The sequence below is a fragment of the Cinclus cinclus genome, chromosome 13, assembly GCF_963662255.1.
Source record: "Cinclus cinclus chromosome 13, bCinCin1.1, whole genome shotgun sequence".
Classification (NCBI taxonomy): domain Eukaryota; kingdom Metazoa; phylum Chordata; class Aves; order Passeriformes; family Cinclidae; genus Cinclus; species Cinclus cinclus.
Window position 1 is genome coordinate 18,406,251 of NC_085058.1, and position 121,896 is coordinate 18,528,146.

General features: G+C 42.0%; 2 protein-coding genes across 5 annotated transcripts; one reads left to right on the forward strand and one right to left on the reverse strand.

Annotated features, from left to right (window-relative positions):
* Positions 1–26,915: 26,915 nt before the first annotated feature.
* MEF2A (myocyte enhancer factor 2A) lies at positions 26,916–109,123 on the forward strand. 4 transcript variants are annotated; one of them, XM_062501575.1, is made up of 12 exons: positions 26,916–27,070; positions 60,992–61,189; positions 65,673–65,876; positions 82,386–82,517; positions 82,583–82,732; positions 85,558–85,777; positions 85,970–86,029; positions 95,554–95,744; positions 97,312–97,335; positions 100,941–101,067; positions 104,842–104,968; positions 105,401–109,123. In XM_062501575.1, the coding sequence occupies exons 2-12, from the start codon at positions 61,136–61,138 to the stop codon at positions 105,741–105,743; spliced, it is 1,632 nt and encodes a 543-aa protein (XP_062357559.1). In that variant the 5' UTR covers positions 26,916–27,070; positions 60,992–61,135; the 3' UTR covers positions 105,744–109,123. The 4 variants fall into 4 exon arrangements, with proteins under 4 accessions (XP_062357559.1, XP_062357562.1, XP_062357560.1 ...); XM_062501578.1 differs by lacking the exons at positions 82,583–82,732; positions 97,312–97,335; XM_062501576.1 differs by lacking the exons at positions 82,386–82,517; positions 97,312–97,335.
* Positions 109,124–109,561: 438 nt separating this feature from the next.
* LYSMD4 (LysM domain containing 4) lies at positions 109,562–116,707 on the reverse strand. The gene is made up of 3 exons (XM_062501573.1): positions 116,220–116,707; positions 115,238–115,525; positions 109,562–111,799 (listed from the first exon to the last, which is right to left on the reverse strand). The coding sequence occupies exons 2-3, from the start codon at positions 115,505–115,507 to the stop codon at positions 111,251–111,253; spliced, it is 819 nt and encodes a 272-aa protein (XP_062357557.1). The 5' UTR covers positions 115,508–115,525; positions 116,220–116,707; the 3' UTR covers positions 109,562–111,250.
* Positions 116,708–121,896: the final 5,189 nt, after the last annotated feature.

Below are 121,896 nucleotides of genomic sequence, written 5' to 3' on the forward strand. Positions count from 1 at the left end.
GAAATCAGATGAAACTCGGAGAACTTGCTCATGAGTTTATTTTTCTTAGCAGTATAGAATAATTTCTTAAACTGAGCAAATGTTCCTGATAGCTGTGAGCTTCATTCTAGAAATAGTGTGGCTAAGTATTTTTGTATGTATGCATGTATGTGGATTTAAATTCTTTAAAAAAAATAAATTGTATTAATAGTTTCTCATTAGGAACTGCAGGAATGGCACTGATGTATTGAAACAGTATATTCAAGATTTTAAAGCAAATCCTGCTCTGAAGCTTTTGTCTTTAAATGTACTTCCTCTCTTCCTTCCTCACCCCAGTTGTTCCAGCCTGGTTATATTGCCTAGAACGGCCTGTTAAAACATATATTTTTATTTGCATGCAAATTGGTAGGAGGCAGCTTGGCTGTAAATACTGTGCTAATCATTCCAGGTTCATCAGAACCCCTAATTGGCTGCGGGATTGCCTCTAACTCTCAGTACCCTGATTCAGAGCAATAGGAATTGTTGAATCTACATAATAAAGTGAGTGTGATGGAAGGTGAGCTCCCACCTACTTGAGATGTGTGTTATCATTCCCATCAAGGTCAAAGACTATTTTTTTTTCCTTCCAGATATACATATTCATAGATCTTATGCACAGCTGATGAGTCTGAAGATTAAATGGTTGTGGATTAAGAACAAACCCTACTGTTTTCCTAATTTGATTGAAAGTTACTTGGTTCATCTGATTAGAATTTTGAATTCTACCAGCTAACACGGCCTCCTCAGCCATCTGCAAAACCTGAGCCTGGCAGCCAGGAGCAGGTTAAGGTTTCATCCAGTCCCCCCAAATCCCAGTGAGGCCAATGGATCTGAAGAACCCCAGGAATCCTTCCTGAGTTTCCACAGGGAGAGACTGACCCAGGGCAGAAGCCTGTGCTGCCAGGGTCAGCTACCACCCGGGATCTCCAGCCAGCATTGATTTAATGTCAGATTTTTTTTTAATATTATAGCAGAGATATTACTTCTAGTCCCTGGTAAAGAACATATTACCTAAGATACTGAGATGAGCCTTTGCACTTGAACTGCCATGCATTAAAATATCTGTCTTTTCCACACATACTGAATTACATAATTAGCAGCCGTGATTCAAAGGAGTGCTTGCCCTTAGTCCCGAGTACCACTGCTTTTCCCTGAGGCTGGAAACACTGGGGCTTGTCCCAGGGCTTGGAAAGAGCTGCAGCATCACCGGGCTTGGAAAACCTTGGGATACAAATGGCCCGGTCTCACAATGGGTGTGAGTCAGTCCTTTTGCACTTAGGTGATTTGACTTCCTGTTGCTCTGCTGTCTGGGCTGCTTGTTCTGGGGAACAAATCCTTATTAATGCTGTATCTGTAACATCCTCACTTCCACCAAAGGCTCCCTGTGTGCATTATTTTCCTGCCTTGTGCCGTGCAGCACTTCCTCTGCTCCCCAGCCGCAGCTGCTCCTGCTCCAGCTGCCTGCGCCAGGACTTTTGGCACAGCTCCTTAATGAATGCTGCTCCAAGATGCTTGGCTTAACTTCATGGCACCCAGGAACATTTGTCCTTTCCATCTAATCTCCTGAATTGCAGGAGTGTTCAGTATTTGGGCTTTAGATCCTGCCTGGCTTTATTCAGGTGTAGAAAGGGGAGATGAGAAGGTGCTGGAGGGTCTGTTTAAATATAAAGAAAAAAGATAATGGTTTGGGGCTGTGCTGCCCTAGTTCTTTTTTTTTTTTTTTTTTTTTTTGGTGTGCATGCATTTATTTTAACTTTTCCGTTTGAAGAGGGAAAAGGGACCACAGGGTTTGACCTGTGTATTTAACAAAAAGAGAGCACTGAGTGAGAGGATTTCAAGAAGTTTTCACAGGTGAATTAGAACAGGATAAGATTCCTGTTTCCTTAATGAAAATGGGAGCAATGTGTATCCACAGCAGATATGAAACAAAGAGTACTAAGAAATGTGTTGGCATTCAAAAGAACAGGAAAGTAACACTGTTCCTGTCACTGTTAGAAGGTTAAAATCCTGCCTGGCAGCCTATAAACTGTTTAAATGATCCTACAGAAATTCCACTGACTGAATCATTTTTGGGATTTATAGCTAAATCCTTCACCCCAATTGAAGACCCAATGTACTCACAGCCCTGCCGGAAAATACACCTTAATGAGGGGAAATTGTAAAACAGGACTGAAAAAAAAAAAAAAAACCCTCTTCAGCAGAGGTCCTTGCTGCAGTCCTCACTCACTTCACATGGCCATTGAGATGATGGCAGCTGTGCTGCTGTGATCATATGTGACCTAGATTTTCCTCACAGTAGTCCTGTGCTCTCCCTGATCTTGTGCAGGCCTGAATGAATTGAATAGGAGCATTTCTGGATGCTTTCAGAGAGCAACGACATCTTTTTCTCTCTCTCTCTTGTTCTTCAAACTGCAGCATCTGTTCCCCTTGTGGTTTTCTCCCTTTGCTCTCACTCGGTGCTTGTGAAAGAGGACAGGGCTGGTGTAGCTTTAATTTGGGAAATGATGGATAGGGAAATCAGGGCAGGTGTGATCCTTCCTTGGTGTCCTGTCACACAGCAGAGGGTAAAACTCGAGCTCATGGGTTTAGCACTGAGTGTGCACAAAGGAGGGGGGAAGGCTCTACAAAGGTCGAGGGGTGAGACTTGCAGCATCAGGGAGCCTGAGACTCTGCACATGGCATCAAGAAGGCTTTTAGATACTATTCACACAAAGCTCTTCTGCCTGAGCTCAGAAATTACCCTATGCAAGCTCCTAATCCTTTGTGGGAGAAAAGTTGGAGAGGCTCAGCTCCTCAGTGCATGTCCAAGCTCTTGTTAATGGAGTTTGGCTGGATTAGTTGTGGGCAGGAATTGGCTCATTGCATTTCAGTGCCCTGCAGAATGTCTGAGACCATCCCCAGATCTGGTGTGGAGGTTCCAGGACCACTCTCCTCTGGACACGGCTTTTGGCTTCTCAGTTGCCAGCTCTGATACCAACACTGCCTCTGCAGGTGAACAGAAATCCTTCCATTTGGAGGGTCTTGGATAAGGTACAAGAGGAAACAAAACCAGATCTGACTTGGCCTTCCTTCCTTCCTTCCTTCCTTCCTTCCTTCCTTCCTTCCTTCCTTCCTTCCTTCCTTCCTTCCTTCCTTCCTTCCTTCCTTCCTTCCTTCCTTCCTGTTGAAATTCAAGTTTTTGTGTTAAGATGCAAAACTTATAAACTAAAAGTCAAGCAAGTAGCACTTAGAGTCCGGTGGAAACTTTTAGATACTGCTCTGGTGGGAATAAAAATAAACACTTATTCTCTTTCTCAGTTCATATGCAGAATAAATTGTAATGATCCCATCATCTGCTGTGCAGAAAGCCGTAAGGACAACTTCACTTTGGTGCTGTCTTCAGTTACAGAACTGTTCTGACAGTGGCGAGTGAGTGTTACAGGTGGTGGGTGGGGGTTCCTTCCGAAATTTTATATAACTCCAATATTATCTGTTCCTGTGATTGACTTGACACATGAATTCAAAACAGTTGGAGCTTCTCTCCCACTCTGGTGTAGCAAACTGGATGTGAAAATGACACTTCCCCCTGGGAGCTGATAGTTTGCTGTTCCATGCATGGTGTTGGGTTCCTTTGTTCGCTGAATGTGGCACTTGGCAAGTGGTTTTTGCCACTTCAGGGTTGTCAGTTCTGTCTGCTAGAGGCCAAGATAAAGCTCCACAAAAAGCCTTTCACTCCAAACAAATCTTCCCTGTAATGCACTAACTCGATGACAAAGGAGCCAGGAGCTTAGGGGTGGTTTGGATTTCTTTCCACCCCAACGTGTGCGCTCTTCCCTTGTCATGCTTTTATTTTAATGTGGTATTTCCTACCCTGCTGTAAACACCGGGGTGGTTTTTGTCTTGTGACTCGGCAGCGCTTTGCCGCGACATTCCTTTCATAACGCGCTGCTGATAGCGCTGGACGTGCTGCTTATCAGAGGGCTTGTACCAGGAGCACTCAGATACCCCCGGGAGGGGATGCATTAGCGGCAGGAGACCTGTGTGAAGCACTGTTGTGGTACATTTGTGACCAAGGGGATAAAATACACGGGAAGGAACCCGTGGAACTCTGGAGAGTTGGGGTTTCAACAGGGCACAGTGAAACAGAATGTGAAGAGTCTCCTGCTCCACAATGGGATTGTTCCATCTGTGGAGTGACTCTGCTTGCTCATGGACAGGACAGTGCCGGGGGTCCAGGGCTGGGCAGCAGCATCTGTTCTGAACCCAGTGAGCCATGGACATTGGTCATTCCAAACAAGCAGCAGAAATGTGAGAAGTGTTCATGCCAGTGAAGCTTGCTTGGCTTTGATTTTACTTGGGAGAAAACAGATCAGATTTGTTATAGGGTTCACAACGGTGCCTGAACACTGAAATCCTCAGCAGCCATGACTTGATCCATCTTCGTGGAATTAGCTTTGCCTGTTGATGTGAAGCCTCATTTTTCTTTGGATTTTATCCTGTTGTATTATTCCTTATGCATCAGCAACATAAGGATTTGGACATGGATTCAGAATTATTGTGCTTTCAAATTGGATGCAACTTGTCTGACTGAAGTAATAAGTTGATACTTCGGCTTGTTTTTACTGACTTCTGTAACAAAGAATGCAAATCAGAAAGATGTACCCAGATGTTCTGGATGCTTTCCTGTGCACCACGATTTTTCCATGCAGTTTGGCAGTTGACTGAGTCCTCAGCTTCTCTTGGGGGAGAGGGGGTGATACATACATAGATACAAGGCAAAAGTCATAATTCCGAGTCAGACAGGACTGAAAGGTAACTTTTCTACTGAAAGGACCTCTCCTGTGTATCATGTCAGGACTGTCACAACCTCCAGCTGCCAGAACAACCTCTAGGGCAGTGGGATAACTATCTAAATGTAGGGAGACAGTGGTAGTAGGCAATGAATCTGCAGAATTGGAGATAAAGTACATGCAGTCCAACTGCAGAGCCAATTATAATCAATGTAGGTTGTTTTAGGGACTTTGCAGAAACCAGGATTTGACTTCACAAGATGAAATGAGAAATTTAACAGGGATGAAGAAAGGCGTTACCACGCTATTCATAACACTCCTTGTTAGAGGCTGCCAGCTTCTTCCTGCATAAACCGAAGGGAGCTACAGGTGATGGAAAAATAAATTGGTCCCTGTGGGCACAGTGATTTTGACTGTACATGTGTATTAGAGATGAGGTCGATGTGCTATGAACTGCAGGTGAAATGGCAACAGTGGTACCTGGAAACCTGGTGTTTGTCAGAGATTCTGGAGAACTGCTTGGAGATGGTCAGGGAATAATTTTATTCAGGCTGAGTTTAAAATAAACCTTTCCAAGAACACAGAAACTGCTTGTTGGAAGAGTAAATGGCAGATTGTGTGAATCTTTATGAATTTCCTGTCCTCTTCTCACAGTTGTATCATGCAATGGGGGGCTTGTCAAAGCTGCAGGAGTACTTTGTGGTACAATGAAAAATTGGATGTAGTTTCCTACAGGTCAAGCCAGCTCCTCATTGCTGGCTCATCTCCTTGTGTGCACTTTTGAAGTACTGGGTTGTATATGGTCCTGAAAAACGTCTGCACCTTTTATCCCCCCTCCCCATACAGCTTTGGCTTCAGTCTGAAGCACAGTTATGTGAGCAGAGAAAAAATATTCTCTAAATGAATCCATCTAAACAGTGTTTGTCCTGTAATGGTTGGGATTGGAGAATAACAAACTAATAAACCAAAATATTTTATTTCTTTCCTTTTTATAGATCACATGCTGAAGGCTTCTAAGAAGTGCCTCTGTCTCCAGCCCTGGGCTCAAAGCAGAGATCACCTCACAGCTTGCTTTAGTCAGACCTGATGGAGGAGAAATGCTGCTGAGTTTGCCTGGACACTCAGAGCCAGGGTAGGTTTTGATTCTTAATTGGGCAGGTCCAAAGTTTTCTGTAGCTTTTCTTGTCTAGAATAGGAATATCTAGACCAGGATGCTTCTGACCACCCTTCCAAGGTTCTCTGGTTTAATTATTTGGGCTCTACACCCCCAGATTAATGACTGCGCAGTGTATTACTGTTCCATTAATGAGATCCATGGTTGTGATGGATTTTGGCAGTACCAGACTCTCTTTCACACTCTCCCTTTGAACTCCTGCCTGGCTTTCCCCAGTCTTTACAGAACCATCCACTTACCCTGCCAGCCAACAGCTTCTCTGACCCCTAAGGAGCTGATTACATTCCCTTCAAGCCGTACAGCTCTCCCATCTCTCTTAGTTCTCCTTCTCTTTTCCTCCTCACCATCTTTGCTCTGCACAAATTGCTCCCAGAACAGAGCAGTTGATTTCTGCATGGAGGAGAGATCACATAGGACAAATCTACCGAGCTGTTGCTTCTCCCTCAGGTTGCTTCTTTCACTGTTACTTTTCTCCCCAGGCTCTGTAGCCCAAATTTTCCCTGGCCTCCATAGACTGAGGACAGAGAGAGCAGGAAAATGTTGCATCAGATTAATTCTTGTCTTCAGCCCCTTTCTCATATCTTCATATTTTCTTTGTCTGGATTATTACCTTTGAGGTCAAAGGGTTTGTTTTTTTGTTTTTTTGGATACTCTGCAGATAATATGATGGTGGAATGCAACAATTGGTGAGTAGATCACCTGTAATCTTGTACAGCTCTTATTCTTACATCTTGAATGTGAGGTTTGGATTTGCACATTTTCCTTCCTCAGCAGCACAGCCACCCTGGTACAAAGCACTAGCTTTATTGTGTGTAACAGGTCCTAGAAAGTTGCTTAGATTTTTATTTCTTGGCACAAATAATGTGGCAGGAGAATTTTCAATGGTGCCCTTATAATGAAGGGAGAACTTTCCACTGGAACTCTACAATAATTTTTAGAAAAGAATTTGGAGCAATAAGAGTGAGTGACAGTTCTCCCCTCAAACCTTTTCTATTAACTGACAGAAAGGATGCCATTTGCTTCCTTTGCAAATAAAATGAACAAAATAGTGCAAGTGATACCTGAAAATACCACATAAGAAGTGCTAGGAAAAGGCAGCCCTGGTATCTGTTGAGAAAGGACATCATTGTTCTTATTCAGTTTCAGCCATGATGAGAATCTCACCTTCCAGACCTAACTACACAACAGGCTATTTTGAGGAGAGTGTCTCTTTTCATTGGCTGACTGTAAAAAATATATACATTAAACACAGGCAAAAGGATTACATTCCAAAAAATCAGGCATGTAAATGAAAGCTCCTCAAATCTTTGAAAAATCTTTCCTAATATTATATAATAAGAAATACATAACTGTGCCTATTTTTACAGTAATTTTCTTTCATTTGATGGCATTCAATAGTAAGATTTATTATTACCCGCATGGAAAATATCCTGCCTGGGGGTGGTTGAAATAGATCTTGCAGACAAGTCATCAATCAGCTCATGTTTATCTCTTCAGAGATCAGTGATATCAGTGGCAGGAACAATTCTAACCAATTCAAGAGTATTTACCGATAATAAAAGGAAGTGTTCATGTAGCTTTATACTGCTTTTCTCGCCAGAGGTCACACAGCATTTTTGCAGGAGGGCTGATTTATTGAGGCTCATTTGAAGATGAGGAGGGAGGGCTCTGAGGTGTCCAGAGCCCTTGCCCTGACACCTCGGTGGCCACTGCTCCCTCTCTGAGAGAAGGTCTAGCTTGCCTTGCAGATAACACCAGTCCTCCCTGTCCCCACTGCTAATGAGTTCAGCTAAAAGGATTTAAGACTGATGCAGACAAAAAGATCTTTTCCATCAGCTGAATTGCATGCAAAATGATTCTTACACTTCTAAGGAGTGAATTGTAGCTTCTAATTGAACTCTGCTATAATTCTAAAGCTGAAGGTCTTATATTTGTGTCCCTGATAAAGAGGTTTTTCAAAACTTTATGACAGCACTCAGAATATTTATAGGTATTGACTGCAGGGTTCGGGACAAAGATCTGTTGTCCTTGAGGCAAAACAACAACCCTGACTTTACCTAGTATTTGCCTCTTGGTGTAATCAGTTTAGAACTAACACTGCAATTGTTACCTAACCCATATATGACACAAGGGTTTTGTTACTCTCACTTTTGCTTTTTTTTCTTCCTAAAATTCAGTATTTATACTTAGTGAAACAAAGAGCACTTTGAATCGCAACATGAAGTATATGGTTTTTAAAAAGTTATAAAGGGGTCTTTTTTTTTTGCTTTAATTTCTATGTTTTTGTCTAAGGAAATTTACTGGAACATTCATTTCAGTTTGAGAGGAAACTTGCTCTATGTGGACAATAAAGATGTTAAGATCAGTATGAATGTCCATGGGAGATAATAATAATGAATGAAAAAATGCATCAGCCCAGCACTCATATTTTCCAGGAACTGCAAGAACTCAGTTCTGGGTTGTGTTTTAAATCTGAGCCCCATTGTTCCTGACTGGGGTTCGAGTCTGTTGGAAAGACTTCTCTTTGTTCCTCTGAGCTGCTCAAATCTGAAGCATTTGGACCAGTTCCATGTTTTAAGCGAGATTTTTAAGCTGAACATGTATTTTCATTCTTCCAGCTTTAGAACGCAGAGCAAAGCATCTTTCCCCTGTTTCCTGGTGGACACAGCAGAGCACATTGACACTGGCAGTAGTAATTTGACCTGGGATGAGCCTGTGGGGGGACAGCCAGCAGTTATCAGTGGTACGTGAGAGGTGCCAGGAGCACTGTGCTCCCCTGGGACAGGAACATGCCTTGTGAGGCAGCACAGCCCAGGCTTCACCCTGGGCACGTGTGAGCTCTGTGCTCCGGGCTGACGTGATTTGTTCTCCCCATAGATACAAGGTGGGTGAGAACATGTTTTTCCCGTTGATGCGGTGGCATTTGGTGGCATTAATCAAATGCTTGTGGTGCCAAGGCCAGGGTTTAGTTGTGTCCTTTTGCAGGTGAATGCCCCAGCCTGCCAGAACAGAGGTGTTTTTCTTCCTCTCTTTTCTTTCTCAGTCTTTATGGAATTTTTTCACAAATGGTACTTCAGCTGTGGAGCACTGAGAGTGACCTGCCCTCGGACACGCTGGCATTTGCCCTGGTTGTGTGCAGCAGCAGAAGCTCTTCCCGCTCACAGGCAGGATTTGTTACTGGCTAAAGTTACTCTCCTTGTAAGAGAAGTTATTTGGAAACACGGCCTCTCACCCTTTTAACGCCCACCAGTTAAACTTCTTCCCTTTCAAAATGCCCACATAAGGTTTCCTGGCCCAGCCCAGCACCCACCTTGTGTCCCTGTGGCTGTGCTTGCTCTCCAGTGTCACATCATGTGTGAAACAATCTTTCATACCAAGAGCTCCGAGAGCTCTGCACTCCTGTGTCACACAGCATTTGTAAGCCCGACCCCGCTATTGACAGATCGCCGGTCTGTGAGACGGCTGTGACAATACAACCTGGCAAATATTAGCCTGGAAAATACTCAGGAGCTCGTTGCCATCAGCAAACCTGGGGTCCCCAAGAGGTCGATGTCAGCGTGCGGGTAAAGCCATCCAGCAGGATCGTGTTAGAGCTCGCACAGAGCATGAACTCCTGAGAGGGGACTTGGCACTGGCTCCTGCTCAAGGGCAATTGTTGGAGCAGCTTGTGAGCAGGCAGCTCGCCAGCGAGACAGGGCATGGCTGTGGACAGCTCACAGAGCGTGTGTGTGCGCAGGGCAGGCAGGATGCACAGCTGGGAAATGGGAAAGGGATTTCTGTAAACTTCTGCTCCGAGGGGGAAGAGCACATTCAGGCGATGCCAATCCGTGGAGGAGTAAAGAAATGATTTCTGGCAGCTAAGACAGGTTTTGGGTCTGGCTAAATCTGACAGAATGCTGTGGGGGAGAACTGGAGATGTCATGGTTAATGAGTATGGAAATTATATCAGTAGCTTGGCCATCTAGGTTTTAAATGTTGTCAATCTATAACATGCAATACTTCAGTGTAACATTTTCTGGCTGCCTAGTTTAAGGCATAAAGACAGGCAGCCTCTCAGTAATGAGTCAGTATCTATAGAGAGCAAGCTGTTGATAGCAAAGCAGAAATCTTGGCTTCTCATCTCAGCAAGTTTAAATTAATCAAAAAAGATGGTGGGCAGGAGAAGAAGAGGGGTTGTTTTCTTTTGTTTTCACATTTTTGACATACCTGACAAACTGAATTCCCCATTTTTCTGCCTCCCTGCTCGGCCCATGGGAGCATTAATTCCTCTCTCCTCTCTGTGCACTCCAGCCCATGAGCTGTGCAGTGACCCTCTGGCCCACCTCATCTTGGCATCCTGGAGTGCACTTAGACTCTGCACCATGAATGCTGGGAGAAGGCAAAACCTGTTTACTGTAAACACATTCTCCCCAGCACTTCAGTCCAGCAAGGGATAATTACCGAAACTCCAGGACAAAGGTGCTGTGGATCTTTTTACTGGTGGATGGAAAGGATCCTCCTCAAGTCTAATGAGCCTGTGGCTCTTGCAGACATCCAAGTGGGCCTCGCTGTCTCCAGAAGAGACAGAAAGTAACTCTGGGAAGGCAGAGTGTGGAATCTGACACTACTGTGTAATTGAGGAAAAAGAGCTATATGCATTATTTATGAGCAGAAGGCTGGGCTTAATGTTAACAAGTGAGAAGAAAGTGGCTTCAAAACACTGGCTTTCTGCTCTTCCCTGAAAGAAAGGCTTCTGATTAAAATTGCTTGCATTTGAGAGCAGGAGGGGAGACAGAGCTGTTATTTATACTGAGCCTCATACTGTGTGTGTGGAGCTGTACAAGATTGAGGGAGAGGCAGGGATTGCCCCGAGGAGAGCAGCCTCTGCTCACTCAGGCTGTGGCCAGGATGTGTCATACATGCTGCCCTGTAAGGAGCTAATCCCGATCTGCTCCAGGCAAAAGATTTCACTGCAAGACAGAAGCAAGTAGAATTGCTACTCTTTTGGCATTTCCATTGGGCAGGGAAGGTTTTAAAAAGCTGAGGAATTTTCTCTGAATCACTCTATCCACCCCATGCCCTCCCTTTGCAACCACTGCCCAGTTTTGGGGTTGGATGAGTTGATTTTGTGGCTTTTATCCTCTTATGGGTCCCCCACCAGCAGGGTCTGCCCTGTCAGATGCTGTGGTAGGAGCTGGAACTGGCATGAGCCATCCAGCTCAGTCTGTCACAAAATCTCACTGTAAAGTCACACGAATGTGCTGGGACTTGTGGGTTTTAGCTGTTTTCTGATTATTTTCTAAAGAAACCAGGCCTGGCTGGTTTACCCTTCATGATGACAATGTGTGATTATTATCAGCAAAAGATATTATGTTCTAAAGAGTACAGGATGCTGAGCTGCCTTTTTTCCTAGGAAAACACAGCGTGGCTGTGGCAGGGCAAGTCCCTCCCTGTGGAGAGATCACCTTCATAGCTGAGCAAATTATCACCTTCATCACTGTCTGCATGGCAGTCACACCTGGAGGCAGGAGCAGGAGCTTGAACTCTCCCTGGACCTTTCTGCAGCTCAGCACATCCATTAAGGACCTCACCACAAAGGGGTTAAAGGCTCTTCTTCCCACTCCACCCAGCAGATGTGCACAATATTTGCTGCAAAAATTTCACTACTGCCACTACTGCAACCCTGCTTGGGTTGGAATCCACGCTTGGCGTGTTTGTGCTGCAAATCTGGCACCCAGTGCTACTCCACAAGCTTGTATTTGCAGAGGTTCCATGTTTTATTTTCTGCAGGTCCCAAAAGGTAAGAGAACCTTCCATTTTCTTCCCTTTTTAAAGGTCACCAGCTTTTCCCATCCCATTTATGCATTACAGCCAATGTCCTTTCCATGGTATAAAATCCTGACTCCTTCCTGCTGTGATCTCAAGCAGCCAGGACTTTGTTTCTGTGAGGAAAATTAGCTCAGTGGGATAAGATGAGAATAACTAGGCCTCTGTAAAAGTCAGGAAGGAAGAAATGAACAGCATTGCACTGGAACTGATGGGGGAAAAGCACTCTGTTCCTTCATTTCTAACATTGGCTCATTGATTCTCCTCTTGGTTCAATCAGCAGTTACTGCTTCTCCTTAATCCAGGTTCATAACTTCTTAGTGGAGCAGGTTCTTAGCAGAAATACCCCAGAGAAATCATAAGAGGCTGGAGGGGAAGCTGAAGAATACCGGGATCTTGCCTGCATCCCAGAACAATGCACTGGAGCAGGGAATTGCTGTTTCTAATGGGGCTCCCTGGAAAGTCCCTTTGCAGCCAGGTTTGTGGCTGCACAGCTTTGTGTGCATGTCCAGAGGGGCCAGCAGACCTCGACCCGAGTGCTGAAAACGAGGGGCACCTTTTTCTAACAAGTACTGCGAAGTTTTCCCTGTCCCCAGGCTTCTCACAGCAAAGAAGGTAAGGGCAGGAAGGACTAATGAATAAAGATGATTTTTGTAAAGGTGGGATTGGAACAGGAGAGGCTGGAGGTGAAGCACAGCGATGGGGGAGGAGGGAGGCAGCCCGTGCGGGGACTGGTGAGTCATGCATCCTCCAGCAAGCACTGACTCACTGGGAAGATGATCGCTCTGCTGTTCCCTTTCTGCTAAGGCTGAGGAATAGTCAGTCCGCAGAACTTTCTTCTGCAAGCTCCCGAGGTTGGGGAGTGAGGTGTAGAAGGGAGGGAGCTGGAGACCATGAAGCGCTGAAATGGGAGGCAGGGGTGAGCCCTGGAGCACAGCCTGCAGCTGGTGTTGCTGCTGAGGCTCCCCGCAGCAGCTGGAGGGAGAATTCCCCGTGCATAGGCTGGATGTGGAACAGGGGCTCGGCTCCTCCAGCCAGGCTGGGCACTGGAGTCTGCAATACCCGTTCGTGTTCTCTGTGCTGCAGGGTCATGGCTCAGGTGCTGCCAGCACTGCTGCTGCCCACGAGGCACACAAACTCCTTGGAGCCAGACTTGGAGTGTGCCAGCTGGGACAGGTGTCACCTGGCAGAGATGTCACATGGGAGAAGTGTCACCTGGCAGAAATGTCACTTGGGAGAGTTGTCACCCTGCTCCCCAGTTAGGTGCAGTCAGCGGGGATGCAGTTCTGATGTTTGTTATCTCCTGCCCAGCTCATTATGCTTGACAGATGAGGAAAGCCTTTACTGAATCTGTATTATCTGCAGATTTATAAAAGAAAATACGTCTTTTTACCCGTTTTGTACACAGGAGAGTGATTCTGCAGGGCTGAGGAGAGGGACCAGAGGGCCACATGGTTTCTTCCTCTCTGAGAAAAAGAGGAAAGAAAATGTGTAAGAAGAATCCCGAATGACCTCAAAAGCTGATTCTCAGTGAGATTGTTCATTTTTCGTATGAGTGAAGTGCAGAGAGCCCTGTGGATCCTGATCCACAAAGTGGAGCTGTCAGGATTTTTGGGGCAGTGAAAGGCTCCAAGTGTGTCTGTGCAGTCAGTGTTGAGGGCAGGGGCTGGAACTGCCCAGTGCAGCCAATGCCCAGACCTGGGATCAGAAACTGGGAGAACAGTTGCAAGTCAGAGCTGCAATTTTCTTTTGCTTTACAAGTTTTATGTTGGTAATGTGAAGTAATTAATGAACCAGAGCAGTGCTGCAGAGGGGGAATAATTTTAATGCTCCTTTTAAAGAGACTACTAAATCAATGGGGCAGTTTAAAAAGGAATGATAGCCTGGAGATTAGGAGACTTAATTCGAGAAATTAGGCAGGCTTTTGAGAGTGATCGAATCTCAAGTAGGCAGGTACTTCATGAACTGCTGTGTGGGCATTTGCGTGTTCAGCACACACACTGGCAAAGGCAGGACTCACTGAGTTTTAGGCCTGACTGGTCAGACTGGGCAACCATGCTCAGACATGAAGGTCCCCAGCACTTGGAAAAGACATTGAGAGATTGTAAAGCACAAGCTACACTCCTGCTTCCCACTGTGCAGGAACAGTATTTTTCCACTCCTGTCACAGGTCTTCTGACTACCAGGCTCATAAGCAATGTCTACATGGGCTTTTGTAGGCAGATACGAGCTTACTCTGGCTGCTGGCCAAGAGAACCAGGAGCCATGGAGCTGCAGCTAATGTGCTACATGCCCAAATTACTGTGGCCTGCTGAGAGGCAGGATATTAGCTTGAGCTCAGGGCTCTGGCCAGCTCAGACCATGAGTGAAATAAGTTTTCCTCTGTGTGCAGAAAAGCATGGAGACAAGGATAGGCAACTTGTATAGGATTTGGAAAGCCATTTTTATACTGGCTGGGGCAGGTTAGCTGAGCCCAGGAAGATCAGGCAGACACAACTCCCTGTGTACCCTGCCCCAAGCACAAAGAGCAGCACCACATGGTTGGCCTTGGAGCCAGCCAGCTCCTCCTGGCCAAGGAAAACTGCTTTGGGAGCAGCATCCAAATTCTGTGGGCCTCCAGTTGGCTCTCCCTGTCACAGGCATACCCAGCATTTCTCTTCTGTTTTGGATGGCAGGGACTTGCTGTGGACAGGGAGGGTTTGAATTCTGTCCTCACTGGCTCTGTGAGCTTCTGAAGGAAAATGTTTGTACAATGTGACACCTGATGGACCATGTTGAATTCTGAGCTCTGAAGGTGAACAGGGACCTACATGTGTCCAGTTTGAACTAAGATGAAAGGCTGTCTCCATTTTAAATGCTTATTAGCTAGATGGATTAGCAGATTTTCTTTATTCCTAAATTTTTTTACTGTCTCAGTTTTGGAGACTGTTTTGCATGAGAAATTTCACTATGCATTACTGTTTAATATTAATGGAGGAGGAACCATGTGTATGTGTACATATATGTGCATATGTACACATGCAGTGTACAAGAAAACAGGGATCTTTATATATAAGTACACACCCAAAATTCAGTCTTGGTTATCTTAGAATGATACATAAAGATATTAATGATTCACAGCAAAAAACTGTGTGCTAGGCAAAGTCATGGTGCAGTGAACCATTTTAAAAACAGGAATTTGAGTAACTGTCTCAGTCACTGAGGATAGAACCATAATTTGAGCAGGAAGAAGCTTTAATTAAAACAGACCCATCAGGTGAAATCCTGGCTCTATCATGGTCAATGGCACAACTCTGACTGATCCTTCATGGAATCGGGATTTTGCTCGGATTTTGTGACATTTGCCTTTTCTGAATCTGAGGCATTAGTCCTCAAACAGAATATATAAGCTAAAAATGGAAAACTGCCTGACCTAAAATAGTTTGACATCCATATCATAGTGCCTATTGTCTGAGAGTACATCTAAATGACATGTTGATTAATCCTGAAGTGAGGAAAATGCGATTCGTTGGAAAGGACTGGGATTGTACCAATAATGCAGTACCAGAAGCTACACAGCCATCAACTCAGTGTGCAACATTTCCAGGAAAACTTTATTTGCAAGCTGTCAGATTCATCTGCCATTTTCCCAGTGACTTTGGTTCCCTTCTGAGTGGCCTGGACAAAATGCTCCAATCCAGTTCATGTTGGCTATCAGCTACTTTGCTAAAGCAACTTTCCCCCTGCCTTTTACTGAAAACAAAACAGTCACATCAAGTCAGGTTGCTGTGAGTGGCTCTTAAGAGAGATGTCGGCTGCACTTAGTGCACAGCTGGGGCCAAAGTGAAGCTGTGTAAGTGCCTGAGCTGTTCAGCTGGAAATTACATCTTGTGCAGGAACCTAAATGTCAAGTTCTCCAGTCCCCCTCACAGCCAGAACGCCAGCAACTCCCCTTTTCCCATGACTCTTCTTCCCTTTCCTACAGATGTAGCTGTGTTTTCCTTCAGACACAATAAATCCTATATGGGAATGCCACAATGTAAAGCAAAGCGAGCTGTCACCCAGGACTTCAGATGACACTTAGGCACATTAACGAGTAAACAAAGCCCACAGGAAAGATGCCTTTTGAAATGCACTGTTTGTGTCAGCAGTGCTAAAACTAACGAACCAAAACAATAAGGGGGAAAAGGGGAATCATGAGATGCACCTAACCTAAAGCTATAGGCTATAAAGTCAGATCGACTGAGAGCAGCTCAAATACAAGCAAATCATTGGGACAGTACATAAATTACGATTTCCATAAGCAGTAAGACAGCGAATACTCCCAGCCTTGTGATGGGAGGAAAGCACTAAAAGAAAGGCTAAATGTAACCATGTGAAAAGAAGGGAGCGGGAATGAATGTGCTTCTTATTTTGGAACCTTCTCATGGCAAACAAGCAAGGCTGGAGCCAAAATCTCCAGGACACAGAAGGAAGTTGGAACTGTTACCCCAGCGCATGGCTCACGAGAGAGCTGGCACGGAGAGAGGGATCAGCTCTGCATTGTTCAGAAGGAGCCTCACAGAGCATGCAGGATAACATGCATCCCCAGGGCCTTTGGAGGCAACCACTATCAACAGTCAGTGGAATCAGTCCAAAGTCAGAGAAATGTTACTGAGTGATAATTTCACTCTTGATGATGAAGGAGCAAAACTGCACCAGAAGAAAAGAAATAAACTGATGGTAGGGTATAGAAATGGTGCTGTGGAAATGGCTTTGCTTTGCTTGCTGTAGGTATTTGCTCTTCCATTGAAGCAGTTCTTAAACAATAATCCTCTGAAGGAACCTTTCAGATCACTGACATGGTGAGAGGAAACCAGTATTAGCTACAGTTCTTACATTCCTGGTTGCTTCATGTTGACACAAACAAAAGTGCTTGTTCTTGAATTAACAATAGCTGTGGTTTAGGTTTTCTTCTTACAGTGATCCCCAAAGTATGCCTGCCTGAATAATTTGGTACTAGAGGCAGAATAAACATCAACTGTTAATAGCTGAATTTTTAAGGTTAGAATTGAGGCTAAGTACATAACATTTATCTTCTTCTGAAGAAAACATGTACCCTGGTTAGGGGGGAGATGAAAACCATGTCTGTGAGAGCAATGGCTGATGGCTTAGTTCTGCATGATAAAATAAATAACTTCGATTAACTTCAAGCTCCAGTACCTCAGATGTTTGTTGTCACAGAAGAGCAGCTTGGCTGATTGGCAGCTCTGGTTTAGTCGACATGTGTTAACAGAAATTGCTCAATTTACATGGAGTACTTCAATCTGCTGTTTTAGGAGTTTTTGTCTTACAGAGACTGGCATTTCAGCTTTTGAATAGATGGAGGACTTGTAAGGGTCATTAAAGAAATTGCTAAAGCTTCTGCAAATGCTTGGGCCAGATTGCTGACTGAGATGCAGAGCATGCACGTGTCACTGCAGATACTTCCCAGATAATGGTGCTGATTGAGATTTTAATCTGGACAGCGTGCTGGAGGCAACTTTCTTTCCAACACTCAATTATCCTGATAATAATATGCTTATTTCTTTCCTGTGTTCAAAATGTGTGGTCTGCTGCAACTGTGCAGTGAGAGTACAGTGCTGTACAGAGAGGGAAAAATCAGAGAACAAAACTGACTCCACGGCAAAGGGCACTGACAGCACAGTCCCACAGTGAGCAGGGTGATGTATTTTTACCTTGAACGAGCTGAGTAACCACCATGAGAAAGGGCTGCATTCCTTCCCACAGGCTGCAGGACAACTCCTTGGTTCTCAACAGCCACAGAGGAATAAATCTGGAGCACAGCCTGCAGCCAGGACTACGTAGTGTGTTGTAGGGGCAAGACTATCATTTTACTGTGCATTTGCATCTCATATCCTCCCTGGTGGGATGCTGATCCATAACAGAGTCCTCTAAAATCTCACACGACAAAAGAATCCAGACTAGTTTCCCACGGACGCTCTTCATGAAAGAATTTCTTAGAAGAGATAACTGAGCCAGGAAATGGGAACTAGGGGGCCAAATTCCTTCATTCAAATCCATCTCCCTTCGGTAAAGGATTTAAAAAATTGTCCCTATATGACTAATCCCAGCTATACTTCCCTAATTTCTAGGAAAGCAACAGTTTCTAGAGATGAAGGGTAAAGCTATTTGAGGAAATCAAGCTTTTATTTGCTTTTTATTAGAGAATTTTCTGCTAGATCAAATTCCTAAAAACACTTCGGTTATTAAAATTTATTAAACCTAGATTTACTTTTCAGCCTCTGTATCATCTTCTGATCCTTAATACTTTTCATCACACTCAAGGAATGAAAACAAACTCAGCTGTTTCGTGTTTGTTAACAATTGACTTTTAGCAGGACTGTGTTAGGGTTGTTACATACTTGTTATTAAATGATGGCAGAGCACACACTTCTGAGACAACGCAGAATATTCACCCTCACTTGAAGCAGGTTACAACCCAAAACGAGTGTTGCAAACCTGCCAGGAATCCCAGAGAAGGTTCTGCTGCTTCCACAGGTCCCTCTGTCCCCCCCTGATTGTTGCCTGCAGGGATGGCTGTGAATTTGACTCACTTGCTTTATGTGTCCAGTGGTACTTGTTGTTTGAAGTGAATGCACATGCACTAAAGCAAGGAACATAAGATTTTTGGCTTTTTATGATTAATTGAAAGTCTTTCCATATATGTTAGATTCAGCTGTATTAAATTTAGTTACGCTAGTGCTGGGTAGCCACTCTTACTCTGGACTAGGAGTGATTTGGGTCAATTTGCTCTAAATACATCCCTAACTCACTTGCACTGAGCTGAGCTAACACCTGATTGATGCTCTCAGTTATCCCATTTTGACCAAGAGCTCGGGGATGCTGTTGAGTGCCAGCACCATAAGGAGTCTCCGTACATCAGCGGCGGCCCGGGAAGCGCAGCATTCCTGCCCTGAGCCTGCAGCAAACGTGAGCTCGATGTGTCAGCGTGACCTCAGGCCAAGAAAAAGAGAAGTCTGAACGGGTTTCTCCCATCGCCGATCGCCACGGGCTGAGAGCAAACACACACGGTCAATTAGCGAGGCTCAGCTGATGCGCGGTGAGTTGTCAGGCACGTCAGGACCTGAATGAGATCACTCATTCATGGATTCAGCCCCTGAAAGTATCCTTTTAAACTGCTGTTATATAAACAAGGGTAACTATGGCTGTGGACTCGCGGACAAATTAGTGTGGGGATAAGGAGCCTTTATGTGTCAGCTGTTGCCATATGAGTACCTGCCTGAAACGCCGGGTGAGCTGAGGTAGCCTCTCCTCCTGTACCCGGGGGGAAGGTATGGCTCAGGCATGGCAAATTCAGAGCCTGCCTTCCTCACTGGCAGTGATGGGTTTAACCTAGTTTAGAACAGTTCAGCTTGGCTAAAGTGCAGTGAAATAGATTTAAGCCACTTTCACACCAGTTAAACTGTACTTATTGTGTATTTTACTCCGTTGCTCAAATGGTGCAGTTGTGCAGGTCAGATCTTTGAATCAATAGGAGACTTTCCATTGACCTTCTAGAGCAGTGTTTTATGGAGAAGTTTGAAGGCCTTTCAGTTTAGAATCTGAAGATGGGCTTGCATCTTAACAAACCAACCACAAGACAACAAAGAGAAACCCCACAATCCCAAACCTTCAGCTTTCCTCCCGAATAACACTCTGTTTCTTACTCTGTCCTGTGGGAGAGGGTCATGCTTTCTAATAAAAAATTTGGAGCACAACAGGATTTGCTAAATTGAAATTAAAATTTCAAAAGCTCCAAACACAGTATGTGCTTGGACCCTTTGTGACTGAGACCAATGAAAAGCAGGATCGAACACAAAAACTTTGGGTTACTCTTCTTTTTAACTCCAAACCTTGAATTCTATCTCAGTACATCTCTACTTTCATGTAACGAAAGGGAAGACATTTGATTAGGTTATGTGAGATCATGTGGATGGATTCAACACATGGCTGCAGGACCAGGCATTATTATCTTGGACACATTTTGAACACTGCTTCTCACTCTGCTATCAGCCACCGCCACCTCTGCAGTAATGTGACAGCAAGAGAAAAAGGATGGGAAGGCGATAAAGTTTGCCCACGCAAGAGAAAAGAACTTTCTGTCCAAAGCCAGCTGGCTTGGCTTGGGAATGAAATGGCATTTTAGTGAGAGGTGACCTGTTTACATGAGCTTTGTCTCAGAACACTCGTCCTCGGTGCCACAATGGGGTCTGAGATGCAATTCATCATCGAGTACCCACAGAAAACAGGTGAGCTGTCTCTGTGCCAGTTTGTTCTTCTAAGCTGTTTGACAGATAAGAAACCATCCTCAGAGATTGCAACAAATGTGCTGCCGCATTTCATGGTAAGAACCGAGCGTATTTTTAGTAAAGGGTTGAGAAAGTATGCAATAATCCTAAATCACAGCCAAGAAAACCACAAACCCCGTAACAAATGCCTGTTCGCATTCAGAGCTCAGAAACGTGCACCAGTTGATCCATGTTAACACCCCGAGGAAATTTTTAAGCTTATTTTTCCAAACTCCAGGAGAGAATCCATGACTTTTTTGCCTTTACCTGGAAGGGGCAGGGAGAACAGGGAAGCTGCTCTTTGTCCTGTGGGACACAGGCCAACCGTCCTACATGTGCCCCCAAAGAAATCAATGGGATGTGCTCCAATGCCATATTTGTACTGAGGAGTCTGTTCCACATTATAAAACCCCAAAATGTATCTTGTAAACTGGCCAAGTTTAAGAATTAGACTTTATTCCATAAGTTAACTGCTTTAGAAGTTTCTTTGTTGTGCCTTGTACACTCTAACAGATCCTGCAGAGCCACTGTGGGCTCTGGATATGAAGGCTACCAGCTCAGGACAAAAAATGTGCCTTTTTGTATTGCAGTTTGGTCAGCGAGTTTAAAGTGAAGCAGACAAAATGCAGGAAAAATAACACTTAAACTTGCATTTTAAGAGCAGCTTCAGCTGATTGCAGAGGGAGCTGAGGGTGCTCTGCACAAGTCAAGAGAAACTTATCTGGCTTTTAAGAGTTCCACAAATCTTTTGTTACTTGAAGAGGCCCCATCAACTTCAAATCTACTTTAAAAAAGTAGTTCAAAAACGTTTCAGGTATTATGGTCTCCTATATCTATTTCTGTCCCTTTTGTTTCCTAACAGCATGAGATACTGACCACACATACTGCTGTCAAATATAGAAATTAAGCTTACAGAAAAAAGGAGCCATTTTTCCTTTAATCTCTTGGAAATTTTTCCAGACTAAAGCATAGTTCTTAAATTGATAATATCCCTTTAAGAATTTATTTGCCAGGTAATGTTAGAAGAAAAAAGACTTTAAGGTTCAGTTTGAACATTAAAAAGACCCCCTTGAAAATAAATTTCAGAGATAATGGCAAGCGGTATTTGAACAGCTCTCCAAATTATAAAATATATTCTACACCTTAAAAATGCAAATAGCTTTAAAATCCTTTTAAGTGATTTCCAGCTCCTTGGACAAAGGTCAAGATTTATCGTAAGAAATACTTTGTTGCATAAAAATAATACAAATAGTTTAGTGTTGCAATATATACTAGTCATAATATGTATAAAGCTACAAAATTATTAACAGATGAGGGCCTGTAAGTTTTGAATAATGCAGTAAATATGATTATTTCTGAGGGGTGAAATAACACAATGCAGTCAGAGGAGAAAATTACATTTTAATAATGAAAATATTGAACATAACTATTCTTCTTTAGATCTGCTAAACAATCTGTGTGTTCCCTATGAGATGTCAAACTATAGAGTGCATATGAAGACTTTGCTCCCTCTATAAATATACATGTGCACGACACATTGCTAACAGCAGCAAGCGAGTGCTGGGGAAATACAGCAACAATGAAGTTCCTGAGAGAGGCTTATTTTTTCAAGTTATTAAAAGAAGGTGGCAAGCGTTCATGAGGATATGAAAATTTAAAGCCGTCTGCAGGAAACTCTGAAAACCTCTGGTTAAGGCTGCTGCCAAAAAATCTCAGCTATGTTATGTCAGAATGTTTAATTGCAAGCTGCAACTTTAATGAATGGAAAGATATGGCAAAAAGCAGGAAGTTTCTGAAGCAACATGGAGCAACCATGAAAATAAAATACCAAAGGTTGTAATCTTGAGTGCTGTTGGAAGCAGGAATTTCCATCCACGCTCTGCCTCCTTTCCCTGCTGTGCAGGGGTTGCCAGCTGAGGGGAGAGGTAAAAGGCTCTGGATATCATCTCCTGAGCTCAAGGCAGCACTTGTTATGTCTTTGTGAACAAGTCAACTTCTTTGCATTTGTCATTAAGGGTGTTTACAGAAGTGCAGCTTAGGAATGAGGGGAGGAAAGGCAAATGTCAGAGTGCATTAAATAACGTATTTTCTTTACTTTCCAAGAAGCTTGCTCGCAGCATGATGTTGCTATTTATATCACATCTCCTAAACCCAGCTGTTGGTTCGTGTTAACATGCAGAATGGTGAGAAAATCCCGGCAGAAGAGCGTGAATCCCAGAGAGACTTGTGGGGACACACAAAATATCACCGATTTTGCTGAGGTATGGTCCGGGTGTGCCCTTGGTGAGACAATACCAGCATTTCCCCTGTTGATCCTCCAGTGTTAGAACACCAAGAGCAAAGCAAAATGTAAAGTTCCAAGTGCTGCAGCAGGAAACTTCAGGGAACTGAGCTCGCACCCCTGGCTGGAAGGGTTTGAAATGAGTACTTTTACCTGTAACTCAAAACTAGCAAATACACTGTACACCCACATAACAGCATTCTTAGACAAGCTGTGTCTGATCTAATCTTACGTACCTTGGCCACAAGTTTTGGAAAAACAAATATTCCCAAGGCAATCAGATTAGTGAATATACCATATAATGATGTGGAAATACTAGTGGTTTACAGAGAGCAGTTTATGGAGTGGAATGAGTGAATTTAATTCACACATTGTCAGGCAACTTGGACTTCAGTAAAATAAGGAAATCTTGATTTTATCTGTGTGTAGCAGAACAGCAGAGCTGAAGAGTGTAGCAGCAGCACTCCTGAGCACAGACAGGGAGCTCAGGGGACTTTGTTCCCAGCCAGCTCCCCGAAAGGACGGGCAGTGTTTGTGCTGAGGTGACCACGAGGTTAACAGGGTTACCCAAAGCCTTTAATGGCCAGGAACCATTATCTGCTCCTCTCTGATTTCCTGCTCCCTAGGTGGGAGTCCCCCCTGCCCCTCTCCTTTGTTTCTAATGTGAGTTCTCATCCTGAAACGCTGTGAGTACAATTCGGTTTTGTTGCAATCAGTAGTCCTTTACAAAATCTTCATTCACAGAGTGTTTCCCCCATTGTAAGTGGAACAATGTTAGGAATTAATCTGGCCTGCGATTTGTAGGGACCTTGTTCTGAAAACCTTGTTCTTAGACCCCCCCCTTCCCTTTGAAGAGTAATTTAATTGTTTGGCAAGCATGCAAAACCTACATAACATCCCCTACTCCTCTTGGGTATGATTTTTAAAGTCCTGCATTTTGGTTTTATATAACGTTCACCTCTAAAAGCGTGAGGCTCAGATTCTCTTCTCCAGCACACAAGATGAAAAGCTGATTTCTGGAGTATAAGGAGCATTTGAAAGGAGGAAAAGCCATGGTACATCTCTGGAAAGGATTGTAAGAAGGTTCCTAAAATGTAAGTTGAAAGTTAGTAGACATATGATTTTGGTGGTAGTGCCTCCAAAATACCTTGAATGGGTGGGTGGAAATGCACTGGAATAGAGATGCAAGGGAAAGCTTTATTGCCATAACAACTGCTGGATGATGACTCTATTAAACTCTGAGGCTATTTAGTTAAAATTAAGAACAGTGCTATATTTTTTTCGGCATCTTTCTTTATATTTGCTATTGTTCTGAGTTTATTTCTCTTTGGATATCATGGAAATTGCAGTGCCTGCTATTTGGCCAAGGGAAGAGATTTCAGGGGGCTCTTTTTAGTCTCTGGGTTGTACATAAGATGGGCAGAAATGCAGTCAGTGGTCGTTCCCTTTTCTCTCAACAGTGATCCTGGCAGAGGCTTGTGGTAATTTTTCCCTTGTCATATTGACACTCCAGTGTGATGTTCTCTGGGGCTTTCTAATGTTGTTGCTTCTACAGTCTTACAAAGATTGCAGTTTTTTTTCTCTGCAGTATACATTTTTCTTTTCTTATCTACAGTTTTGCACCCTTTGTATTATCAAGGTGAATTCGGCCTTTGCAGTTGTCCTGGAAATTAATCCCAATGCAGCACCATCAGGTCAGGCAGTGATTTCAGTGATTTTGATGTACCAATTCTTCAGTGACTTTATTCACGTCAGCCTGAGGGGTGACATTTTTCACTCATTGTGACACATCAGGACATCTGTGCCCTCCCCACCACCCATCCTTGTTCCCCACCAGTCCCACAAGGGTTCTGCAGGAGCAGATGTGGCAGCACATCATCGCACGTGGAAAACAACATCTGGAATTTCAACTGCAACCTGAATTTTGCACTTCCTTTTCTCAATTGTTACACAGGGCAGTGTTTCCATCAGGGCAGGAAAGCATTTCACTGGGAAGGAGGCTGCTCTGTGGCCCTGAAGTATTGTTTGCAAGGCTCATAGAGAAATCCCTTGAGCAACACATGCTCTGCTTATTCTTGTGGTGCCACTGAAAAGGACAGATTAGAACCAATTATTTATCTCTTTGGCTTCCTGCTCTATTTTTTGCCAGCTTGGAATAATATGTACTGAAAATAATTCATGAGTATATCCAGAAGTCCTTGCTCAGGCCTTGCTTCAGTGTCTTACCCAGATTCCCACTGACTTTTATAACTTAAATATTCAGTATTTTATCTTAACAAGTTCTCAGCATATTGCTGTCATGAGAGGATTTTGTGGTATTAATCATTAGATTCTCGTAATAGACCTTACAGGTATTATGGATGATAGATTTAGTGAGGAAGAAGAGAATAAATCATATTAATATGAAAATCAATGACATTTGGAATGTTCATTATGAAATTGAAATAAAACTGTGTGTATTTAAATATCTTCCTGATTATTACAGATCAGCAACAATCAGTTTGGAAACAGTAGATGGCAAATATTTATATTTTGTTGTCTTTCTGACTTTTTGTAATAGTAATATTTCTCTTAGATCCACAAGAAGTGTCTATTCTTGCACTTCTGTTTGGAACAAAAGGTGGATGTTTAGAAGCTGCTCTACTTGTTTCCTGGCTGCACTTTTACATCCAAACTAATCCATACATTACAAGCCCTGAACTCCAACGTTTCTGAGAGCTGTGAATTACTGCTTCCATTTGAGCTAAACTTCTGGAAATGGACAACACAAATTTACGTTAACTTTTTGGGAACCATCATGGAGGATCTCCCTTTTCCAGACCCATGGTATGGTCACCACACTTCCAGATGGGAGTTTCTGTCATCATTTCTTGCATTCTGTTTCCTAACCTTTTGTGAAGCCACCTTTTTGTGTTCAGTTAATGACACCATTTTAAAATACAAAGAACACCCCCTGATCTCTGTTTTTCAGAGGCAGCACCTTTGGTTCTGGTGTTCTGATTAGAGATGTGCCCTTTTCAGTGATTTAGAGCTGTGAAATGGTTCCTGTCATTCCACTCTGAGGCTGTGGGTATCTCACAGGATAAATCTGGAAGAGCTGTAGAGCGCAGATGATTTTTGGCAAGTATCATTTTATCATCAAAATTTTATTTTTGGGTCGCTCTTCAGCTGCCGCCTTCTGTGAAGGAGAAAGACGCCCATTTTCTGTCTTTTATTATGTATTCCCGAGTAGTCTTTTCTACTTAGAGCAAAATTAATGGGAGCTCTGGCAGAGATAATGTGAGGTGGGGATGGATGGATGGATGGATGGATGGATGGATGGATGGATGGATGGATGGATGGATGGATGGATGGATGGAGGTGGAACTGAGGTGGACTGTCACCTTTGTCTGAACGTGGAGACACAGCTCATGTTCTCAGAGCTGGGAGTTTTACAGAAAGCCAGTCAGAAAAATATTAATTTTTTAATCTATAGCTATATAGTAGATACCCACTATACATGCAATTAGATGTATTGTATATAATTAATATTTAGGGTAGAATTGATATAGGGTATATGTACTGTATACCATACACGTTTTTATAGTGCATATTTTATAAAGTATACATACTATATAATATATATATTTAATAGTGTAATGACTTCATATTAATACTTTTGCTTTTACAACCTTGTCCTTGTTCAATTTTACCAGTGGCTATTTCTCACAATTACGTAATATACACTAGTGTATATACATAGAATACATGCATTTTATATATTGTATATATATTCTACAAACTATACACTATGTTTATAGTGTTTATATATACACTATAAACATATCTACACAGCACAGAGTGTGTATTTATAGATATACACACACTATGTACGTATGTATGTACGAGTGTGTGTTGGGGAGGCGGCGGTGGTTTCTGGAGGTGACACACACGGGCAGCTGAGCTGTTTGTGGGGTATCTGCTGCAGTCCCGCTCAGGACGGGGATGCGGGAGCACCCACCGGGGGTTGTATCAATCCCCCAAGGCCCCGCCGCGGCCCCCAAGGCCCCGCGTTGGCGCAGGCGCCGCTCGGGACGGGCCGGGCCCGCTGCGTCACGGCCAGCGCACCCGGCCCAGCGCCCTGCGCATGCGCGCACGCCGAGCACGAAGCAGCGGGGGCGTTTCCTTCCCGACGATCCCGCCCCCTCTCTGCTCCGATTGGTCGCTGCTCTTCCCCCTCCCGCCTTCCTCATTGAGCGCTCCGCTGTCGCTCAAGGCGTGCACGTTTCGCTACGCCCCGCCCACCAACTGCGCCCCGATTGGCGCCCCGTCCCGTGCGGCCGCTGCGATTGGCTTTGCAGGCCGTCACTCTGGGGCGGGTCGGCGGGTAGGAATGTAGGACCGGCCGCTCCCCGGCCCAACAAAATAATCCGGAGATGTTTCGAGTGCGGGACGCGGCCGTGCCCGCCCCAGCGCCCGCCGAGGGGGCGCCGCGCCCCTCCCCTCCATCCCCGTTCTGTCCCGCCCCTGCCCGGCGCCGCTGAGCGTCCTCGGCCCCGCCGGAGCTGCGCGGAGAAAAAGTGCGGAAGGATACTGAAAGAGAGTGTGACAGAAGCTGTAGTTCCGGCCGCGGTCGGGCCTTGTTTCCCAAAAATAGCGCGGCGCGGTATCCGTGCGCCGGTGTCAGTGTCTCCTGAGGAGCCGCGGCGGGAGCGGAGCGAGCGGGGGAGCGGCGGTGAGCGAGGGGTCCCGGGGTCCCGGCTCCGCGCGGCCAGCGGGGCGTGTTTCCCCCAGCCCGACGGTCGGCGAGGGTCGGGGGTAGCGGCCGAAGGGGTGGCGGGAGGGGGAAAGGAAGGAGGTCCCCCCCCCCCCCCCGCCGGCCCCATCCCGCTCATGAGGGAGCGGAGCGGGGGGAGCCGGCGAGGTCCCGGGGTGGGCGAGTTCCAGGGGCCTCCCCAGAACTTCCTGCGGGAAGGGATGGACATTTATGGGCCAGGCCGGTAGGTCTGCCCGGGAACCGGGCGGGAGGGTGCGAAGGAGGGTGGGGTACGCGGCCCTGGAGCGCCCGGGCTGCGGGGAAAGGACCCTTTGTGCTGGGTGTCGCTGGGGAAGGCGACGTCGCGGCGAGCAGGGAACCAACAGGAAAAGCCTCGCCGGGAGCCCGTCCGTGGAATGCGCCGGCGGGAGCGGCCGGGGTCGGGCAGGGGGAGGTGGGAATGGTTCAAGGAGTTGTGCGCCGCAGGAAGGTGTGCTGGGAATGGCAGGGGGAGAAGCGCTCCTGATGTGTGAACCGGAGGGTGTTTTGTCCAGAGGGAGAAGGCTGAAGGTACAGCGGGGTTGTGCTGCCAGCAGGATTTTGTGTTCAGCGGCAGAAGTCGTGAGGAAAAAGGACTGGTCCGCTTCTGACTGGAAAGACTATTTTTTTTTTAAAGTTTATGGAGCTTTATTTTGTAATAATTTTTTACCTGCTTTTGAGATGCTAAGCGGCGAGGAGAGTGGAATTGCTCAGAAAAACTGACCCTAGTGCCTTGTTTGACAGGTGATTAATTTCAGAGTTGAGAAACTGGAGTTCTGTAGGGGAAGAAAAAATAATTTAAGAAGAGGTTTGTTTTTTTTTTTTTTTATTGTTTAGTGTAAAAACATTGTGTCCCATAGCCATACAACAACTAAAATCATTATGAGGAGTGGGGTAAGGGGTTCTGGGAAGTACAAAGGAGGAAGGAAAAGGAATGATTTGTAAACAGTAGTAAGGAAAATAAAGAGTTTTTTGTATGGAATTTGTAATATAGATGTATTTATTTTAAACCTTTATCACAGTCTGGGAAATTTTTATATAGCATGAGGAAGGCTATGAGCTTTTAAGCTTAATTATGTGGACTGTCTACACACAGTTGTTCCTTATGCAAGTTGGGTTGTTTTTTTGTTTTGTTTTTTTCCGTAGGAGCTAACCAGATACATTTTGTTAGGTAATTCTGGTGTCTTCTTATTGCGATCTGGTATTTGAATGACCCGTGCAAAAGATGTTAGGGCAACATTCCTGTCATCTATTCTGTCTATATTTAAAATTATTTAAAATGCCTTTTACATGTAAGAATGTAATGTTTAGGGTTTTTTCCTCCTATCTCACAGGTGATTTGCATTTGGGGGAGAAGTGTGAAGTTCCTCATTTAAACTATTTTTTTTATTGAAGTGCTATAATATGTGCAAAATGACATGTTATTCAAGTACGTAATTTAGAAGGATTATAATAAATTATAATAAAGGATGTAGTGTTGGTGCTTTTGTTCACTAAAGGGTATCATTATTACATGATATTTTAAAATTTTATACTTGTTAAGCCAGCAAATCAAAAATAAGAGAATGGAACAAATTGTCAAGATATTAAGGGATTATGATGGTGCTATGCAGCTGGAGATGAGCCTTTTTTGACGGAGGGCATTCAGTTTGCAATTTCCTAAAGAAAAGAACCCAGTGCCTTGGTCAGTTATTTTTCTCCTCCATAATTCTTTCCTGTATCTGTGGTTGACGTGGTCCACGTGTAGTAGCAGAGGAGGATCGTCGGTAAATGGGAAAAATCCCTCAATGTCAGGGACAGGCTCTACCCCAGGACAGCTTTGGTGTGCATGAAACTCCTCCTCTGCCCCTGGAGCTGATCTAAACCAGTTTGAACATTCCAGTATTTCTGTGATTTATTTGTGGGCAGGCATTTAGAGTTGATGGTGGAGATCCATCGGCTGTAGCTTGCTGTTTGCTTGTCCTGCTCCATTTCTTCAGTGTGTGTTTAAACCGATGTGGTCACTGCTTACCTCGGAGTGAGCGGGGCCATGGAATGCTTTGCATATGTGCAGATCCCTGGATTTAGATCCCTATAATATGAGTTTCTTTCTCTGTGAAACCACAGATGGAGAAGAAAGCGAACATTGAATTTTATGAACTTAGATAAATCGAGTCATGTTGGACTAGCATGATGAGGAGGACATGGCTGCATTCAAACTTGGAATAATTCTGGAGAATAAAACGGTTTATTATGGCAGAAGACTCATCTTATTTAGAAACCTTCGAGCTGAAGTGTGTGTGGCTTACCTTAAACTGGTTAATGTGGGCAGCAGAGATTTTATGGGTTTATTTTAGAATGTTGGCCACGTTTCTCAGATAACTTGTTGATGTCATTCTGTATATTCTGGGCCTGAGTGCTGCTTCAGAGAGCCGGGGGGCACCACTCTGCTCTGTGAACAATGCCATGCTACCTTGACTGCTCTCCTAACAAAACACAGCTGATTAATTCTCCAGCAGTACTGAAAGAAGTGTAGTCTAATGCTGTGTAATGAGCAAATATGTATTAGTTTGTCAACTTTTTTCCTAAATAAGGAATATCTTGAATTAGTTATAACTGTGGTTTATTATGCCTTGCTTGAGAGAGGTCTGTGGGGTTTAGTTGAATTTTTAAAGGTATATGTTTTCTAAAAATTACCATTAGAACATTTTACTCACCAAATTCTTAATTTTATATTGTTAAATGATTAAATATTCTGTGTAAAGCTTCAGTTTTAGGCCTGCTCAGTCCTGACAGCAGCCTGGTAATGCGTGCACAGCACTGGGATCTGCTTTTCCTTCTCATTGCAGCAAATCTTCCTTTGAATTAATTGGAACATCATGTGGCAATGTATGTACTTCTTAATGCACAAATTGCCTTAAGTTTTCACATTTATTATATTGGAAAGACATTATTTTACATATGTAATGATGTGTTCTTCAGTGGATCAAATGGAACAAAAGTCAAAATCTGTCAGTGATAATATGGGTGAATTTGGTGCTTTGTGCTCAGATTTGATTCCTTCAGCTCTGGTGAAGTAACCAGGGAATATAAACACAGCGCTCCCTTTTTTTCTTGTGTGCCTTCCTGTGTACTGCAAGGCCTGTGCAGTGATTACCTGAATGGACTTGTCATTGTTAGAGAGGTGGTGCTGATGTGGGGTTAGTTCAGCTCTTGCTCCTGCCAGTGAAATAAAGTGAATAAAGACTTTGAAGGTGGTAATGGTATGAGGTTTTAATTTAGGTGTCTTAAATTTATACTCAGAATCCCCTTGGTTTAAGGTGCAGGCAGGTGTGAAATAACTCAAGGTAGCTGTTTTTCCCCCTGCATGTTTGCAAGGTGGTTTGGATGTCTTAGGAAGTTTGGGAGATGACACAAGACATTCTTTCACTTCTCTCCCCGAGTTAACTTTGTTGACTTTCCAATAAAAAACTTGTGGCATTTTTTTGGACAGCTGATCAAAATACATTTTAGGTCATAGATGCAGTATCCAGTGTAAGAGAACAAAATAGTATTACTGAGAGTTCAAGCCAGCCTTCAGCTGTGTGATATGACAGCTACCCTCCCCCCAGCATGTGTTCTGTGCTAGAGCACCAGCTAATAAATAATGAGCTCCTAGTCTCCAATAATAAATTTTGCTTCATTTATTTGAAAGTAAGCATCTGATCTAGATTTCTACCTCTGACCACTCCCCGCATATGGTGCGTTCTTATTTTAACACTTGATCTTTCAAGTTACTGCTTAGGAAGTTGAAAAGAAGAAATCTTTTCCTCCATATTAAGGCACCAAATTTTTTTTAATATCAATTGTATTGTTTTGGCTTTTGTTTAATGGTTCTGCAAGAGTGTTTCTATATTTATTTAATATATAACTTTCTATAGAAATACAAACCCCTGTACTGTGTACTCTCACTTCCATTTGACACTGAAGAGGAATTAACATTTTGCAGGACCCCTCTGTTCCTGAGATTTCACCCTCCCTCCAGATAATCATGTAGTTGGAATATTTTAGGAATATTTTAAATGGTGTGTGTGTATATATATATATATATATACACACACACATATATATATATATATATATATATTATCTTTTCCTTTCTCCTTTTATTCTTAATCTGAGTCTACAGTGAAGAATTAGGAAGGAATTTTATTAGAATAAGGCTGGCTAAATCTTGTGACCAGTCTTTTACAAAATTTTAGTGCAGAACCTTTTCTACGGGAGCACTCTGCTTTTTGTTCCATGTGTTGTAGTGGTACAAACGTCCCTCTATGATCAGAAGAAAATACATCCCTCTTAATAAGAGTGTGATTAATTGAATTATTTTTCAGGGAATTAACTACTTTATATTCAAAATGTTAGTGATGCTTAATTAGGTAGGTCTCCCAGTTATATTTGCCTCTCTCCCTGGAGAGCTTTTGAATTCTGGCAAAGTCCTTATGGGCCAACCTGGAAACTTGAAAACGTGTTCTGCATTGCTTTGTGATTTCAGGAGGAGTTACTGAGAATTGTTGCATGCCTATTTTAAGTATAGTAAGATAAAAAGTAGGTGCTAGGAATTACCAGCCAAGCAGAGTTGTGGAAAGGTGCTTGCTTGAAGTGTGTGTACCAGGCACTGATGACAAAGCATCTTTGACTTTTTTTTCTAATCAGGAGCTAATTGACTCAGAGAAAAATGTGTCATGGTCAGAGATCACCTAGGAGTGGGTGTGTAGAATGGATAGGTTTGTGCTCGTGATACTTTTATGATGATAATAGAGATGAAGAAGGATTTTTCTACTTTATTTCAAATCTCTTTGAGTGTTTGTGTAGCTCAGTTTCACTTGAAAACCAGATTGCTTCTGACACTGTAATTTAGGATTTTTCATGGACTGGACTGGTGGTGTTTTTGTTGTTTGAAAGCTGACCTGTGAGAATATGTACAGCAGATGTGTCATCTGTTACCTGCAGTGACACTTGCAGGCTGTGGTCAGGACCAGAGTTGAGGTTCTATACCCATATACAAAGGCCTGATCTTTTCATTTTCTGTGATCACTTTGTGTTCGGAAGGTCAGGGGTGTTAAATTATTAAACTTTTTGCTATAAAATTGTGTAAGCATGTCTGTAAATGAGCTGTGTTGGGGCTATGCTGTTACACATTTCTTTCTTGAAGACTGTGGCATACAGAATAGAGAAACAGAATTCAGAGGAGATTATTTTAGTGTCCCTTACCATATGGAATAATTAGAAACAGTTAATAAGAGAAGACAGTAAGTAAGAGGTTGAGCCTTCAGGGACTCAGATATACACATATGTCCTAAAGATGAGAGGTCACAAAGGGCACAACAGACTTGTCTTGGCAGTGTCCATTACAGAAACTTTTGGAAAGTGTCAGGATACTGTGACTTTACACCCTGTATCACACAAAATCTGCAATAATTGAGTCCAAGAGCTGAGAAAAAAGTTGTAACTTTTCCCCCCTCAGATATAAAAAAGGGTGACTGTTTTAAAGTGGTTATCTTTCTCCAGATGTTTTGAATTGTATTTAATTGACCATCATGTGGGAAACTTGTATGGTATAGCTCAGAAGCATTGTGTGAGGTTATCAGCATTAGGGACATCTTGTTTTTGGTATCATTCTTTCACAGGCAACTGCCTCTTCCTGATATGACTGCATGCATCCTGTTTTAAAAGCTGTAAGCTGACAAGAATGACTGTTAATAATTTGCTGTATAGAGCAGTTTAAAAATGTTGCTTCTTCCAGTGCGAGCTTTCAAAGCAATGGGTCTTCTGAGAGTGTTTGAGAAAAGGGAATGTTCCTTCATCATTGTTCTTATATTATCTTGTCAGGCACTGAGGGTAATAAAGTGAAATTTTCAGAATTTTTATTTTTCCTTGAAGCTGTTGAAATTATTGTGTAATGGTATGAGGTTTTAATTAAGTCAGGTGTCTTAAATTTATATTCAGAATCCCCTTGGTTTCAGGGTAGATGAGGGAAGTCAGAGGTACAGTACAAGATAATTTGTTTCACTTGATGCCTACAAAAATGGAAAAGCACTTTCTGATACAATTTTTTAACCTATAGGATGTCAAATTATTTTTGTTAGTCTGAGTTTAATAATACATATATTTACTTGAATAGCTGGCTTCAGGGATTTGGAGCTTTTGTGTGCAGAAGGGTTTCCTCCGAGACACTTGATTAATATCCTCCCGTGTTTCTTTTGAGTGTTGGGGTTTTTATGTTTTGTCTTCTTGTTGTCCTCCTTATCTTTGTTCATAGCATTCCAAATGGTGGTGTCTTAACTTTTTGTCACTGAAATGTATGTGAGGAGCTTTACTTTGAGAGATGTTGGGCTATGAAAAAAGTCCAGCAGTAAAAGTATTAGTGGTTTCCATTAGGAAGCACTAAATTAGAACTCTTCTTTCAGGGGAAGGAGACAAAATCTTGGATGACTGAAGAGAGCTGTGGTCAGTTGATGGAAGCAAGAATTTGCTGAATGTTGGAGATACGGAATATGGGTGATTTGCAGAAGTTGTAATTGTTAACACAAGTGCCCTGAAAATTCCCGAGGAGTATGTGGAACATGTAATGGCTATGGATGTCATAGAATAATAATGAGTTTTAAATAGGTGCTTGTTTTCTTTGTCGCAGATATGAAAACTGCTCACCTGAATAGCTGTCAGAAAAGTAAAGGGAAACTGTTGATTGAAACTACTGAAATTTAAAAACTATTTGATCAAACCTGTGTTACAAAATCCTGTAGAATGAACTTGTTCTCAGTGAAGGACAGAGAAATTTAAGAAGACTCTCCAGGCTTTGCATTGGGTTTAATATGAGGTGAAATCTGAGGAGGCCAGAAACACCAAGAATTACTGTAATTGTTAAATGATTTTTTTCCCCCTAAAAATAGGAAAAAAAGCTAATGGTTAATGTTTCTAATTATCACTGCTAAATCATCTTTAAGAAACTAGTAAAATGGGCTGTTGAAACGATTGGAAGTAGTGGATTTTAAAACGTAATGTTCCTGGGTATTGGAGTAATTTATGTGCCATATGCAAAATAGGAGGAAAGTACCTTAAGAGACAAATGGTTTGGTCAGGAGGTGAGACAGGGTAATGGGAGAGTTGAAAATTTCGACTGCCGTTCCTGTCATGGCATTCTGAAGCTGCTGGTGACTCCAGGTTGAATTTTTTCCTAGGCTTATCTCCAGAGGGGACTTGGATTCCCGGTGGGATGAAATGTAAGCTGATATTCCCCGGTTATCCCCCAAGCTGCTTGGCAGTAAATCTTCTGCAGCTCCCCCAGGCTGCCCTGGCCGGGAGGTGGCTCCGCTTCCGTGGGTTGCAGGCTCTTGTGCCTCTGTTTGTAGTTTTCTTTCCCCTTGTGTTTTTGCCGAGGAGTTGGGCTCCTGTGCTGTCAAGTTAAGCCTAGTGGTGACATCGTTGTTTTTACAGTTCTCTCCTGAGGATGCCCTGACCTAGTCCGTGCACCCCGTTGTTGTCGCACTCGTACTTACAACGGAGTCGCGTGTTAGCACAAGGGGCTTATGTAAAACCTGCACCAGATTCCACCAGGAAGTGACAGAGTCATTCCCTTGAGAAGCTGCGATGCGAGAGGGGATCGGAACGTTCCGACTGCGAAGAGGCTCAAGTAAAAATTGCTTTTTCTTAAAAGCTGAGAGAAGGAGTTGCCCCGAGTGAGGAGGCTGTGATCCGAGCCCAGATCGCCCGTGCAGCCCCGTTCGGAGCCCCCGCAGCTCCCTCTGGTGATCCCGGCGTGCCCGTGCAGCACCGGGGGCTTGGCCGAGCCTCCGTATGGGCGAAGCCATCAGCTCCTGCCACGGGACTGAAGAAACGCTTCGGAGCAAGCCGAGGCTGCAGCCAACCTGGTGTTACTCTTGGGTGCTCTTGGGTTTTGCTGTCTTTTTGTTTTATTCTTTTCACCATCTAATTTTTGTCTCGGAGGAGATGGAGGTCATTAAGAGATCTGTAGACTGTCCTGTTAACACTGGCTCTAGGCAAGCATGGCTAGTGTGATTGCATGAGATAAAAGGATTCCAGCTCTATGACTGGGTTGCAGAGGAGCAAGTGAAGCATGGTATGGCGAAGAGGGAAGAACAAAGTGTGCATATGAAAATTTTTATTCTCTATTCTGTAGCCCATTTTATTTAGGTTATTAAAATACGGAGAAATGCTGGAAGTAATCTTAAAAATAGTCTGAACAGTAATATTAAAGAAGTGGTTTTGCAAGTAATAAAACTTGGAGACTTTCCGTTTCCCTTATTTTTCAACTCTTCTGTTATTCCCCGATCTTTCAGAGTATCCTCTCTTTACAGTTTCTCTTCAGTTCTCCAAGTATCTTAAATGCTGTGCCAGCTGTGGCCAGGCTGAGCACAGGTGCCTGCTGCCTTTGGTCACTGCAGGGCACTGCTCTGTCTGGGGCTTCTCTGCAAATGCCAGGTCAAAAATTCTGCAGCAGTTTCAGGAAATCTCAAAAAGAATTGATGCATTTGCTATGGCGCTTGGTTGAAACTGGCCAATGTAATCAGAAGCTGTTAATGAGAGAGAAGAGACTGTGGTCAAGTAAACCTCATTTTATTACAAAAGTAAGTTATAAAGCTGTGGAAATAGCCAGTATTTTCAGGGTTTTAATGCCATAATTGATAATGCTCTAATCTAATATCAGCACTCTTATTTTCCTAAGTATTTGTATTTAATTTTATTAAAATAAAACTTAAAGTTAGGGTGATTTAAAATAGCATTCAGTTTCTTAATTTGCTTTGCTTTTACTGTGTTTGATTTGTTCTAAATATCATGTTAGGCTGGAATTCTTTCATTCAGCAAAATAAGTATATCTTCATTTTGATGAGGCCTGCTTGTAAGTGTATGAGAAGATAGTTGGAGTCTTCCTATCTTCTTAAGACATATTAATACATTTATCTGAAGTCCCCACCTCATGTCCTCCCCCATATGATGCTCATATTTGGGCTTTATGTAGAACTTTCTGGATCCAGTTTTTAGCAAGCTTTTTTTTTTAAGGGCTAAATTGATCTGTAATGAAACCTACCACAACATTGCTGGGTACTGGCTGAGTAGTTCTCAGAAGTTTTTACCTGCTTTTCAGTCATTCAGCCCTTGAATGAAATGTAATGAGAAGATGATCTGATAAACATCTTGAAAAACTTTCTGTGCAACAATCTCCTAATTGAGGATTTTTCCTTCAGATCTGTTTGTTTTAAGGCACCCAAGGTGGTTTCTGTAGCTGTCTTGCATGCATATAGATAATGCCTACAAGCAAGCCACAAAGGTGTTGGTGTGTTGTTTTTCTAAGGCTTGAATGACTAATTTTCTGAAGGTGTAAGGAACAACAGCCTTTCATGTGACATTCCTTTTGTGCTTGTTAGGACTGTTAGAAGCAGGAGAAAGTTAGCACAGCCTAAAATACAGCTGCAGTCTGACAAGGAATCTTTCCAGCTTCTTATCTGGAAGAGCTGAGATCACAATTCTTGCTTCTGTCTTACCTGTGCTTCTCTGCTTTTAATTCTTCACGGTCTCCTCTGCTTAGTCTTAGTGGCTTATAAGATTTTTTAGTGGCATAATTAGCTTATCTTAAAATAGTCTGATGTGGTGGCAGTATTGGGACAATGACGGGACAGGCAGCCCAGTCCCAGTCACATGCAGTGAACCACAGAGATGTGTCAGAGTTTGGGCCACTAAGCAGGAAGGGAGGAGTAGGTGAAAATCTTTGGAGGATATAAGTGGACTTTGAGCATGAATGATTCAGCTCACCTGTGCTAGGATTTGCACGTATTTTCCTTCAGGAATTGGACAACAGCCTGATAAAGTAACTAGAATGCAGCTTCTCCTTGGTTTCCACCAAGATACAAGTGGAATGGAGACAAAAAAATTCAGTTCCAGTTCAGGGTCCTTTATTTGTTTTGTTTTGTTTTTTTTAATATTGGTAGCTTTAGTGTCTGGCTCTGTTTATCAACCCTTACACTTCAGAGACAGTGAGCCTCATCTTACCTCAAATGCCTTGTTTCAAACTTACCAGTGTTTCGGGTCTGAGACCTTTAAAGTTTGAGGTGTCCAAGCATTAATGTTTATACTTCCTTGAGACTCTATCTGTGGATTTCATACTTTCTGTAATTGTCTTGTCTTCTATCTTCATTTCCATCTGTTTAGACAAACACTAATTTAGACACGGGCGCAATTGCAGGTGTTAATGGAGATTGTTGTAGGTACACCAGTTCTGAGAGGTAAACTCTACATTTATAATGCTTTTCTTGGAAAAGCTGCTGCTGCAGTTGCTGTTATGGCTGCTACAATCTTGAACAAGGGATAAGAATGCTTTTTGTTTCTTGTAACTATGCAGGGAAAGGAGCTTGATCTACAATACATTCAGGATATTGCTTGTGATGTGATTTATTCTGTATTTTCTGAAAGTTGTCCCTTCCTTTACTTTTTCTAAAATTCATAAACCCCTTAGAGTTATGTGCCATTACCATGCTTTTTTTGTTGATTAAAAACAGATTTTGACATTTCAATTGCGACTCAGTATTTGTTGAAATACTGGCTCACGCTAGGGTACTCCAATACTGGCTATTCTTGACTTCAAGGAGAAAATTCTGTTTTGTTATTGAATGCATGAAATGCTTTTTAGGGAAGGTTTGTTCTCTTTGAATTGCCAACTGTTCATCCTGGAGTCTAACAAAACTTTTATGTTGACGCTTTTAGGTTCTTTATCCTCATCTCTCAAACCCTGCGAAACAGTCTTGTAAGAGATGCTTTTGTTACATTTGAGTTTGCAGCCCTTCATCGAAAAACTGATTTGGACTCTGCAAGACATAGTTAAAAACAAATTCTGGCAATGTTTGAGTTCTGCTTCCAGGTGGATTTGATGTACTGCCTCCATGCAGGAAGTGAGCAAAGGAGTTTTAACTGTACTGTATTAATGTCTTGCATACGCTGCAATGTTCCTTGAGCTTTTCCTGTAAATGGCTGCAGCCAGACAAGTCCTATGTGTAGTTTAATGTTTAACTCTGGTTTTATTTTGCTGCTATTGCTGGTGCTCTTAGGCATGCAGATAGAGTTGTGCTCTAACTGAGGCTGGGAGGTGGAACTTGCCTCTCTTCCTGTTTAAGCTGTGGATCCCAAAAGCTTGGTGTAGGCATGATTTTAGTATGGTGTAGTTTGTTACTAAAAATTTGGTAACCAACTACTTAACAAGGTCCACTTATTCCACTGAAACTTCCTAGACTACTTTAGATGAAGTTAGCTTCCAGTGGATTTGGGACATTTCTTGTAATGCTTAGTTCTTTGTGTTATGTCTGTTGAGTTGTTTTTTTTCTTTTCTTTTTTTTTTTTTTCTCCCTTGGTTTCTCCCACATTCATTAACTATGCTTACAATGAGTTTTCAGTGAATTAGTGTCAATGTTCCAGTGAAGTCCTGGCTGTACTGATGACGTAAGTGGTGGAGATCTTATTCTGGAATTGTTTCTTCTGTCTCCTTGTGTCTGTTAGACCTATTTAGATGAAAATGCTGTAGGCCAATGGCATTGCTTGTGTGCTTGTCCCCTGCTATAATATTAATGTTTATATCTTAGAAGTATTAGTAGAGAGATCATTAGGAGGGGAAGTCTAGCACAGAAAAGCCTGTGGATGACTTGCAGTAGTGGTGAATTCTGACAGGGTTCCCATGGTAGTGAATGTGTTTTCTTTAATACACATTACTCAGATCTTGCTATTGTCTTCTTTATAATACAGTGTGGTGGCTCTATTATTGTCAATACACAAGTTGCCTTAGCAAAACCTTTTGAAGCACTGTAAAAAAATACGTGAAACCATGTTTGGCAAAAAATGCTGAAGGGTTTTAATGGTTCCTGAGTGTGTAGGGAACAGTCTTCTCCCCTTTTGGCAATGATGTGAGCTTTTGAATCCAAGTCTTTGTCTCCTTCTCCTCTGCTGTATTCTCATACAAAATTACATTATTTAACTTTTATTTTAGCAATAGGAGACAATTTGAGCATAATTAAAGCAATGTATCTGTCTAAATGAGTGATACCTAATTAGATTAGCATTGTTTAGAGAGCATGTGTGCAGTCATTCTTTGTGAATCTGTACATTTCTCTTTTAGATCTACAATAAATATTGAAGTCTCACTGTTCAATCTAATGTATGTAGCTTTAGATCTGCTCTTCAATTGCTGATCTCAGCTTCCAGTGGGTTGAGATGTTGTTCTGCAATTCCTGGTTTCAGCCTTCATACTCTGCCTGTGGGGAGATGCACTGGATCTGGAGATGCTCAGTCATTTGGATAATGAAGAATTGTAATATCCATACCATTTTAAGAAAAATTTTTAAAGAGTGTTTCTGAGTTCTAGTGATCTTCTGCTCATCTCAAGCAGTTTATGTATGAAATCTCCTTTTAAACCAGAAGATCCTTCACCCATATCTGAGGTCTGTGTATTCCATAAATAGGCCTTGCCTTTTTTCCTGTACAGTACCTTCCTGGGCTTGTCTTAATAACACTGTCATTTGTAAGACTTGGCAGGGTACTGTACTGAAGAGCAATACAATAGGAAAAAATATCACTTATTAGATCAGTCTTTTGGATTAGCCCACATTTGGGTAAATAGTCTGTTCAGCTGGAATTCCTCAGGTCCCCTCTTAGAGTGACAGGAAAGCTCTGCTTTGATAAATGTATGTGGGTAGATGTATACAGGACACCTTGAAACCCATTTAATGTAGCTGTGCCCGTCAGTGGCATGGTAGGATAGCACGCAGAAATCATTTAGTTCATTATCTCTACTGCTTGAAAATCCATCATTTCACAAAATGCTTGTTGGTTGTAGCACCTAGATGGGGCAAACCTGTTTCTTAATGAAGAACATGTTTTCATTGTCATATTTGTCATCATTAAGGCTTTGGGAAGCTGGGTTAATCTGTTCAGTTGTGATTATGCACTAGCAAGATGTGGAAGGCAGTGCACCTGCTTTTTGAGGTGGATACATCTCACATGGTCTCGTGTGGTTTGTAGCTGTGAATTCCTGTCTCAGCTCTTCTTTGCATCTTTAGCGGAACAGTGCTGAAATGGTTTGATGTGTTCCAGTAAAGCACCCACCAACTTTTACTCTTTTTCCATTTGTTTCTTTATTAGACATGTTTTGGTCATTTTTTATGTGTTGTGAGAACATACTAAAGCTTTTTGATTTAGGAAGTGTTGCTGTGTGAAATGACTTCAAAAGTATACTCATGTGGCAAATTTAGATCAGTCATCCTTTACAAAACTGAAATCTTATTTCTGTATTTAATTTAGGTGATTAAATTACAATGAAGCTTGTGGCTTTCTGTAAAACTTGCAGTTCCAAAACTTGTCTGTGGTCTAGATTGATGACTCTGTTTGAAGAAGGATTTGGCTCAGATGGCCTTTAACAAATTGGGAAAACCAGGGGACGTAATAATTTGATTTAATTTTGGTATCTTTGTGTGACAGAGGCTTCTGAAGTGCCCCAGCATACTGGTCTTGGGATGTGATAATGGTTGGATGGTGATGGTGGAAGTTTCTACCTGTTGGAATTTGACCTGACCAAATGGATGCCTGACTGAGAGCTTTAATTGAGGATTGTGTTCTGCCAAGTATTATTTCTATCAGCTCTTGCTGTTTGCAGATATGTAGGATAAAAAATCAGGAATAATTTTTTAGTCCAAGTGCTGTGTTTTTGCATTTGTTTTCAGTTCTCTAGTTGATATCTGTAGGTTAAATTAAAAGTGCAAATTGTGACCTGGAAGACTTTAGTGCCACAGACATGTCTGCTAATCCATTAGATTAGCAGCACATCACTTCATTGGCAGACCTTGCCTTGTTTTGAGTGTTTTTGCCATTGAGAAAATTTAAGATGAGTGCCTTGCCTTTGAATTCCTTGCTGACCCTGTGCAAATGCCTTAATCTGAGTCTCCCTGCCTGGGTGCAGTTGAGCAGTGTGGTGCTGTGTGCTCTGTCAGTGTGACAGGGCAGGATGGTGCTGTGTAGAGGAGGTGTGGTGTGATGTGTGACTTGGCTAAAAGCGAGCGCTGTAAGCAGCTGAAGCTGTGTTGCCTGTGATTTTTGGTGTGATGATCTGGATGAGTGAATGTGTCAGATTTCAGCTGTTTATTCTCTAGAATTTTTTTTAAGGTAGTTGCAAGTAAACAAGAAGTACTTCCACCACACCCCCTTCTGTCTTTCTCTATTTTTTGAGCTTTCTTTCATTTCAGTTCCTGGTGGGTAGATGGTGAGTTCTCTGGCAGATTTATGTATTAAAGTGCTGGTGTATTTTCTCCTGAGAAAACAAGTGTTGTGGATTCTACTCTTGGCAAGTATATCTTCTTTTACTTATCCTAATATCTTCCATTTTCAGCGTGTCTTCTAGTGTTTTCATGAAGCAGTTCTAGATCTGTCAGCTGGATATGTTGCATTAACAGATTTTTGTTTCTTCTCACCTGTGGTCTTGCAAAACCAGTGCTCCAAAACTGACTGATTAGGTACCGACACTTTTGGAGAAATAAAACAATTACTTTCCTGTCTGAAAGTCAGAGCATCTGCATAGTTTTACATTATGCAAGCTCTACTTTCGTTGATACTCATGTCGGATAGATTCTGATTTCTGCCTGTTGTTGGTGGTTTCTGTTTGTTTCTGAAGTAAGAGTAACCTGTAGCACTTCACAGCTGTAGATAATTTAATTCCAAGTCCTTCACCAAGGTCAGTAGGAGTTTTTTGGTGCTTTGTATAATATTGAGCATGTTATTTTTCGTAGTCATAACTTGTCACATTCTAAAGCACCTTAATATTTGCTTACAGAAGAAACAACTGTTTATTTAGTTCTTACTGTATTGATAAAACTTAGAAGCTGCTTTTTAATTGTGCCATCAGAAATGTGTTCTTTAAAAAAGATGAAAAAAATGTTTTGTGTAGACAAGGTGTATTTGTAGATTCCACTTCCTAGTTTTTGTCTTCATATAGGAGCTTACTGGTTCATTTATTTCGTGACTTTTCTGTGGGGCTTTTTTATCAGTGCAGCTATTGGTTTTAGTTTTGTTTGTTCTTTTTGCAAAAGGAATCTGATGTATGTGTTGAGTTATTGAATAGTCCTGGTATGCTGGGACCTGTGTTGTGCTGTTCTTCAGTGCTGGGATTTAGCTAATAGCAGGTCAGACTGGTTTGTACCTCTGAAGTCATCAATGTGGAAAATATATCAAATAAGATGTAATGAAACAATGGGTTCAGCTCTGATGCAGATAGCAAAGTGATGGTTTAAATATTCGAGCAGTAACAAGTCAAATGCCACGTTTGGAACATGATAATTCAGCCAGGCTCACATTTGTGACAGCTCTGCAGAGGTGAAGAATGGTTCTTGAGGAGGATTTTTTTTTTTTTCCCCTCTTTGCAGCGACAGCTTCTGTGCTCCCCTGGGTCCGGGGGGTGGGGGGGGGGTGGGGAGCTCTTCCCAGCAGCTGCACAGAAACCTGTAAGTGCAAGGATGGCCCAGATTCGATGCTGGAGCTTGAGGCAGAGCTCTGCTGTGTGTTAGCACTTGGTCCATGTGACACTGTTTGACCGGATAAAGGCTCTCAATCATGTGCTAATGTGTGACACTAAATGAATACATATTCTCAGTATAGCTGATAGAAGTGTTTCTCCTGCTAAAAAAATAAATCTCTCCTATATTAGAGATGATTTTGTGCCTCCAGCATGGTCCCTTAGCACAGAAGTTCTGATGTCAAAATGAAACCTGGTCAGTCTATCAGGGCCATACTGCAGACATTTTATAGTTTGGTGCTTAACCTTCGGGTGAAATAAATTAGAAGTGTTATAATTTCCTTCTGTAAAAATGTGGTATTCTGTATCTTTCAGTCAGTGTATTATTTGACAAATGCTGGTGTGCTCTGCAGAGTAATTAAAGGAGGACTTTGAATAATGAGCTGGTTTAGAGTATCATCTGCTCAAAATCCAGGCGTACCTCTACCTTTGCCTCTCCCTGTGTTCTTGGAGTGCCCATAGGAGATCTTTATTGTGGGTAAACTGGTTACCTGCTGGTAGTTCTGTCTGGTTTCCAGCTGTCTCCAACTAGTGGAAAGGGAAGACCAATGAAGTATGAAGCATCTCACAAAATTTGTATTTAAGAGGAACAGTGTCAGGATGTGCTTCTGGGTTGCAGCAAACATGCAATTGCAGCTAAAGTAGGTCTATGAGAACTTTCACCTACCCCTGTGGGTATGGTTGCACTAGAGCAGCAACAATCTGGGATTTTAATGTGGGCTAGCTGCCTAAATATTTACCAAAGGTATCATTCCCTCTGCCTCCAAAGTCAGTACTGAAGCTTGTTGTGATTACACCCTCACTGACGAGTGCTTGAGTTAGGCTTTTCTCTGTGCTTAGGAAAATAAAAGGATTAATGCATGTTCCTCCAGCAGAATACAGATAACCTCTCTTGACCCTGGTGATCAAGTCTGTTCCCCTTTTATTTTTGCATACTCCAAGGCACCAGTCTGAAGCCGTGAAACACCTGATCCGAAATGTCCCTGTGTTGGTCTAGGGGCTGCTTTTAGAAGAGTTTGCCTTCCTTTCCCCATTAGATTGGCATTCTCTGCAGTGGTGTCCTCTTGTAGTATGACATAGGAAAGCATTGTAGCAGAGGATGATGAAATATTTTTAGGGTGTGCTTCATTAATTTTGACAACTCAGATTTGTTTGTGCTTTTTATATGCCAGTGTGTATACTTCTAGACATGTCAATATATATGTAGAGACAATATGTGGGATTTTTTAATATGTCACTGTCTTTTATGGAGAACATCTGCTCTGAAATTGTTACAACGATATGCAATGATGCTTATTTAAAATGTGTTCTAGTAGTTACTGTGTATCCAGGCAGTTGAATAAAGCAGTAAAAGATTTCAAATGTAGTTGAATACCCTACCCAGTTAATGACACTTAGTGTTTGGAAGTTCATCAATCTTAATGTGTCACATATTATAGACTATAATTGTGTGACCTTTTCCTTAAATTTTTGTAGCAAAAGACGATGACAAAACCATTAGCTTTAGAGTTTTGAATCTGAAAAATTCATAATATAGATAACATGAATGCAAGGCTTGTATGTGTGTGTTAAAATAGTAAATGGGTTAAAGTAGCACAGGCATACTTAGTACTGTGTTGGCATAGTTTTCCCCTTCAGATGGTAGTTTGGAATGTGAAGCCTCTTCCTATATGTGCTGGAGTAGAGCTAAACTCTAATGTCACTTACAGGAGAAATTTAATACAAGCAGCTTGTGCAGAACTGACCTGCTGCCATGGTAGCATGTAATATATTTAGCATGCATGTGTCTGGTAACCATGTGATCTTATACAAGTGAATAAAACAGAGAAGCTCTCAAAAGTTAACATTTCTCTGAATGTTTTCAGAGTTCTGTTAGTTAAATAAAATGTTATCAAACTATTTAAGAGGCTTAGTTTGTAACTGGGATGTAACCAGCTCAGAATTTGGAATGCTGCAGCAATGTCTCTGCATATTAGTATGAGAGAGACAGAATTCAAATGTAGTTAGATTTTTTTTAATCCACCGTAATTTTTGGAGTATTTTATTTGGGGATTTTTTGGCTCTTATGGTTCAGTTTTCTACTACCATGATGACCAAAGATTACATTTTAAATGAAATCTGAAAATAGCAATCTGGTCCTCAGGTATTTAATCTTGAAGATAACCCACAAATGTAAATTTTGGCAGTGCTGTATATTGTCAGAATGTCTTGGTATCATCTGTGCTTAAAAGCTAAAGTGTCCTTTACGTGCCTTCTGCAGATTTAACAGGACACCATGTGGGAGATGATAAGCAGGGAAGAGTGGCACCCATAAGTCCTCTATCAAGACAGCATTCAAAAGTGGATAATCTCTTTAATGGAATATAATCTCACTCATGCAAAATCCTAATGAAATGTAGTATTTTCCCTGCTGATTTGTTGCAGAAAGTGTAATGTTGATGTTGGTTTACAGTTTAGGGATTTTTCATGTCTTGTGCTGAGCAGAGAGTGATGTGATTTGCTCATTGTCCCCCCTGTTGTTGCACAAACCCTGTGGGAGTAGTATGGTTCTTGCACAGCTGCTGTGGGCCCGGGTGAGTGGAAGTGTCCTGGGCTGGATCTGAGCAGCAAAGTGGAGCTTTAATACTGAATGTGGGACATGGTGTTTCTACCAGCACATTGCTAAAGGATTTCCTTAGGCTCAGTCTTGAATGCCTGTGTTCTTAAGCTGGAAGATTCAAGTGGGTTCTGAATGCTTTGGGAGTTCCTTTCTTTTCCAGGTCCCATGTCCTGCCAGTGAGGCTTGCCTGAAAGCAGAGGAGTGAAGGGTTCCACCTTCCCCCAGCTCTGATGTTAACACGTTGTCTCTCCAGCTATCAGCCTTTTCCATCTCTTCCTGTTGAGAAGTCCATGTAGGCACTTTCTTCTGAATAATTTGTTGTTGGATTTTTGGTTTTTATTGTATTCCAGATGCACTGTCATTATGGGCCAGTGAACCCCTTCAAAGACTGACAATGCTTTCTATTGATTTCTGTAGTTTTGGTAGATAGTGCATTTGCAGAAAACTTGTGAGGAAGCACAGTAGGTTTTAAAGAATACACATAGTAAAGGAGCATTAAAATGTCTTAAACATTATAGAAAATTGAAATTTATTCTGCAAATCATCCTTTATGTACATTAGTATATGTCCCATTTCTAGCCCTGCAGGGTGTAGTTGTGTTGGAAGCCATGGTTGGACTTTTTAAGTGGTTCAAAATGTCAGTAATCTTCCTGCAGAAGCTCCCGAGTTAATGATACATGTAAACAGCAAGGTCTCTTTGGAAGTTCCCATTTTGGTTTTTCCATAGCAGCCTGCATCTGAGACACTGCAGAACCACCAGTGGAAACTCAGACCTCTAGCAAAAGCTGCAGTCTGTTTGTAGTGGATTAGTCAGTCTTACTGACAAATATTTCTTCAGTTTCATGATTTACTGTTCCTTTCCTCATGGCTATTCTAAATAACATTTTTACAAGAACTGGAGTTGTGTGCTTAATTGATTTAATTTTCGGGAGGCCAAAGAGTATCATGTGCATCCTTGAAAGACCTTCCCGTAAGGTGAAATCCTCAAAAGTGAATGAAAGTCAGTTTCTTTTTAATGCCTGTTTGAATCTACTAAATTTAAAACCCCAGGTCTGTGTCTTTGTTCTGTGCCATGTGGCACAAATTAGACACAATGTCACAGACCAACTTCTTGTTAACTCTTTCTGCTGCTGTCCTCTGTCACACTTCTGCTTTTGAGGACCTGCTCTTCCTTTAGTGCCTTTCTTCCAGCTGTGCATGGTGAGAATTTTCCCCAAAGGAACTGGACTCATTCAAAAAAGAACAAAGCACAGACTTGAGAGTATCACTCCTCTGTATGGGAGTTTTATGGGAATTTTACCATCCTGTTCACGAATACTGTGGCTGCTGTTTCACCTAGGCAAGGGCACCCATTTGTCTGGAATGAGATTTTTGAATCAGAGGATTCACTAAATAATTCTTCCTTTCCATGCCCAAGCTGACATCTTGCAGCTAATGCAGATGGAAGGATTTGGCAGCAGTAGGGTGTGAGAGCAGAAGTCTTGCTTTACTCTGTTTAAACCAAAGCTCAGTGCTGCTTTAAATGTTGTTATTCCTGTGCAATGGATCTGGTTCATGCATGCAGATCTCTTCCTGAACTGTGCAGTGATGGTGGCCTTAAGATTTTATGTGCTGCTGTTTCTGTTGTGGAATACTAAAGGGTTTGTGTTATTTTGGGTTAGTGAAGCTTACAAAGGGGAGTGCCTGCTACCTCTAAAGGCTTGCTGAGGTTGTTAATCAGATATTACCATCAAAATGAAGTACATTCAGTGGTAGACAAAGAGGAAGGAAACCTACCAGAAGCTAGAAGGAAGAATCTCCACAAGTGTTGGTTGATGTAACATGTGTCTGCTAGAAGTACAGGGTAAGCTTGTTTTGATTCCTATCTTCCTTTGAAAGCAGGCAAATGTTTATAGTGTGGAGGATGTCTCCACCCCTCCCTCAGTGAAGCTGTGTGCTGGAGAAAATGATGACACTGGATGTTGGTGAATTCTTACAAATCTAAACATAGCCCATAATCATAGGTGTGTCTGTGCAGGGGTAAAAGTGTATGAGCTCCAGATGAAATCATAAGATGAAGTTTTGAGAACTAGGTCCAACTTAGTGCTCAGCCTTCTGGGTTATACTAAGAAGTCTTTGTTTCAAATCTCAGTTTAAAAATCTGTTAACTTGCCAGCAGGATGGAGTCTGCTAAAAAACCAGCTAGCAATCTGTAATTCATCTGAGTGCAGGGAGGGAATTGCTGGAAAGATTCCTTTCTCCCAGTGGGAAGACAGAATTTTTTAGCCACAGTGTTTTGTTTTCAATTTTCTTTCAGCAAGTCTGAATGCATTTCCTTACAGGTTCTGCAATCTTACCTCAAAGTAGAGGATTTGAGGTGAGAATTGAGGGAAAACTAGAACTCAGTCATCAATACAGTTTCCTAGTTAAAATCCACTTCACTAATTCCAATTCTCGTGAGCTGTCAGGAGTATCCTGTATTTTGGCATACAGCTGTGCCAGTGTTTGCTCTGAGTTGGCTGTTTAGTTTTTATTAACCAAGGTGTGGCCTCGTGCAAGACTTGCAAAGCATCGTGGAAGAGTGTGGCAGGATGGAACTGGATGCTGGAAGTTTCTTGCACTATGATTTGTTGTCAAGTTAGAGCTTTGTTGCCATGTTGCAGTGAGGGGATTCAGGTTCTCAGGGTGGTATGGAAAAGCAGGTATGTTCAAAGGTACACCAGTACTGGAGAGGAAAACACATTTTCAATACAGACTAGAGCAGCAATAATAGAGCTGGAGAGGCCCTGGCTGTGCTGTCCCTTCCAGGCTGTGTCTTTGCTGAGGCAGGTGAAATTGGAGAGCAGAGCACTGCTATCTGCTGTTTACCAGCTTGCTGTCAATATTTATTGCTTCAGCTGCTGCAAGGCTTCTAGTCAGCATGTGAGAGAGAAATGCTTTAATGTCCTGAAGGCCCAGAGTACTCAACGATTAAGTTTTATTTTTTTTTTAAGAGGAGTTAAGATTTCTTACAGGTGCAAGAATGCTTCTCAGCAGGTTCCTGAAAGCTGTGTATAAAACAGTGTCAATTTGCTGTGATTTACTTTTTGTTCATATAACTCTATATAATCATGTTCACAGGTTATTTAGATAGAATGAGTAAAATGAGATAATGTAAAATAATTAAGTTAGCATCTGATTCTAGTATACAGAATCCACTTCAATAAATGTATTTAATATCTAATATCTGAGTGGTTTCTTCCTCAGATAAAGAAATACATAGAGGTTTTCAGAAAGACAAAATTCCTTATCATATGAGAAAGGAACAGAAAAGATTGCATGTGCTTTTATGTGTGCTCTAATGATACTGGTAGATAAATGAAAGTAGTTTCTGTGTCTAAGTAAGTTTGTCACTTCACATGAGTTCAACACCAGCTTGATCTCACTTCTCCCAGCTCATGGGTTCACCAAGGTGTGTGAACTCACACATTGCACATTTTCAGCTACCAGGGCTACAAGCAGCATCGAGGTTTTATGGTGGAATGCAGCTGCTCTTAACCACAATACACCTTCAAGAAGTCATTTACTTTGCTTTGCAACTCAAATAAGGCTCCTAAGGGCTCTTAGCTAGGATTCTGTCAGGGATGAAGAAGACAGCATGGATGGAAGGGGTCCAGCAGTGTGTGTGAAATATGCACTGTTCTGTGTATATTCCAAGCAGGTTTAAGTCATTGATGCCATAATTAAATGCTGAGATGTCCACTCTAATAGTGCCAAAGATCATGCAGTCTTCTCTTCTGACATGGTTTTAGGGCTGCCTCTTGGTGTTTCTGGCAGTTTCTGTTTTTTCATTTTTAGTGCATAATTGGGGGTCTGGATGGCCAGTTCTAGTTATAGTCTGATTCCTGATGGACCCTGGTTATTGTCAGGTCTAGGCAGTCATTGCATCAGATACCACTTGGCTGAGGTGTCTCTCCTACAGTTTCAAACAGCTCACAGTTGCATCTGATGTTTCATGTCAAAGGTAAATTAATATACTTGTTTAAATGTAAGAGGTGTTCAGTAAGGGAAGCATACAATAATCTGAAACTGTCTGAGCTTCTGCTTCAGATTCCTGGCTACTTCATGCAGTTGTGAAAATAACCCAGCTGCCTTTCACATTAAGAGCCAGCTTCTGTGATACCTTTTCTTTTTTCATTATTCCTTGCTCTGGTTGGTCTCCTCAGTGATGTAATGCATGACTTGTGTAGTTGTTTATCAGAAGGACTTTATATGTTTGTGTGTGTGCATCACTTAACTGATTCTTGCTTGGGACCTTGATTAATGTTTTTCTGGCTCTTCACTTCAACTTTTGTCAGCCGAATCTTCTAATTCACCTTTTTAGTGGCCCTCTTCATGTAAGATGTTTGTCAGGGTTCGTTGACAGAGTGAGAAATCGAGAGATTTTGGAAGTTTTGAGTATTTCTGTTTTTAATACAATAATGAGAACAAATAGATGAGAATTCTCACTTCTTTTTTATAGTCATGGAATATTTCACTCCAGAAGCTGTTGAATCAGGTATTTGAATACATGTTGCTATCTACCACTTGAATCACATAGTTTTGCTGTGAAGCAGTGATGTTACTTAGGGTCAAACAACTTAAGTTTTCCATTTACAGCGATTGGCAAGAAAGAGCAGATGGTAAAATCTAATTATTTCACCTATCTTGCTGGTAATAACAAATAACAGTTACTGTAGAATCCTGAATTTCAACTTATTAACTAAACCGTATTAACTGACTGTGTATGCTAGTTGCTTGCTAGGGGCACAACAGTTTCAAAGTTAGTTTCAGAATTAGGTTTCTGTTCAGAGAACACCTCATATTCAGAGACAAGGGCTATCTGAGGAGTCAGTGTTCTATTAGTGTCATTAAATTGACACTTTTGCAAGAGAATCCAAGTGGCTGGGTTAATATTAACAACATAACAGTACCCAGATGACCAGATATCACCTGCCCAAAAAGAAAGATGTTTATATACAGAAGCAGAATATGTTTTGAATAATATTCTTGGTAAAAATGGAGTTTACCACAGTAAGTTTAGGTGTTGGGGTATGGATTCTAGTGTACTAAACTTCAGATTTTAATGCCTTGGCCTGTACCTGATTAGGCCAGTCTTAGCTCGTGATTGATTTTAAGAAAATGGACATCCAAATGGAGGGCAGTACCACTGTTTTAAGATTAAGTTCTTGTACTTGGATCGATAAAATGCTTAGGACTGTAAGGAATTTCATTCTAGGTTGCTTTTAAAAGTGGCTGCTGACATTGGAGAGGTCATGGGAGTCAGTTTCTTGTCTGTGGTGCCCAGCACCATTTTCCTCAGTTCCCTGATGCTGCCTGAGTTCTGCCTGTATGTAATCCTTTTGCAGATGATCACAGCCGAGGTGTAGCTGAGTGGATTCATCTCACTTGTATGTTATTTTATTATTTGCTACCTGTCTGCCTTGGATTCTGAAATGTTTAGATTACAAAGAAACTGTCTCCATGCATGTCTGGAGAGGACCTGTTCTGTGATCTGCTGTAGCTCCCCCACCAACAGCAATTGTGGTTTATTTTATTTAAATATGATGGGACTGTTTGCTTAAAACAGTGCAGAGACAGGAATAATCCTTTGAAATATGGTTTTAATATCTTAGAAATACTAAGTATGTTGTATATACTTAGTATAACTTTAAAAAAAATGTAGAAGTTTGAACTGTTCGTGTATCTGAATTTTAAAAGCAGAGTTTGATTTTTGAACAAAGGCTGTGGCAGCCACAGAGTAAGAAACTTGCCACTAATCTTTGTTAGAAACACGTAGGCGTCTTTATGGTTTGCTGAGTGTCTTTCTGAGGCATGCAGCCTGCTTGAAGCATTATGTTGTCGTGTCTGTCTGGTTTATAATTGTTGCACTTCAACAATATGACTGCATGCTGTCATTTAATCAGACATCGAATAAATTATCAAGAAAGCTTTCTGAATAATTGTTCAGTGATTTAAAGCTTCTTATAGATCACTGATGTGTGTTCTCTTTTGTATTTCTTCTTGTGTTTCCTGTCCTATTTCCTTTAAAAGGGGGGGTGTGTCGCATGGAATGCTCAGGAGGACTGGAAACATGTAGTTAGTTGGTAAGAAAGAGAAATGGTGTGGAGACTGCCTGTCACAGCAGGTAAAAAAAAACCCTGACAAAAAACCAACACAGATGGGAGTTGTGCAAGAAGCTTGGAGCCTGTGGCTTGTGCAGAGCATGAAGAAAAGCTGATCTGTAACATCAGGAAGAGGCAGATAACTGAGGATGAGCCAAACCTTGGGAAGATGATTCCCAAGTACAGAATGGGAGCGTACAGCGCTCTGCGTCACAAAGCCACTGGTGGCTGAAGCCAAACTTGGAAGGCAGAACCCATCTTGCAAGGGCACAATGTGCAAGGAAGAATCTTGTTTATAATCCTTCTGTTTTCCATTCTCTCATCTACTCGCATTTGTCCCTTGCTGAGACCTTCAGTAAAATCTGGCATTGTTAGGTTTGAAGCCTAGCTCGAGGAAGCTCTCTGTAGGATAAGGTGCAAGCAAAACCAGAGAATGCTGTGGCTGCCTTTGCATCCCATTACATTCCTGAAGTCAGCTGTAAATGTTTTTGATCGCTGTGATGTTTGTTCAGGAACATGTGTTGAAGTTGCTGTCCTGTGGCTGTTTGTTGTATTACCTCAGCTGTTTGCACTTCACAGGCATGGGGGACAGTTTCCCTCTTCATAAAAAGTAACAAAGAATTACTAGAAGTTTACTCACTAGTTAGTGTTCAGACGTCACAGAGCTTTAGAGCTCTTGCTGCTAATCCAAAATATCAGTTTGCTGAAGTGCCAAATTGGTACAATTTTCTGCAATAGGGAAACAGTGTTAAATAAGATTACCTCATAATTTATGTTCTGGTTTGTTTTTTCCAGTAGAAGAAAGTAACAGACAGATACAAATGCCTTTTATTTGCATCTTTCCTAGGGAGAAATCTGCTGTAGTTTCTACTCTTGCCTTGGGAAAACTGTGCCAGTTATACACCAGTCAGTTTGAATATCCTGAGCACAGACACTGCTTTACCTGACTGCAGAATTGCTGCTTTTGCATTTGCTACAAGGGAAGTGAAGTGCAGCCTGCAGAATTTGAATACAATTCTAAAGAGAATATTTGAAGGATAAGAGTAATAGACCTCATAACATTGCCTTGTAGTATGTACTGTGTTCTGAGTATTTTTTCTGCCTGTCTTCATTTCTATACATTCCAAATCTTATGTCAGGATGGTGCTTGATTTAGCTCAGTTGGCACCTTGTTCAATTTTGAACCGTGTAACAGTAGTGCACTGTATTTGTGCTTTTCTAATGCTGCTTTTGTGTGGTTATTTTTTTCTGCAAAATAATCTAGTGTGAGATATGATTATGCTAAGTCAGAATTTGTATAGATGGATATTTTTATCTAGTTTTGGTTTATAAATGTTCAGTTCTTTACATGTGGGTTATTGGTTGAGATTCTAAATGGTTGTGAAATAGTGTTCTCCCTCCAAAGCACTCACACAAAAAGCTTCAGTACTCCTCAGAAAGGATAATCTACTTAAATCGTGTTCTCAGAGACAAAAGGAAGAACACTGCTCTGTGTGGGTAAGGATTTCCATATAGAAATCCCAGAAGCCTGAATTTAAGTTTACTTTGACATATTGTTGTTTATGTTTAAAATCCTCCTCCCACTGAATTCAGCCTGGCATGACCATGTTAAAAAAAAAAAGAAACAGGGCAAACCTTTAAACTTAATTATCTACAAAGGGAGGAAAGCTATCACAGATGACATATTTAAAAAAAAAAAAGTGATGCCTCTTGTGTAGAATTTCACAGAAATCTGACCAGGTGAATTTAGGACTTTGCAGCTGAATTCTGTTCCAGGAACTGTAAAACATCTCGTGTCTGTGTACAGTGAGTAGGTCTGGGCATGGCAGTGCTCAGTGTGCTCTGCTGATTGCCATAGAGATAAACAGAGATGTGACAAGTGGGGCAGAGCCATTGTGAGAACTCAGAGATAATGAGCTACACCTTTGCCAGATTCATGTTGCTATGCAAAATAAGATTAGCTGTATTCTCTGATCTATTGATAAAGTTAAATTGAGTTGGGAGAAGTAATGAGCCAAGGTAGCAGTTATCAAAGCTTGAGTGTCACTGCTGTAACTGATGAAATATGAAGACTTCTGGAAAGAGATTTCACAATGATAATATTTTTTCTTAAAGCCATGACTTAACGGTATGTTGAGTGTTATCTAAAGATGCATCGGTGAGCCTGAAGAAGATTAATGAAGTGTTAAGATGTTGCAAAACTAGAAAGTTCCATTCTGGTTAGTAAATATATTAATAGGAAACTGAACAGTCCTATATATGTACTTTATTCTCTCTTATTGTACGATGAAGAAAAATATGGGAATTAATCTTTTAATTAATCACACTGTTAGTTGTTTGTTGTTTAGTTAATTACCATTGCAATGTGAAGATGTCTTGTTCAGCTGACTCTTACCCAATCATTATTAGGCTGCCTTTAAAGAAAGGAATTTATTTTCCCTGCTGAGAGCAGCAGCAAGGTTTTGGTGGTCCCCATCCCAAGACGAATATAAAAAAATCCATTTCACAGGGTTTTGTCTCCTGTTCAAAGGAGTGCTGTTTTATGGCAGCTTTTTGTTGTGGGTCCAGTGGTGTATAATTTAAAGCCATCTCTGGCAGATGTGTTCTTATCAGCATTTTGGAAGGTTCATCTGGTGGCTCTCTTCATTTGAGCCCAAGAGGAGTTGTAATAACACAAGCATGGCCCTGTGCCATTTTTTGGCCACATGGTAGTTAAGTTCCACAGCCATTACAAATTCCTGATAAGAGTGAGGCAAATGCTTTTGATCTTGAAAAACATTTAATGTGTCTATTTTGCTTCAGGAAAGAAACCTTCCTTCTGTGGCTTATAATGTACAGATGTCTATGGGGTTAAAAGCTGGGTTTAAATGCTTTGAGTTGCACTTTGAGCTTGTCATTGTGAAAGCTGTCAAACATCAGTTTTACACTAATTAAATAGCTGCCAATGTCTCTTGCTATGGAGCAGTCATATCCAAAGTTAAGTTTAGGTTTCTGCATCTAGTTCATTAATTTTCCAACAGCTGTAAATGGAAAAAAAAAAGGGAGAATTTATCTGATCAGAAATTCTAAAATTGTGGTCAAACTGACATAGTTGTTGTAAAAGCTCTCGTTCATTCATTGGGAAATCAGTCCTTTTTGCTTCAGCTTTTAAATATTGGGGTTTGCTTTGTTAACAGCGTCCTGAATCATCTTTGTTTGTGGCTATTTTTGTATACCATGGAAAAGTTGCTTCTTTCAACAAATTACAAACCAAATGATAAATTAGGAGCAAGTTTCTTCAGAAACTCTCTGGAGCATGTTTTCCAGACAGCTATTCAGTCATGCAGTTATTTTCTTAATCTGTTTGTAGAAGTCTGGCAGCAGAATTCTTGTGGTTACTTAATATATTATATTCTGGTTGTATCTAAAATTGGATTTTAATCCAGTATTGAAAGTTTAGTTCTCTTTCTGTGGTCTTTCTCCACTGTTAGCTCAACAGTTTCCAGATCTCACTTTCTGACTGTATTCTAATGTATTTTTGAGAATGCAAGGATAAATTAGTTTAGAAAATACCATGGGAATAATAAAATAGAATTTAGTGTTACTTGAAAAGATGTAGTAAATATGCTTAAACAGATAGCTTGAAAATGGCTGCTTTGGTTCTAGGGAATATGAATTATAAATGCTCAGAATAGGATGATAGAGATTTTTGGACTGAAGAGTAGGCCAAGAAAAGGTGTATAGTCAGAGTATTGAGTATTATTAAAAACTTAACCCATTTAATTGAAAGTAACTAACCAGAGCAGAATTCCTGGCTGTCCCTGATCCTGGACAAGGCCACATTTGTCACATTTCTCACGTTTGTCACATTGTCTGGGAGTGCGTGTGCTGTCGTAGGTGATGCTGGTAGTTCTGGAAAACTGGTCCATCAGGTCAGGAAAATCTAACTTGAAAAAGAGAATTCTAGGGGTAATAAAACTTGTTTTTAAAACAGGTGTTTGAATCTCAGTTCATTTTTGATACAGTTCAGATTTCTGTAGTTCTGTGTGCAAGAAAATGGAGTTGTTCCACTTTGTCTTAGGCAGGACTGAGTGCATGGAGGAGAATGGCAGAAAGGGTATTTTTGAGCAACAGTAGATTTAAGTAACATTTGGAAGGTGCAGTTCTTCAATAAGAGTATTTTTCAAAAATACTTTATGATCTTTGCTAATATGCCTTCAAAATATAATTTGAAAAGCTCTATTGCTTACAAACTCGGAGCTCAAAAACAGGTTTGATGTTAGTGTGGAAGCTGAGGACTGTGTTTGGTTGCAAAACTCCACAAATCACAAAAGTACAGTTTCTTTAAATTGTCTTGTACCAAAGATGTGCGTTGTTCTTCCCAGCTGAAAGAAACAAGTATTTTATGATTAAAAAAAAAAAAAACAGAATATCAATAAAGAATTGTTTATGGCTTCCTGTTTTTTACGCTCTCCCACTTTAAAAAAAAAAAGTGATTTTGGCTAAGGGTTGTATTATTGTTTTATAACAATGCTTGTGTATCACTTGGTGGCTGAGGACCTTGAAGCTGTGAGGCCACTCTCATTTACTGTGAGGCTCTGCTTGGATGGAGAAGAATGGCTTCTAAACTGAGGATGGAAAAAAGATTTATTTCCTAAGATTGTGGTGCAGCAAGCAGGGAGAGATCAGTGAGAGCATGTACCCTTGTTTTGGAAGGGGAGGCGTGTGATTGTTTAACAATTACATCTGACACTGCTTACAGCAGTGGATGGTGGCAGGACAGTGGAAATGTGGCTGGAGAAAGCTGCTTTTTTTGCACACCTCTGCAAAAACCCCATCAAGGATCTGAGTGTGGTCTCTGTTAAGTGCAGACAAAAAGGTGTGTAAAATCCCTTTGCTGGGAATTTTAATTTGCCAATTTAACTTCCAGGTGCTAGCAGTGAGTTTTGGAGCAGGGCTGGTGGAATGTCTAGAACACAGAGATGACATCTTATCGACCTCAACATGTGTCAGTGCAGTCATATCTGAGCGAACGTATTTTGGATAATTAGTATAGGAGGTAGAAAAAAGGGTGTTTGGCATTGTCTACTTACTTTACATGGTTTGCATCTCTGAGGTTCTGAAGAAGAAAATGTTCTTCTCTCTCACTTCTGGACAGTGAAATGGAGTCAGAGAATCGTGTTTGACCTTGCTCCACACAGCACTTCAGCCTTTAGATAAATTACTTTGGTGAAGACATTCTTTGACTCCTTTTTTTTCCCTAGCTACTTCTACTAGGTGCTGTGGGACAGGGAGAGGGCACACAGACATTTGTCCGTTTTTAGTACTGTGGAAAAATGAGATTCTGCGTTATCTGCCTTGTTGGTGTTCAACAACCAACACGTGGTGGGGCTCATCTCGCTGTTGCTGTGAATGGGAATTTTTATATTCTGTTGATGTGAGTGTGCAAAGTATCAGAATAGCCAGCAACTGTGCAGTTCAGCCATGATCAGTCTGTGCTCATCACTTCGTGCTGAGGAGCCAAATCTACAAAAATACCTGCACAGGCTCCTTTAAGACCAGAAAAAGACCTATTAATCTTGGTTTAGGAAAAATGACTCTGCTATTTAGTAAGCCATACCCAAGGCTTGTGTAAGATGCATCTCTGCAGATCTGTGTTTTCATGCAAATGATCTGACGTCAGGACACTCATTCCTTTGTGTGCATTGCAGTAAATGAGCCGTGAGGCGACTGGGACTGTCAGATGTAACCTGTAACCATGGTGGTGAAATGGAAGTTTCAGGAAAACAGAGTCAGAGGGAAATAAAAGGAAATTAAATGGAAGGAGTATGATTCTGACACAGTTTTTCCTAACCTGTTCTGCCAGGAGGCTTCCAGACCTTGTGCAGTTTTGCACAGATATAACGTGTTTCCACTGAAACCTTGAAAGAATCTTTTTAAATAGGTCGAATACAGTTTCCTTGCTTTAACGTTACATCTCTATCATCAATCTGTGAAAATGAAAGCAATCTTAACAACAAACTCAGATGAGCTCCTGAAGACGTGCAGTTGCAAGGGTCTGTTTCTGCATGTGGTTCTGTTGTCTGTCAGTAATTAGTGTGCTGTTTTCACATGTTCTGGGGAAGGGAATAAATCCAGAAAATTTGAATAGTTTACTTTTAAACAATAAGGGAGACTATTACCTAGACAACTACGAATACAATTTTTCTTGCCTTTATTGCAAGCTGACATTATTTTCTATTTGAAGCTCATCATGAAGCATGTGGGATTTTTGCCTTATTTTTCTCCTCTTACTCTAATTATTTTAGTAGATGCCTGAAGTCCTTTAAGACAAACTTAATTTTTTCTTGTGTGTGCCCATGCAAGTAATGTGAAGCAGCTTTGGTGGCTGTGATTGGATTCTGTCACTTAAGGAAGTAGGACTTTACCTTCACCAAGGTTACTTCGTGTTAGTTTCAGATTTACTCTGAGATGTAAATGTGGGTTCATCTTTATATGTATATCAGCAGGTTTTCCTTTATTTGGGCAAAAGTATGTTGATAATCTAGATGAAATGGCTTTGTGAATTAAGAACTCTACCTAATATATGTTTTTAATGCAACTATGATTTAGCACAATGAAAACTTTGCTAGTTACATTTCTGATGGAACCCTGTGTTGGACCCTGTCGTGTATCTTATCATACATAGTTTTGTTGCTAGTCAGGATAGAAAATAAAACCACACCTGTGACATGACCAAGGATGAGTAAAAGGAAAATCGATTCTTTTTATTAGAAATGTAACAAGCCTTTGTCACTGGCAGTAACTTCCCATTGGGATGTTCTGAGCATGAAAAGTGCCTTTTTATTGCACAGTTTTGTCTGATTTTGCAGCTGTGTCAAGGTCCTTTGTGCCCTGAGCTCAAGCCAAACTTCTGTTTCAATTCTGATCTTTGAAAATCACCTTGTGTGGGACTTCATAATGACAGGGATGCTGCATCCTGGAGCTGGGCTGCCTTTGGAAAATGTGATTCCAAGCCAGGTTCTGGTGTCCATGGCAACCTGTGGGAGAGGGAGGAGAGCCTGGACCTGGGCTGGCCACACATGCAAATAGGAATTGGGAATTTCTAAGTGATACAAGCATTGAAGGTTGAAGAAAGTCAGACCTGAGATGAGAGGGAACAGTGAACTGTCATAAATGGGAAATAGCTTGAGGCTTTTATGCCTGAAAGAGCATAAGCATTGTAAAAGACCTGAAATGACACCTCAAAGCTGTAACAAAATGTTGGTGGAAATTACTGTTTCCCATTTCTCTTTGTGTAATAGTGCACAGAGCAGATAACAGTGTTTCCCTGCTACTGTGTCTTCCATTAGCTCATATAAAGCATTTGTGCATCTCTTATTTTGTATTCTTTAGTGTATATATGTTGCATAATCTCACATGTTACTTATCTTCCTCTCTCCCTCTTCTCCAGAGTTCCTTATTTTATTCTCTGCATAGACTTGTTTTTGAGTATGTGTTGCAGGAGGCAGAATGACTCCAGAAGTTCCTCACTCAAAAACCATGGAATATGTGGTTTATATTTTTATTATTCTATTCCTGTGTTCTTCCTTGACCATCCTAGTGATATCTGCTAGTAGTCACCAATGAAATGCTGCACCAGATGGATCTTCAGGCTTGTGTGGTGGCCATTTCTGTGTACTAGTGTTGATGGGGGGGGGGGGGGGGAGGGGGAGATTTTAAAAGCAGAGGAAGGACCCTGGTAATTCTGTATTCAGTGACTTGTTTCAATAATACATGGTAGGTTTAAAAAATTAAGCCACACATGAAGGAGAAGACAAAATTTTAAGAGCTGGTTAGAGATCCTTTGATTAGATGTGTTCAAGGGATACAACCAGATTTTTCCAGAACTAAATTTAACGTGTGATCGTCTCATGAGCTGAGAAGTTTTTTTTAAACAAAAGTGGGATAAATTGATATGCCAACTGTTGGTTCCCTGGAAGATATTCCCTGTGTGCTGTTGGTTGTATAGAGGCTGGTTCATCTGGTCTTTGCTGGCTGTTAATTGCCTTCTTAGCAGAACCTTGGAAGAAATCCTTTTTCGTGAAGCAAACGAAACCAGTGCAGTGTCGACAGAGATTTTCAAATGTTTTGTTTTATAGGCAGTGTTTAGTGCATACCCTTTAGACCAGTGGACATCGTACTGTGTAAGTGTGGATTTGTGAAACAGTATTTCTAAATACTCTTGGGGATTTTGTGTTATTTTTTTTGTTTGTTTGTTTTTTGGAGCAGTCCTTTGTTGCTGTTAGGTAAATAGAAAATGACATCTCTTCATTTTGCGATGTTCCTCCACCTCTGTTTTTTTCTCCCAAGAACATCATGTCTGTTTCCTGGGCGTCAGTTGAATGCATTGTGAAGTGTAGCCTGTGACTAATCGCCTCTTGCTGTCTCTGCTCATTAACTGTCTGATGGTGATGTGGTTGCACCACTTTCTACACATGGCCTCGAGGATATGGCATGGTGACACCCAGATTAAAATATGCAAGGCTTGACTTCAGAAGAGGTTTTGGGTTGGGAAGTTAAGGAGGTTATTGGCTGATATTGGGGCTGGTTTTACCCCTTTGAGTGAGTATTAGGTGGTAATAAGATAAATAAGGTGTACCTATTTCATGTTTATACATTCTAGTATACCCTTTTTGTTCTAGAAGCCATTTCATTTAAATTGTTCTCCAGTTTTTTCTTCAACTAATGCTATCCTACAAGTCAAGCAGTATGGCTGGAATATGGATTAGCAATTTTTTTACTGAAAATACTTTTGAAGTTTGTTAAATATCAGATAGCTCAGTACAGATTTAAATGTGGTGGCACACTGGCTTTTCAAGTTTCCTGCACATTTATCTTGGTGAACAATATAACAGTGAACAGGTACTGGGCTGCAAATGGGTATTGGCAGATGAGGCACTCAAGGTTATTGGTGGGGAGAGGAACTGTGTCGATCTCAGGTCTTTGTTGGTGTCTTGGTAACCGTGGAATAATTTTGTTGTAAAACTGTTTTCAGTGGTCCCTTTTAAGTAGAGAGATTCCCTCTTTCCTTCTCCCTCTTGTTTCCCAATGGAACCCCAAGAATTGGCTACCAAAAGGAGATACAATTTGACTTAGGAAGAGAAACTTTATATTCTCATGCCTTTGTTTTGTTATTTTTGTGATAATTTTACAAGAGGAAACAAGCAACATAAAATGTTTCTTTATAAGGTTTCCTAAAATATTGAATGGAGTTTACCAAAACTTGTAAATGTGTGAAACCTCAGATAACTAAAGGCTTAAAGCTTGGAGTGATGAGCACCACCCCTTTGACTATTGTATTTTTAAGGCATTGAGTTGGAAGTGTGTGAAATTATTGTCCATTTTAAGTCTGTAGTTTGTAAGTAGAATGTAGCAAACCAGTTGGAGTTTAATTGGAAGAGAGTGTATAGTATAATACTTCACTAATGGAAACACTTAATTTCTCACTGAAATTTCCTGATGCACGTGTTTTTTGCCTTCTATGGGTTTTTAATGATACTTCCTTTTTAGTAATTTGTACACTAATATTTTAAATTCTTTTTTAGGTGCTTATAAGAAGAAGTAGGAACCGTTTCTCAAGCTGAAGACAAAGTAAAAGAAAACTGTATCATGTGTTAGAACACTGAAGAGGGACATTTCTTGGATTAGTTTATTTCTGGATTGCTAATCAAAAGAAAGAAGAGGCAAAAATGGGGAGAAAGAAAATACAGATCACGAGGATAATGGATGAACGGAATAGGCAGGTGAGAAACAAGAAGTCTGCATGAACAGGTCCATCAGTAATCTTAAAAATTAATGGAAAGTTTGAATACATTCATCCTAATTCACTGTTCTAAATCTGAGCTTTGTCTTCATATATCCACAGATGCCCTTGCCAGAATAAGAATAAGAAACCTCAATGATTTTATGACTGTTGGAGAAAAAAATGTTATTTATTAGCAATAACTCTCTTACTACTTAAAATTTAAACTTGCTGTTCCTATTTAAATGGTGCCCTACTGTACTACCAGTAGAGTGGAGGGGTGTGTTTAAACAGACACATGATTTCATCTGATAACTACTAGGAGCACTCACTACTGGAGACAGAGAAAGGATGAGAAATTCAGGAAGGATCTAGTAAAGACATTTTCTGTAGCACTTTGAGGAGTTTGAGGTAGCTGTGGGCAGTATCTACAGTGCTTTGAATACAGTAGCAAATTCTGTTAACATTCTGTTTAAAAGCATTGATTTGTATTTGCCACAATAGTCTTTAAAAATTGTCAATCAGAAGGGAAGAGGGCTCAAAATGAATGTTTTGGGGAAAGCTGCTTGTTTGGCTGCTTGTGCCCTAACAGAGAGATGCCCTGTGAACTTGAAAAGTATCAAAAGTTGATGACTCTTGCAGTAATGTTGCCTCTTAATTTCTAAATTGCTGCATGAGATACAAAATAACATTTTAATTAGATACTGAAATACATAGTGGGATTACTGGAAGCTGTCATTTTTAAGGCAAATTTTTGCAGGAATGACTTAAGATCTTTAAGAACAGTGCTGGTGGCTGAGGCCAAAGGTGCTACTGGACATCTTTTGTCCAGTGATGGTCATGAGCAAATCCGTGTGGGCTGGAGATGCACATGTTACACCACTCTGTAATCCTCTTCCAGCTTTTAACTATTCTTAGCTCAGGGATTTCCTGAGCTGGATGTGGTTTCCGTATATTTAGTAACCATTAATGGATTCTTTTTGTTTGTTTTCCCCACCCCCCACCAGTGAAGTTGTTCAGTTATCCTTTGAGTCCTTAAAACGTTGCAGCATTTACAACATGTTTTGTCTAGAATTTCCTATAGGTCTATTGCCTGTTGTTTCAAGAAACAGCATTTTATTTACCCTTTGTCATGGTTCTGCCAATTATTTAGCTCTAGTATGGAAGAGACATTAGTGACTCCCTATCTAGAGTCTGTCCGCATTTGCTTATTTTCTCTTAAAATAAGTTTTTTCAGGCTATATAGCTGCCTTGCTTGCTTAGTTGTTTTGATGCAGAATTTTTTCTACACCTCTTGCTCCTTTTCCCTGAACTGTCTGGAGTATTGCTCCATTACTGGGCCAAGGGGACCAGAATTCAGGATGCAGGCAAAATATTGACTTATATAGTGGTGTAGTGCTGTTTTGTTCTGTTCCCTTCCTGCTGTTTGATTTCCTTTTTCAACTTCTGAGCAGCAGCTTGACGTTGTGGTAGTGTCAGAATTCTATGGGACTCTCTTGTTGCTGACACATCAGCTCAGAGCCCATTGTTTTGTTGGTGAAATCAAGATTGTTTTTCTCCCTGTATCACTTTAAAGCAATGTAAACTCTGAGAAGTCTATATATAGCAAGAAAAGTATTATTGGAGTTTGGAAGAAAGCCAAGTATTGTGTTTGAACAGCTTTAATCACCCAGTGACTTTATGTTTGATGTAGATAAATGTCTTAAGTACACGTAGTAAAAGTAGATGAATTAATGACTTCAGTTCTTTTCAGATCTTGCTCTACAACTTAAAGCACATGGAAGAGGTGGAAATTGATCCAGTTTATGCCTTATTTTTTTTTTTTTTAATGAATCTGGATTAGGTTGGGCAACCCTGGTTTTGTTGTGCTTGAAAAACAAGTAGGTTATACTTCTGCCCTGACGTTGGTGAGGTGTTTTTTGTTTTGTTTTGTTTTGTTTTTTTTTTTCCCCAGGAGGAATTGTTTTTTTCTTTTGAATCCCCATCCCATTGTTCAGGTTGAAACAATGGAAAGGAAGAGAATCAGTGCATTAATACAAAATTTTAGACCACTTACACCATTGTTGTGACTGAAGCAAAACAGGGTGATTAAATTCTAGGTTTGTTTCTGGCAGGTTCTTGGCTAACAGCTTTTTGGGCTACTTAGTAACAAGAGGATTTAAGCTCTAACTTAAAAGTAGACTTAGGCTTACATTACCCTTTTTCTGTGAGAAATCAGATGAAAACACGCTACATCCTGTTTTTAAAAAGTTCTAGAGAAATTAAATGGTTTTTGTTAGTGGAATCTTACTTTTTATATGTAGAGGTATCGATGGCCTTTATGCCCACTGGTGTCCTGTGGTTTTGGTAGCCAGGATATAAAATTTTAACCTATTAGCATGCCCTGATGTATCTGGGCATTTATAAGGTATTTACTTTGAGATTTATTTAATTGACCCAGCTAAGGAGGGCATTCAGGGTTTGTTTTCAACAGAAAGTTGTGTCCAGTCAGTCTTTCTATGGCATGTGTAGCTGGTGATCAGGTCACTCGTGGACATGCCTGGTTGGATGTTTAGTTTGAGGTTTAGATTTTTTTTGTTTGAAAATATAATTAGAACAGGATAGAGCTTTGCCTGCAAAGCAAGTTCATATAACTTGTGTAGGAAGAAAAACTACTGTTTTGTCAGAAGCATCTTATTTCTGATGGGATTGTATGTGAGCTCAAAACAGAATATATAGACCATTCCTCGGGGGGATTGTGATTGTCATGAGACTGTCATTGTATTATTAATTAAGCAGCTTTATCTGCTTGAATGAGCTGTAGGACATTTATCTTCATTAAGCTGAAGAGAATCCAGTGCAGTAAATTAGATATCAAAGGAGCTCAATCTTGCTGTCTTTGTTGTCTCCTCCTCACTCATTTTTTTGATAAGCAATATTAAAATAGTGCCAGGGAAATTATTTACCTGCAATAAAGAGACACATTTTTTTGGTTTGATGTGGTCCTAAATGGAAGGGAAAAAAAAGAGAAATTTACAGAACTAAGACTGCTTTTGGATTCTGAAATGAAAGCAGAGTTTATAATATTCAGTGTGCATTGAAGTGAGGCTTGGAGTGCTGTGGTAGAGGGGTTTGTGCTAAGCACTGTCCAAGCACCAAGTGAGAAGCTGATGCCAGCTGAGAGTCTCACAAGCGAAGCAGCCTTACAAGAGATGAGAAAGATAAAATTCCAGTAAAGAAGTGAAGAGCTCTTGTCTAGGATCCTACTGCTCCTCAGTGGCAGTAAACCTTCAGTCTTTAGTCTGAGGACTTCTCCAGGTGACACAGCACACACACATCTTATTTGTGATGCCTTTTTCCTGACAAACACTAAGCAGTGGTGCCTCTCTATACCTGCTCATACTCAGGTAATAACCTTTTAAGTGTCAGAAGAATGACAGCTGTGTCTGTGTATCCTCTGAGACTGCTAACGTGGTGGGAAGAATAGGATATATTTGGTATTATTATATGGTATTAAAAAAGTAATATGTGTGAGATAATGAGGAGAACAAAGCCTTCAGGTGTGTATATACAGAAGAAGCTTCCCATCTGTTTTCCCAAAAACTTGATGTACAGCTTGGTAATTAAACTACAGAAACCCAGAGAACAGGTTTGATTGTTTCTTGTGTCTTACTTCATTCCTCTCTTGCAAAAGCTCCTCCATTGACTGTTTTCTGTGGGACACGTGGCATGTGGATCACTCACCTGTCACAGAGAGGCTCATCCTTGGAACTGTAATAGGGGGATGTCAGATGCATTGACACTTTTATATCCTTAGCTGCTCTCTTGTGTAAGGAGTAATTTTTTAAACTTTTTTTAATCATAACTGATGGTAATTTTCCTAACTCTTTTTTCCTCCTTTGCTGATGGGCAGATGCTCCTGTGTGATGATCTGTAATGAATTTGTCTCCCCACAGCAGTTCTAACTGGACAGAACAATTGTTTCCTGATGTTTCCAAGTGGCAGAAGACAAGTCAAATTATAAGTGAATCTGATAGATTACTTAATAGCAACAAAATAGCAATATTTCTTAGCTTTGCATAGTTAGAAATCATAGTGCATAGTAACAGTTGATTCCATTGATTGATGTGTTTTCTTTGAATTTGTTGTAGTGAAGGTTCTAAGTACCACTGAAGAAAATACTGTGATAATTGGAATGTCAGTCTATTGAACAGGGGAAGTAAAGCAACATTATCCTAGTCTGTCTAAAACTCTAACTAAATTTTAACTCTCCTTGGTAGTTATTTACCACTGGACGAGTTGGGGGCGTGTAATTGTTTAACTTAGTCTAACAGAGAACATTGGGCCCTAAAATTGGCACCAGATATAGGCAGTTCTTGTGTTAAGCTGCATATGACAGTAGGAGTAAACGATGTAAGCTCAGGTGTATTCCTTGATTATTTTCCTTCAAACCCTTGTCATGTGTTTTTTAAAATATAAATCAATCATTATTCTTTCTTCTCTAGGTCACCTTTACGAAGAGGAAGTTTGGATTAATGAAGAAGGCCTATGAGTTGAGTGTGCTCTGTGACTGTGAAATAGCACTCATCATTTTTAACAGCTCTAACAAACTCTTTCAGTATGCCAGCACTGACATGGACAAAGTTCTACTAAAATACACAGAATACAACGAGCCCCATGAAAGCAGAACCAACTCAGATATCGTTGAGGTAACAATTTGAAAAGATCTGTCAGTCTTCTTATCTCCTTAATAATTAAAATACAGAGCAGTGTAGAGTATTCTAAGATGTTTTAACCAAATGTTTTAGAGTTATTTAATACCGTGTTATAAAATGTAAACTACTGCTTTAAGTCTGGTTTCTCTAAGGCAATAACTTGTCTTTACAGCCATGTTGTTTTCCCATCTGCCCTCCACCCCCTGCCAGTTTCTGGGAAACATGTTTGATTTCAATCACATTTGGCAATGGAAATAGAGGTGTGAAAAATGGTTGTTTTTATGGGGAAGGAGGGGGAGAAATGTTCAAGGTTTTAATGGGGAGAAAAAATCGACTGAGTGGGAGAGGAAGGTCAGAAGAGTGCTCTCAGCCTAACAGACAATTATAGTTGGCCCTTTTTCTCCTCTAAAGAGGTAATAGCCACTTTACCAGTCATATCTTGAACATGGATCAAATCAGCCACCATTTCTGCTGCCCCTGGTTCAGCCATGGGAAAAAAAAAAAAAGCCCAAAAAAGAGATTATATGGAATAAATGAACTTAAGTAAATTTGTTGTCCAGTGACTGTCAATTAAAATAGCAGCAGAACAACTGCAGTTTCTGCAGTAATAGAATAATATGAATATGTTTACTCCAAGGTATTGGTTTCATCTACTTTTATAATGCTTGGCCCTTAAATAGAAACTCTTTTCAGTACATAATTTCTAAATTAGGTGCAGTAGAATTCAAGGATTTTCTTGGCAATTGGAGCCTTGATGTACTGTAACTGCATTTCAGAGCATGTCTCCAGTAGTCCTGTAAATAGACCAAAACAGGTGGCTGACTTAAGGGTTTAATTTAAATTCTGAAGTTGTCTTCTGAACAAATGCCTTGCTTTTTAGGAATGATTTCAGAATAATGATTAGCCTTGAATAGCTGAAGAGCCTATTGCCAAGGGGATCAGAGAATAGGGTTGGTACTAGCTGATCTTGTACATGAGTGTGCAAGCAAAACATCAGATTGACAAAACTGAGATACAGACAAATGCTTTATATTTCTTTCTGAGAAGATTCTCTGCTAATTTGTCAACTGTCTTTTATGATTAGAAAAAAACCCTCCCCAACTTCTGTCTTCAGCATTGAGTTCTAAAGAGAGGGATAATACAAACCATGGAGAGTTGAAGGCTTAGTCACTGGATTAGCATAAATAAGGGATAGCCACTGGGGAGGAAGGGAAAATCTAATTCCTGCAGAATGAGCTTTTGATTGTGACAGACATGAATTTGAGACAGGGATGCAAGTTCAGCTGGGTTTTGTTCCACATGCAGAGCCTCTCTGTGTTGTGACTCATGGTAATGGTGCTTCTTCATGTCACGAGGGCTAAGGACCTCTTCCAGAATAATTCAGTTCAAGGCTGCTTTTTTGGGTTCTTGTTGGTGGGTTTTTTTACCAGGGTCAAGTGTTTGACCCCTGACAAGTACAGTAAAAGTGCACTTAGCATCCGAGGGCAGGTGTGCTCTGGGGGAACATGCAAGGACTCATCTGCAGATTCTTTCTCATTTTCTTCTCTGGGTTTAATATTTTATGCTAGTATGGAATTAAGGACTTTATTCCCATTTTTCAAGTACGGTGTAATTTAGGAATGCATCCTCCTCTCTCTTCAGATGAGTCGTGTGTGCTCTTTAGCCTGGTTTTGAAATATTCTCTTTTTTTTTCTTTCTGGATTGATGGGTGCTTGGAGTGCGATATATGTTTAATAATATCACCAGCATTTTGGAAGCAGGCTGAAAGAACCATGTAAAATGGCTTCTCTTTATTGTATTGACATTAAAATTCTATTTTAACAAATGAAAATTACTGCAGAAAAGCACCTAAAATCTGTCGAATTCATACTAAACTGAATTATGGAGTTATAGCTGATATGGAGATCATAGTTTAGTAATTCACTTACCTCCTTGAATGTGACAAATGGCATTTATTGTGACATGGGCTCACCGTGGAGCTATTCTGGACCCACTGTGGTCCTGATGTGCCTGACAGGAGGGTAGGTTTTCCTGGGCTGGATGGAAAGGTAATTCCACACAGCTCAGAAGGTGGGTAAGGGAGGAAACAAATCTGGTGCTACTTATTTCCAGTATTGGTTAGATGCAATGTTGTAAATGATTAAGTGAATTTGATGAGACATCTTCCCCTCGTAGTTGTCTCCTGCTCTGTTTTGGCATAGGAATTGCTTTCATACGCCCAGAGCTTGGTGTCTTCTGTTGCTGCTGGAATGTTTGTGAAAACATAGTGGGAGGGAGAGCACTGGCATCTTAAATGAATATTAGAATTTTTTTTGATGCATGCACTTAGGTCTTTCACTGAACATGTTATTGTAGATGGGAATGATCTACTGCTGTCCTATATGTGTTCTTTTATGAGGTTACTGGAGTGTAAGGTAGTGCTCTTGCACAGCATAGGTGGACCATATAGAGATATTGAAAAGAGTAAAATTTTTATTCAGTGTGTGCTTTGAATTATTGAAATACTGGGATCATGTATTTGGTTTTACAAACCCATAATGGCACAGTTGCAGATTGTTACGCTGAAGTGCTGTCTGATTTAAAGGACTTGCTGTAGGTGTTAAAGCATTTGATGCTTTAATGTTCATGGACTTTTTTCTGTAACAGATTATTCTTGACAAGTAATTATTTTTCCCGAAGAAAGAAGTATTTCTGCAGAGAAAAATGGGAAGACTTTCAGGTTTTATCAGGATTCTGTATCCATATGGTCAACAAAGTGTTTTAATTTATAAAAGACAGTTTGAGTCCTTGAGCATTCATTGTTTTTAAATGCAAAGGAAAAGAAGGAGATGAACAGGCACTTGTATGTTTTCTTTAGCGCAGGATGTTAAGATTTTTTTTGCAGGTTGTTTACAAGAAGATATCACTTGCATTTTGGGTCTTTCTGCCCCTCAAGAAGGCCTCAGAAAGCAGCATTTGCACAGTTGTTCCCTCTCTCCCAGCCTCACTTCTCCTGGGAGTCAAGGGCTGAAGATGGCTCTTCGTGCCTGTTCAGCTCAGCTTTTTATCTTTTTTCCATGTTTTCATTTTCCTTGACTGATGCAGTAAACCAGGGTTTATTTCACCTACACTTGGCCATGGTAGGTTTTGCTTGTTCCTCATCTCACCTCATCAGACTGAGGTGATTTGATTTTTAGGAGCCTGTGTAAAATGTGACCTACTTTCCCAGTTGGCATCTGTGCCCAGGAGAATTCCGGGTGGGTGTCAGTTAATGAGCCTCTCCTGTGCTCTGTAGTTTAATGCTGTTTTCAGTGTAGTGTAATGTGCTGAATAAGGCTTAGGTTATATCCCAGATATTGACAGCTGTCCTTGAAATAGGTAACGATCTGTGATAAAAACTGTAACTAGAAAGTACAAAAAAAATCTCAAACTATAACATGTAATTATTGCAATCATACTCATTCTTGTGGAAGGACTGCTCTGGTGTAAATTCCAGCAAGTGATTTGGATGTTTGTATTAAATATCTTACCATGGGAATTGGTGACTGTAATGAGGAGATACATTTGTGATGGCTTGGTGTAAGAGTGGTTTTGTTGTAGTTCAGACAAAGCAGGTAAATGACCCTGCTGCTGCTTTCAGCAGGGTCAACAAGCCAGTTTAATCTTCTGCTGTAATCAGCTGTTTTCTTGCATTAAAATCCATTTCAACTCTGGCTTTTCACAAAATTTTAATGGAGCTGTTACAGGAGCAGCGCACGTTCTGTAGTCAGGAACATCTCGGGGATCAGAGATGGGATTGTTGGCTCCTGGCTCCCAGTGAGCACGGAGAGCTCAGCTGCACGTGGAGAGCCTGCAGCAGGAAGAAGCAGATGCATCTCCCCAGCCAGATGGAGCATATGCCAAGAGACAAGTGTAACAGTGTGGGGAGCATAAACAGCAAAGTTGGTGTTGAAACACTGTGTTTATAAACCAAAAGCTCTCTGGTTTTGTTTTTCATCCAGCTTTCTCCACCTCCCAGCATTGCTTCTTTTCCAGGCTGGGAATAACCAATGTGTATTTTGAACTGTTGTTGGTGTATAGTAGTTTGTTTTGGTAGCACTTGAATTGGTTCATTGCTTCCTTTTTTTTTAAATTTGGGTTGACTTCATATGAAAATGAAGATCTGGGAATTGTATCTAAATATATACTTGGATGCACACATACAAAATTAGATGAGAATGACCTTCAGTTAATTGATCTTATTTCCTTCCTTGGTGGATACCTGGTGTATCCAATCTAGATAAGGATTTGCAAAGCAATTTGGCCTTCTGTATTTTGCTGTTCAAAGCTATAAAGTAAGGTGGTGGAAACTGGGTCAAATTGGTAAAAAATAGTCAGTTCTTTGATATGTTTTGTAACATAAGCTACACTGTAAGTTTCTAAAATTTATATTTAAGAAGAAAGTGCCCTGCAAGCAAGAAAATGAAAACTGATGCTGAATATAGTTGACTAAAACCTCCAAATATACATGAAATAGCAGCTCAGCTTTACAGAACTGTGAGGCAGCACCAGGAATGCTGATGGTTAAACACACACTGGAGATTGGAGGGAGGCTGACACTGATGTGTTAACATTGTTTTGCATTCCTACGCATTTGATAGATGGAGAACTGCCAGAAGTGAGCAAGACCTGGGGGGAATAAAGAAAGAAAAAAGCTTTGGGCTGATAGAAGAACATGTATTGGTGTAATGTTATGTGTTTTTTTTAGTTCAAAACACTTGGTTTGGTCTCCAAACACTGTGGGAATAAGTGGTGCACGTTTAAAAGAAGGAAGAAGCTTAAAATTTATTTTAGTGAAGGAAGGAAAAGACTTGGTAATCTGCCCGTGATGCTGAGAAAATGTAGGCATTATTGGGCTTGATTTGCTAAATGATTATGTAAATGTAATTATACTGCATATAACATTTCAAATAATTTGAGATGGCACACAAATACCTTTGAGACATTTTAAGGAGGTGATTGAGGAGGATTTATGTATGGTTAAGGACTGAAATTTTCTTTTAGCTTACCTTAAAAAGAGGGAAAGTGCTTGAAGAACTGAAGTGGTCTGGAATGAGTCATCAAAAGCTTTTCTTTATATGTATGAGTGTATATATATGTACACACATGTATAGTTTTATTTCTCTGTGTATAGTGGTTTAAATCTCATTCTTTTTCTAGTAGAAGTGTTTGCTATAAACCTGACTTATAAACAGGTTCTGCCTAGGGGTTTTAGTTCCCACTCTTGATTTAGGAAAACACAACTACCTTGAAAAATTTAAAATGTGGTCAAGGTAGCAAATATTTATTTTCAATATTGTGACAGAAGACAACTGTGCATTTTGTACTGAGCAGAACAGTTGTCACTCATGACAGTGTCTTTGTCTCTTATTTCTCTCCCCTCCTCTTTTTAGTTCGGGAGATGAAATTCAACACTGAATTCCTACAGTGAATTTTTGAGCTGTTTACTGTTATAATTAATTTTTCCACATCTTGCATTTGGTAATACTGTTTTACTCAACAATATTATTTTAATTCTTTGGCTCTGCTGAAATTGCTTTGGACATATTATTTATTTATTTATTTTGAAATAATTAATTATTTGAAAATTATAATTCAAATTAATTAATTTATTTATTTCAAAATGTCAGATTATTGGTGACTTTAAGCAAGCTGACAGTACTAGCCAGAAGTTTTTTTTCCGAGTTCATGTTATTTTGCATTCCTTCATTGCTGATATATAAAGAATTTTCAGGAGTAGGGTAGATTTAGGGGGTTTTTTGGTGTTTGTTTTTTTTTTTTTTTTCCAGCTTTGGTTTGCCTGCAAATAATCTAAAGCTGTACTTCCCTTGTATCTAAAGCAGTGAATAAATTTAGTGTTTTAGAGTTAAGAATATATTATTTCTTCTGCTACTTTAAAACAATGCCGGTGCTTTAAATTTACCATGCTCTGCTGGTATTGTGAATTTTGATGAATTCCAGATTTAGTCACTACTTAAAGCATATAGATATCTGAAGTTTGTCTAGAATGCATCTTTTAATAGAATTTTCTGAAGCCTTGCTAATAATGACTGTACTTGGCTGCTGTATTGCCAGCAGTGATTTTATGGAGCTGCAGTTCAGGGTGCTCTCTGTCCTATGCCAGCCCTGTCACAGTTACACCAATGACATGACTTGAAAGCTGTGAACTGAAATTTGCTGTGATGTTCTCATTTTTTAATAAACTACCAGAAAAAGCTGATCATTGAGCGATGAGTGGCAGCTGACTTGGCTGTGCATCATTACAATCTCAGACTGGATCGGATGCTCCTCTGGAGGCTGTGCTGCTGAGAGGGCCAGAATCCTAAATCCATGTCAAATACTGGTACAGAGCTTTTGTGTGCTCTGTCTACCAAACATCTCTGCAGAATAAGCCCTGCAGTAGGCAGGGATTGGATTCTCCTCTGTCTGAAACTTGGCTTTATTTCCCAGGTGTGCATGTGATGTTTTTCCAACTGATTCTTCTCCATGTTAGGAGAATGTTTTTATTTTTGAAATGTTTAGGGCAGACGCACAACGTCCAGTTCTCACACCCACTGCTCAGGAAACATTTTTCAAAAATTCAGTTCTGGGTTTAGCTGTTCTGTAGATGTCATGTTAAGTAGGTTTGAAAATTGACTCCAAGAAAATCTGCAACAGCTCATTGCTTGTTAGTGCTGGAGTTCATGCAGGCAGTCACACAAAGACATAATTATTGTATGAACAAGCTGTGCTGGTCTCATGTATTCTGCAGCCCTTGTGTTGCTGCAGAATTTGTTGCTTTTGAAATTCTGTAGTGACAGAAAAGTATATTTTTACTTTGCAATTTCAAAGTGAGGACTGTGGCATCTGTTAATCAAGAGAGAGTGACTTTACACAAGCTGTGCATGGAAAGAATAGACCCAGAACAAAGCATCTCCTGCAACTACAGCAAGACAAAGAACTGTTCTTTCTGTTGTAGGCTTGGTTTCAGTGGGGAGTTAATGTAATCCCATCTTTTGACTTCCAGGCTCCTGGGTTTGGTTCTGTCTTCTGCCAGGGATTAACCACGTGGCAGGAGGGACAGCAGCAATGCTCCTTCTTGATCACTGCTGTTCCTCAGCCACTGTTTTAGCAGAACTGCCCAAAGGAGGGGAGGGTCATCTCCAGTGCTTCACTGCTCCCTGCCTTCTGACCTCACCATGTCTGCCATTTTTGATACGTTGCTTTTGAGTGATCTTAATGTTTGGGCCGTGAGCTGATGGTGCTTGTGCATCAGAAGGCTCAGGGAGGATGTGGCTTGTTCACTGCCAGACTTTTACTGCAGGTGCTGTGGCCCATTGGGGCTGTAACACTCAGCACTCACCTGGACGAAACACTTCCCTAGGTAATTGTTCCTGCAGTGGTTTGGGGAATAACTGCCCCTGGAGAAAGAAAATACTGGTGGTGGCAGTTCCTGTGGTACAGGCCTCAGAATACCCTGGCAGCCTGTGACATGTGACACGTGTGACATACCATTCTTTGCAATATTTGTACACATCCCGTTCATTTAGTGACTTACCAGGGGTTTTTTGATACATCTTAGGTCACATCAGTGATGTGGTATTTCATGTGGGAGCCCTGTAATTCATAGTGCAGACTATGGAATGCTAGGCAAATCAGTTAAATTGACAGTAGGGTGAATTTTAAGATTTTATGTTTTACTGGAAATACTAGGTGATTTTAACAGGATGTGAATAATATTTTTTTTTTTATTAAAAGCTCCCAAACATTTTGGTAATGTTGTAAATATTTTAAAATATTTTTTAGATCAAAGCTGTTACACATTGTCCCACTGTAAACTCTACTATAACTGTAAAAAAATGGTACCATTTAACTGCAAGTAACTTAAAATTCAATGTAATCAGCATTGTAATTGCTGATTACAATGACTTTTTAAAGAGAGAAAAAAAAAAATTGAGCGTTCCAGAGCCAGTCTTTATCCAATGTTGACATGAATTACATGATAAAGTTTACTCAAATTGTCCCTGGTTCCTGTACAGCCTCTTTTTCTCTACCTCTCAAGGTCCCACCTTTGGTTTCCCACCCCTTTTCACATTAAGTCAGGGCAGTCTTCAAAGAGGTGCTTAGGCTTTTGAATAATTTGCACTACATGGAGGCTGTGCAGGAAAATACATGTTAAATGTATTGTGTTGGCATACAACTGAGAAGTTCTGTGTTTGAAACATGGATTGTGACATTGTTAGAGCTGTGTCTGGAAGTCCCACATTCTCATTATTTTAGTTCAGTAAAAACAGAGATGTAATTGCTTGTACCCTGTTTCCTTATTTTTGGGGAAGCTCTCTGCTTCCTGTTGTACACACTGAACTCAGCTGGTGTTTTCAGATACCTGCTTTCACTTCTCTTGTTCAGCTTGCTTATTTTTGGTTTTGTTTTTTTTTTGGTGAAACAAGGTGGCAGTTCCATACAAATATTAAAGGTAATTGAGCTGTTCTGGGAGATGTAGCCAGTGCCCATAACCTTACATGTGAACAGTATTTTAACAATAGCATAAATCCTTGGAATCTACTGAATATTTTCTTTGGAAATGGTTGCCATTTGTGTTGTAATTACTGTTTTGATAGCACTACGTTATCTTAGAGTACCAAGACTCTGCAATAGTTCTGTTATCCTTTCCTATTTTAAAGCTGTAAAGAACTATTCAGGACAAGAAGTATTTGTAATTGCAATACTACATGAGCAGGTAGACCTAAACAGCCCCATTCTTTTTATTAAATGAACTCTAATCAGAGTTAAGCCATTTTTTTTCTTGGCAAACTATGAGTAGGAGATAATATTTTTCCTAAAGAACTTCTAAAAGATTATGAAGGATATTATGCAGATGGATTGCTGCACTTGGAAACTTTTCATGTTCCATATGGCTTATCTGCAGTGCACTGTTGCTGAAAGGAGGTCTTCAGTCAGCTACTGCTGCTGCTGATTTATAATTTAACCATTGCAAGTACGTGAAGATCTGTATTTGGGAGGCTGTGTTGGTACATCTGTGTGTTGTTGTTTGGGTAAGGACTGAAATAAAGCATTTATGTGTCATGAAATATCTCTTTGAGTGTTCTAACATAGAACTGGGTTTTGCTCCATTTTCCCATTAATTTTTGTTTATTTGCAAATTTACAGTCCCTGAAAGGACTGTAAAATGTATTTAATTTATATGCTAAGGAGTAATTTTTGCTTCTTGAAGATGAATGTCAGTCTATTTTGTCTTTGTTTTTTAATAAAAAGATTGAAAAAAATCGAGTTAAACAGGCACTTCAGTACTCTTTAGTGGGAAAATCTAGTTGATGGTTCTTTCTATAACACAGGTAAAATGCAAATGTGCTCAGTGATATAAAATTTAATAATCTACTGAGTTGGATAAAAAGTGAAACAAAGACAAATGCATCAAAAATTGGACTTTGAGAGCTTGGCTAAGCTGTCACTGTGGAAACAGCATTATCAGTGCTAATGGATTACTAATCATTTTAAGTCTCAAGGAGTTCATTTAGGACCAAGCAATCCAGCTTGTTTGTAGGTCAGTAGCTGCTTTATGAAGTCCACGGTTCACAGATAGTGTTTCTCTAAAATCTCAGGTACAAGCACACATCTGCCTTTCCCATACATTCTAGTCCAGAGCTGTGTAATATTCTGGGGGTGAAGAGTGGATTTTATAGCCCATGAAGTTCTAATTCTTTAGTAATTGCTTGGGGTTGTCTACTTAAAATAATGTTTCACAGCAAAGATGCTTCAGGCTAGAATTTAGACTTCATGCCATATCAAGTCTAAAAACCTTTTGTATGTGTTATTTTATATAAATGAGAGTTTGAATCCTGAGTGCCATCTTTATCATATCTGGGAGGAATTTGACAGCTAGCTTTCATGTTTAGCAAGGCAGGGATACATGTTAAAATTTGCCAGATACTGGAAGTGGTCCAACATTTGAAACAAGATGGTGTCTTTTCTTAGAGTGGTTTATAGCAGGGACACTGATAAAATTTCAAATCATGAACATTTTTCATCTGTATATGCTGAATACCTTTGCCTAAAACTGAGCACAAAAGCATTGCTAAAATGGCTCTTCTTTTTCTTTGTATTTTATGGATAATGCTAGGCAGGCTTAGAAGTTTGTTATCTGTGAAACCCTGGAATAAGTAGTTAATCCTAAACCTTCTGTGGTTTTTGTTTTTGTTGGGTATTTTTTTTTTCTTTTCATAGCAAAGTATAGTATTTAGTCAAGAAATACAATAGCTGTAGGAAACTTTAAGTACTGCACTCAGAATTTTTCATGTCCATGTATTTTTGCATAATGTCAATTATTTACTTTTTAAATATCACAACTAATTGAGCACAAGTATGAAAAATATTATTTAAGTAAGCTGAAAGTAGAGCATGTCAATAGTTCAGATTTTCTTTAGCATGCAGTATTGTGGTTGGGGAGCCTGCCAGAAAGATTGGGAAGGTCTTGTTCTTTAAGAAGTTAAGCTCTCCAAGTTGCTTAGCTCATGGAAATGTCTGTCATAATCTAATTTGGCCTCCTGTGCGTTTCAGGGAAGTTTTGAAAGCTGGGCACCACTCCTTCCCTGAGCTGGTTTGGGATGGATGTGTTTGTGGCTATAATTAGAACGTGAAATTTGAACTGATAGCGTGGCAAAATGTAATTGAAAATGTGTCAGGGATACTGAAAGGAATAGTATTAGGGCTAAATGTAAGTAGCCTCCCAATTCAAAGGACAGGAAAACAGCTTCATAAGGAAACTTGCAGATGCTTCACTGGTTGAAGTGGAGAATATTAGTAGAGCTTGAGGAAAATATATCAAGTCTCTAAACATCACATAAAACAATACATCTGTCTGTGGAAAAAGAAATTTCAGCCTACAGAAGTAATGTTGATGAGCTTAAATAGACAAAACACCGTTACTGAGTTGATTTATCTGGTTTTTCTCTGGCTGTTCTCATTTGATGTTTATGCTGCACGGGGGATTCATTCCTGCTTGGATTTTAGACAATGGTAAATTCATGTACCCAGCAATGTAGGGTCAAGGTCTGACTCTGCAGAGCTGTGTTGTTAATTTAGAGAAAAGAAACAGCAATGATGTTGCTTCTGTAGCCAAACTGACCCGCAGGAAGTTTAAAAACTAAAAATAGCTTTTGGTGTCTAAGAATACTCCCTGGATACTTGAATATGTTTTATACAGAATAGGGGAGACATAACAGTATCTAAAGGATGAAACACCTTACTATTGTTCAGGCTGATGAAAGTGGAATATTCTGTGTTATGAAAGAAGAGAAAAACAGCCAGGTTTTAGGCTCATCTTCTTGGCAATGATATGTATCAGGAAGCAAATAATAAAACAATTGTCTGGCTTTCAGCAGGACGTTCTGCATGTAAAGCCTGTTGTGTTACGTGTGGTCCTTGCCTGCTGTGGGAAGGGAGCTGAGCTGCAGCAAAGAAATATGCCCTGTTCTGTCTCACTGATCTTTCATGTATTAAGAAAGAAAACTGGGTGGGAATCTGGTGCTGTGACTGCTTTATTTGTCCTTGGTTCTGTGACTATGACAGAAAAAAAGGGTGTGGCTTTTCATGTCATTATCAGTGGTGGCTGAGGCTGAGGTTTGCTGCTGCCAGTGAGGCTGGGCCAGTCCTTCTGCCTCCTCTGTATCTGTGGTGCTCAGCCCACACATTGGAAACCCTCCTATTCCTGCTACAGCTGAGTTTAAACCAGCAAAAATAAGTTAAATAAAGAATGGACAAGGAGAATTTTTTGTCATTTTAGTGAGAAAAAAAGTACTCTCTACTATTGCATGGCATCTCCAGAGCATCAGGAAATATTGATAATTTATCCTTTTGATATCCGTGGTAGAAGTGCCTACCAGAGCAGCAGTAATACTTAGCAGTACTAGTAGGGCTTTTCCATTACTTCAGGCCTGTGGAATATTTACACTTTAAAAAGTTATGATTTTAAAACATATTTACTCCAAATTTGTGCTGCTTCATAGCTTTTCCATGCTCTGATTGCAAGAGCAAAAGCAGAACTAGCTACAGGATTTAAGTGAAAGCTTTGCCTTTTCCAAGGGAGCTCACTTTTCATTTCAGTCTTAGTCAAATTTTGGACATGATTTTCCCAATGATTTGGGATGAAATACCAACAAAAATCCTCTCTGGCCAGCTCCAATAGTAAGTGCAAAAATAGAGAGCTGTTAACATGATACATGGTAGCTTTGAGAGCAACAACCATTTCCTTTTTGTGTAATATTACAAGAAACCAAACACTGAGCGCTTTGAATGACCTGACACTTTTTTTTTACACTTCATGACACTTTTTTACACATGAGGTCATCCTACATTCTTGCTTTAAGGCAGAAAAATATCATTTCCTGACGTGACAATGAACATAATCAAGTTCTTTACAGTTCTGCCAGGGCTGGTAAGGAGCCCAGATCCCAGTATCAGAAGTCTTGGCTTTTTAACCGAACTCGCTGATCAGAGCACAAACCACACTGATTGTGTTCTTTAATCACAGCAACGTGTCCTTTTGGAGTGGGAAATACAGCCCGGGGTCTTGATGGGAGGGGGCCAGTTGGGGACTGTCACTTTGTCTCGGGAAGCAGTGACCCATCTGTGTTTATTGGTTCAGAGTTCCTGGTTCCCAGAGCTGCCCCGAGCTCTGTCTGCAGCCCCTGGGAGCTGTGTGGGAGCTGGAACAAGCCCTGGGAAGGTGGTGGCTTCATCTCTTACTGTGGGGCTCAGCAGGCTTCAGAGTCCTGCCTTCCATGTGTCTGTTGGCTTTTATGGAAGGAAGCTTGAGCTAGGATAATTACACTGAGATGGTTGAATATCAGTGCTGCTTCCTCAAGGATCAAACAATAAATGACTTTATTGTGCTTTTATACTCTTCGGTGTTTGTATTATTGGTTTCAGTAAAATTTATATTGAATCATAGAGAGAAGCCAATTATTCCTTTCTGTTGTTTTGCAAAAAGCCCTTCTTCTGTTCCTTAGATGTTCTTGCCAAGGCATGGTTCTTTTCTTAAATTAGCAAAATGCTAATTTTAATTGCAAAGTGCAATTAAAAACTACTTTGCATATGTGTGGGGAAGTTCAGGAAAATATTGGGGCTCTTGTACCATGTGCTTGACTGCAATATTTAAACTAGTCATCACTAGTCCAGCCATGCTCATACAATGTTTTTGAAGCTCTGCCATTCAAATCAGAATAAATCAGTACTAGAGACTAATAGTGGAACAGAAGCAGTTTACAGCTCCTGGGTCATTCTGCATTATCAAGATGGAGCACGTGCGTAGTGACTTTGTGCGTCATGTAAATGTATTGCTCTATTTCCTTCATTCTTTTAAAAAAATATTTCACACCTGCATTGGTTCCTCGTAAATACTTAGCATTATTAAAACCAGTATTTTTCTCTCATCAGTTAGTGCAGTCAGAGATCAAAGCTGCACAATCTCAGTTACTGGGGCACAATACAGTGTGTTGGCAAACACGTTGGAACAATTTCCAGTAATTTTGGCTAAGTCTTAGAGGAAGTGGAAAGTAACACAGATTTACTGAAAGGGCTGCACATTCCCTTACATGATCTGGAGAACAGGACTTCATACCAGAAGGTAATTGCAGTGAGCATCCAATTACAAAACCTGAAATTTAATGTTCTTTTCCCCTCTTGTTGTGATAAGAAAAAAATATGCCTTACATCTATTAGTCTCCACTGCACATACTATGATTTTGCTCTAAACAAGCTTGTATATCACAGCAGAGAAATAAAACTCTCTTCATGTTACACAAATTACTTGGTCTTACCAAATGCTGTTTTTTCCTCTGAACAGCCTCAGAGTTAATAAAGCTTTGATCTCTGTGATAGTATTTTGGAAATCGCTCCAAGAGACGAGTTATTTGCATTATTTGGAGAAACAACAGATTTTAGCACTGGAGAATCTTGAGGGCGGAGTCAGCCCTTGTTTATGGACTCTGGCTTTCCTGAGTGCCCACGGGGCAATTCCCAGATTCCTGAGGGCCCTCTCCCTCCTTGTTTTCCCTGAGCAGGTTCTGGTTCTGATTGTGGTTCTGGTTCTGGCAGGGCTGGCTCGCCTCGGCTGCGCCTGCCTGTGCGAACAGCTCGCAGCATTCCATGGGCAGCCCTGGCCACGGAGCAGGAATGTTTTACTATTGTGTTACTGGGCACTGATAAAAGTTTGCAGGCTTTTTATGGTCAGGTCCTCCAAGTGGCACTTGGTGTTTTGGTGATAAGGAGGCAGAGCTCTGGCTGTTAGACCCAGCCTTATTATCTGTGACAGGGAACTGTGGCTGAAATCCCTCCACAATGACAGGAACCCCATCTGGAGTGACGGTTTCCAGAGCCTGAAATGGGAGATACTGAGGCATTTTCCTTCCTCATGAGTCAAAGCAGAGTTAACCCCATTGTTAGCAAAAATGACATGCAGTCACTGAGAGGAAGGAGGCATTTTTATATTTAAATATCTTTGTTTTTGTGTAAGTTGGACGATACTTACCCGGGGAGGGGTGGGGGGGGGGGGATGAACTGGTAGCATTACACTTAAAAGCTTTCACTGGATTGCTTTAGACTGTTGAAAGGAGCTCTGCTGAAAATCCCTTGCTGGAAGACTTGAATTGCCTCAGTGTGTTTATCACAGGAGCTGCACTCTGTGTGTGCATGCCTTGCAAACCCTCTCTTTGCAGAGCCTCAGTGCAGCTCTGTAATCGCGTCCCGGGCACCGCGCGCTGACGCCGAGCGCACGTAAGGACACTTGGGTTCTATTTCCAGAGCACCCCGGGCTGCAGGGGTTAAGTGTAATCCAGATTACACAGCGTTAACATTTTCCCTGCTGATATCAAAGCGTAGCAGACTGGCAGGCTGACTTGTTAGGAAGGGCTGAGAGAGGGGTAAAGGCTCCGACCTTGAGAGGCCGAGCAGCCGGCCCTTGTATGGCCAAGTCCATTTACGTGTCCAGCTGATTGGCTGGAGGAGCCGCATGGAGCCGTGACAGGTGCTGGAGGAGCCTACACCTGTTTTCCCCATATGCTGATTTAGTGATTACATTTTTGTGGGAGTTCCAGATACTGTGTGGTGTACGCGGAGCGAGCCAGGAAATTTGAGAAGGAATTGCAGCTTATGGTGAACTGTGATATTAAAGAATTTCAGGCGGCGAATTGGATTTTCAATTCCTGTTTTCAAACTGCAGTAGAAATAAGCAGGATTTTGCATATATATGAATAGTGAGGAAGTAGTGTGTACTTTTTACTGTACTAAAAATCAGTTGACAGTAAAAAATGCTGGTGAATACTATGAGCTAAAATATTTTGTTTTGTAAATCAGAATTTCAGTGCGTAATGAAAATTGCTTCTATAGGAAAACAGCGGTTTTTTATGGTGCTGGAAATGTCAGCTTGCATATTTCTTATCTTTAGGGGTTTTAATGTAAAATTAATGGAATATAGATAATTTCTGACAAATAGGAAGTATGCTACTCCCTTGTGCCTGCATAGTCCTAGTGCTGCTTTATGTACAGTTAACATGTATCTGTTTAAAATTTTTATTTTAAAAATAAATTTGAAAATTGTTTTTAAAACATTAAAGATTTTTCAACTGGTAATGTTTTAAATACTATTTTGCTATAAAGTAGAGCTTGCAAAGAAAAATTACTGATTGTGTAATAGGGTGAAAAAGAAAAACATGAAATACAAATATATCTTGTAATTTGGTCATGAGACCTGTAGTTTCACATCCTTTCTTTAATGGCTGGATTGCAGACAAGCTTGCTTTTTTTTTTTTTTCCAGGGGATGTTGTTGTGAGTTCTCTATCAGAAAACAGGAAGTAGCTCCATAGAGTTAGTCTAAAGGACTCTGAAAAAGCTTATATTTAGCAAACTAAGTAATTTTAGAGAGGCATTATGTAATTTCTTTTTTGCAGTTCTTGTTATCGTGCAGGATGACAGAAGTGCAGGAAGATCCTGTCTATCAACTACTGAGACCGAGTGTCACAGATACTGATGTCCTGCAGTTATTTAACTGGATCAAAAATTCTAGCCATTGTGTTTGTCAGAATATAACTGTATGCTCTTTAAAACATGAATATTAAAATTGGCATGTAAAATCAGTTCATTAAAGATCCAGTAAACTGGCTTTTAATTACCAGTGAATACATGAACTCCTTTGCCACAGGCTTGAATGTTCCTTATCAAGTAGCTTCACTCAGTCAGCCAATGTCTTAAAACGATTTTGCATGCAATGCTGGGGAGATTTAGGGGGAATTTACCTGTGAAATGGCACCTGGGTGAACCTTTTATCTTTGTGTACTTTGCCACTATCTTGAAAGACTGATCCTGTTGCACAGTGAGTTTTGTCTGTGAAAGTTTAATGAAGTTTCAGGGGCTCTGAATGATTCAGTAGTGTACAAAACTTCTTGGCAAGTTAGTATGATTTGTATGTGAATTTTCCAATTGTATTTCAGACCTTAAGAAAGAAAGGCCTTAATGGTTGTGAGAGCCCTGATGCTGACGATTACTTTGAGCACAGTCCACTATCGGAGGACAGATTCAGCAAACTAAATGAAGATAGTGATTTTATTTTCAAGCGAGGCCCTGTAAGTACTTTTATTTTATCTCTACTTTTTATTTGTTGATCCTTTTTATTAACTTCATTATTTAGGCTCTGAACAAGAAGGAACACAGAGGGTGCGACAGCCCGGACCCTGACACTTCATATGTGCTCACGCCACATACAGAGGAAAAATATAAAAAAATTAATGAAGAGTTTGATAATATGATGCGGAATCATAAAATCGCAGTGAGTACTAAAGTATGGTTTGTGCTTCTCTTACATGCATGAGAATTTTCATGGTGTTTGCTTAGCACTGAAAACCACTTCAAAGACAAGAGGATGTAATGTCTTGAGAAGGGAAAAATACTTCTGAGGAAAAATGAGATTGTGATACCTCGTCTTATTAAAATACATTTTATTGTAAAGAGTGAGAAGAATCATCTCTAGCTTCGGGTTTACACTCCCAGTTTTTCATACCTTTGGAACACAAGACAACATTTTGAAGTTTCAGGAGTCTACTGCATTACCTAATCCTACCTAAAATACATTTGCCAAGATAGGTTTTCGTTGTGGGATGTAGGATAATTTATTTATATCTTGTAGATCTTCATCTATCTGGTGATCAAGATTTTACAGTATGTGACAAGCAGACAAATAGAATTGGATTAATTTTGTCATCTCACAAGTAGAATTTATGTTGCTCAAGTCTGGGTGTAGAAGGTTATTTAGATATTTAATCTCAAGGCTGCTGCACAATGAGAGCCTCAAAAGATTGCATCTGCTGAAATTCCAGCAGATACTTCCTTGGACTCTGAAAGATATTTGAGTATTTCTCCCAAGTGCCAACACAGCATACAGCCATAAGTCACATGGCTCCAGAACTTCAGTTTGGGGATAAAAGGGGTGGAAACATTGTGTGTGTTTTGTGGAGGTGTTCTTGATGACATTTAATTTCCACCTACAAAAAACAGTTAGTGTTGAGTATTACTAAGTATTTTCTAAGAAAACTAATACAGGGCTCTGCCACAGCCTTTGAATATTTTAAGAATGCAAATCTTGTAGCAATTAAAGGAGATGGACTGTATGGGTTAATCTGCACAGACCCTGGGGCAGTTGAGTAGTGTCTCCAAATGGCTGATATTGGAAATCATTTCATCGTTCAAAGCATAAGAGATCTCTGGGGACTGAGCAGCAAACTGACAGTCAGGACACCCAGCATCCCTTCTGTTAGCACTTTGTGCTTGAATAAAGCCAATATATTTTGGGTTTTCTTTGTTTTGAAGATATTTCTGTGTTGAGATGTTTTCAGGCTTCAGCTCTCAATATGTTACAGCTAAATGAGTTTTTGGTGAGCAGCCTAAATGACCATGTGGACATCAGTGTAAATAAAGGGGGCAACATTATGTTTTAGCTCTACAGCTCTCTATTTGCAACTCAGATTTGACCAATTATGTTTCTGTTTCCAGTACTTCTGGGGCTGTATAAGAACACACTTTCTCTTGTTCTCAAGCACTCATTGCTGTCAAAGGATAGGAATGAGGCAAAGCATGAAGAATTCGGTGGTAACCAAATGAGCACCATAGATGGGCAGAGACAGTCTTTATTGTAAGGTGTGGGGGGAGGCTGTCACTTATTGGTTCTGTATTGAGAAACCTGCAGAAAAATTGTCCCAGCTGTTACCTCCTAGCAGAGTGTTCAGCATACTTCCAAGTATTTCCAGTTTAGTTTAAACTTCTTGACAGTGTGCTGTATAAAAATACCCTGGTTTTGGTTTGGTTTTGGTAGATACTGAGTAGTTTCAAGTAGTTTCCCCTGAAAACAAGCACCAGTAGGGCTTGTCATTGGTTAGATACTGTGAATGATTTGCTAGCTTTGTGTTGTTCTGCTTCATTAGTTTTTCCTTCCATCTGTGCCAAAAATTGATGATTATTCTTAGAATGCTTCAGTAGGGACATTGTTGTTGGCTCTCACTAGTAAGAGATTTTGTTTCTTGTAGAGAATATACTCTGCTCTTTTAATTAGTATAGTTATTGTTACATTTCTTCTTTATCTAACTTTTCATGCAGAAGTATCATTTTAAGTGATTTTTAAGCTGCACATGATGAAATTGCATTTTTAACGTGTACTTGCTAGGTCATGTGCCTTTGACCTCTTAATCACAACTATCACCTCTCTATTCCGTCAATAAATACTGTTGGGTTGTTGCTCTTAAATTGTACCTGTCATGGTTTTGTTTCCAGTAATTATGATAGTTGTGAAAAAAAAATAGTCCCTTTTGTTTCAGAAACCCATCACTGTCAAAGGATAGGAATGAGACAAAGGCCAAAGAAGTTAGTCATGACCAAATGAGTACCATAGATGGGCAGGCAGCTCAGCTTTTGATTCAATAGCTGTTGAATAACAAACATATATACTGCAGAAAAACAGTTGCCTTTTAAATAATCCTGTAAAAACTAGAATGAAAAGAAATTTGCAAAAAAGATGGAGTGGTTATTCAAGCAGGGGTTTGGGGAACCTGAGATGTTTAAATTAAAATTGTTGAACTTTGTGATTTTTCTAAAGATCTGTTTATTCTTTTAGTCTGTTGAAAAACAAAGTCTTAGAGATTAGTGTCAATATATTGGCAAAGTTATTATTAGAAAATGTTATTACTAACCTGCTCTTTTTTGTGTGATAACTGTTTGTAACGTGCATGTTTATGGTTACATTTTGAAGGTACAACAATTCACTGATTCGTAGACGTGTTTAGCTTGTCATTGCTTTGTAATAATCCAAATTAACTGTTAAATTTGTTGTATTTATGACCTTGTGAATTCATATGAATACTTCCAGTTTTCTCTGTTTGAACTTTACATATTTGAGAAATTTGAGTCATTCTTTGGAACTGTAATTACGTGACGTATAAGAATTTAACACCATACTTTACAGCAAATGGATGTTTTAAAACTGTATGCTTTAATAGAATTTAAAAACTAACAGAATTAACTTTAATAAAAACCAACTGTAACAGACTTTTTCTGATGTGCTGTTTCTGCAAACACAGTTGATGCTGACAGCGTTGTTGTTCATCTTCTCCCCCGCAGCCCGGCTTGCCTGCCCAGAACTTCTCCATGTCGGTGACGGTTCCAGTGTCCAATCCCAACACTTTAACCTACAGCAACCCAGGGAGCTCCCTGGTGTCCCCATCCCTGGCTGCCAGCTCCTCACTCACGGACACGACCATGCTGTCCCCTCCCCAGAGCGCCCTGCACCGCAACGTGTCCCCTGGGGCACCGCAGAGACCGCCCAGCGCCGGCAACGCAGGTGAGCTCTGCTGCTGCTGCTGCTGCTGCTCCCCTTCCTTCCACACCCCGGGTGTCTTCTGTCAGAAACCACCAAAACCCTCCCACGTAACAACTTCGCAGTGGTTTCAGTGCACTTGCACTGAAATTTTGATGTACAGACTTACACAATGCTGTAATCAGGCAGTTTAATGCTCTGGCTTATTTTGTTTAGGTGGAATGCTGGGGACGACTGATCTCTCAGTGCCAAATGGAGCTGGTACCAGTCCAGTTGGTAAGTGCAGTATCGTGTATTTGTTATAAAGAATAGTCTTGTGGTTTCAGTTTCTCAGTTATTCAGAAGCAATTTTTTATTTTGACTCTTTGGGAAAAGTGGCTGTGGAAGAACAAAGGTCGTAATTTTTTTAGCTTCACTGCTATTGTCGAGTTTAATAAATTATTATCAGACATTTAACTTTTTACTGCTGTGCCCTTTCTACTTCAGTAATATTTGTGCTTTTTTAGTGGTTTTCAGTAGTAGCATGCTGCTGCTGCTTTTGTGTTTCTCTACAGGTGTAATTACAGCATTCTAAAAACATCTTGTTTGCCAAATCTGATCTGTTGCACTAAAGGCAGCTCAGCTCAGTTCTCAACTTCAGTATTTGCAGGACCTTGATGTTTGATTCTGGTTGTGGTGCCAATCAGAATGAAGCAAATACAGACTGTATTGTTTGTATTGCCATGTGTATCTTGCTAATAATTTTCTAGCAATTACATAAAGAAAGCAGTGAATCTTGGAAAATGATAGCTAGGATCTGTCTTAGTTTTGGATGATGATCAGAATTTCTTCTGAAAACAAATTGGAGATCTTGCCAAAAATCAAATCCACAGTATTTTTTGGCCTTCAGTAAAAATATATGATAGCGCTTCTTCATTTCAGTAATATTTTGTCTCCCCTAAACAAAATGTAGCACTCCGACACAGACAGACAAAATAAATGACAGCTCACCCACTTTGGTCACATTCCTCCTGTGCCACTGGAAGTCATGCTGGCTGAAGGTCAGTTTTGCAAACACACCTAACTCCCCTTGGGAAGTGTTCATAGCCTGGAATTAGAGAAGCAACTGTTGACCTTTTAGTGTTTGCCCACTGGCTACTTAGTGTGGCAGCTGGGAAAAAGTTCTTTGAACAGCAAGTCAGGCAATTGAATTTATGAATAAAAAATGCTGCAGCGTTCCAAGGCTGAAAGCACAGGATTGACTTTCCACTCTTTATCCATTCCTTGGCTATGTGCAGCAAAGATATGAAATATTAAAGAGTGGTTTCCATCAGGTAAGCAAGATTTTAAATGGGGGAAACTTCCTCAGTTGATAAAACATGGCTGTTTTTAGAAACTGTAGAGGTCAGATGTTGATTTCCATAGAATTTTTCAAGTCAGACTAAATAAGTTTATTATCAGGCTGTTTCAGGCCTCTTTTCCCAAATCAGGCTTTATTAAGAGCAGCTTCAGATTTAAGACTCCTTCCTTCAATAAGCAAATGAAACAGTGGTTACAGTGCTTGCTATAGGGTATCAAACTCCAGAAATGCCCAGTTACAGCAGCTTGGGGAACATATTTAATGCAGCAAAATGTTTTCCTCCTTGCATTTATTAATAGTTTATGTAAAAAGTCAAAATGCATCACTTATCTCTTTCTTTGCAGAACATCACACCCAAGATGTTATACATATACCCACTCACTTCTAGAAAGGTTTGTCATGCAAGTGAGAGTTGTGACTGTACAAGAACAGGGGAGCATCTTTAAGTACCTCTAGTGAAACTCAAATACCTGGTCAACACCAGAATGCCCAATCAGAGTTGTCAGAGCTCCACTTGCTGTAAGTTATGGCATAGAAACTTTGTAACTACTGACAGGTGCACAGGAACCTTCTCAGTTACAACCACAATCAAGAAATCATATGTAACCAGATTGACTAAATGTGCTGTCAACTTGAGCTTGACAGCTGCTCTTGAAATGTATCTCATGTTAATTATGTCTGCAGACAATAATGGTTTTAGTTTCTTGCTGCATTTATTGTAGAATTCACTTTTTAAAAAATCTTATTTTCTTCTTTTAGCTTCCAGGCTTTTTTTTTAAGTTTCTCAGGAATGGAGAATTCTCCTATGAATGTAGTGACAAATTTGCAGCTCACAATTTATAGGAGTGATGTCAGAGGTAAAGATGGGGAGTACTGGCATATCCATATTCACAGATATTTTCTTATAAATAAATAAAGGAAAAACCCATCTTCTTCAATATTATGAAGTTCTTGTGCATCTGAGATTCTGTTCTCATTTCCTTGAAAGACACTTACATGCCTTTATCTCTTAGTAACAAGCAAGTAAAGGTTATCTTGCTTATTTGGGACCCAGTTCAAACAAAGATGTTGCATAAAAAGGCTCATATTGAGTTCACATGAGTTTTTTTCTCAAGTCCTGTGTAACTTGATTGGAATGGAAATGATTTGCTTTAGCAGTCAATCTGCCAACTTAACAGTTTTTCTGTGGAAAATAACTTTGAGTAAAAATATCTGCGTGTTGTAGCAAAGATTGGTAGGTGGTTTTTTATATCCAGAACAGAAAATTTTGTGATCACTTTATAATACTGAGAGCTTACTTCACATGCAGCTGTCATAACTCTGAAAAAGCATTTTCATTTTGTAATATTTTTAAAATGCTGCCCACCATATAAAAAACATTTGCTGAAGATTTTTACTTGGCAAATATACCAGTTTTGAGAGGGGCAAAAATGTCCAGCATTATAATGGAGTTTGCTCTATAGCTAATTTATTTTTTCTCTTAATTAGATCAGATGTTTCTGAGCTGGAACATTGCTGATCTTGTTGCTCCTGGTCAATGTAAACCCTATTCAATTTGTGATGGGCATCAAATGTGCTCCAGGAGTTTCATATGACCAGGATGTGGGGAACACTTCAGGCAAAGTAGAGCTTACATGCCCACATACAGGGGAGTTTGTTTGGCTTAGGACTGGATGGATGGATGGATGGATGGATGGATGGATGGATGGATGGATGGATGGATGGATGGATGGATGGATGGATGGATGGATGACATTCCAGTTTGCTTTGAGTTCTGCTTTGCTGTGCTCCAGTAGATTGGTATCATCCCATGAATCTTGCACAGGTTGCCAGTGAAGTGCACTTGTAGTGACCTTGTGCCATCCTTGAAGACTCTGAGAATCAGGAAAGCTCAGAAGTAGCACCTCAGTTACTCAGTCTCTGCTTTTTCTTCCACACCTTTCATGTGTGGCATTGAGCTAGAACTGTGTCAAGGTGCTGAGCTGGTTTTCATTGCCAAGGCTGCATGAAAACCATAAACCTTGAGACCTAAGTTCTTCCCAGTCCCAGGGGATTCTTAAGGAATTTTTGGAAGTGGAGGTAGTTTCTGATTTCACAAAGACACAGTATTTTCTGTCTGTGCATTTCTGTGTCAATGAAATAGCCCTTCTGGTCAATAATGCTGATTATGGACACAGTTAATCTTTTGGGAAAGAAGAAAGAAGAAAAAGAAATTGTCTTTCCTCTTACATTTTTACTATCAGGAGAACGGATAAAACAGACCTGGTCTGCTTGGGTACTGAATTTCTCCTCTTTGTTCCAGAGCTGTATCTTCTCTAAAGTCCTCACTAATCTTCAGCTTCTGACAATGTGCAGTAACCTCAGGAGTACTGATGTTCTTTGGAGCAGAACTGAAGGGTATATCTGCTGGAAAAGCTGTCTTGTGAGCTGTTGGATCTCTACTAAGAGTCAGTTTAGATCATGTGTGGTCTCTTATCCTGGCCTGAGGAGGGATTTTACAGAGGTGCCACTGACAGCTTGCACACACCTGTAAACTGCTTGGAGTTGCCAGAAAAAGATCAAGACAGAGCTGTGAATAGCCACACCTGTAAATGGTTCCCTTTGTCTTGAGGGCTTGGCTGATGTGTGTGAGGATAAAAGAATCTCTGAGCTTGATTTTGCACAAGTCTGAATCTGCTGTAATCTGGAGGGCACCAGAGGCTTCAATAACAGAAATGCTCTCTGTGCACACCTTTCTAGTCGTGTTTGGTTTGTGAAATGAAAGACACCACAGCAGGAGTATCCAACTGACTCCTGAAGAGCACCTCTTGCAGTTTCAGGCAAATGTTCTGCATTGATGCTATCAGCCTGTTCCTTAAGAAAGCAGCTTTGCTCTGCCTCTACCCCACTGACATTCACATCGTGTCCCCTTGCATCAGCTACAAGCCTTGGCCCTGTGGGAGAGGACTACCCTGGGAAAGCAGCTGTGAATAAACTCTGAGCATGGTCCTGCTTCAGGCTGTGCACTCCTGGTGGTATTTCAGGTCTGTGCTTCCTCTTCAGTGTGACAGGGAAGATCAGTCCCAGGTAGTCTTTCCCTAGTCAGAGCTCCTCACTTCTCAGCTGTATGGAAAGGGATCTGACTTCAGAATGTTTGTGCACCTGCTGCTAAATGCAGCACACAGATGTTCCTGCTGTGCTGTCAGTAGCGTCAAGGCATCGTGGCTTGCATTGCTCTGATCTTTGAGAGGACCCAGGTCAATACAACAGTCAGGGGTTCACCTCCAGGGATCCCTGAGGAACATGAGACCAGCCTGTTGACTGCTTCAGCTTCCAGGCTCCTGAAGGAAAAGGAGTTCTGCAGGGCAGCTGTTCCACAGGGTGTGAGCTGAACCCCTTTCCTTTGCTGGATGTTGTCAGCACATAACAAAGGCTGATCCATCCATTGCTTTCTGGTTAAATCAGCTCACAAGAAATGACTGGCTGAAATCAGCATTAAAAACATGCTGGGTAAGAAAAAGGAAAGTATTTGGTTTTGGGTTTTTTTTTAACTGTAGCTCTTTTCTCCTTGGAAACCAGCCATCTGCATGACATGAGGTCAATTCAGCCCCTGATCTACCCTTAGGTTTCAGTTAAAATTTCTTACCTTGCTACATGTGTTTGCTATCTTACCAAAAATTTCTGATTTACTGAAAGGTACATGACAATTCTGGTTAGAATTTGCCATACAAATTTTTAATCTGCCAGTTATTAATGCCAATTATTAATCTCCCAGCTGGGTTAAAGTAAGTCTCAACATTTACATCATGTCCCCTTGCCCAGGATACACTGCCACATCCCAGGTTGTCGTGAACATACCATTTCTCTCCTCTTTCTTTGCCACTCTTTACACTGGCTTTGTATAGACACCCAGAAATCAGCAAGTTTAGGAAGTAAACTGATGTAATTAACTGTAATCTGTTTAATTGACAGAAGACCTAAAAGACATCCGGTTGCTGTTGGTGATGTTTCACTCACATACAAGAGCAATATGCCTTTATTTAGGTTTGCTGTTGCATTCTGAATTATAACCACCCCTCTAAATTCTAAATATCCTTGAAACTTCTCCTTTTATGTAGCTACAGGCAAAAGAAAATTTCCAACAACCTGGGAAATGAGCTCTTTTTAAAGTTCTGTAACATGACTAAGCATTCCCTTGACATTTAGTCATGTGTATTTCTTTTTTGCTGCCTTTTAGTATCTAAAGTGCTACCTTAGAAGCATAAATCTTACATGTTAGACATGTTATCTGACATATTGATTTGTAAAGATCAGTAGAAGTAAATCTATTTCAGGTTCCTTGAGATATGATAGTAAATTCTTTCAAAGCTAATACAGAACTGGAGCTTTTTGAAACGATGGTAGAAATCAGCAGTGATTGCTGTGCAGAGCTGAAAATGGTAGGAATGGCATATGCTGTTTTTAATTGCCACTTGAATCTGTCATGCTAAACCCCAAAGTAAACAAATTGAGCAACTAATGCACACAGAAATGCTATTGTTGGTTTTACTTGCAATATGTCCCCTTGCCCAAGGTTCTTCATGGAAATGTTTTCCTTCAGTAGGTCTTATCTGGCCTCCTGATGCCTCGTGAATCCCTGGCATGTTGCAAACACAACTTCCAGCTTGCTTCTAATTGTGTGACGACTGTTGGGTTTTATGATGTCACTGGAGGCATAAATATTTATTTACTGCAGTCTTTATTTCTGCTTAATCTTACATGACTTAGCTGCTTGCCCACAATTATTCCAAAACTGTGTATTACTGTGTTCAGCTTTTCTCCAAAATGAACCACCAAAAAAAAAAAAAAAAAAAAAAGAAAAGAAAAATTAATGGCATCAATGCCTATAATTTATTCCTTGAGTAGTAATAAGTACATGGAGTACTTTCCAGCCACGTGTGTTCATTGTTTCAGCTGATGTGATTTATATAGTGAAATATGAGTCTGGCTCATGTAATTGAATGCTGTGTCTTGGGCTGCAGGACAGTAAATGAGATTAAGCTGTATTATGTCTCTGAAGGCAGAATATCCAGTTGGTATCATGGGTGGGTTGTAACATTTCACTTCAGAAAAGAAGTTGCTTCAAAAGTAAACACTTTCTGACTAAACAAGAAGTAGGCTAATGTACGTTGGCAGGGTTTGTTATCATCGAATCTAATTAAATTATGATTCATATAATTGAGAGCTTGTATTTGCATTGGTGTCTGTTTTCCAAAGGACTGTTTTGAACATGCTTTCACGTCTGTTTTAAGGAATTACAGTTAAATAAGACTCTTCTTTCGGAAGAAAGAACGGTTGTATTTTTACACATATGTAGGATTTTATATTCTGTTTCCATTTCCAGTTTGAAAACGTTTTTAAACATAAAGTATTGTCTTCAGGGAAGATCTATAGCAAGTAGGGTAGAAGCAATTTCTGTATTATATGAAATAGTAAGTAGAATTTATGGGGTTATTAAGGCCTTGGTTTGGCAAAGGGCTGTGTAGTTGCATCATCCTGTACTCATTATCTTTTTCTGGCTCCTGACCTTGCTCTAAGAAATACCACACGTTTAGTTATCCTTTCACTCTTAACTGGTGATTTGATTTTTCTTATTGGGTTATTAAAAGGAAAAAGGCTTGAAGTTTCATACTGAAAATGAATATTCTGCACTCGTATTGCAGCCCCAGCATATGATGGATACAGGCACTCCAGTGTTTAGTTCTTTGTCACAAAGGGCTGCTATTAGATTCTTACCCATAATATTGCACACTTAGGATATTTTTTGTTACTGTTTCTGCCATTTTGAATACATTCTAAACATTCCTTTTGAGAAGTGCTCAGCCTTTTGTCAGAAGAAATGCTTTGACTCTGCCCTGCTGCCGCCTGATACTGCGCAGAGCAGGCAGTGGCAGGGAGTTTGTTGTTTTTGACAGCAGCACTAAAAGCATGAAATGCTTCTGAAGGATTGGCAGAGCCTTGGACTAAAGGTTCAGGAAATGACTGGGTTGGGTGTGGAAGAGAGACACTGTCCAGATTTAACACTCGGGCTACTGAAATACTTGAACCAGAAGACAGGAAATGGTATCATAGGATGGCCTAAAGTGCTGTACAGAACCCCATTGTTTGTACAGACTGGGATTGCTGTGCAGCTTAAACTGCTCAGAACTCACAGCCCTGCCATGGAAAGGTGACACTGGCAGCCTCAGTGAGTAATAAAATGCTATTTATTGCATTAAAGCCCAGACTTCCCTTATAACAGTAAGTTCTTTACGTGCTCTGGTATTTATGCTGAAAATGGGAGGTGCCATAACAAAGTTTTAAATACAATATCATTTTCTGATAATTTTCCTCCCTAGCGTGTTTGCAAATCCATTCCATTTTTACCCTGTCCATTGTGGAGGATGTCTCTCAGGGTCTGCAGGCTGGCTCTAACTCATGCTGCATTCATTTATAATGGATAGGACTTGATGCATAACTGTGTTAACAAAATCATGATTCTACAAAAACCGTCTCCGTTTCAGGAACTTTAAGGGTAGCACAGAACTAAATTTCTCCTTTTGTCTTGTTGGTTTTTCCATGTGACCCAGCTGTGGAGAGTTTTCTCCTACCAGTCAAGAGTATATTTAGCTCTAATGTGTATTCTCAGCTCCCAACTTTCCAAGCACTCCATCTAAATTTTAAAACTAACCTAGAAGCATCTGAATAAATTCTGCTGTTTTCTGCTGAGGAATGTAAATCCTTTAGTCACAAAATGAGTTTTTGCTGTGGTTTTTAATACAGAAGAATTTAATACAGAAGAATACAGTGTGACATTAAAAACTTTACTTTCTGCTATGTTCCTTCTTTCCCCCATAAGTCCTGAGTTAGAAGTCATATTCCCATACCTCCTAGACAAATGCTTCAAGAAAGTACTAAATTAGAATGACTCCTCCTTGCTCTGTTAACCTTGGAAAGCTCAAGGGACATGTCAGATCATCCATGTATGGTCAGGCTTTTGGCACAGTGGGAAATCCACAGAGTGAGTAAATCCAGAGGCTTCCTTGCAGCATCCCAGTGAATTCCCATCAAGGTTCTCAGTGTGCCCTGCCTGAGTATCTTGGTTATACCAGGCACCTTCACCAAGTTTTGTGCCCTTGCTGAGACATGTTACTGTTCTTCCTTCTTGGTGTGCTTTCAAAGGCATTAAAAATGTTGCTAAAGAAGGTAGAATGTGACACTGACAACTTTCTTATTTTAATTGCTTTTAGATTAATATGTATTTAATGCAATAAAATTGGATTGGGCATAGGGGCCTATTCAAATTAGAGTAATAATGCAAAATTCATGCCAGTGTGGCGCTATGGGCGATTAGGAGAGAATTTCCCACACAGTGAACTTTGTCTCCTAGACTTTTCCCTGATTGTGCCTATAAAAGCTGCTTTCAGACCTGCAGTGTTAGTGCAAACAGAATCTTACTATGAATTGTGTTTATTTATACACACACACTGGTTCTGTAGGGTGAACTGTGGGGTTCCCTGTTGCAAAATTCTCCTTAACAACTTTTTTTCTGTTTGCAGCTGAATAAGGTTTGTGTATTTTGGGAATTGTTGCTATAAATATGATTCTGTGATTGGAATGTGGCTTTACAATTTTTTCTGAGAAATATATTTTGGTTAACATGATTGGTGCTTCTGTCAGGATGGGAAAATAGATTACTGGTCATTTCACTGATTTACTGCCTTGGTGCATTTTTCTGGTCAGTTCTGAGTGTAAGCTGAGGCTCTGCCTTGAGCATATTCAGCTTTTGGAGATTTCAGTGCTGAATCCTGGACCTCTAGGCTTTGGCTAGTCCAATTCCACTTAGAATGAGTACCAGGAAGAAGATAGAGAAAGGCTTTGTTGAATAAACCTATGGGCATAAATTATGTGTTTGTCTGGAATGAATTTGAAGGGAAAGGATTTGTTCCCCTCACTTTTGCTAAATGTAATAATCAGACACTAAATATTGATACTGAAATTAGTCCTACAGATCTTGGAGGTATATGAAGCATAAATTTTAGCAACAGACTTTTAGAGGTGATCTTTTGTTCTCACAGGAGCAATTCAGTGTTGTCCATGCTCTCTCTGTGGGGGTGGGGACCAAGTGGGTTTGTGCAAAACCCTCACTTTTCTGCAGGCTCAGCCTGGAGGATCTTCAAAGGGCAAACTAAACACAACGGATGTTATTAGAAATAGTTCTTTGGCAATTTGCTCCTCTCAGCATTTAAGCTGCCACAGCGTGCCCTTGAAGTGATATTCCCTTTCCATATTGATCCTCTGGTCTGAGTGGCTTGTGTTTGTTCAATTGTTCAATACTCAGCCCCTTGTGGGAAGTTTGTGATGGGAAGTTTTACAAAATAAATATTTCATAAGTGGTACATGAGCACCAAAATTTTGTACTGTCCTTCTCAGTCTTACGGTCCATTCGTTTTTCCTCTTTCAGGGAATGGGTTTGTGAATTCCCGAGCTTCACCAAGTCTACTTGGTACCAGTGGTGGTGGGAATGGCCTAGGCAAGGTCATGCCTACAAAGTCCCCACCTCCACCAGGAGGAGGAAACCTTGGCATGAACAACCGCAAACCCGACCTCCGTGTCGTCATCCCACCCTCCAGCAAGGGCATGATGCCACCACTGGTGAGTTCAAACATTTGTTCTGGGTCTGCCTTTGTGGAAATGGACTGTTCTGCCCACGTGCATAGGGAGAAACTGTCCCACCTGCTTACCATGGGGTTCAGGAATAGAGGGATGTTTGTATTCTGAAATGCCACTGATGAAGATCAAGGTACAGACTGTGACCTGGGGAGAAGTTCAGCTTGTAAGGAATTTTTAACAGCTGTAAAACAGCAGCCTGACCTAAACGTGGTAAGAGGGCAGTCGCAGAGACAGGGCTGGGGACTTTGGTGTTTTGTTGTGACATCCTCTGACTCGGTACTGAGAACCCCGGTGGTTTGGAGGATGTGGGTTTTAAAAAGGGTTATCCATTATTCTGTGGAGGAATGGCTGATCTTATTGGTGATGTGAGCTCTATAAAAAGTGCCCTACAGCACATTTTGTACCTGTTTTTCCTGGCTCGTAATGGCTGTGGGATGTGAAGTGCAGCTTCCGTGGTGAGGAAGGGCTGAGAGCACCAGTGGTGTGATGTGGCAGCGTGGAACGTGACCTTGGCTGTCCTGCAGGGCTCTCGTGTCTTCAGCGGGGCCCTCAAAGAGCTCGGAGGTGCTCGGAGTGCTGCTCTGCACTTTGGCACCTGGGCACCAGTGTTTGTCCAGCCAGGCTGGGAACAGCACACGAGTTCCGTGTCAGCCGTGAGGCAACCACGGCCTCAAGCCCAGAACAGGTCTTGCAGGAAGTGTTACTCTGCTTTTCCTTTAATTTACTTGGCCAAATCCTTTGGTCTTGGTCTTTTGCTGCCATGTAGAAATTTTCAGTTTCTCTGGATGTTTTCTGTGTATGGAAGAATGGGCCATAACTAGGAGGAGCAGGATATAAACAACACAAGTACTCTCTGTATAATTCCTATTTGTTTTTAAGCTACCATAAGTGCTTACATTTGTTACTGGTACTCGTGATGAATAATACCAAATTAATCCAAGTAACAAAAGCTATAATTAGCCTCAGAGTAATGATTCTTGAAAGAAAATGAGGTTTTTCTAGGAATACTGAAGTGTAGGAGAGATAGGAAGTACACTGGCTGATCATTACAGTGACAATTACACTTCTAATTAGAAATAGTAGCATTAATGCAGTTCTGATATTAGTGGTGCACAACACCTATTTATTTTTCTGTTGTGAAGAACAACATGATATTCAGCTTTGGGTTTGTCTGTGTTTTGGGGGGCATGAGGAGGTTTCAGAGTAGATGCTGACATGGAATGATGGTTGTATGTGAAAAGTGTTTTGTTTATTGGATCTGTGCAGCCAGAGACTGCTGTGCTGCACGTCCACGAGTGCAGCCCTGTCCTTGGGGTCACCAAGCCCTTGCTGCACCAATTTCCCCAAAGCTCAGTACAGCGGGTTTTACGTGACACGAATTTCATGAGGTATTACATTTCTAGCAGTATTATCTGCAGAATCAGGTGGCAAATCCACATTATTAATTAAAATGAATCAAAATCCTGAAGCACAAACGTGACTTTTTCTTTCGTTTGAAAGCAATGCTATTTTTAGTAACTGTGTTATCCCTCTTGTTTGCTGAGTACAGTCGGAGGAGGATGAATTGGAGTTGGTGAGTTTGGGCTGCTGTTTGCTGAGAGACAGCAAGATGCTGGAAATGTCTTTCACTACAGCTTTTTAACTGTAGTTTCATTACATATTTTGAATAATTCCAGTGTTCCCTTGGTAGCAGACAAAAATATATGTGTTTTATCAAACTCAAAACTGGACCAATTCAAGTTGAAAACGCATCCAAAGTCAGCGCTTGCCATTTGTAAACTTCTATTTTTTTTTTCCTGAAAATGTTTCTGTTTTTCTTGGAGGGAACATTGGAAAAGAGCCTTACAAAGTAACTGTCCATGTGTATAGGATTTGTACTGCCTTCTATATGAAATACAAAAATTCCCATCCCATCCCCTAAATTATTGGAATATTTTTAGAAGGTGGCTTCACTTGTGAAGTTCTTCAGATTGTAACACCAGCCCTGTGTTACTTCTCTTCCTTTCAAGGAGATGACATCATTGATGGTGAGGTCACCTTTTTGGAGGTTAGAATTATTTCATCCTGCGTGAGATTATCAAACCACAGGGGTGTTCCCTGTTTACCAAAAGGAACAGAGATTGCAAATGGATAATTCTACCTTTTTTTCCAGTGGAAAGATATTCTGCTTTTAAAAGGAAGCTCTTGGGATTTGTGTGTTTTCTGTTTTTTTTTTCCCAAAGGTTTTGACATTTGGCATTCTGTCTGGAAAATTTAACGTAAGGCTAAAATAATTCATAACTTATTTTTAGAGCAAATTTCAAATTGTTTGGCTGCTGTGGCACAAACCAGGCAGAAGATGCTGTGTCAGAATCACAGAGAAATAAATCAACCTATTGCAGACCTTGACTTGTTGTTGAACATGGACCTGTTGCTAATATGAGGCTCTAATTGCATGAGAGCATGGAAAATGTAGTGATTTAGATAAATTTATTGATGACTGCATGCTGCTGGTTGATTTTTACCTTGAACATGAGAAATAGATTTTAAAAGTAAGGGAAAAATGGGTTTTGAAATTCAATATTGAAATTTTTAATCATTATTGTGATGTCTTGCTCATCAACCAGTTAAAGAGCTCTCCCACTTTCCTCTCACCTTCAGAGAGGTGTGTCTGGTTTTCAGTGCAAGAAGGAAATCTCGGTGTGAAAACAGAATCGGATCTCACTGGAATTGGAACTGGAATTGAAGCCCTTGGCCTGGGGGATTCCCGTGCCCGGTGCCGAGCCCCGAGCTCCAGCTCCGTGCGGGATGGGCGGATGGAGCCGCGCTGGATCCCGTGTGCCGCGTGGGCCATCTAGTGGCTCCAGAAACTGGGACCAGCTCTGGCAGGAGCTCACACAAAGGAGAGGGAAGGAAAGGAAAGGTGCAGAGTCTGCCTCGAACGTGCCAAAGAAACACAAGCTACACCTGCAGAGCTCTGTCTGATGCTCATTGCTGTGTTGGGAAGCACCTCCAAATCCCATCTGTGAACACTCGCTCTGTGTGGTTGGAGCTGAGCACTGAATGTGAAAACCAGCTACCAGCAGTAGTGGAGCATGAAATAAAGATACTGAATTCTTCCTGCTACATTTGCACCAGTTAAAAAGATTTAAAAAAAAGAGATCCTGAAATTTGCCGTGAATCTCCAAGGACAGCAAATATTGGGCTCATCTAAATATTGCTTGGTGGTTTTGTGTGGCTGACTGTTCCAAGAATTATATTCAGAAAGAATTTACCTCAGAAAAACACCTTTATTAGCCACTCAAAAAAAAAAAAATCCCGTAAGGAAATCCTTTGGTCTGGATTTTTTCCCAGTATATTCCTCTTTACTTTTCCATTATGTGGTAATCCCAACTTTATAGGCAGCCATCCAAGAAAGCTTTGGAGAAAGGTCAATTCCTGACAGTCACAAAAATCTGCTCTAATAACATCTCTTTATGCCAGATAAACTTGGTCTAGGGGAGATTTTCAGAAGTACGTAAGTGATTTAAAGGGATCAATTACAGAAAATCAGAGGGACTTTCTCTGGGAGTTGGAGCTTTGAAACCTTGGAGCTGTGAAGCAGAGAGGGCACATCTGCCAGTGTGTGTGTTCGGCAGCAAATGCCAAAGAGCCCCCAGATCCTTGGGAGGCTCAAAGGTGGGAATTCCAGAGCAGCCAGACACAAGAGAGATCAGGAGCTGGCAGCCAGTGACAGCTGTGGCTAATTTTAATATGGGAGCTGTGATATATATTTCTTTCTTTAAATTGGAAAGATACAAGATTGATAACCCTCAATTCATCTTCATAAATTTAAGCTTAAAATTGAATACAGCCCCATTTCTGTACCTGCTCATTCTGATATTTTTAAGGGAATGATGCATTTTTAATGCTGCTCGTTCTCTCAAGATTAGAGTGAAGAAAAAAGTTAAGTGCTGCAGATCCTGAAATACCTTTGTCTGAAATAAGGGAAAGGAGTAGTAACTTCAGTCTTGTAAAGTTATGAAATGGATCCCTGCCAAAGAGATGAGAAACTGCTCCTTTTGTAGCAAATATTTTTTCAGAGTTGGAGAGAAGTTTGCCTTAAAAAAACATATTATTTCCAGCAAACTGAAACCCAGCTCCTTGTAGAAATACAGGGTGTAGAGACTGCTGCTATTTCTAAGAATTCTGCAGATAAAAGTAAATATCTTGAAAAATAAAACTCTAGCATTTTCTGTTCTTGACAGTATTTGTCATGGCCAAATGGTGTTGAACCTCATATTTTTCATGAAGATTTGCAGTTGCCACCATGGAGAGCAGAACAATCTGTGGCAGCAGCTTTGCTGTCTGGTGCTGTTTACCACAATGTTTAATTAATTTTATAACCAGCAAATTCGGTTAGAGCTTATTTTGAGTTATATGTTTGCTGCAGATGTTCGTTCCACTATATGGGAAAGAAAGACTGTTCTAGACTGTTATTAAAAAGCCAAATAGTGCCCATAGTTAAATTATCTGAGACAATTTAGTTTAGCTATTTTCCCTGTCAGAAAAGCACCGTTGCTCTTTGTGAACTCCAGTGTCATTTGCTTGGAAACATATCTGCATTATAACAAGTACTCTCTCAGCTTCTCAGGAGCCATGGGAACAGCAAGATTATTTTATCACTGAAGTCTTATCAACACAAATTTAGAAGATCTCTGTGTTCCTTTCAGGACAGGTGTAGTCAGTACAGTGTCAAAACTGGCAGCTGAAATTTGGAAAATTGGATAAACAACTGTGAAGTGGGAGAATCTCTTCTGATGGAACTGCACCTCACCATCTGCACTAAAACCTCGTCAAAAATAAGGCTCAAAACTCTTAAATCACTTAAGAACTTGTGAGAATTGTTGTGTGTACCCCTAAGCAATTGCATTTATTTTTGTGTGCCCTACAACACTAACACTGTTGAAATCTGCATGCTTGGGAAGTGGCCCAGTGAGCCTTCAATTAATTTTTCATTTCAGTTTGCCAAGATCGTTTTGGTTGTCTTGAAATATTTTAGCTTTTTTAGAAAACCAGTCCTGACAAAAAGGATGTGTTCCTAACTCAGAGATCCAGCAGAGCAAGCAGCAGGCTGGAATGCAATGCCCTGTCACACTGGCACTGCTTTTCCCGTTGTTCTCGCTGGTCTCACCACGTTTGTTGTTTCCATCCCTGCAGAATACCCAAAGGATAAGCAGTTCTCAGTCCACACAGCCCCTGGCCACCCCCGTGGTGTCGGTGACGACTCCGAGCCTGCCCCCACAGGGACTCGTGTACTCGGCCATGCCCACTGCCTACAACACTGGTGAGTGCTGCTGGGGACTCAGGAGCCCAGGAAATTCACATCTGTGACTCCTGATTTTGTTTTCCTCTTCAGCTCTAATGAAGGCTCTTGCTCATCAAAACTGAGCCTCTAGCAATCCCACTAGGAGCTGGAGCACCTCACATTTAGGCAATAGCTGATCCTTCAGTACCTGCTGTTCTTCAGACACTTCTATTGTCTGCAGGACCTTAAAACTACTTTTATCCAAGCTGGGTGTGATGTAAGGCATTTGGTAATGTCAAAGTGATGAGTGGTTTGCTGGTTGGGAAAGTAGTCAATGAAAGTCAAGTAATAAGTGATGGAACATGAGGCAACGGCAGGCTCAGGTTGCACAAGGGGAGGTTTAGGATGGATACTGGGGAAAATTTCTTCACCAAACGGGTTGTCCAACATCCACCAGGGCATTGGTGGAATCCCATTCTCCCATAGATGGGATTTTATACATTTTCTCCACTCTTAGCTTTGAAAGTCTTCACTGCAGTTTTTAGTTCAGCCAGCCAAGCACCTCACATCCTCTGGTATCTTTTTGTGCTAATGAGCTCATTAGCTGGCAGTGCCCTGAGTCCTGGGGCGGTGCCACAGCCAGGAGGGTGCATGGAAGGGGATTGTGCAGCCCTCAGCCTGGGCTGTCCTGGGACCCTGCACTGCTCACACCCCTCAGTCAGGGCTGTCCTGGGACCCTGCACTGCTCACACCCCTCAGTCAGGGCTGTCCTGGCTGGGACCCTGCACTGCTCACACCCCTCAGCCAGGGCTGTATTTGCCCTGCAGCAGCACCAGCCCAGTTATTGAAGTTGATGTGAACACAGCTGGGCTGAGGGGTGAAGCTGAGGCAGGGAGTGCAGGAGCTGGGCTGCAGGAGCAGTGCCACAGGCAGAGCAGGAACTTGCTGTGAGTGATCAGTGGAGTGTGAGTAGCTGGACATGCAGACCTTGGTTTGACTCTTGGCCCAGAGGGGGTTCAGCTCTTGTGTTGTGGCTGTTCAGAGCAAACCCTTCTGCTCCCTGCTCAGGGGAGCTGCACTGAGTTTCACCTGACCCATCCCTTCTGCCCAGCTGGATGCTGTTTCAGGAGGGCTGGATGCAGCCCTCAGTCAGAATAACCTGTGAGCTGGTGGCTGAAAAACCAGAAGCTGAGAGGGGCTGGAATCTCAGGAAGCAGCAGAAGGCAGTGGGAACTGATGTCCTACGTAATGGACAGTGCTGGTACTACTGGGATGTGATTTGAAGCTCCAGCCCATTTCCTTTGATAATGCAAATAATTTGTGCAAAGCTTTTAGCCCTTAGTGGTTTTCACACACTTTAGAATTGTTTCTATTAGATTGAACCTTTCAGGGGATTTGCAGGAAGAAATTTGATATTGAATCCAAATTGTCTCCTGGGGATTCTCAGGGTAGGCACCACTTACAGCACAATTTCAGTTTTGTAGTTCAAGGACTAAGATAAAATTTAAATACCTTAACTGTTTTTCTGGATTGATAGGGTTGTTTTTTCCAGGACTGGAAGGGAGCTGGACTTCAGCTCTTGGATCTTCAATTAAAATGTTTGGTATCAGTTTTCCACAAACACCCTATTTTATATATGTGTTTTGGTATTCTGTAGATTGTTGGAGGAAGGGCAAGAACCACCTGAATTACTTGTTCTAAAACAGTCCAGGCATTAAAAAATATATTAAAACCCCCTGCAATCACTTAATTAGTAATTGACACCTGAGCAGAGCACACCAGGCCATAAATAAATCCCTGGCTTCAGGTCACTTGTTTTGCAGAGGTACAAACTTGCCAGTGCTGCTTGTGGGGTCACAGCAGTGACAGTTTCTGTGGTGCAGAAGATGTTCTTACGTGTACATCTCACATCAGGTCACTCCTGCAGCAGGGGTGTCCTCCTGTCATTGCCAGCAGATATGTAATTATTTAGGGAATTAATAATGCAGCTAATTGTGTAGTGACATATGTGCTCTTTGGAAAAATACCTCCTCAAAGCCCTGTCACCAGACACGTTCTGTCTGAAGTGTCAGAAGTTAATTGTCCATAGTCATAAAAGCTGTAATTGCAGTGGAAAAAAAATGACATGGGAACTAAATTCCTATCAGTGTTTCCTTCAGGTCTGCTCTGACAAATCCCATCAGCCCAGCACATCCATTTCCAGGGCATGCATGGGCTGCACTGGGCACGTGTCAGAGGCCTGGCTGCTTTGAAGGCTTAGTGTGTGTCTGGGTCACGGCAGGGGCTGCACAGTTTTTATTTTTTCTTTATTTTTTAACTTCAATTTTAGTCTTGCAAAAGGGGCTTTTTTGGTCAATCACCTTGGGACAAATCTTTCTGAAGCTGTGCAGAAATACGTGAGAGTTTTCAGAGTTTCGTAGATGTGACAGCTGAGAAGAAATGAAACAAAAAGGCAGTCCAAGAAGCTTCGTCTGCTGGGAGCAGCTGGGACTCTTGAGGCCTTCAGGAAGGTTCTTGTGTGGGTCTCTGGCAGCACAGAGTCCTGCTGCCCCTGGATTCTCCTCCCAAGATGAGCTGTTTTAGGGAGATGCAGAATTTATCCGCTGCCAGCAGGTCTGTGGATGGGAGGGGGAGATTGTTGAAGAAGGCTCATCTCAGGAGAGAGAGAGAGAGATTGTAATGGTGGTAGCATTTTTGGACAATACTATAAAAAAACCCCAACCCCCCCAAACACAAATCAAAGCCAAACCCAGCTTAAGTGGAATGTTTGGTTCCTCTGGTGGCAGTACAGCCTGAGTTTTTGGCTGCTCACATTTTGTCCCATTCTCAAGAGACTAAAAATTCTTTTAAGGAAGCTTTAATAGAAAATAATTAAAAGCAGAGAAGAGTTTGACTTTGTTTTCAAACCTGAAAGAAAACAGGAGTGATAATGATGAAGTGCAAACAACTTCAGTTCTGTGAATGAAGTGGGAAGTGAGGGAGTCCTGTAGCAGCCAGAGCCACCGACTGGCTGGGGTTGGACAGATGGAGCCCTCTGGGCTCCATTCAAGTTGAATTCCTAAAGAATGGTGTTTCCTTGCTCCACACGAAGAGGTTTCTTTTGTTCCTGTGATACAGAGATGACAGTTTAATCAGACATTGAGGAGTGATACTGTAGGGAGGGGGAGGATGTGATATGCTACATTAGGACTGCCCTGAGGGGTCCCTGGGGTTTGGGTACCCTGTCCCTGTGCCTGCCTGGGCAGCCAGTGCTGTTCAGGGCTTGGGTTTGGATGGAGGTTGTAGGACCAGGAGCTCTGTGGCATTATGAGCCCCCCAAATGGTACCTGTGTCTTATCTGAGGAGCTGCCACCTCCCACCTGGGACCCGAACCATAGTCCAGGTGTCTGCAAGTGAATTCAGGGCAAGATCCACCATCCCTACCTAGTGACTCACATGGATACTTCCCTTTTTGTTTCATTTTGAAATGTCTTCAAAAATGCCAGGTCTTACTGTAAGGTGCACACCTCTGTATATACACTGCATTAATGTGTCGAACCTGTGGGTTTGGAACAAGCTCCCAGACAGCAGTATGGAGGAACTGAAAGCAGAATGCAAAAAACATTTTCATTTGGAGGCCTCTGTACTGTTAAGTTCCCTGTGAGCTTGGCAGGATTGTGCCCAGATTTCAGAGTTTTCACGTTTGGATTCCTTTGGATCAGCTGCCTTTGTTTTGGGCAGAAAGCCTTTGTATTTGTGTTTATTTATGTATGTCTGTTATATATATAATCCCCCTGTACATTACTTTGTTGTTTATTTGTTTTTCCCTCTTAGATTACTCCTTGACTAGCGCAGACCTGTCTGCCCTGCAGGGATTTAACTCCCCAGGAATGCTCTCCCTGGGGCAGGTGTCTGCCTGGCAGCAGCACCACCTCGGTCCCGCAGCCCTCAGCTCTCTTGTGTAAGTACCCAGGGTACCAGGGCAGGGCAGCACCGGGGGGCTGCTGCCTCTTCTGCTGGGTCAGCTGCACCGAGGGAATATTCAGCACATTTTAACCTCTTGTCCGTGCTGCAGAACGCTGTGGGCCGGGGTGTTTGTCCCTTCAGTCACCTCCAGCCAATGAGCCGAGTCCCTGCAGGCTCGGCTTCTCACCAAGGAGGCACCTGTGTGATGACTGAAAGGTTTGGCAATAGAAAATATTTGTTTGTTCTGAACTTCTGTAAATGCAGCTCAGAGCTTTAATTAACGCTTTTCTCACCTTTGCTCTTCCCGGTAAGGTGCATTTATTTCTGTGCTGAGCCCCGAGGCCTCACTGTCACAGACACGTGAATTGTCGCTCGGTTGTCACTTTGTGCATTTTCTTACTCGCGCCTTCCGGTTCTCTTCCCCCAGCACTGGCAGCCAGCTATCTCAGGGTTCAAATCTCTCCATTAACACCAACCAAAACATCAACATCAAATCGGAACCCATCTCCCCTCCCCGGGACCGCGTCACCCCCTCCGGGTTCCCGCCGCAGCAGCCGCAGCAGCCGCCGCCGCCGCCGCCGTCGCGCCAGGAGCTGGGGCGCTCCCCGGTCGACAGCCTGAGCAGCTCCAGCAGCTCCTACGACGGCAGCGACCGCGAGGATCCGCGCAGCGACTTCCACTCGCCCGTGGTGCTGGGGCGGCCGCCCAACGCAGAGGATCGGGAGAGCCCCTCGGTAAAACGAATGAGGATGGACACGTGGGTGACATAAACCCGCGGTGTCGCCCTTCCCGTTTTGTGTTCTCAAAATGAACTGTCCTGACATATCTAAATTTATAAATAAGGACATGAATAAGTATATTTATATGTATATACATACGTGCATATATATATCTTCACATGCATATATATGTGCTAGTGTGTGTAGCATACACCAATCATCAGGCACTTACGACAAACTCTTGTATAGCTGCAGATGTCCCTTGGTAAAAGTAACAGAACAATCCCGTAGGTTTGATCTCTAGTCTGGCACTTACCTGGATTCGTGTGTGACCCCGGCCCGGCCCGCGCAGGCGGTGTCCCCGCAGTGTCTCCTCCTCCTCCACACCCACCGAGCGAGGGCTCGCCTCTAGTACCGTCCCTGTGTGTAGTCAGCTCTATGGTTACTCGTAGTTAAGAAATAATTGCTTTGTAGCAGCAGAGCAGTAGAAAAGCAGGAAGAAGAAAGCAATACTGTACATAAACTGACCTTTCTATTACCCAACCTGGCATGGGTCTCTATTGCAGAGGGTGCATGGAGAAGGGCTGATGCTATAAGAAATAATAAAAAAGAAAACAAACCCTGTTTTGCACGTGCAAAAAAAAAAAAAAAAAGTGTATTGGGTCAAAGAAGTGATTTTTTTAATGAGTGAAAGAGAGACATAAGAGAACTCGCATGAAATACTCAGAAAATATTAGCCTAGAAAATAGAACATTAACAAAATAAAATTAATATATTAAGTTATAATTGGAATATGTTTGACAAATTTGTTTTTACGTTCATACCTTTGAAAAATATAGAAACTGATTTTAGCTCATGTATATTTTATATTAAAGAAAACAATACCCTAATGAATTGAAGACTATATATAAAGTTATATACAGTACTTTTGAACACATTCTGCTATGAATTATTTATATAAGCCAAAGCTGTATGTTGTAGCTTTTTTGTAGAGTATAGTTTTATCTTATTTTGACTTTCTAGTTTTTGCTTTCGAAGATGAAAAGGAAAAACTTGCAGGCGGAACCTTGGGGGAAAAATAAGCCATGAACACTTATATGTAAATTTAAATTTGAGCCAAACTCTTTGTGTATATAGCATCCTAAATATATTATCACCTTTGGTGTAAGTACCTATGTATTGTACGGTCACCAGATTAAAAAGTATATTTTTGTGGATTGACGCCAACTTGAAACAAGGCGAGGTCCTTATTAAGTAGAGTATTCACTGTTTAATATTTACTATTTTGTTAAATATACTGTACTTTCTTTGGATTTTAATTATTATTAATATTATTATCCAGATTTTTCAGAGGGTGTATAAAGGGGTTGGCCCCCTCACTGGTGGTGAATGTGTGCCGTTCAATTGTAATCTCTGTGCTGTATGGTTAAGCTTCATTATACATTTTATATATATGTATATAAATAGCAAAGTGGCAAAAAAAATCCAGTGTTAAGTTCATCCTGCATAAATATAAAAAATCTGTTACAACACATTTTAAGGCATCATCTTAAAGCTGCCTCTTCCGAGGAGGAAAAAAAAAAAAAACAGTGGAAAAACTTGACCTAATTTCTCATGATAGGGAAATGACACATATCAGAGGAGCACAAAAGGTTTTGTGAGTCGGCAAGTGGTTTGGGAAAAATTTGCTGCTTCCAAGAGCGAGGGAGGAACGCAGACGCCCTTGTGCCGCGAGACCGGGCTGGGAGCAGGTTTGGTGTTGGATGCGGGGCCGTGATCCCGCCGGTGCTCCCGGTCACCTCCAGGCTGGCAGTGCTGGTTCTGGGAGGGAGCTGCAGAGCCGTGGGGTTGCCCAAACTCTTCAGAGTTAGCCCTGATATTTATTACAGTTTTTGCTCGGGCTTTACTTTTTTTTTTTTTTTTGCAGTTAAGAAAAATCCCTTGATGCTGTAAGGCAGGGGTGAGAAGGGCAGTGTCCCTGAGGTACCTGTGGCCTCCAGCCCTGTCTCGTTGTCCTGGCAAGGTCAAAACCCGCAGGGGTTCCAGTCCCCTCCAGCCCTGCCCTTGGAACTGCTTCCCATTTCCGTGGGCTCATCCCGGCTGGCAGGAGCGTGGAGGCAGAAGGGACAGGTTCCCGTGGCCGCTGTGTCCCCTGTGACCGAATTCACTTGCTGCTCCCTGGAACCTTTTGCTGCTCTGACCAGTGATGTGAGTTCCATGATTTATGCACCTGTATGAACTTTGCTGTACATCCGAGTGGGAGTTCTGCATTCACATTTACTGTCTATTTTCTTGTGTGCCTTATCAGATGGCTTTGCTGACTGTATCTCAATAGTCTTTATTTCTATGCAGGTTTTTAAACAGTACTTAACTACTGTTTTCTTAAAGACAAAGCTACACAAGGGTTAGAGTTTGTATTGAAATTGCACCGATGAATTAAAATAACTAATAAAAAGAATCAGTTCTAAAGAGCTGGGCTGGGGAGCGGCCCTGTGCTGCCCCAGCCCTGGCAGAAATGTCCTTCCACAGCCCTCCGCTCTCGGGGAGCACCTCCTGCCACCGAGGACATGGGAACCCTGGTTTTTAATAACAAGTAATCACTTTGAAACATACTTTTTTAGAAATTGTAAAAATGTTTTATAAAAAAAAAAGAAAAAAAAGATGACATAGCACAGATATTTCAACAGGTTTAAAAAAAAACTACCAACTTTTTAAAATTATCTCTGCTGACTGAAGTGCAAGTGGATCCAATCCTGGGCTGAACCCAGTCAGGTCTGAATGATTTAAGATTTTTATCTCTGTTGTGACAAATCACCTCCATCCTTGAGCTCTCACGATAGTTTTGAGAACGCCACGTTGTCAGGGACTCGTCAGAGAGAACTGCTTTAGCGTTGCCTTCCCTCCAAGGACACTAATGCATCAGAAACTTGCGAGTTACTGTGCGCACAAGAAATACATAGTAAATAAGGAACAAAACAACTCCTAACAATTGATCCTGGGCAGAAGTTAAATCCGAATGTGAAAGAAAGACTTAACCAATGTAAACATTTAAATCTTAGTAGAACCTTTCTTCACTTTGCTGTGCAAGAGAACACTGCTTTGCTATATTTAAAATGGCTTTTTTAAAAGAGATTTATGTATTTGGTAAATGTTTGTAGTCAACAGTTCACAAGAAGCTGTTCACGGTTTAATGCTGATAAGCCGTTTGGCGGCACAAGCTGGACTTTGTTGCCATCCTTGAGACGAATCTTTTAAGAAAAAAAAGAATAAGTTAATCTCAATTTTTTTCCCTGAATGTGTTGTTTTTTCTTCAATATACAATAAATATTCTAGTGAACTTTTTATCAAATGGTTAAGAAAATGCTAGAGGTTGTTGTAAAATATTTGTATCCTGCATTCACTAAAGTAAAGATACTGGCTTTTACTGTGTACTCCGGCCTCTCTCGTGTTTGCAGAGCACTGGTCCCGTCTGGTGTGTCCTTGTCCCCTCGAGGGGTCAGTTCAGGTGTGAGGTGTTGTTTTTTAACTGCAGCCATGAGGATTTTCAGCAGCAGGAGTGCATGTGCTTGTTGCTGCGCTCAAGGGCTGATGCCTGCTGAGAGCCTTTCTACAAAACGAGCAGATGAGCCAGGGGCTGTGCAGAGTGGAGAGCCCAAGGCCAGTCGTGCCTGTGCAGCCCCTGTTCCTCCTGCTGCTCCCACCCCTGCTCACTGCAGTGGCTGAGGTGAGGCTGCAAGGGGCCTGCCTCTTTCTAAGGCAGGTGCTCAGCTGGGTGGTAGCAAATAAAGCACAAGCTGTGTCCCTTGTGCTTTTATTTCATGTGGCTTTATTTAAAAACGTAGGAACCCCTTCCCACCCTTCTCCCCAGAACAAAGAGATAACAGCTCTTCACAGAAGAAAAATACAAGTTTTTGTTCAGTATAAGATACTTCGGAGTGCCTGTTTACAAAATTAGGTACCCACTTCTGAGAGCTGCAGGGAACAGAGGTTCTCACTGTAACAGCACACAGTTGTGCTTGCATGGTGTGGGGTCCTCACCTTGCTGGAGAAGCTTCAGTCCTCCCTCTCCAGGCAGAGGCAGTCTTTGAGGCCAGGCTGAAGCCACACCTGAACCAGAGGTGTCTGTAGCACAGCCCCTCTCCAACCCCTGCTGGCCTTGGGCTGCCAGGGGAAGCTGGAAAAGCTCTTTGGTCCTGCTGGCTAGCTGGGAAGCTGCAAATGGGGCTGGGCTGAGGTGGGGACAACAAACAGTGACTTCCAGCACCTGCCCACCAGCTCTGCCCTCACCCTCTGTACCAATGGCACCTGCCCACACACCTCCCTTAGTGTTTGGTTCCAGGAAAGCCTTCACCTCTGCCCACAGGCCTGTAATTTGCTGAATCAAAGTTCTGAGGCAAATTCTTGTCTTTAGGAAAGCTCCCAAGGCCTCCCTTGCTGCTCCCTTGCAGCAGGTAGTGTTTGCTGAGTGGCCCTGGAGAGCACAGCCCTCAGGCTGACTTGACACCCCCTGCCCTGTGCAGCTTTTCAATGCATGCGGTCACTTCACAGAAACCCGTCACAAGCAGCAGCTTCACAGTCCTCTCCTAGAAAGGCTTCACCCTTTTGTCTTCTTGGACTTCTGTCCTGGACCTTGCAACCTGCACCCAGCTCAGCACTTCACCCTCACTCAGACTGCACACGAAGTAATTCCATGACTGAGCGCGGGTGTCTGAGAAGCACCACTATATATTATTATTAGAGTTTTAGCAAATAATACTGACTAGATCTCTTGCCAGCAAATGAGCCCTTGAGAAGTGCCTGTGACTCTTCTCTCGTGCTCTCCTGTCCTCTCCCAACACCCCCTGCCCACCTGGGGCCATGCAGGGCTGAGCAGTACCCTGGGACAGCACTGAGATCTCTGATCTCAGCAGCCATCGCTGAAGGATTTCACCGAGGGGAAGAGGGCTGGGCTCACCCTTCCCAAGGGTGGGCCTGATGCATTCTAATGAACACAGCTGGAACGTTTGCTGGAGGGAGTGACAATGGGGGGTGCTGGCAGCATCCTCCTGCCCTGGCACACCTAGCTTAGAGCCCCAGCAGGCATCACTAGGGTCAAGCAGGCCAAAACCACCATAGTCTGCAGGAGACCGAACTGACACTTCCGAGAAAAAGCATCCCCTGCTTCTATTCCAGCAAAAAGTGTTCCCTTAAAATGCACACAACCCCCAAATTTCCAACCATATTAATACTGCACTCTCTAGCTCAGCAGCAAAGAATTTGCTTCTAGACACAGCATTAAGAAATACCTGAAGCAACCACAATGAGTAAATTTCCACAAAATACCTTCCATCAACAGAGTTCTCAACTGAAGCCACCTGGGTGATGATCTCTGTAAGCAACACAGCATCCTTATTTTTCCATCAAAATCACATCACCTCATTTTCAGTCAAATTCAGGATTACATCATCAGCTACTTATAAAAATAATCTCTATTGTTGTATCCCCTTGGCTGCGCTTGAGTCAGTCACGAGCATACGGGTGTCACTGCTGGACAGGCTGGAGTGGGCTGCCCCTTCCCCTTAGGATTTTTTTCCTATGCCTGAGCCTTGTGTTAATCTCCCTTCCAATGCAGCTGTTGAAACATTTGGGGTTGTTATGTTAAAGGTGTGGGCCACCAGGCCTTGTGTTTTAAAATAGATTATATAAAACACTGGCAGGACGATTCCTATCAGGAGCATAATGAACACGGCGTTCCACCACTGGATTCCGCAGTCTGCACCGTTACCGGTGTCCCGCTTCCCTGCCTCGGGCAGGGGCCTCTCCAGCCCCTCCCCGCCGTACTCCGCGTTCAGCTGCACCTCCACCTGCACGGCATCCTGGATGCTCTGGTCGATGTCCCTGAAGTACTCGCTGAGGCGCCGGCCGTCAGCGGAGCCGCCCGCGCCGGGGTCGGGCTCCGGCGGCTCCAGGCGCTTCAGGCCAGGCTGGGTGGGCCCCGCTGGGGGCGGCCGCAGGGCCCCGGCGCTCTCCGTGAGCAGCCCGTGCGGCCGCACCGGGATCTTGATGGACTTCAGCGCGTACAGGTCCTGCTCCCGGATGAAGTTGTTGACGCGTTTGATATCGGCAACCTACGGGATCCAAAAAGGACACAAACAGTGAGGGCAGGACAACCCAGGAGTGAGGCGGGAAGCAGCTACAAAATCAGCGTGCAAGGAGCTGTCAGAGAATAAAAGCAGGCCCTGGATGCAAGCAGTTTGATGTTCCGCAGAGATTCCCCAGCGGTTCCGGGGTGCTCCAGGTCCTGCAGGATAGAGGCAGTTAGTTCCCTGTTAAACCATTCTCCTCTAATACTCTTGTACCTGTTGTATTTTGCTCCATACTGCTTTTCCTTCCCTTTGCTTTCTTGGTCCTTCTCTCAGTTAAGGCAAAAAGAATCATTTTAACAAACAGATCCTTTTAAAAACTATTTTCATACCTTACACACGAGTGCTTAAAGTGATAGCACAACACCATTGTGAGCATCTCCTGCTCAGGAAATTATCTGAGTGATCAGAGCTCCATGTTGGGTGCACACCGGTTGTAAAGCAAGGGCACAGCCTGGAGAGCAGGTGAGCATCTCCCGCACAGGCACGAGCATCCTCTGCTCAAGCAGCACCTCTCTTCTGCAGGACAGCAGCTCACCCAGCTCACTCCTCCTGAGCTGCTCAGGGCTCCTGCTGAATGACAATCATCTCTGTGCTCTTGTCACCACCTTTGGTGGTTCCTGTCTGTGAGCTGTATCCCCACCCAGCAGCAGGAAGAACAAGGAAGAAGCCACATGTGCAGCATCAGACACAGGGACGGGTGGTACCAATGCAAAGAAACGGCAAGGCAGCATCCCTTATTCAACATTAAATAAGAGAAGGTGCTTAATCCAGTGGCCACTCACAGCCACCCAGTAAGCACAGCAACTTCCCAGCTGCACTAAACCCTCTGTCAAAGAAAAGGGACAGGATGTCAGAGTGTGCCAGGAGGTCTCCACTGCAGCCGAGGAGACGTGAAAGAACCTTAAGGAAAAGGCTGGAAGGCACAAAACAAAACAGTGAGAGCCAAACCAAAGAGAAAGGCAACACAAACAGGTAAACCACCTCTCATAGATCACAGCCAAGAGACACAGCACAGGCACTGTGCTTCGCTCTTCAGAAATCACAGCGTGACCTGCGTTCGCTGCACACTCACACGCTTGAGGCTGCCAAGGAAACTGGGGAGCTAAAACAAAAAACCCAAAAACAAACACTTCCTAAGCACTCTGCTCAGAGTTAGATGAGCTAGAGGCCTGAATCTCATGTTTACTCTGCAAAGCTTGAGAACTCTGAAACTGGCCCATTTAATCCAGGACTTGATCTGGGGACCCTGAGGCAAAAGGAATCCTGAGTCACTGCTTCAGGCTCCTCACAGCCAGCCCCAGTATAAACTCTGGACTTAAACCCTGCAAAATTTCTTAGTTATGAAATAACAATCTCACCCAGAGCCTCTTAACTGAGGTGCTGCTTCAATTTCTGGACTTGTTCCAATGAAAACAAATTATTGGGACAGTAAATATCCCCCGTGGTGTCTGCAATCAAATACTGCAGTGTGGTGCTAAGACTCTAGAAACAGAAAGTCGAGCAGCACTAACACAGAAACAACAAACAAAGCTGAGGGGAAGCATGAGAGAGATTGGGCTGCACAAGCACTCAGGCTTATTTTCTGTACTCATTTTTTGGCTGCAGTGAGCTCCTCTACTCCCAGCTAAGAACAATGCCAAAAGCAAGCCAGGACTATAAATGGTCAAGAGTAAAAATGAGAATTTTGAAGTGCTTTGCATCTCTGCCAAGTGATCTGTGGCACACACACAGAGCTGTTTGTTGCACTGTCTTAATATCCCCTCCCCAAGCAGATTCTGAAACCAATGTAAAGTTCTCGTTGACTTAAAGGAGAAGTTCATCCTGGATTTTTACACACATTTGCCTATGTATCTGTGGCTGCAGTTCTCACTGCTGTCCTGGCAACCTTTCAGAAGCTGTTTAATTGTGCAAATAAAACAAAACACATGAACTATGTAATGCCAGTCTTTAAAGAGACAAATCTCCTACAATAAGGAGTTCTGTACTTGTTCAACTTAAGTGGAACAAGTCAGAAATGCCCTTTCTAGAAGGGAGGGAGGCAGCAGGACAGATTTTTTTTCCTTTGGGAGGAGAATACTAATTACATGGTCCCTTCCATCAGCTTGCTTTTCCCCTGGGCAGGCCCAGCAGCCTCCAGAGGGGCTGAAAGGCTCCAGGAGTGGGGCAGCAGGGAAGCAGCCACGGCAGGGACAGAACTGGGCCCTCTGCGCAACAGTGCAGGCACAGCAGGACTCACCACACCATAAACCAAAGAACTGTTCAGAATCTCCCTCCTCTTGAGTTTACCCAACTGCTGTGAATCTGCCCGGCTGCTGCTGAGAGCAGCACACAGCTCCAAATTCAACCAAAGCTCAGCTCTGCCTTCTCAGGCTCTCCTGGGGCCAATCAAGGCCTATTCAAGTCCTACCAGACTCGCTTCTCCACACGCATCGGGCTTGTCAGCAGAACCTACAAGGGTGCCTTTTCTGTTTTGTTTTGGTTTCTAAGGGCATGGGAGGGGAGGAATTGCTGCAATCCCTCTAAGGCCTCTTGCCTCAGCTGCACCATACAGCTGCTGTTTAGTTAAGCAAGACATACTGCAATGGCATGGCAGCACTGCAGCCAGAGCCGTATCATTATCCCCTGCAGTCACCGGCCAATTGTTTGCATCACGGAATTCTGAAATCACAGTGCAGCCTGCAGATAAAGGGGGCTCTAAAAATACAGCTCACACTGCTAAACAACAGGGGACTTCTAATGTTCAGAACAGGTAATTGAACTTTCCAGCAGTTTACCTCTTTTTTGGAACAAAGAAAATGTGTTGTGTAGTTGATCCAACTCAGAAATCTCACTGCACACGCTCTCCCTCCTGCCCACAGGCACCTGAACTGTGCACACTTTGGGATGACGGCAAACAACCAAAACCCACAAACACCACCTGGTCTTTGGGACTGAACTCTGGCAACTCTCCACATCCACCCGTTAGACACAGACCTTCCTTGCAAAATGTAAGCTGATACCTTTCAAAAAATAAAAAAAACCCACCTCACCCATAACTGTGGTGTTTCTTTGTACTGCTCAATTTGCTTCAAAAACTCCGATGTTCCTTGAGAGCAGAGCCCTGGCCTTCATTTTTACACTCAGCTGCCTAATGTTTGCCCTTGTTGAAATAACTTAGTGCAACCTGCACTTAGTCACTGAAATTAAACAGGAAAGCAGGTCAGACAGGGTGTGAGACTGAACAACTCTTTTTTGTGTTCGTCTGTTTTTTGCTTTTTTGCTTTTTTTTTTTTTTTTTTGCATTTCTTCAGTTTTACCCGGACAATGACCATTCATACAATACACAGAGCCAACACTTTCCAGTGTCAAAATCACCAGCCCAGAGGCCACCTTCTGGAAACCCCCGTGAGGTGATGAACCCCAGGCAGAGGCAGCCCTCACCTTACAGCCGTACTGCAGGGCCAGCTTGTTGAGGCTGTCCTCCTGGGTGAGCTCCCTCTCCAGAAGCACCACATCCCCCAGCCTGTCCCGGGTGCTGCCCCGCTGCTGCTCCTTGCCCCTGGGCCGCAATTCCATCACGTTGAGCTCCTCCTCCTCGGACTCATCGGAGTCTGAGCGGCCATTGGGGAACACGTACACCTGCCTGCCCGGGAAGGTGTGCACGGTGGCAGGAGCCTGGAAGGGTCTTGTCCGGCTCTCATTCAGCCTCATCTTTTACACCAGCAGCACCTGGAACAAAACCCAGACACTTGTTTCCTCAAGATCAATGTTTAGCTTTTAGCATGGAAGATTCAGAGAATGCATAGGAAGTTGGCAGGTATGAACACTCACACACACAAAGGTTTCTTGTACTCTGGGGCAAATCCAGAATTCTAACAGCAATATCAGAAAAGCTATTGTACTTGTACTCAAACTGTAGCAATCAGTGATTTTTTTCCAATTTTTTTTATTTTAGTCTGCATGTGAACGAACCACCTTATAACTGTGTTACTCATGCAAAATCCTATATTCTATAATTTTATAAAAAAAGCAACACAGTCACTTGAGTGAATTATGGCCAAAACATACCAACAGACATTTAAAACTGAGCAAAGTTAGCCTTTTCGTAAGTCTTTAGTTCTCTATGTGTTAGGAATCCACCTTTTAAGTTCTTGGAGGTGCACTTTATTTTTTTTTTTTTAAATAAGGACATCTCATGCTACACTTAACTTCAACCCGAACAACAAGGTTTAATTTCGCTGCACTAAGACTATAACCTGCCTGAGCACCTTAATTATTGCTCAGCCTACAGCTGCAAGTTCGTTTTTTTTTGTTTTTTTCTTCTTCTATCCTCAGTTCCACAAACAATTTGTTCTCAGGGTCAGGTACAGGTAAGAAAACCCCGCATTGTTATGGAACCTTGACCTTAACGTTCTCCACCTACCCCAAAGAATTCTTCAGGTGAAACCACTGGGATTTAATGGCATTTCTTTGGTCCCGGGCACGGCACCCACAGCTGCGGGCTGGGCTCAGCTGTGCCGAGGGAGTTCAACGAGCAGGGCCAGGCTGGGGCTGCTGCGGGGCACCCCGGCCTCCTCACGGGCTGCGAACTCTGCCCCAGGCTCCTCCGGGGACCCGACCTCGTCAGCATTTCAGGGGGACCCCGATGCCCTCAAGGGCCCCCGATTCCCTCAGCATTTCGGGAGAGTCCTTTTCCCCTCAGGGTGCCCCACTACCCTGCTGCCTCCGGCACCTAGGCGGTCTCGCTGCCCTCAGCTCCCACTCCCCTCGGCTCCTCAGCAAGATCCGATCCCCCAGGGGTTCCCGCTCCCCTCAGAGGGTCTCGCTGCCCTCAGCCCTCAAGGAGGGTCCCGATCCCCTCGGAGTGTCCCGATCCCTCCCTGGAGCCCCGCTCTCCTCAGCGCTTCATGGAGTCCCGCTCCCCCCTGGGACCTCGTTCCCCTCGGAGTGTCCCGCTCCCCCGCTAGGACCCCGCTCCCCTCAGGACGTCCCAGTTCCCGCCCCTCTCCCTGTGCCCCCCTCACGGACCCGCCGCCATCGGCCCCGCACCAACCTGGCCACGGTCTCGTCCAGCTTTTCTCCCATTGGCTGGCGGCGCCGGGGGGCGGGACCTCAGACCCGCCCGACCAATGGGAGCCCGGGAAGGGCGGGCGGGGATAAGCGGGAGGGGCCGGGCCGTGGCCTCGCTTAAAGCGCCCGCACCCCCCGTTCCGGCGGCGGGGACTGAGCGCGGAGCGCTCGGGGGGACCGGGTCAAACACCTGGGCAGTGGGACACCTGGGCAATGGGACACATCACACACCTGAACTAATGGAACACCTGAGCAGTGGGACACGTCACACACCTGCACAGCCCCAGGTTAAGTGTCACTGCCCTAGGACACGTCACACATGGGTACGAGGGGTCATGTCACAGCCCCATGTTACAGTAACAACTCAGTTATCACATTGTCAATAAGTAATAACAGATTACAGCATGTCAATATTACAATATGTCAATATTACAGTATGTTAATTTTACAATCTGTCAATATTTCTCCACCTTGCGGTGCCTCGGCACAGCTGGCAGAGCTGACCAGCTGTGCTCCACACTGCCGTGTTTGCCTTGGCCCACCCTGGCTCATGGCTTATGTTTAAAAAACAAGCTCCAGACACACTGTTAGCAAGTTCTACTTCGAAGGTTTTCTGGGGTGCAGGGACAGGAGAAATAATGCCCTCCTTGCCAGCTGTCAGAATCAACCAGGCACTCCTTCAGGTACCCACGGGGAAGATCTCCTGCAGGGTTTGGGGTCTGGCTGCTCTGTGCCCTAAAGGTGATGGACAAACCTGCCTTGAAGTTAAATTAAAGCTGAGTGCAGTTATTGGCCATCCCTTTGCCTTTCCCTGTGCAACCCCAGTGCTGGAGGCAAGAGGGAAGGGCATTTAATCTCCAGCTCTGCCTACCACTGGGTTAGATACAACTTCAGCTGATAAATGTGACACTCTGAGACAAAAGAAGGCTTAACAAGCATCAATAACTTCGTTAAACAGCTGTTCTTCACAGCTCTTACCTGTCCACACACCTTCGTGGGACTGAGGGATTTCGACAGGGCTGCAAGGGTGGTGGGAGAGTGGCCAGGCAGGACTGTGGCTGAGCCAGCTCCCCATCTCCCAGCAGCTCAGAAAGAAACAGGATTTCCTTCCCTCCATCCCTGGGCCAGATTATCCCAGGAGCAGATGATTTTGGGGCTCAGGCAGCTTTCTGACCCAACAGATGATGGATTTAGTGCTGAAAAGGGCTCTGTGAGAATGGGGAGTTGATGAAAGGTGCCAAAATGCCTTTCCTGAGCCACTTAGAGCCTCTCTGTGACTACTGAGGTTCAAAGCTCACAAGCAATAATCACATTTTGTCAAACATCCAGGTTCCTCAGGGTAACCTGCTCGAACCTGAAAAATGAATTGCTGAGGAAATGCTGGAAATGGGGGGGAATCAACCAGGTTTTGCTGACAGGGCTCAGTCTGGGCTGGATTACTTGTTCCTGATAGTGCTTAATAAGAAATAACTGTTTTACAGGAGTACTGATGCTGGATCTGGGTCAATTGCATGGGTGATGTCATCATTCCAAATAATTGGAATATTTTAGCAGACAGATTGTGAGAGCTGCACAGCCCCAAACAAGCAGAGTCTGTCTGAGAGCTCAATGGTTCAGTCATTACCTACACTCAACCAACACAAGGGTCATTCTGCTCTTAATTTCAGGAAGAATCCTCCTGCCCTTAGATCAATGCAGAGAGCTGAGAGTCTGCTCGTTTTCACTCAATCCAAAGAGCAGTGTGTCCATGGTGCTGGGCACCAGATGGAATTCACATCCATGCCAGCTGCTTCACAGAGTTAATCCCTATGATAAAGAACCAAAACTCTAATGAAGGTCTTGGCTGGGACTCTCCAAACAATCTAGCTCCTCTCTTGTGTCCCTGCAATTCCTGGGCGCTCTTGCTCAGAACCACAATTGCAGTTTTCCTCATCTCTTGGGATTTGTCCCTCTTTCTTCAGGCTCACTTCAGAAGTGTGAGAAGTGCCAGACACACATTCCCTGTGTCATTCTCTGCTTCTCTTTCAGCTGCATTCTAAGCTGTGCAGTAAAACCTCTTGTTTGGATTTCAATCATTCAGTGACAGGCTGCTCTCTACTCCGGGGAAAAGAGTAACTTCAAGAAAAACTTCTTGAGCATCTCCTCCTTGAGCATTTTTAGTATCAATCAATCACTCCTGTTTAGTTTAGCAGATATATAAGAAAGGCTCCTATACAGCACTTTGAGGCAATGGGAATCTGCTGATATTTCTGAATTATGCACACAAAAATAAAAAAAAGATGAGTATTCCTTTTTACCTTCATTTAATTGTTCTCTAGTGGGAGACTGGGAAGGCAGCTGGAGCAAACCCCACCCATACTCTGGACATGGTATTATAGAAATTATGATGCCTCTTTTGCAAATAATGAATAAAAGCTGGGCTCTGCTCTGGATTTGGACTAATGCAGCACAACTGATTTTAGTGGAGTTATCCCTGTGTTAAGTCAGAAGCATGAGCCAAATACAACAAAATAAACCTCTCCCTGGTACCTGGAGTGACTCAGCTTATGTGGGTACTGCATGTACATTTGACTGAATTATACACACAGCCATAATTTTAAGAGGCTGATACAGCAGACACCCAACACAGGGAGAAAACCTCAACTAAATTAAATTAATTATAGGTATATACTTAATAGAGTTAATTGAGCTATGGGGGTTACTCAGAGTGCATGTTTGGTAGCACCAGGTTACACCTTGTCTCTTTTAAGGCTTTCTCTCCTTGGAGCTCGTGTAGCTCAGCAGGTTCCAGACTTTGCCATAGAGCACAAGCCCTGCCCTGGAAGGGTCTCAGGCTGCAGGAAGGAGCTGATGGTTCACATAGTGACATCTGGAAAGGAGCACGGAGCCCATGTGACATCAGCACTGAGAGCCAGCTGCACACCTTCCCTGCAGGGGCATCCCTGCTCAGGGCCCAGCCTGGCTACAGCCTTCTCCACCCACTGCACTGTGACCCCAGCCCACCCCCCCCAGGTGACAGACACTGCTGCCTGTGTCCCTCCATGAGAAGAGGGATTTGTCACCCTGGAGTGTCAGGGTGTGAGGAGCTGGGTACCCTGCATCTCTGGCTTCTCCCAGGGCAGAAATACAGCTCCTGCCTCCACCCTCTCATGCTTCCTCTCCTGTCTGTAACAGAGCAGGTGTGACAATAAAGGCCCGGCTTCATCATTCATCTCAGACATCAAATTACTCCCACCTACAGGGACTACATTTGCAACTCTCTCACGTATGCTGTGACTCAGGAGTGGGACTTTTATCTGGGGAAGCAGAATGCAGATCTGAACAGCTCTGCTGTCTCCTGGAGGAGATAACATGTCTCTGCTCAGAGCCCTTGTTCTGGACTTGCCTTCTATCACACAGCTCTATTTGGCAGGGGCTGCCTGGTGTGTGTGATAGCAGGCACTGAATTACATCAGAAAAACAGAGACTTCTTCTTTCTATAAAAACAAATTACTAATTAAAAGTGGTTTTAATTTTGTAATTCATATTTTCTTGGGACTGTCCCAGACTCTGGAGTCCATGCTCCACACCCTGTCCTTCTGGAGAAATTTGGCGAGAGAAAGCACTGTGAGGTTTGTTCCCTTTCCTCTCCCTTACTTCTAAAATCCTCCCTCCCTGTTCTCCCTTCCTGCAACTGGTAAACTGTGAAGAACAGGAATGTTCCTGGGAAGAAACCCAGGCAGAATTGCATTCAGAACAAGTCAAAGATTTCTTGCATAGCTGAAGCATGTGTTTGCAATCCCCAATTGCTGGAGCATGTAAGCCCTGCCAGCGAGTGCTGTTCCCTTCAGATGTTCTCAGAGAGCTCTAGGCAGTGTCCAGAGCAGTCTGTTGACAATCTGAGCTGAGGAATTGCTCCATGGACCATCTGTTAATGGTGCCATGCCAGAAAAGTTCTTGGTGAAAGGATGGCAAAGAGCCAGCTCTACCATTCCAAGGAGCTGTGTTAGGGATGGTCAGAAACACTGCTCTGGGACCTCCCCCAGCCACAAACTGGTTCCATGAGACAGCTTGGCTGCTGCTACCAACCTGTCAGCCCAGGCTTCAGGCAGCTTTTGGGACTGATGCTCTCCAGAATAGTAAGCATGTGCTACCCCAACAAAGGACAAAACCACAAGATCCCTAACTGTAAGTGCTGGGAAGAAGCTCTCCCTTCAGCTTGAGAGGTGCCACTAATCCAGAGAGAAAATGACTCTTCCAAGGAGAGCTGTTCAGTGGTTCAAAACTGAAACCTGACAGGGCCAGGAAGGATGGGAGTTGGGGGCTGGGACACTGGTTGGAAAAAGCAGCTTCAATGTATTTGTGAGGAAGCTTTTTTTCCATGGCACTACACAGAGCATGGGATATTAGAGGAGCACAGAGTGAGCCCTTGCTTGAGCTGGTGCTGATTCTTGGGGGAGGCAGGTTGATGAAAGCATCACTTGTCTTTCCAATGACCTTATGTGAGCTGAGCCTGCCAAGAGCTGTCTCTCACTCTGTGCTCCTCGTGGCCTGAGCCAAGACTCCGGGATGCTCTGTGCCCTATCCGCTATGGCTTGGCATTGCTGGCGGGCTCCCAGGGCTCACACACCTCTTGGGTGGGACCAGGACACCTCTGCTGCCTCCAGATCATCTCACTTCCAAACAGGTCCAATCTGATTTTGCAATTTTTTGAGTATAAGGAACACCCTAAGCTTCAGGGAGGAACAGAAGGAACAGAGGAGTCTTCCAAAGCAAGATCCTTGATCTCCATCACTGCATGGCTGTGCTGGCTCATCTTCATGCTTCCCAATAGGGTTCCCAGGTCTTTACTGGCGTGTGGCAACAAAAATGAGCTAGTAACACGTGGGGGCAGCAGAAGGCTTTGCTTTCTTGTCTGTGAGTCCATGGTTGGAACATCCTTGCAAGAGTCCTGAAGAACCAAGGTGCTCCCAGGTTTGAGGGTCACTGTGGTAGGCAGAAGCTGCAGCTGCTCAGACTCTGTGAGAAGGATGTCATAGGACAGAGGGGCT

Excerpts from the sequence above, each read along its gene's own strand:
- LYSMD4 (XM_062501573.1), bottom strand. The coding sequence starts at position 115,507 with ATGAGGCTGAATGAGAGCCGGACAAGACCCTTCCAGGCTCCTGCCACC. Across the intron at positions 111,800-115,237 it reads CCCTGCAGTACGGCTGTAAG|GTTGCCGATATCAAACGCGT; the intron begins GTGAGGGCTGCC and ends TGGATCCCGTAG.
- MEF2A (XM_062501575.1), top strand. The coding sequence starts at position 61,136 with ATGGGGAGAAAGAAAATACAGATCACGAGGATAATGGATGAACGGAAT. Across the intron at positions 65,877-82,385 it reads CCAACTCAGATATCGTTGAG|ACCTTAAGAAAGAAAGGCCT; the intron begins GTAACAATTTGA and ends ATTGTATTTCAG. Across the intron at positions 101,068-104,841 it reads GCCCACTGCCTACAACACTG|ATTACTCCTTGACTAGCGCA; the intron begins GTGAGTGCTGCT and ends TTTCCCTCTTAG.